Genomic DNA, 117,754 nt, shown 5'->3' with positions numbered 1-117,754 from the left:
TTTGCAATCACTGCTCTGAGTGACTCAATTTTGAATTTGAACCTCTGTATGCAAGTGTTCAAAGATTTTAGATTTTAGATTTTAAAATCGGTCTCACCGAGCCGTCTGGCTTCGGTACCACAATAGTGTGGAATAATACCCCGTTCCCTGTTGCAGGAGGGGTATCTTGATTATCACCTGCTGGGAATACAGCTTGTGAATGGTTTCCAAAACTGTCTCCCTGTCAGCGGGAGACGTCGGTAAAACAGACCTTTGGAAACGGCGAGGGGGATACGTCTCGAATTCCAATTTGTACCCCTGAAATATTACCTGAAGGATCCAGGGGTCTACTTGCGAGTGAGCCCACTGCGCACTGAAATTCATTGAGAACGGGACCCCACCGTGCCTGAACTTGTAAAGCCCTAGCGTCATACTGAGGGCTTGGCAGAGGCGGAAAAGAGTTTCTGTTCCTTGGAACTGGCTGATCTCTGCAGCCATTTTCCTCTCCCTCTGTCACGAGCAGAAAAGAGGAACCCTTTTGTCCGCTTGCCAACCAGGACTGCGCCTGATAATACGGCGTCTTATTTTGAGAGGCGACCTGGGGTACATCCCCTTTTTTGTTAAGGCAATACTTCCAAATGCCGTTTGGAATCCGCATCACCTGACCACTTTACTGGTATAATTGGACAACGCACTTATACTTGATGCCAGTCGGCAAATATTCCGCTGTGCATCATGCATATATAGAAATGCATCTTTTAATTGCTCTATAGGCAATAATATACTGTCCTTATCTAGGATATCAAATTTCCAGTCAGGGAATCCGACCACGCCAACCCAGCACTGCACATCCAGGCTGAGGCGATTGCTGGTCGCAGTATAACACCAGTATGTGTGTAAATACATTTTAGGATACCCTCCTGCTTTCTATCAGCAGGATCCCTAAGGGCGGCCATCTCCAGAGAGGGTAGAGCCCTTGTTCTTACAAGCGTGTGAGCGCCTTATCCCCCCTAGGGGGTGTTTCCCAACGCACCCTAACCTCTGGCGGGAAAAGGTATACTGCCAATAACTTTTTAGAAATTATCAATTGTTATCGGGGGGAAACCCACGCATCATCACACACCTCATTTTATTTCTCAGATTCAGGAAAACTACAGGAAGTTTTTCCTCACCAAACATAATACCCCTTTTTTTTTTTGGTGGTATTTATATTATCAGAAGAGTGTAAACTTTTTCCATTGCCTCAATCATGCAATGTGTGGCCCTATTGGAAATCACGGTTGTCTCTTCACCGTCGACACAGGAGTCAGTATCCGTGTCGGCGTCTGTATCTGAGGTAACGGGCGCTTTAGAGCCCCTGTATGAGACGTCTGGACATGCACAAGCTGAGTAGCCGGCTGTCTCATGTCAACCACTGTCTTTTATACAAAGCTGACACTGTCACGCAATTTCAACAGTACATCCACTCAGGTGTCGACCCCCCAGGGGGTGACAACACTATTACAGACACTCTACTCCGTCTCCTCATCATTTTTCTCCTCATACATGTCGACACAAACGTACCGACACACAGCACACACACAGGGAATGCTCTGATAGAGGACAGGACCCCACTAGCCCTTTGGGGAGACAGAGGGAGAGTTTGCCAGCACACACCAGAGCGCTATATATATACAGGGATAACCTTATATAAGTGTTTTTCCCTTTATAGCTGCTGTATTGTTTATACTGCGCCTAATTTGTGCCCCCCTCTCTTTTTTAACCCCTTTCTGTAGTGTAGTGACTGCAGGGGAGAGCCAGGGAGCTTCCCTCCAACTGAGCTGTGAGGGAAAATGGCGCCAGTGTGCTGAGGAGATAGGCTCCGCCCCTTTCTCGGCGTCCTTATCATCCGTTTTCTTGTATGTTTTGGCAGGGGTTAAATGCATCCATATAGCCCAGGAGTTATATGTGATGCATTTATTTTAGCCATAAAAGGTTTTCTATCGATTTATTGCGTCTCAGGGCGCTGCCCCCCCAGCGCCCTGCACCCTCAGTAACCGGAGTGTGAAGTGTGCTGAGAGCAATGGCGCACAGCTGCGGTGCTGTGCGCCTACCTTTATCTGAAGACAGGAAAGTCTTCTGCCGCCGATTTTTCCGGACCTCTTCGCTCTTCTGGCTCTGTAAGGGGGCCGGCGGCGCGGCTCCGGTGACCCATCCAGGCTGAACCTGTGATCGTCCCTCTGGAGCTAATGTCCAGTAGCCTAAGAAGCCCAATCCACTCTGCACTCAGGTGAGTTCGCTTCTTCTCCCCTTAGTCCCTCGATGCAGTGAGCCTGTTGCCAGCAGGTCTCACTGAAAATAATAAACCTAAACTAAAACTTTCACAAAGAGCTCAGGAGAGCCCCTAGTGTGCACCCTTCTCGTCGGGCACAGAAAATCTAACTGAGGCTTGGAGGAGGGTCATAGGGGGAGGAGCCAGTGCACACCAGGTGATCCTAAAGCTTTCTTTAGATGTGCCCTGTCTCCTGCGGAGCCGCTATTCCCCATGGTCCTTACGGAGTTCCCAGCATCCACTAGGACGTTAGAGAAATTTCTAGTTACGCCACTGCTGTAGACTGTAAGAGGTGCACTTGATGCCATGTTTCCTCACACACCCTCCTGCAGGTTATGAGGGGTCTGCTATCTCTCCAGTGACATTCTGCATGTACCACTCTTTTCCACTGTGTTCTCCCAGGTTATTAAATACAACTTTGACATCATACACTTCATCGATACAAATATTTGTAGTACTGTACGTATCACAGCACATTATGCCCATTCATTGTCTCAGTGATATAAAACCTGTTGCACACCAGCTGCTCTAGAACTACATGTCCCAGCAAGCCCTGACACTGTTTTACCACATGCCCTGACAGTTCTGGCAGGGCATGCTGGGAAGTGTAGTTCCACATCAGCTGGAGTCCCACAGGTTGCCTACCACTGATATAAAACGTCTCCTCTGTTCTATGGCAGAACCATCGATGGTACCACATAGAATAGTAAATTACCATCGATGGTTAGTATATCAATAGCCACCGATGGCCATACCTGTCATTAATATCCCCAGGGCCTGACCACTAGCGAGCAATATTTCCTTTCGGTGGAGGGGGACACTACTGTGCGCCACTTGCAGGACCTGACCACTAGGGGGCTAGGGGAGCCAATACAACAGAACCGGGTATACACACTGACGTCAGAGCTAGACAGAGTGCTTTGCCTAGTCTCCAATACCAGTTTTCAAAACCCTGACGTACAACGGCGTCGACCAATCACAGGTACGCACATCTCAGCCAATCAGACAGAAGGAAGATTGCGGCCGCAGGTACAACAAATCATAGGGCTAGGCGGGGTTTTTGACGAGCCAATGAGAACGCTGAAACAGATCGGCGAGGAACGCCTCAACCCTTGAGTGACAGAGGTGCCTGCTAATCGCTGGATCCCTGGCCTCTCTCCGGTCGCTGTTAACAGCAGCAAGGTCAGCGGCAGCTGTCAGGTGAGGTGGGGTGGGTGAATGTGTGAAGGACGGCACCGGCTACGGAGCGGGATGTACGGAAGCTACGTAGGGTGGCGGCTGTCACCGGGGGGAGCTCTGAATCTAGTTACAAGCAAAGCAGAGATTTACGGCATGTGGAACGTACTCTGTGGAACGCAAGAGGAAAAGAATGCGCATGCATGGCCCGCACTGGGACTCTACTGTGCATGCGCGACCGTAGGGAGCAGTCTACTACGCATGCGTGGCCGACTGCCGCTCCACTGCGCATGCGCGTTTTCCAACAGTTTGAGTGTAAATCTGATATTATTTAACTTGACATCCTTGTAACAGGGTAAATGCATTCGGCTATTATGCCACCTACACCTCCTGCAGCCCATTCTGCCCTTGCACTGAGGTAGCTGACTTATGTTGGTGCCCTTGAAATGCAGGATTACGACTGTGAGGTTTAATTTTAAAAAGTGGGGACTGTTTCGCTTCTTTATGGTTTATGCTGCTAGTCCATAAGTATAGCATAGTTAGTAGGTTGCTTGTCACTGGTACCTGATACCCTTGTGTGGCAACCATAGGGGTATGGACCATGGTCATGTAATAGACTCCAGATACTGCAAGCCTTACCCACTTTACAACATTATTATTATTATTATTATTATTATTATATTTATAAGGTGTCTTGCAGCGCTGTACATCTAACTTTCTCTGACGTCATAGTGGATGCTGGGTACTCCGTAAGGACCATGGGGAATAGACAGGCTCCGCAGGAGACTGGGCACTCTTTAAAGAAAGATTAGGTACTACATCTGGTGTGCACTGGCTCCTCCCTCTATGCCCCTCCTCCAGACCTCAGTTAGAATCTGTGCCTGGCTAGCGCTGGATGCACTTAGTGGGCTCTCCTGAGTTCACTATAAAGAAAGTATTTGTTAGGTTTTTTATTTTCAGTGAGATCTGCTGGCAACAGACTCACTGCTACGTGGGACTTAGGGGAGAGAAGCAAACTTACCTGCCTGCAGCTAGCTTGTGCTTCTAAGGCTACTGGACACCATTAGCTCCAGAGGAATCGAACACAGGGCCCGACCTCGATCGTCCGTTCCCAGAGCCGCGCCACCGCCCCCCTTGCAGAGCCAGAAGACGGAAGATACCGGAGAAAATCGGCGGCTGAAGACTCCGGTCTTCAATAAGGTAGCGCACAGCACTGCAGCTGTGCGCCATTGCTCCCACACGCTCCGGTCACTGGTGGGTGCAGGGCGCTGGGGGGGGGGGGCGCCCTGGGCTGCAATTAGTATACCTTAATGGCAAACTGCACATAATACAGTTCTAAACTGTATATGTGCCAAATCCCCCGCCATAATTTTCATTAAAAAAGCGGGAGAAGCCCGCCGCTGAAGGGGCGGGGCTATCTTCCTCAGCACAGCCAGCGCCATTTTCTCTTCACGGCTCCGCTGGAAGGACGCTCCCCAGGCTCTCCCCTGCAGTATACACTACAGAAAGGGTAAAAAAGAGAGGGGGGGCACATAAATTTAGGCGCAAATTGTGATATAAACAGCTATTGGGGGAAAATTCTCTTTGTATATAGTGTATATCCCTCTGTTATATAGCGCTCTGGTGTGTGCTGGCATACTCTCTCTCTGTCTCCCCAAAGGACTTTGTGGGGTCCTGTCCTCAGTCAGAGCATTCCCTGTGTGTGTGTGCGGTGTGTCGGTACGGCTTTGTCAACATGTTTGATGAGGACGCTTACGTGGAGGCGGAGCAGGTGCCTGGTAAGTGTGATGTCGCCCCCTGTGGGGCCGACACCTGAGTGGATGGATATGTGGAAGGTATTAACCGACGGTGTCAACTCCTTGCATAAAAGGTTCGATGACGCAGCTTTGGGACAGCCGGCATCTCAGCCCGTGCCTGCCCAGGCATCTCAGAGGCCATCAGGGGCTCAAAAACGCCCGCTACCTCAGATGGCAGACACAGATGTCGACACGGAGTCTGACTCCAGTGTCGACGAGGATGAGACAAATGTACAATCCACTAGGGCCATCCGATGCATGATTACGGCAATGAAAAATGTGTTGCACATTTCTGACATTAACCCGGTTACCACAAAAAAGGGTATTATGTTTGGGGAGAAAAAGCAGCCAGTGACTTTTCCCCCATCTGATGAGTTAAATTAATTGTGTGAAGAAGCGTGGGGTTCCCCAGATAAGAAACTAGTGATTTCTAAGCGGTTACTAATGGCGTACCCTTTCCCGCCAACGGATAGCTTACGCTGGGAGACATCCCCTAAGGTGGACAAGGCGCTCACACGCTTATCAAAAAAGGTGGCACTGCCTTCTCAGGATACGGCCGCCTAAAAGGAGCCTGAAAGCAGGAGGCTATCCTGAAGTCTGTGTATACACACTCAGGTACTATACTGAGACCTGCTATTGCTTCAGCATGGATGTGTAGTGCTGCAGCAGCGTGGTCTGATTCCCTGTCTGATAACATTGATTCCCTTGACAGGGACACTATATTGCTAACCATAGAGCATATTAAAGACGTAGTCTTATATATGAGGGATGCACAGAGGGACATTTGCCGGCTGGCATCTAGAATTAATGCAATGTCCATTTCTGCCAGGAGAGTATTATGGACTCGGCAGTGGACAGGTGATGCTGATTCTAAAAGGCACATGGAAAGTTTGCCTTATAAGGGTGAGGAATTGTTTGGGGACTGTCTCTCGGACCTCGTATCCACAGCAACAGCTGGGAAGTCGACTTTTTTACCCCAGGTTCCCTCACAGCCTAAGAAAGCACCGTATTATCAAGTACAGTCCTTTCGGCCTCAGAAAGGCAAGTGGGTCAGAGGCGCGTCTTTTCTGCCCAGAGGCAGGGGTAGAGGGAAAAAGCTGCACCAGACAGCCAGTTCCCAGGAACAAAAATCCTCCCCTGCTTCCACTAAGTCCACCGCATGACGCTGCGGCTCCACAGGTGGAGCCAGGTGCGGTGGGGGCCCGTCTCCGGAACTTCAGCGACCAGTGGGTTCGCTCACAGGTGGATCTCTGGGTTCTACAAGTGGTATCTCAGGGATACAAGCTGGAGTTCGAGACGTCTCCCCCTCGCCGTTACCTCAAATCAGCCTTGCCAGCTACTCCACAGGACAGGGAGGTAGTACTGGCGGCAATTCACAAGCTGTACCTCCAGCAGGTGATAATCAAAGTTCCCCTCCTTCAACAGGGACGGGGTTACTATTCCACAATGTTTGTGGTACCGAAACCAGACTGTTCGGTGAGACCCATTCTAAATTTAAAATCCTTGAACACTTTTATATAAGGAAGTTCAAGTTCAAAATGGAATCGCTCAGGGCGGTTATTGCAAGCCTGGAAGAGGGGGATTATATGGTATCACTGGACATCAAGGATGCTTACCTACATGTCCCCATTTACCCACCTCACCAGTTGTACCTCCGTTTTGTGGTACAGGACTGCCATTACCAATTCCAGACGTTGCCGTTTGGTCTGTCCACGGCACCGAGGGTATTAACCAAAGTAATGGCCGAAATGATGATACTCCTTCGAAAGAAGGGAGTTATAATTATCCCGTACTTGGACGATCTCCTTATAAAGGCGAGGTCCATGGAGCAGTTGTTGGTCGGAGTAGCACTATCTCAGGAAGTGCTACGACAGCACGGCTGGATTCTGAATATCCCAAAGTCGCAGCTGGTTCCTACGACGCGTCTGCTGTTCTTGGGTATGATTCTGGACACAGAACAGAAGAAGGTGTTTCTCCCGGAGGAGAAGGCCAAGGAGTTGTCATCTCCGGTCAGAGACCTCCTGCTTCCAAAACAGGTGTCTGTGCATCACTGCACGCGAGTCCTGGGAAAGATGGTAGCTTCTTACGAAGCGATTCCCTTCGGCAGGTTCCATGCAAGGATCTTTCAGTGGGATCTGTTGGACAAGTGGTCCGGATCGCATCTTCAGATGCATCGGCTGATCACCCTGTCCCCGAGGGCCAGGGTGTCTCTGCTGTGGTGGCTGCAGAGTGCTCATCTTCTCGAGGGCCGCAGATTCGGCATTCAGGACTGGGTCCTGGTGACCACGGATGCAAGCCTCCGAGGTTGGGGGGCAGTCACTCAGGGAAGAAACTTCCAAGGACAGTGGTCGAGTCAGGAGGCTTCCCTACACATAAATATTCTGGAACTAAGGGCCATTTACAATGCCCTAAGTCAGGCAAAACCCCTGATTCAAAACCAGCCGGTGCTGATTCAGTCAGACAACATCACGGCGGTCGCCCATGTAAACCGACAGGGCGGCACAAGAAGCAGGATGGCGATGGCAGAAGCCACAAGGATTCTCCGATGGGCGGAAAATCACGTGATAACACTGTCAGCAGTGTTCATTCCGGGAGTGGACAACTGGGAAGCAGACTTCCTCAGCAGGGACGACCTCCACCCGGGAGAGTGGGGACTTCATCCAGAAGTCTTCCAGCTGATTGTAAATCGTTGGGAAAGGCCACAGGTGGACATGATGGCGTCCCGCCTCAACAAAAAGCTAAAAAGATATTGCGCCAGGTCAAGGGACCCTCAGGCGATAGCTGTGGACGCTCTAGTGACACCGTGGGTGTACCAGTCGGTTTATGTGTTCCCTCCTCTTCCTCTCATACCAAAGGTACTGAGGATAATAAGAACGCCGGATCCTGATGAAAAAGGGCATTCCGGTTGAAGTCATTCCTACACTGATAAAAGCTAGGAAGGATGTGACGGCAAAACATTATCACCGCATATGGCAAAAATATGTTGCTTGGTGTGAGGCTATGAAGGCCCCAACAGAAGAATTTCAGCTGGGTCGATTTCTGCACTTCCTACAGTCAGGAGTGACTATGGGCCTAAAATTGGGATCCATTAAAGTCCAGATTTCGGTCCTGTCTATTTTCTTTCAAAAAGAACTGGCTTCACTGCCTGAAGTTCAGACGTTTGTTAAGGGAGTGCTGCATATTCAGCCCCCTTTTGTGCCTCCAGTGGCACCTTGGGATCTCAACGTTGTGTTGGATTTCTTAAAATCACATTGGTTTGAGCCACTTCAGACCGTGGAGTTTAAATATCTCACGTGGAAAGTGGTCATGCTTTTGGCCTTGGCTTCGGCTAGGCGTGTGTCAGAATTGGCGGCTTTATCATGTAAAAGCCCCTATCTGATCTTCCATATGGACAGGGCAGAATTGAGGACTCGTCCCCAATTTCTCCCTAAGGTGGTATCGGCGTTTCATTTGAACCAACCTATTGTGGTGCCTGCGGCTACTCTGGACTTGGAGGCTTCCAAGTTGCTGGATGTAGTCCGGGCCCTGAAAATCTATGTTTCCAGGACGGCTAGAGTCAGAAAAACTGACTCGCTGTTTATCCTGCATGCACCCAACAAGCTGGGTGCTCCTGCTTCTAAGCAGACTATTGCTCGCTGGATCTGTAGCACGATTCAACTTGCACATTCTGCGGCTGGACAGCCGCATCCTAAATCAGTCAAAGCCCATTCCACGAGGAAGGTGGGCTCTTCTTGGGCGGCTGCCCTAGGGGTCTCGGCTTTACAACTTTGCCGAGCTGCTACCTGGTCGGGAATCAAACACGTTTGCAAAATTCTACAAGTTTGATACCCTGGCTGAGGAGGACCTTGAGTTTGCTCATTCGGTGCTGCAGAGTCATCCGCACTCTCCCGCCCGTTTGGGAGCTTTGGTATAATCCCCATGGTCCTTACGGAGTACCCAGCATCCACTAGGAACGTCAGAGAAAATAAGATTTTACTCACCGGTAAATCTATTTCTCGTAGTCCGTAGTGGATGCTGGGAGCCCGTCCCAAGTGCGGACTTCTGCAATACTTGTATATAGTTATTGCTTAACTATAGGGTTTTTTTTGTTCTGAGCCATCTGTTGGCTCAGTTGTTGTTCATACTGTTAACTGGGTATAGTTATCACGAGTTATACGATGTGATTGGTGTGGCTGGTATGAGTCTTACCCTGGATTCCAAATCCTTTCCTAGTAATGTTAGCTCTTCTGGGCACAGTTTCCCTAACTGAGGTCTGGAGGAGGGGCATAGAGGGAGGAGCCAGTGCACACCAGATATAGTACCTAATCTTTCTTTTAAGAGTGCCCAGTCTCTTGCGGAGCCCGTCTATACCCCATGGTCCTTACAGAGTACCCAGCATCCACTACGGACTATGAGAAATAGATTTACCGGTGAGTAAAATCTTATTATTTATACCTTATTATACGGATTGCACAGGCGTTTGCTATCTAATCATTGTGTATACCTTTTATTTGTAGCCAGACGTTAGTGAGCATGTTGGGAGCTCGCCTCATCTATAATGCCGCCAGCCGCGCAGGTATGGTGTATATACAGTTTTTTTTAATCTTATCACTTTTAATGGATTATGTGCAAAAAGTAAATTTAATTTTGTTGTAACTATGAGTGCTGTTTTCTGCTTTGCTGTGCTCAGTGGTGGGCATCAAGTAGCCGGCTATGTAGAATGGCAAATCCTTTACTACTCTTACCACTGATTTTCCAGTACTGTGTTGCGGCTTGGCCGCAGGCACACAGTGCGCTGTATCCGGCCAGCTGTAATGTGAATGTCTGGAAGGGGTTGCATAGCTCTGCCTGGGTGGCAGTGACTTAGCAGTGGCTGGTAGAGTGAGCTTTAGGATGGAAGTGATCTGGAAATTCTAGTTTTGGCAATCATCTTCCTATAGTATGTTACCAGGACTTTCCTTTCTGAGCTCTGGAGAAACAGAACTTCTGATTCTATCACATGGACCCATTGTAGATATGTTTATGGCTTGTGTCTGGTCTACTCTTCCATTCTTTTACAATCATGCTTTGTCCTCACTGGTGTGAAGGGTATACAGTACTTTGGGTCTGAAATTCCTGTTGGTGAGAGTCTCTCCCCTCCCCTTTCTCCTGATAACACACTATATGTCACGGAGCTAATAAACCACTGAGGATATTCACACGGACACTCTGGGATCCTTGTTTCAAAGTGTACTACGATCTTCTGCTTTACCCTGCATCTGAATTTCAAGGAACAGTATGAACTCATAAATCCACCTTCATTTGGATAACCGTAGGGTCCATTGCTCTACAATCACCCCATCCAAATTGACAGTACCCAATTAGCATTGACTGCTTAATCTTTCCATAGCTACTTATTATCCTGAAGGATTTCTTTTGTTTTAGTTACTGCTATTCTCCCACCCCCCATGCTGTCTTTGGACCATACTTACCTACCTGACCCTCTCCATGAGGGAGAAAATGCTCTGTTCCTGGACTTTCCTGGTAATGTATGATTGCCATCACCTGTGGGGAAAAACGCCTTTCTTATCAATTAACTAGCTCACCACAGGTGATGGCAATCATACATTACCAGGAAAGTCCAGAACAGAGCATTTTCTCCCTCATGGAGAGGGTCAGGTAGGCAAGTATGCTTTGGACCTACAGATTAGATTGATTTGGACCTGTTTTATGACTGTCCCATGTGGTCAGCAAACCTAAGGGCAATGGGGTTTTGTGTGAGAAAGTATTTTCTAGACAGGCCCTGGCCTTTAGTCAAGCAAACATATATAGATGTAAGATTATTGCCATCTTCTATTATGTGATCACATCCTATGTCCTAAGATAGGGTCATCTCGTGTATGGTTGAAATGGCTATGAAATAGAAGCTGCTGCCCTAGTATCTCCTACCTGTTGCTGCTGTACTGATCACCAGGTGCAACATCTTAGCTTGGCACCTGTAATAGAAGCTAAAAGTAAAAGGTATCTGGCTCTTCTGTAGCTATCTATTGTCTACTGGAATTCTATTAACTCCTCTTCACAGTTGACTCCAAAATCCAAGTTACTGCCAACTCCTTAATTTGAACAAAGGAAGATTCTATCCGCTGGCATATTGGCACAGTGGCAGTAGGAGTAAGTCCGTGTGGCTTGTCTTAACATATAGATCATAGTTGTTTTTGGTGGAAACCAATCAGGAGCACTGCATCAGGGAATACGCCGCATTGCTAGTAATCCACCTGTTATATTGTGTGTGCGTGTTCCTGACCTTGACGCCTGTTCCCTTTCCAGGTCTCCCATGCTCTCGGACACTGGCCAGGCCTTTCAGTCTGGCACCTCAGATGAATTCGTTCAGTAAGTCATTGGTATAATTACTACATTACAAACTAGTATACTTGTTGGATGAAGGGTTTGACCAGATGGTGCTAGGGCGTGGTAGAACAGTGTAAATGACACACCGAGAGAGTAACACAGTACTGTGCAAGGGAGCGCAGATTACTTACTTGTGTGCACTTCACATAGGCCGCACCGTGGAAGAGTTGTGTATTCACACACTGTTTAGAGTGTACATAAAATGCTTTGGTCATTATAATTACCACTGATTTCTCTGTATCTTTATGGGGCATATTTATAAATTATATGGGCTTCAGATCCGTTTATTTGAATTTCTTATTGAGCTGTTCACTGCAATGAGAAATTTACCTCAGGAAACCAACACCGGCGGTGACCTTCGGTTGCCATAGGGGTATATTCCCACTTGGGTGGTGGTATGGACCACCACCCAAGTGGGGTTTCCAACCGGTGGTCAGGATTGCAGACTGCCATTATTTCACCGGGTGTCGGGATTCTGGCATAAAAGGAACGGGGGAAAGGGATTTGCTCTGCACCAGCTGAATATTTGCTATTATTTTGAAAGGAACGCCCAACCAATGTCCGTCAATGAATCATCCGCTTATTACTGGATATTCGAGGGTGCTACCAGAGACAAAATTGTGTTGTACAGAAAAAAAGGGAAGAGGAAGAATGTCTCTTTGCTGGCGCACATAAGATAATTAAAATTGAACTTTTAATAGATCCATTAAGATTGTCCAAACACGAAATAAGACAATATAATACACTTATCATACACCGTGAATAAATTATTAATAAAGTGAAATTATTAATAAAGTGACATTTTAAAACCAAGGCTCGCTACCTGTGTCGTATCTTTATTAATCCAGTTTAAATATGTCTTACTGCAGAACAGAGTTCTCAAGGGTAGTTGTGCAAACACATACAGTGTACCAGTAGAGACTGTAACCTGTCTGTAAATTCAATATGTATACAGTTCTCCTTAATGGTTCCCAGAGATTGTTCTGATATCGCAGTACTATATGCTGTGTGATACTTATTAAAAAGTACATTAATAGTTTGCTTCAATACAACATTATGCTAAACTCATTCCCATATGTTGATTATTTTTGCATGGCCCCTAAATGTGGGTCATTATTGAACTAACTGTGACAGTTAGGTCTTTATGTATTCCTTAATACAACACCTATTGTCCGGCAGCTAAAATTGTGAATAGAGTAATACAAGTATAACTTGTTAGACGTGGTCACAACTTGTTATTCATAAATTGAATCTATTATGTTATTAATTATTGTTTACCCCAGAATAATTGGTGCTTATTGTAGCTACTGAGTTTACAGAAGCCACTGAGTGTATCAGCCATTCAACAGCAGCTACATTTGTTGTAAAGGAGCACAAATGTTATTGCTGCAGTTACATTAATGTCTACTCGCTAAATGTTGAATAATCGCAGCAGAATTCTATCTGCATGGAGGTTCATAACATCTATAACACTTGCATGTTACTAAGTGTATCATCCCTTCAACATTAGCTCCATTTATTACAGATGGATACAAATGTAACTTTCTATTTGTTGCAAGTGAATAGAGATATGGCTATTGAATGAGATCACTGCGTGTGTCCCCTGTAGCTGAATTTACATATACTTATTGAGCTGCTTAGACACTGAATTTGTTGCTGGCAGCTGTATATAGGGTGTCATTCCGAGTTGATCGCTAGCTGCCGTTGTTCGCAGCGCAGCGATCAGGCTAAAAATTAACATTTCTGCGCATGCGTATGGGCCGCAATGCGCACGCGCGTCGTACGGCTACTAAGCCGGTTGTGGTTGTGCACAGGTTCTAGCGAAGTTTTCAGTCGCACTGACGGCCGCAAGAAGATGGACAGGAAAAGGGCGTTTCTGGGTGTCAACTGACCGTTTTCAGGGAGTGTTTGCAAAAACACAGGCGTGTCTGAAAAAACGCAGGCGTGGCTCGGCGTTCGCTGGGTGGGTGTATGACGTCAAATCCGGACACGAATAGGCTGAAGTGATCGCAAGCGCTGAGTAGGTTCAGAGCTCCTCTGAAACTGCACAAACGTGTTTTGCAGAGTTCGGCTGCACAAGCGTTCACACTTCTGCTAAGCTAAATACACTCCCCAGTGGGCGGCGGCATAGCGTTTGCACGGCTGCTAAAACTAGCTAGCGAGCAATCAACTCTGAATGACCCCCATAGTGAGAGCAATTATTTGAATACAAGATATTAGCTAGTATTCTTGCTGGTTTATAGATGAAGCAGCTTTATACCTTCTATGGTTATTGATAACGGTGTATGAATTCTCTGTCCCCACTGAGATCACGCACATGTATAAATTAGACATTGTAGATGGAGCTGTTAACATGCAGTAATATACAGTATATGAGTTCTATATCCCCACTGGGTTCATTCACCAATATAAATTAATCATTTACTTATACATTTTAAATGGGGCTGCTATTATGCACAGTTGAATAAATTTTTTATATATATATATATATATATATATATATATATATATATATATATATATATATATATATATATATAATTAATATTTTAGGCTAATAAATATTAGGCTAGTCTGCTCCTTCATTAACTTCAGAGGAATCCCTCTATTACTCTGTGCTCAGTATCTCCTATCAGCAATGTACTAGTTTCACAACAGCATAGAAATTATATTAGATTTGTTTACATATATAAATGTATTCTTTTAGACATTAAACATTAGTGAAACCAGGTAGCGGCCATAACGGTATCTTACAGCCGGGTTACCCACAGCCGGTAAATTGACTGCCTCCTGTTTTCGGGGTATTTCACAAATATTATTTGATAACTAGGCCCCTACAGTACTGTGCAAAAGTTTTAGGCAGGTGTGGAAAAAATGCTACAAAGTAAGAATGCTTTCCAAAATAGTGTTAATAGTTTATTTTTATCAGTTAACAACTCCTGCCGGCATCTGTGATCAGAGTGTTGCATCTGAAGACGTAGCATTGGATCACCATTGTGGCCATCTGTTGCAATGTTGGCAGCAGCGGTCATCTGAGTAAGCTGAAGCTTACTGCAAATGACCGTTGTAAGGAAATCTGCGTTGAAAGAACTTTGTCCAGCTCTGCCCACAAACGCTGGCAGCCTATCAGTCAGGCTGTGCCTTGGCCGGGGGCCTGCGTTTGATCATGCAGGCCCCGTTTGCATGCGCAGGATGGATCCTGGACATATGCAGCCTCCCTTCCATCAGAGCTGCAGACATCTCTGAATGAGGTCATACATAGAGCAGCATGAATGATGTAATGGTTAGCATTACTGCCTCACAGCACTGAGGTCATGGGTTCAACTCCCACCATGGCCCTAACTGTGCAGAGTTTGTATGTTCTCCCCTTACTTACGTGGGTTTCGTTTGGGGACTCCGGTTTGCTCCCACACTCTAAAAATATACTGGTACTGTAGGTTAATTGGCTCCAAAAAACAAAAAAATTAACCATGCATGTACATGTGGTAGGGAATATAGATTGTGAGCTCCACTGGGACAGGGACTTATGTGAATGGCCAAAGATTCTCTGTAAAGCGCTGCGGAATATGTGTGCGCTATATGAATAACTGGCAATATGTACGGTAGGGCATATCTTTCCCTTCTATTGTACAGTAGGTGACCTAGTGAAAAATCAGATTGCTTAGGGCTGGTAGAGGATTTTTAAAGTGTAGCATCTGTGTTCGGAGCGGAGATGACAATCGGTCACTTGCAGTTCCCCGCTATTCATTGTGTGCGAGTACCCCCGGTATGTCTGGGAATACATAGGTCCCAGACGTATCGGATTGGCCCTGCAGCACAGCCAATGGCCAATATATTGGTACATCTGACTTTGTGTACTTGCTGCAGGGACCACTTGTGACTGACATCTCAACTGGGCGGGCACATTTACATGCCGCCCAGCTGTGACATCAGGCACGACACACTGGGCGGATGATTGGTACTTTAAGTGTGCATGCAATTACCAATACTTAGGTTGGCGGATTGGCCAACCGGTTGGCCAGGTGTGTACCCAGCTAAAGCACCTGACCGGTATCTCCGGCTCAAACTACAGCTGTGGCCAGTTAATTCATTTAAGCTGGGCTACGTACATGGTACACCATGTTTTTCAGTCATCTGGCATGCATAGTACAATAGTAATCCTTTTATAATGTAAAGAAGAGTGCATCGTAATTGGATATTCCTTAGTTTTTAAAATCCTTTATGTACCCACTATTTTTGTCCTTAGAGTACGTGAACGCCAGAGAGGAGGCGATGGACATGAAATCTATAACTGACCGGGCGGCCGAGACCATTCTATGGACCGAGCTGTTCAGAGGTGGGAGCCTTCTTTTTTTTTTTTTCTTTTTTTTTCCCCCAACATATTTTTATTGAAGCAATATATGTAATACATACAGAAACATGCATGTTAGAACAGACCTACAATAGAAGGATAAATACGAGATGTAACATATCAGATTTATCGTTGAGTCTGTGGTCAAAATACAAATGTATCATGAAAATAAATAGAATAAAAAAAAATAAAAAAAAAAATATTTAAAAACCCATGTCCGTGCTCCATTTTCCCCCCTAGAGCCTAAAGTGATAACCAATTCTAAAGTATAATCGGTGGGTCCCCCGTAGCCATTCTAGTTAGAAACCAGTCTGTATTGGACAATGAATTATGGAGTTGCATCCTAACCGTTGTCGACAAGGTCGTTATATAGCTCTCCCAAACTTAAAAAAATCTCTGTACCTTAGAATCTTTTTTCCAATAATATTCCTATCCATTCCATTCTAAAGAGCTAAAACAATTTGGCCTTAAATAGTGATAGGGTAGGCGGTTCTCTATCAATCCATACTTGAAGGATAGCTTTTTTTGGCTGCTATACTAACTGCCAGTAGCAGTTTTCTACTGCCCTGAGAGAGACGTTGATCCAATGAGAAAATACCAAAGAGCGCCCATTCTGGATACAATCTGTAATAGTTCACCAGATGAGCCACCAAGTAATTTCTTATATCTTATTTCTTATATCTATCCAGAACTTTCTAATCAGGACCATAGGCAATGATGGAGATCCGCCTGCGGAGCCCCACATTTCCAACATGTATGCATGTCAGCAAGCCCTATCAGGTATCGTCTATGGGGCGACAGATAAGTTCTGTGTAAAATATTAAGAGACATTTCTTTATACCTAGATGAGGGAAATAATTTGCAAGCTTTAGCATGAGCCGCAAGTAAGTCAGTTATCTCAATTGCAGGGAGACAATCTTTCCAAGATGTAATACCTCCCTGACCCGTAGAATAGTCCAGGACGTTTTGAAAATAACTATATACCATCGAAATTGCTTTGCGAACCCTAGGGGATTGTTGTAGCATTTTATCAATCGGATTGTCCCAGTCTACAGACGAGAAACACCTGATAGTGGATGAAACGTAGTGTTGAGCTAAAAGAAAGGCCACACGATAGGCTAGCAAAACTGGGTATCTGTTGGTGGCCTCCTGGAATGTGAGCGGCCTCAAGCCTTGCATATCCACCAGATGACCGATCTTGGAAATACCCCCAACCTCCAGATATCAAATGGATAGTGTGCCCTACCCTCCTGGAAGTCAGGATTAGCGACGACCGGTAGGTGTAATGATTGTGGGCATTTAGGTTAAGTTTATGTCGCATATCCGTCCATAGCTTTTTAACGTTCCACAATAATGGGGTCCTCCTCAGCTCCTCCGACACCTCCTGCCTGTGTAGGTGTAAAAAGGTGACTAGGTCTCCCTCCTGTATAAATTCCTTATCTAAGTCAGTGTTCGTGTAATTGTTGTCATTGTGCAACCAGTCATGTAGATATCGTAATTGAGCAGCTTGCGAGTACCAAAGAATATTAGGAAAGTTAATTCCCCCATTCCCTTTAGTTTGCTGCAATTTAATCAATGCTATACGTGGCTTCTTTCCCAATCAAATAAATCGTCTAAAAAGAAAATTAAGACATTGAACATTTTTTGTCAAAAGCACATGTGGCATGGCTTGAATAAAATACATTAGACGGGGGAACGATATCCTCCTAATCAAGCTAGCTCTCACCAGGTAAGATAAAGGCATAGACTTCAAAGATTCGAGTTCTGCCTCAATTTTTTTTGGAAGGCTGAGGAAAAATTTAGGGTATATAGTTGCTCCGGCTTTCTTGATATCTGAGTCCCCAAATAAGTTAGATGATCTGAGCTCCATTGTAGTGGTAGCCCCCCACTCTGTCCCTCAAAAATGAACCGCCCCCCAGTCTAAGTGCCACGGATTTCGACCAGTTAACATTGAAACCAGAAAAATGTTCGTAAGCCTGCAGTGTATTGAATATGTGGTTCAAGGAAGTCTTGGGATCTGAAACGTAAAGCAGTAAGTCATCAGCAAACGCTGTAAGCTTGAGTTCCCTGTGACCTACTTGAATTCCATGAAACTGAGTGTCAGATAATAGTAAACTATGGAGGGGATCTATGGCCAGATTGAACAGCAGGGGAGACGAGGGGGCATAACAACAGGATCACTAGTATAGCCATTAATTAAGAGGGTAGTGGAAGAGGAGTTGTATAAATAACGGATAATATTAATGAAGTCATGGTGGAATAATCTACGTTCTAAGACCTTAAACAGATGTGTCCAAAGCACCGTGTCGAAGGCCTTAGCAGTGTCCAGACTGAGGTGTATATTCCTGGACTGGGGCGATTGGGCAGAGGCTATAACCGCACACAACAGCGGCCCGAATTCCCTTGACCGAATGCACATTGCGAACAAAGCCAAGCTGGTGATTAGTTAAAGTGTGGGGGAGGATTGTCTGTAGTCGATCTGCCAAGATTTTGGTGAATAGTTTTATATCCGTATTTAATAACTCAGTGGGCCTGTATGAGGTCACCAGTTTCGGATCTTGAGCTGGTTTGGGGATTAAAACAGTGTGGGCCGTTGTAAAATGGTGGAAGGGGGTACGATTACGTAAAAGGTTGTTAAATAATTTGAGTAGTCGGAATCACATGAGGTTAAAGGATTTTATAAAACTCATTAGAGAGGCCATCAGGTCCCGGAGATTTATGCAGTTGGAGTTTGGATATAGCGGAGACTAGTTCCTCCTCAGTAATGGCCCCCACCAATAAGTCTGATTATGCACTCGTTATGGGAGGCAATATCGAATCAGGTAAAAGCGCTGTATAGGCAGTTTCATTGAAGGGGAGATCAGAATATAAGTCGGCGAAATAGGACTCAAAGTGCTTCACAATAGAAGGGGAGTTAGTGAGGAGTTGTCCCGAGTCTCTATGTTTAATAGCAGTTATGAATTTACGAGTAATTTTCTTCCTAGCCATACTTGCTAATAATCGACCAGGTTTATTTCCCCCATTGATAATACTTATGGGAGGAAAATACCAAGTCACGTCTCACTTGCGCTAGCAAATGGTCATTCAATAATTGCTTGGCCTGTAAGTAGAGTTGCAGAGAATCCTCAGTCTGCAGGGTGAGGTGATGTTGCAATGCAGCAGTTAACTCCAAATGTAGAGTAGTATAAGTCGCCAGATTTTTCTTTTTCAATCTATGAATGTACTCAATAATTTGGCCCCGAAGAACCGCCTTTGCCGCACCCCATAGAGTAGTAGGGCGGTCCCAGTATTCTAGGTTATCATCTAAAAAGTTGGCCCAATTGGTTACCAAAAACTTCCGAAAATCATTACAATTATAAAGGTAATTTGGAAATCTCCAATTCCTGGAGCCCCCAGACTGAAGAGTCCTTTCCAATGTCAGTGTCACCGGAGCATGGTCCGATATCAAAATGTTGTGAATGTCAGCATTGTTGACCCGAGTGACTAAAGAATCCGCAACAAAAATCGAATCAATCCTGGACCAAGATCGGTGAACCCCAGAAAAGAAAGTAAACAACCTGTCAGAGGGATTGAGAAGACGCCAGATATCCGTAAGCTTTAGGGAAATCTTGAAAGTTTGAAGATGAGTCCAGAGAGGAGAGCGTGAGTTATGAGGGACGGGACTTTTATCTATAGTAGGATCTTCAACTTTGTTCCAATCTCCCCCCCCACTATTAGTTGAAAATTGTCACGGAGCAGTAATATAGAACTTAACTTCCTGAGAAATGTAGCGGTCTCAACATTGGGAGCATAGACATTTACTAACGTGTATTTTGTACCCCAAATCTCCACGTCTAAGATTAAATAACGTCCCTCAGGGTCAGCTACTAGTTCCTCCTCAGTAATGGCCCCCACCAATAAGCTACAGAGTTCAGAACAGTGTATTGTAGAGTCTTGTTAAACAGGATCGCTACCCCCCTAGTCTTCCTTGAATTATCCGCAGAAATACAGTCATCTAACCAAGGCGAGCGAAGAGCAGAGGAGGATCCCGACATCCAGTGAGTCTCTTGGAGGAATATAATTTGAGGTTTGAACCGCTTTAAATGTGTGACAACCCTTTTGCGTTCGACCGGGGAGTTAAGGCCGCCCACATTCCAGGATATAATCTTAAAGCATGTATCAGATGCAGAGGCAGCTATACCTGAATCAATTAACCCACACCCACCCGAGGGTGACCATCTAAAACGAACCTTGCTTCACAAAGTCACCCTCCTCCGTTCCAGCGAGCGGAGAGGGTCAACCAAATTCTAATTGTATCCTAGAGCTCTGCAGCAGACCTGGCGAATGAGGCACGGCACAGGTAAAACAGAAAGAATAAAAAAAAACACATTGCTTCACATTACGCTTTTCACTTTTTCCAAACCAAAGTAGCAACAACGCAAGTGCTAGACCAACCGGTAGCACTGGCGAGAAACACAACAATATTAAATGTGACATTTAAGTTTTTAAGCTGAGTAGTATAGAACGGGACCTATGGTCTCTTATATGTGGAAGTTAAACCAACCTAGGGCAGTAAGCATCCAGTAGCATTATAGCTATCGACTGTGTTACGGGTTCCAAGGATTCAACAAACGTGTAACGTGGGATTTGGCAGTATCAGGATCAGCAGATCTAGTAGTGTGCGACCATTGTCATGAATACGTAAGTTAGCTGGATACATCAGCGCAAATCTAGTATTACTCTCGTGGAGCAATTTGCAAACGTCGGAAAACTCTCTCCTCTTTTGCGCAACAGAGGCAGAGAAATCTTAAAAAAGCAAAATACGTTTGCCATTCACTAGCAATTGCGGGAGTTTGCGGTAGGAGCGCAAAACCTGCTCCTTCATGCGAAAATCCATAAACTTTGCGATGACTGGTCTTGGTTTCACATCAACATCAGGGCGAGTAGGACCAATTCTATGTGCCCTTTCAATGTGTGGCAGAAATGGGGAATCTGTGATATCTAGAGCTAAGACTAGGTCATTAATTATAAAATCTGATAACTGTCCGTACCTGATTACTTCGGGGATACCCACGAAGCGTAAATTCGATCTCCTGTCCCTGTTCTCAAGATCATCTATTTTCGCCTGCAAAGCCTTAAGGGACGAATCCTGGGTGTCAGTGGAACGTTGGAGTGTATGTATCTGATCCTCCCCGTCACTAACCCTTTGCTCTAAGGAATTTATCCGTGAGGTGTTCTGATCAATCTTCGCAAGCGTGGAGTCTAGTAGTGTTTGTATCTGTTCCAACCTCTTATCAATTAGAGGGATATTTTCAAGTTTCTTGTCAATTTGGGGCATGAGGAGTCATGAGAGCTCTTGTGCCATATGCATTAAAGAGGGCTGGTCAGGCAGAGCCTCTGTTTCTTGAGGCTGGTCCTGGGGATTGCCCACAGCTGGAGGAGAGGGGGGGTTAGGTTTCCCCGCAGTGTTTTTATTTTTACTCATTCTTGTATTCACTGAGGATTGGGAAGGTCTAACTGCTAAAGTCTTATGGACGTATTTGTCCATCCCCCGGTCGCTAGACTGCTATACACAAGGGTTGGAAGGCCCTGATATGAACACACAATGGTATATGATAATAAAACGCCTCACGTAAGAGCTCGAGTTGGAAGATATGTCAGAGCCACTCAGCGAAAATAAAAAAAATCAAACAAATTCCCATAATATGTAGATAAAGGCACGTCATATTCATGATGACTCGTAGCCGCCAGGTGGAGGCATAACCCAGGGCAGAACAACAGCTTGCTGAATATAAATAATCTTGTGAGAATAGCCATAGATTGCACAATTCAAATAACAGTATCAGTGAAGGAAGAAAGTTAACAAAACGTATCTGAGCGACTTGCTAGTAGTTAACCACTAGTTGGTAATACAACCTAAAAGAGAATTGAGAAATGGGACATCTCAAACCTCAACTGTAGCATGTGCCTGTTCCCTGTGGGGCAGGGTGAGATAGTGGCGCCGGCTACAGCCTTATAGGTGGCCAATCAGGAAACGATAGAGGAGAACCAAAGGTAAGAGAAGGAGGCAAACAGAAGGAAAGAGAAATGTGTAGATAAGAAACGGGGTAGGGAGAGGCAGAGTCCAAGCTGGTAGTAAGAAATGGATATTTCTCTTTCATCCACTAGGGGACACTGGAGTTCTATACAGTAGGGGTGTGAAGCCTTGAACCGGAGGTGTGGCACAATCTTAAATTAGCATTGTCTGCACAGCCGGCTCCTCCCCCTTCACATCCCTCATCCCTCAGTTTGAAAAATTGTGCCGGAGGCACAATACGTGGAGCACTTGAGCTCCTGACAAAAACTAACAGGGGGGCTGCGTAACCCTAATAAAGGGGGGACAAAGCTACTTCAGGTCAGAGAGACAAAGATCCCTATTGAAGGGACCTGCATCTCTCCACAGGAGAGCCTCCAAAATAGTGAGTACTGGTCGTATAAATTAGACTAGGTTCTTTCAGTAGTAAAAGTTTTTTTTTTTTTTTCCCTTTCCTCTTCCTCTTATAGCTTGCTGTTAACTCCCCTTTATAGAACCTGATAGGAAAGGGCAGAGCAGACAGAGTATGGCCGGCGCGTGGGAGCCCTAGTGCGGCGCGGGAGCTCTCTCAGTGACTCACCCTGTCTTTCCCTGTCAGCAATAGCAGCAAGTATTTAAGCCCATCGCCGGAGAGGAACACAGGCGCCGCTACGGGAGACGGACCCGTCGCGCGCGCCAGCCGGCGGGTCCGGAGCGCGCTGTGTAGCGGCCACAGGGGACCAGTAAATGCAAAGGCACTAGATTAAAATCAGTGCGGCACACATATATATTTTTATTTTTATTATAGGAAGGACATTTTACGTTTTGGCGCCAGGCTGAGGTGAGGGATGGGTCCTCCCCCTCCCCCACCAGTAGTGTACATAGGAAGTAGAAAAACTCCCCCTGCTGCACGGCCTGGATAGAACAGGCATTAAAATAGTAGAGAGAGTTAGGCAACAGCTCCCTCTGCTGGTGAAATGTATATTATACAATATGAGGATCTCCTGAAAAGTAATCGGACTTTACAAATTTATATTTTCAAGGGACGTCTCTTTCAAAGATCCCGGAGAAAATACACGGAAGCAAGCCAACTCTAACATCGTAGCTGATTACAGTTGGGGTGTGAGGGTTGCGAGTCGGCTGGTGTTTTATTTTATTTTTATTTATTTTTTATTTTTTGAACTGTTCCTTTTATAAAAGGGGACAGGTAATTCCAGCCGGATCCAATACCTTCGCTTCCGTCATCTCCCAGTCTTTCTCTTCCTATTTAAAGGGTGAAAGCGCTGCGTAACCACAAGTAAGGGTCTCCTTGATATGGTGGTCTTCACACAAGAACCTTACAGCCGGCAAGAAATGCGGCATTTGGGATTGGAAGATCTTGACGACGGACGCCAGTCTCAGAGGTTGGGGAGCCGTCCTAGACGACCATCAGTTTCAGGGACGATGTACGCTACAGGAAAGCAAATTACCCATAAATAGCCTCGAACTAAGAGCAGTCTACAATGCCCTTCTCTTAGCAGAAGACCTAGTCATGAATCAAAACATCAGGATTCAGTCAGACAATGTCACGACGACGGCTTACATAAACCGTCAAGGAGGAACAAAGAGCAGGATGGCGTTGAAGGAGGCCACAAAGATCTGGTTGTGGGCAGAAAGACGAGACATCATTCTCTCCGCAGTGTTCATTCCAGGTGTGGAGAACTGGGAAGCAGATTACCTCAGTCGCCAGGACATGCATCCGGGGGAGTGGTGCCTTCATCCACGGATTTTCAACATGATTGTGAGAAGATGGGGCCTACCTCAGGTGGACCTAATGGCGTCTCGACAAAACCATCAGCTGCCCAGATATGTGTCAAGAACTCGAGATCCAGCAGCAGAAGGAGTGGACGCATTGACACTTGCGTGGTGTTACAGAAAAGTTTACATATTTCCACCATTCCCACTCATACCCAGGGTTCTGAAAAGAGTAAAGCGGGAACGAGTGTGGGTTATTCTAATCGCTCCAGATTGGCCCTGCAGGAGTTGGTACACCGACCTGCGAGGGTTACTGGCGGAGGATCCTTGGAGGTTACCTCAGAGAGAGGACCTGCTATCTCAGGGACCGTTCCTGCACCCCGACCTAAACAGGCTGCGTTTGACGGCGTGGCTATTGAAACCCGGATCTTAAGAGACAGAGGGATCCCACGAACGGCCATTCCTACAATGATTGCCGCTAGGAAGCCGGTCACAGCCAGGCACTACTACAGGATTTGGAGACGGTACATGGCTTGGTGTCAGGAACGGGGATGGAACTCATCAAATTTCAATTTATCGCGACTTCTATTGTTCCTTCAGGCCGGTCTAGAGGGAGGACTCAGACTGGGCTCTTTGAAGGTTCAGATTTCGGCTCTCTCCATCCTTTTCCAACAGCGGTTAGCATCCTTGCCAGAGATTCAAACCTTTTTACAAGGGGTTCTGAGGATTCAACCCCCTTTTCGTCCTCCCACGGCACCATGGGACTTAGGTTTGGTGTTAGAATATTTGAAGTCACCGACTTTTGAGCCATTGACAAGTACAGACCTGAAATATGTTTCTTGGAAGGTCACGTTCTTACTTGCCTTGGCTTCGGCTAGGCGGGTTTCCGAGTTTGGAGCCTTATCCTGTAAGAGCCCTTTCTTAGTTTTTCATGAGGATAGGGCGGAACTCCGTACAAGAGCAGACTTCCTTCCGAAGGTGGTGTCGGGGTTTCATGTAAACCAGCCAATAGTGGTTCCATCTTTCCAGGGTCTCACAGATGAGGACGTGTCATTGGATGTTGTCCGAGCTTTACGGGTATACGTACAGGTTACGTCATCTTTCAGAAAGTTGGACCATTTGTTTGTTCTTTATGATGGGCCAAAGAAGGGTTGGCCGGCCTCTAAGCAGACTTTGTCCAGATGGATTAGACTTGCCATTCGGCAGGCTTATATTTCCTGTGGCAAAGAGGTGCCGGTTCAGACGGGTGCTCATACTACCCGATCAGTGGGTGCCTCGTGGGCGGCTGCCAGGGGTGCTTCCACTACTCAACTTTGCAGAGCGGCAACGTGGTCTTCAGCCCACACGTTCGCGAAATTTTACAAGTTTGATACTTTTGCGTCCGGAGAATCTAAGTTCGGACGTTTAGTTTTGCAGGCCACCGACAGCACTCCCTCCCTGGGGGAAAACTTTGGGACGTCCCCTACTGTATAGGACTCCAGTGTCCCCTAGTGGATGAAAGAGAAAAGAGGATTTTGGTACTTACCGATAAATCCATTTCTCTGAATTCTCTAGGGGACACTGGACGCCCGCCTCGGTGCTGTCGACCTGCTGTGTTCAAAGTTCTTGTTGTAAACAGTTCGTGCAAACAGCGTTAGTTATTCGGTTAAGAGTTCTTGGCCGCTGTTTGATATGTTGTTCGGTTTCTCGCCATGGACTGTAGTGTCATGTCCTATTCTCTCAGTCAAATTTTTCAAACTGAGGGATGTGAAGGGGGAGGAGCCGGCTGTGCAGACAATGCTAATTTAAGATTGTGCCACACCTCCGGTTCAAGGCTTCACACCCCTACTGTATAGGACTCCAGTGTCCCCTAGAGGATTCAGAGAAATGGATTTATCGGTAAGTACCAAAATCCTCTTTTACAGGAGTAGTCCAGGAATGTGGTAGTCTCTACCGCAGGGCTAAGGAGCCAGTGGTCTGGAGCCTGCCAGGTGTCAGAGTCACTGCAGCTTTCAGCAAGATGTCGACTGTGGCAGAAAGTGCTTGATGGTCAGTCCGGGCTGTAGTCAGTTCAGGGGAGCTGCAGCGCCGACCCCACCATGCCACCTCAGAGTATCCGGATTGGTGTATTGCTCACCCCCGCAGTCACAGCCGCCGCGCGTACCCAGCAGAAGAGCAAGCGGTTCCGGGAATAGGTCGTCACCACAGCGGCCTCAGGTGTCAGGCCCACAAGGCATGGGAGAAAAGGGGACAAATAAGGAGCCAAGGGCGATGTCGGGGTCGCAGCAGCCACCCCCCGGGCACGAATCACGGATGCCTCTCGCCACCTTCACGACCAGTCAGCGTATGGTCTTGAATATAGCTGGTCCCCACCCCGCCTGCAGAGTCAAATGTCGCCCGGGGTCTGTTGTGGTCACTCACCCGGGTTCACTCGCGGCTGCCGCACAGCTTGCCTCCGTGTCAGCTCCGTCATTGGACAACTCCACACAGCCGTACGGACGTAGGTAGGGAGAGCCGGGTCGTAAGCAGGGATCACAGCGTTAGAGATCGTCTCCTCTCCGGTGTTGTACCGCAGCCAGCAGCAGGATCCACATGTGCTCCCTGCGGCAGTTCAGCCGGGCGGGCACGGGGGAGCCAGAGCCTCTAGGGTGTCGCACAGAGTACGCGTCTCTACTCGGTCACCCAGCACAAAGGATATCCCCAAAGGGCAGCAGGTAAAAGGGGAACCCAGCGATTGCAATAAAGGCTAGGGCTGCAGGGCTAACCTTGGGATCAGTCAGACAGTTTTCGCTCCGAGCACACGGCGTTCATGCAGGCCGTCTCGTTGAGGGCCGGCTTCCGGGGGTATACAGTCCTGCTCCTGTAAGTGTAGGATATCCCCAGGTTTCTTATAATGTGGGGATCACTCCTGAGAGTCTCCCAGGAGAATACAGGGGAAATAGCAGGAGGATGGTAGCAGGTTGATAGCCTGCAAGACGGAGCCCATCTAAAAAGCAGCCATGCTGGATGGCCCGCCCACCGGAAGTCCTCTTCTTCCTTTTTAATTTTTTTTATTTCTCTATCGTCCTAGTGGATGCTGGGGTTCCTGAAAGGACCATGGGGAATAGCGGCTCCGCAGGAGACAGGGCACAAAAAGTAAAGCTTTAGGATCAGGTGGTGTGCACTGGCTCCTCCCCCTATGACCCTCCTCCAAGCCAGTTAGATTTTTGTGCCCGGCCGAGAAGGGTGCAATCTAGGTGGCTCTCCTAAAGAGCTGCTTAGGAAAGTTTAGCTTAGGTTTTTTATTTTACAGTGAGTCCTGCTGGCAACAGGATCACTGCAACGAGGGACTTAGGGGAGAAGAAGTGAACTCACCTGCGTGCAGGATGGATTGGCTTCTTGGCTACTGGACATCGGCTCCAGAGGGACGATCACAGGTACAGCCTGGATGGTCACCGGAGCCTTGCCGCCGGCCCCCTTGCAGATGCTGAAGTAAGAAGAGGTCCAGAATCGGCGGCAGAAGACTCCTCAGTCTTCTAAAGGTAGCGCACAGCACTGCAGCTGTGCGCCATTTTCCTCTCAGCACACTTCACACAGCAGTCACTGAGGGTGCAGGGCGCTGGGAGGGGGGCGCCCTGGGAGGCAAATGAATACCTATTTTGGCTAAAAATACCTCACATATAGCCTCCGGAGGCTATATGGAGATATTTAACCCCTGCCAGAATCCGTTAAGAGCGGGAGACGAGGCCGCCGAAAAAGGGGCGGGGCCTATCTCCTCAGCACACAGCGCCATTTTCCCTCACAGAAAGGCTGGAGGGAAGGCTCCCAGGCTCTCCCCTGCACTGCACTACAGAAACAGGGTTAAAACAGAGAGGGGGGGCACTAATTTGGCGATATGCTTATATATATATTAAGATGCTATAAGGGAAAACACTTATATAAGGTTGTCCCTATATAATTATAGCGTTTTTGGTGTGTGCTGGCAAACTCTCCCTCTGTCTCTCCAAAGGGCTAGTGGGTCCTGTCCTCTATCAGAGCATTCCCTGTGTGTGTGCTGTGTGTCGGTACGTGTGTGTCGACAGCTAGGAGGACGATGTTGGTGAGGAGGCGGAGCAATTGCCTGTAATGGTGATGTCACTCTCTAGGGAGTCGACACCGGAATGGATGGCTTATTTAGGAAATTACGTGATAATGTCAACACGCTGCAAGGTCGGTTGACGACATGAGACGGCCGACAAACAATTAGTACGGTCCAGACGTCTCAAAAACACCGTCAAGGGTTTTAAAACGCCCGTTTACTTTAGTCGGTCGACACAGACACAGACAGGGACACTGAATCCAGTGTCGACGGTGAATAAACAAACGTATTCCTTATTAGGGCCACACGTTAAAGGCAATGAAGGAGGTGTTACGTATTTCTGATACTACAAGTACCACAAAAGAGGGTATTATGTGGGATGTGAAAAAACTACCATAGTTTTTCCTGAATCAGATAAATTAAATAAAGTGTGTGATGATGCGTGGGTTCCCCCCGATAGAAAATTATGGGCGGTATACCCTTTCCCGCCAGAAGTTAGGGCGCGTTGGGAAACACCCTTTAAGGTGGATAAGGCGCTCACACGCTTATCAAAACAAGTGGCGGTACCGTCTATAGATAGGGCCGTCCTCAAGGACCAGCTGACAAGGCTGGAAAATATAATAAAAAGTATATACACACATACTGGTGTTATACTGCGGCCAGCGATCGCCTCAGCCTGGATGTGCAGAGCTAGGGTGGCTTGGTCGGATTCCCTGACTAAAAATATTGATACCCTTGACAGGGACAGTATTTTATTGACTATAGAGCATTTCTATATATGCGAGATGCACAGAGGGATATTTGCACTCTGGCATCATGAATAAACGCGATGTCCATAACTGCCAGAAGATGTTATGGACACGACAGTGGTCAGGTGATGCAGATTCCAAACGGCACAGTATGGCCGTATACAGGAAGAGGACTTGTTTGGGGTCGGTCCATCGGACCTGGTGGTCACGGCAACTGCTGGAAAATCCACCGTTTTTTACCCTAAGTCACATCTCTGCAGAAAAAGACACCGTCTTTTCAGCCTCAGTCCTCTCGTCCCTATAAGATCATATCTGCCCAGGGATAGAGGAAAGGGAAGAAGACTGCAGCAGGCAGCCCATTCCCAGGAACAGAAGCGTTCCACCGCGTCTGACAAGTTCTCAGCATGGCGCTGAGACCGTACAGGACCCCTGGATCCTACAAGTAGTATCCCGGGGGTACAGATGGGAATGTCGAGACGTTTCCCCTTCGCAGGCTCCTGAAGTCTGCTTTACCAAGTCTCCCTCCGACAAGGAGGTAGTATGGGAAAAAATTCACAAGCTGTATTCCCAGCAGGTGATAATTAAATTACCCCTCCTACTACAGAAAAGGGGTATTATTCCACACTATATTGTGGTACTGAAGCCAGAAGGCTAGGTGAGACTTATTCTAAAAATTTGTTTTTGAACACTTACAAAGGTTCAAATTAAGATGAAGTCACTCAGAGCAGTGATAACGAACCAGGAATAAGGGGACTATATAGTGTCCCGGGACATCAGGGATGCTTACCTCTATGTCCCAAATTTGCCCTTCTCACTAAGGGTACCTCAGGTTCGTGGTGCAGAACTGTCACTATCAGTTTCAGACGCTGCCGTTTGGATTGTCCACGGCACCCTGGGGTCTTTACCAAGGTAATGGCCGAATTGATGATTCTTCTTCGAAGAAAAGGCGTCTTAATTATCCCTTACTTGGACGATCTCCTGATAGGGGCATAGTCCAGGGAACAGTTGGAGGTCGGAGTAGCACTATCTCGGATACTGCTACAATCAGCACGGGTGGATTCTAAATATTCCAAAATCGCAGCTGATCCCGACGACACGTCTGCTGTGCCTAGGGATGATTCTGGACACAGTCCAGAAAAAGGTGTTTCTCCCGGAAGAGAAAGCCAGGGAGTTATCCGAGCAAGTCAGGAACCTCCTAAAAACAGTGCATCATTGCACAAGGGTCCTGGTAAAAATGGTGGCTTCCTACGAAGCAATTCCATTCGGCAGATTTCACGTAAGAACTTTTCAGTGGGATCTGCTGGACAAATGGTCCGGATCGCATCTTCAGATGCATCAGCGGATAACCCAATATCCAAGGACAAGGGTGTCTCTCCTGTGGTGGTTATAGAGTGCTCATCTTCTAGAGGGCAGCAGATTCGGCATTCAGGATTGGATGCTGGTAACCACGGAGCCCAGCCTGAGAGGCTGGGGAGCAGTCACACAAGGAAAAAATTTCCAGGGAGTGTGATCAAGTATGGAGACTTTTCTCCACATAAATATACTGGAGCTAAGGGTAAATTTATAATGCTCTAAGCTTAGCAAGACCTCTGCTTCAAGGTCAGCCGGTATTGATCCAGTGGGAAAAACATCACGGCAGTCGCCCACGTAAACAGACAGGGCGACACAAGAAGCAGGAGGGCAATGGCTGCAAGGACTTTTCGCTGGGCGGAAAATCATGTGATAACACTGTCAGCAGTTTTTCATCCCGGGAATGGAAACTGGGAAGCAGACTTCCTCAGCACGACCTCCACCCGGGAGAGTGGAAACTTCATTGAGAAGTTTTTTCCACATGATTGTAAACCGTTGGGAAATACCAAAGGTGGACATGATGGCGTCCCGTCTGAACAAAAAACGGGACAGGTATTGCGCCAGGTCAAGAGACCCTCAGGCAATAGATGTGGACGTTCTGGTAACACCGTGGGTGTACCAGTCGGTGTATGTGTTCCCTCCTCTGCTTCTCATACCTAAGGTGCTGAGAATTATAAGACGTAGAGGAGTAAGAACTATACTCATGGCTCCGGATTGGCCAAGAAGGACTTGGTACCCGGAACTTCAAGAGATGCTTACAGAGGTCTTATGGCCTCTGCCGCTAAGAAGGGACTTGCTTCAGCAAGTACCATGTCTGTTCCAAGACTTACCGCAGCTGCGTTTGTCGGCATGGCGATGGAAAGCCGGATCCTAAGGGAAAAAAGGCATTCCGGAAGAGGTCATTCCTACCCTGGTCAAAGCCAGAAAGGAGGTGACCGCACAACATTATCACCACGTGTGGCGAAAATATGTTGCGTGGTGTGAGGCCAGGAAGGCCCCACAAAGAAATTTCAACTCGGTCGTTTCCTGCATTTCCTGCAAACAGGAGTGTCTATGGGCCTCAAATTGGGGTCCATTAAGGTTCAAATTCGGCCCTGTAAATTTTCTTCCAGAAAGAATTGGCTTCAGTTCCTGAAGTCCAGAAGTTTGTCAAGGGAGTATTGCATATACAAACCCCTTTTTTGTGCCTCCAGTGGCACTGTGGGATCTCAACGTAGTTCTGGGATTCCTCAAATCACATTGGTTTAAAACCAGTCAAATATGTGGATTTGAAGCATCTCACATAAAAAGTGACCATGCTCTTGGCCCTGGCCTGGACCAGGCGAGTGTCAAATTGGTGGTTTTTTCTCAAAAAAGCCCATATCTGTTTGTCCATCCGGACAGGGCAGAGCTGCGGACTCGTCCCCAGTTCTCTCCCTAAGGTGGTGTCAGTGTTTCACCTGAACCAGCTTATTGTGGTGCCTTGCACCTACTAGGGACTTGGAGGACTCCAAGTTGCTAGGAGTTGTCAGGGCCCTGAAAATATGTTCCAGGACAGCTGGAGTCAGAAAATCTGACTCGCTGTTTATACTGTATGCACCCAACAAGTTGGGTGCGCCTGCTTCTAAGCAGGCGATTGCTCGTTGGATTTGTAACACAATTCAACTTGCACATTCTGAGGCAGGCCTGCCACAGTCTAAATCGGTTAAGGCCCATTCCACAAGGAAGGTGGGCTCATCTTGGGCGGCTGCCCGAGAGGTCTCGGCATTACAACTCTGCCGAGCAGCTACGTGGTCAGGGGAGAACACGTTTGTAAAATTCTACAAATTTGATATCCTGGCAAAAGAGGACCTGGAGTTCTCTCATTCGGTGCTGCAGAGTCATCCGCACTCTCCCGCCCGTTTGGGAGCTTTGGTATAATCCCCATGGTCCTTTCAGGAACCCCAGCATCCACTAGGACGATAGAGAAAATAAGAATTTACTTACCGATAATTCTATTTCTCGGAGTCCGTAGTGGATGCTGGGCGCCCATCCCAAGTGCGGATTATCTGCAATACTTGTACATAGTTACAAAAATCGGGTTATTATTGTTGTGAGCCATCTTTTCAGAGGCTCCGCTGTTATCATACTGTTAACTGGGTTTAGATCACAAGTTGTACGGTGTGATTGGTGTGGCTGGTATGAGTCTTACCCGGGATTCATAATTCCTCCCTTATTGTGTACGCTCGTCCGGGCACAGTACCTAACTGGCTTGGAGGAGGGTCATAGGGGGAGGAGCCAGTGCACACCACCTGATCCTAAAGCTTTACTTTTTGTGCCCTGTCTCCTGCGGAGCCGCTATTCCCCATGGTCCTTTCAGGAACCCCAGCATCCACTACGGACTCCGAGAAATAGAATTATCGGTAAGTAAATTCTTATTTTTTCTTATTTTAAGGTAATATACGGACACCGAAGGGCTCATTTACTGGCACTGCATTTGTGTGTAAAATGCGAGCCCAGCCATTGCAGTCTCTTAAGTACGTTCACTTTCTGGCTTTCACTGGGCAGCTAAGTGTTAAAAGTGGGAGCGTGGCTTCGGCGGACATGCTGTAACAGCTGTACGCTGTAGCTCTCCAACTAGTCCATCCTGATTTCCTATCCTGAGGGCACTCGTGGTGGGGGAAACCTTTGTGCACCTCACTGACTTGTTTCCAGCTGTCTCGGGTGAAGGATCTGCGGAGGAGGCGAGCTGATCGTTACAGCGTGAGCGGGGTCGGAGCTGAGCCACGCGTGCCATTACAGTGCAGGCAGCAGGAGCTGGAGGACGCGCAAGAGACCTGCACTGCAATCCCTGGGGCCGGAGTGTTACAAACACTGACTGCGGAGACCGGGCACCGGCGGGACACATTGACAGAGCCTGCATAGTCAGGGAGGCACGGTCTGATCTATGGGCTCCTGCACCAGGGGACAGTGTTCTGTGAGCCGGCGCCGCAGTGGGAGGAGGTAATCGGGGCATTGTGCAGCTGGCGGGAGTCCCCCTTTCCGGCCAGTAGTACTCCTGATTTGGTCTGTAGGGCTGTTGCTGGCGGGTCCCTTACACTGTGGTTCCCCATACTGAGGTGCCCATTGTATAGGGGACTAGTACAGAGGGAAAACTCTGCTCTTTATCAGCCTGCTAGGCTGCTGCATCCACCATTTTAGATATGAACTGTTATGAGAGGACAACCTTCTTCCACTCCTGTATAGTTCCTTATTCACCACTTGTGCCCACCCCCACCCCCTTTTTGTCTTTTTTTTTTTCCTGAGGTGGACACTACAGGAAATTTCTCTGATGTCCTAGTGGATGCTGGGAACTCCGTAAGGACCATGGGGAATAGCGGCTCCGCAGGAGACTGGGCACAAAAGTAAAAGCTTTAGGACTACCTGGTGTGCACTGGCTCCTCCCCCTATGACCCTCCTCCAAGCCTCAGTTAGATTTTTGTGCCCGAACGAGAAGGGTGCACACTAGGTGGCTCTCCTGAGCTGCTTAGTGAAAAAGTTTAAGTATAGGTTTTTTATTTTCAGTGAGTCCTGCTGGCAACAGGTTCACTGCACCGAGGGACTAAGGGGAGAAGAAGCGAACTCACCTGCGTGCAGAGTGGATTGGGCTTCTTAGGCTACTGGACATTAGCTCCAGAGGGACGATCACAGGCCCAGCCATGGATGGGTCCCAGAGCCGCGCCGCCGGCCCCCTTACAGAGCCAGAAGACAGAAGAGGTCCGGGAAATCGGCGGCAGAAGACGTCCTGTCTTCAATAAGGTAGCGCACAGCACCGCAGCTGTGCGCCATTGCTCTCAGCACACTTCACACTCCGGTCACTGAGGGTGCAGGGCGCTGGGGGGGGGCGCCCTGAGACGCAATAAAAACACCTTAGATGGCGAAAAATACATCACATATAGCTCCTGGGCTATATGGATGCATTTAACCCCTGCCAGTTTTTCCTTAAAAAAGCGGGAGAAAGGCCGCCGAGAAGGGGGCGGAGCCTATCTCCTCAGCACACAAGCGCCATTTTCCCTCACAGCTCCGCTGGAAGGACGTCTCCCTGACTCTCCCCTGCAGTCCTGCACTACAGAAACAGGGTAAAACAAGAGAGGGGGGGCACTAATTTGGCAGATTAATCAATACAGCAGCTATATAAGGGAAAAACACTTATATAAGGTTATCCCTGTGTATATATATATATATATATATATATATATATATATATATATATATATATAGCGCTCTGGTGTGTGCTGGCAAACTCTCCCTCTGTCTCCCCAAAGGGCTAGTGGGGTCCTGTCCTCTATCAGAGCATTCCCTGTGTGTGTGCTGTGTGTCGGTACGTTGTGTCGACATGTATGAGGAGGAAAATGGTATGGAGGCGGAGCAATTGCCTGTAATAGTGATGTCACCCCCTAGGGAGTCGACACCTGACTGGATGGTCTTATGGAAGGAATTACGTGATAGCGTCAGCACTTTACAAAAGACTGTTGACGACATGAGACAGCCGGCAAGTCAGTTAGTACCTGTCCAGGCGTCTCAAACACCGTCAGGGGCTCTAAAGCGCCCGTTACCTCAGATGGTCGACCCAGACACGGACACTGACTCCAGTGTCGACGGTGAGGAAACAAACGTGTTTTCCAGTAGGGCCACACGTTACATGATCACGGCAATGAAGGAGGTTTTGAACATTTCTGATACTACAAGTACCACAAAAAAGGGTATTATGTGGGGTGTGAAAAAACTACCCGTAGTTTTTCCTGAATCAGATGAATTAAATGAGGTGTGTGATGAAGCGTGGGTTTCCCCCGATAAAAAAACTGCTAATTTCTAAAAAATTATTGGCATTATACCCTTTCCCGCCAGAGGTTAGGGCGCATTGGGAAACACCCCCTAGGGTAGATAAGGCGCTCACACGCTTATCAAAACAAGTGGCGTTACCGTCTCCTGATACGGCCGCCCTCAAGGAGCCAGCTGATAGGAAGCTGGAAAATATCCTAAAAAGTATATACACACATACTGGTGTTATACTGCGACCAGCAATCGCCTCAGCCCGGATGTGCAGTGCTGGGGTGGCTTGGTCGGATTCCCTGACTGAAAATATTGATACCCTGGACAGGGACAGTATATTATTGACTATAGAGCATTTAAAGGATGCATTTCTATATATGCGAGATGCACAGAGGGATATTTGCACTCTGGCATCAAGAGTAAGTGCGCTGTCCATTTCTGCCAGAAGAGGGTTATGGACGCGACAGTGGTCAGGTGATGCGGATTCCAAACGGCATATGGAAGTATTGCCGTATAAAGGGGAGGAGTTATTTGGGGTCGGTCTATCGGACCTGGTGGCCACGGCAACGGCTGGGAAATCCACCTTTTTACCCCAGGTCACCTCTCAGCAGAAAAAGACACCGTCTTTTCAGGCTCAGTCCTTTCGTCCCCATAAGGGCAAGCGGGCAAAAGGCCACTCATATCTGCCCCGGGGCAGAGGAAGGGGAAAAAGACTGCAGCAGGCAGCCTCTTCCCAGGAACAGAAGCCCTCCCCCGCTTCTGCCAAGTCCTCAGCATGACGCTGGGGCCTTACAAGCGGACTCAGGTACGGTGGGGGGTCGTCTCAAGAATTTCAGCACGCAGTGGGCTCACTCGCAAGTGGAACCCTGGATCCTGCAGGTAGTATCTCAGGGGTACAAATTGGAATTCGAGACGTCTCCCCCTCGCCGGTTCCTGAAGTCTGCTTTACCAACGTCTCCCTCCGACAGGGAGGCGGTATTGGAAGCCATTCACAAGCTGTATTCCCAGCAGGTGATAATCAAGGTACCCCTCCTACAACAGGGAAAGGGGTATTATTCCACGCTGTTTGTGGTACCGAAGCCGGACGGCTCGGTGAGACCTATTTTAAATCTGAAATCCTTGAACACTTACATACAAAGGTTCAAATTCAAGATGGAGTCACTCAGAGCAGTGATAGCGAACCTGGAAGAAGGGGACTATATGGTGTCTCTGGACATCAAGGATGCTTACCTCCATGTCCCAATTTGCCCTTCTCACCAAGGGTACCTCAGGTTTGTGGTACAGAACTGTCACTATCGGTTTCAGACGCTGCCGTTTGGATTGTCCACGGCACCCCGGGTCTTTACCAAGGTAATGGCCGAAATGATGATTCTTCTTCGAAGAAAAGGCGTCTTGATTATCCCTTACTTGGACGATCTCCTGATAAGGGCAAGGTCCAGGGAACAGTTAGAGGTCGGAGTAGCACTATCTCAAGTAGTACTACGACAGCACGGGTGGATTCTAAATATTCCAAAATCGCAGCTGATTCCGACGACACGTCTGCTGTTCCTAGGGATGATTCTGGACACAGTCCAGAAAAAGGTGTTTCTCCCGGAGGAGAAAGCCAGGGAGTTATCCGAGCTAGTCAGGAACCTCCTAAAACCAGGCCAAGTGTCAGTGCATCAATGCACAAGGGTCCTGGGAAAAATGGTGGCTTCTTACGAAGCGATTCCATTCGGCAGATTCCACGCAAGAACTTTTCAGTGGGATCTGCTGGACAAATGGTCCGGATCGCATCTTCAGATGCATCAGCGGATAACCCTGTCTCCAAGGACAAGGGTGTCTCTCCTGTGGTGGTTGCAGAGTGCTCATCTTCTAGAGGGCCGCAGATTCGGCATTCGGGACTGGGTCCTGGTGACCACGGATGCCAGCCTGAGAGGCTGGGGAGCAGTCACACAGGGAAGAAATTTCCAGGGCTTGTGGTCAAGCATGGAAACGTCATTTCACATAAATATCCTGGAACTAAGGGCCATTTACAATGCCCTAAGTCAAGCAAGGCCTCTGCTTCAGGGTCAGCCGGTGTTGATCCAATCGGACAACATCACGGCAGTCGCCCACGTAAACAGACAGGGCGGCACAAGAAGCAGGAGGGCAATGGCAGAAGTTGCAAGGATTCTTCGCTGGGTGGAAAATCATGTGATAGCACTGTCAGCAGTGTTCATTCCGGGAGTGGACAACTGGGAAGCAGACTTCCTCAGCAGACACGACCTCCACCCGGGGGAGTGGGGACTTCACCCAGAAGTCTTCCACATGATTGTGAACCGTTGGGAAAAACCAAAGGTGGACATGATGGCGTCCCGCCTCAACAAAAAACTAGACAGATATTGCGCCAGGTCAAGGGACCCTCAGGCAATCGCTGTGGACGCTCTGGTAACACCGTGGGTGTACCAGTCAGTGTATGTGTTCCCTCCTCTGCCTCTCATACCCAAGGTACTGAGAATAATAAGAAGGAGAGGAGTAAGGACTATACTCGTGGCTCCGGATTGGCCAAGAAGGACTTGGTACCCGGAACTTCAAGAGATGCTCACGGAGGACCCGTGGCCTCTACCTCTAAGAAAGGACCTGCTCCAGCAGGGACCCTGTCTGTTCCAAGACTTACCGCGGCTGCATTTGACGGCATGGCGGTTGAACGCCGGATCCTGAAGGAAAAAGGCATTCCGGATGAAGTCATCCCTACCCTGATCAAAGCCAGGAAGGATGTAACCGTGCAACATTATCACCGTATTTGGCGTAAATATGTTGCGTGGTGTGAGGCCAGGAAGGCCCCTACAGAGGAATTTCAACTGGGTCGTTTCCTGCATTTCCTGCAAACAGGACTGTCTATGGGCCTAAAATTAGGGTCCATTAAGGTTCATATTTCGGCCCTGTCAATTTTCTTCCAGAAAGAACTGGCTTCAGTTCCTGAAGTTCAGACGTTTGTCAAGGGGGTACTGCATATACAGCCTCTTTTTGTGCCTCCAGTGGCACCTTGGGATCTCAATGTAGTTTTGGGGTTCCTAAAATCACATTGGTTTGAACCACTCACCACTGTGGACTTAAAATATCTCACATGGAAAGTGGTAATGCTGTTAGCCCTGGCTTCAGCCAGGCGTGTCTCAGAATTGGCGGCTTTATCCTATAAAAGCCCTTACCTAATTTTTCATACGGACAGGGCAGAATTGAGGACTCGTCCTCAATTTCTCCCTAAGGTGGTTTCAGCGTTTCACTTGAACCAGCCTATTGTGGTACCTGCGGCTACTAGGGACTTGGAGGACTCCAAGTTGCTGGACGTAGTCAGGGCCCTGAAAATATATGTTTCCAGGACGGCTGGAGTCAGAAAATCTGACTCGCTGTTTATCCTGTATGCACCCAACAAGCTGGGTGCTCCTGCTTCTAAGCAGACTATTGCTCGTTGGATTTGTAGTACAATTCAGCTTGCACATTCTGTGGCAGGCCTGCCACAGCCAAAATCTGTAAAAGCCCATTCCACAAGGAAAGTGGGCTCATCTTGGGCGGCTGCCCGAGGGGTCTCGGCTTTACAACTTTGCCGAGCAGCTACTTGGTCAGGGGCAAACACGTTTGCTAAATTCTACAAATTTGATACCCTGGCTAAGGAGGACCTGGAGTTCTCTCATTCGGTGCTGCAGAGTCATCCGCACTCTCCCGCCCGTTTGGGAGCTTTGGTATAATCCCCATGGTCCTTACGGAGTTCCCAGCATCCACTAGGACGTCGGAGAAAATAAGAATTTACTTACCGATAATTCTATTTCTCGTAGTCCGTAGTGGATGCTGGGCGCCCATCCCAAGTGCGGATTGTCTGCAATACTTGTACATAGTTATTGTTACAAAAATCGGGTTATTATTGTTGTGAGCCATCTTTTCAGAGGCTCCTCTGTTATCATGCTGTTAACGGGGTTCAGATCACAGGTTGTACGGTGTGATTGGTGTGGCTGGTATGAGTCTTACCCGGGATTCAAAATCCTTCCTTATTGTGTACGCTCGTCCGGGCACAGTATCCTAACTGAGGCTTGGAGGAGGGTCATAGGGGGAGGAGCCAGTGCACACCAGGTAGTCCTAAAGCTTTTACTTTTGTGCCCTGTCTCCTGCGGAGCCGCTATTCCCCATGGTCCTTACGGAGTTCCCAGCATCCACTACGGACTACGAGAAATAGAATTATCGGTAAGTAAGTTCTTATTTTTATGCAACCTGTATTAACTACAGCACGAACTCTGCCAGATATACTTGTTTTATTTGTATTGGAGTAAGGTGGAATTGGTTGCACTACAATCACTCCCTTACCCGCAATTGTGCCTTGCATATTTGACCTATAGAACCTGTTTAATTTGGTTTCTCCTACTATAATATATATAAAAATAATGAAGTCTCATCAAGCATCTGCAAAGCTGGAAAAATATGCCAGAATGCCTAACCCTAAGTCTGTAACCCCTGAGCGGGACTCTGTGTCTTAGCCTCCCTCCACCCAGGGCTCATCCGCTTCGAACATAGCTCCTGACACAGCGTTGCAGCAAGTGCTGGATGCTGTGACATCCTGTGAAACTGGGCTGACTGAGAAAATTGGACAAGTACAGTCTGTTCTTTCTCTTGTACATCATGACTTGCAGAAGGAGAGAGGGTGGGCGAGGTAGAGACACGTACTTCCACATTAGAAGACAAGGTGTTGCCCTTGTATACTAAAGTAAACTCTATGGATACTCATCTTTCCGCTATACAGAATAAATTACTTGATATGGAGGATCGCTTAAGATGGTGTAATGTGAGATTTGTGAGCTTGCCTGAAAGTGAAGAGGGCCCTAATCCGGAACAGTTTGTGGTAAAACTGCTACAGGACACACATGGTACTGATTTTTATTTATTTAGTTTTTTTTCTTCATCCTTTTTCTCTGAACGGGCACATCATGTCCCATCCAGGCCTCTCCCACCTGGTGCACCTCCTCGTACTCTGATAGCTAAGCTTCTCAATTACAAGGACAGAGATACCATCTTGAGACTTAACCGCACTAAAGGTCCGCTACTCTGGAATGGGACCAAGGTCTCCATATTCCGTGACTTCGATGTGGAAGCTAAAAAAAAAACCGAGCACAATTCCTACCTGTGAAAAAAAGCCTACGGGAGTTAAATATTCCCTATGCGATGTTATTCCCTATGCGATGTTATTCCCATCCAGGCTCCGGGTGGTTTGCGGATCGTGAGACCAAATTTTTCTTTACCCCAAGGGAAGCTTCTGTTTGACTAGATACTACAAGACCAGCACGGAGAGCTATGGAGGAGGATCAGTTATGTGTGAACATATCCGTCTTGCGCTCTGTGTGGACCTACTTATTTGTGGCACTTCGTCTAAATCTCCACACAGAATTCCATTCGCACCCTCTGACTCCAGGCAGCATGTGTATACCTTAAACATAGTTTCTAAAATGATGCTTTACTTTTAGAGCTCTTTTATTCCATTTTTACTGTTAAATGTTATGTGGTTAATTTCCCTGTTTTCTCTGCAGGTGTAATGTTTTCACTTACTTATGCATAGTCTTATACATTGTTTATTAACCGTTTCAATTTCTTATATAGCGCAGCAAATTCCGTTGCGCTTTACAATTGGAAATAACAATGATATAACAAAACTGGGTAATAACAAACAGTCATAGAGGTAGGAAGGCCCTGCTCGCAAGCTTACAATCTATAGGGAAATAGCATCTATCCTTGTGTATCCATGCCTATCTATTGCATAGTTGTCCACTAGATTGCAAAGGTTCTAGGTGGGCTGTATGATATGGTCATACAACAATGATGAACCGGTGTCGAGAGGAAGGATGAAAAGACATGTGAGGATATGTGTGGACTGTGCAGAGTGGATGCAATTTGATAGGAACGTTTATGAAAGTTATGTGGGCGGTTCTGGAATTTGATACGCTTGCCTGAAGAGGTGAGTTTTCAGGGAACGCTTGAAGGTTTGGAGACTAGAGGAGAGTCTTATTGTGCGTGGTAGGGCATTTCACAGAGTGGGTGCAGCCCGATGAAAGTCCTGCAATCGTGAGTGGGAGCGAGTAATCAATGTGGGTGAGAGACACAGATCTTGTGAAGAGGTCTGGTTGGGAGATTGTGAGGATACGGGGTTCTTCTAATCACTCAGACACCGAGCCGATGAAACCAAACTGATGGTTTATTTCTCACTGCACACCAGAATAGATATCACACAGAAGTTACAGATAAACAGGTCCACACAGCAGAACTATCACTGAGTCCACACCGCAGTGATAGATTAGTCCACAGGAGAATGTGTATAAGTCCATGCAGTAGTAAATACTTATAAGTCCACACAGCACTGGTGATGCGTTCCACAAGGTACGCCAGAGTCTTGCAACTAACATCAGGAACTGACCTGCATGATCTCTTTTAAAACCTTCCAAATGCCCATCATGCCGCGCTCACCTTGAACGGAGATGCAGGTTCCTGATTGGTGGGACCCCATTTCAGGTATTTCCCTACTCCAGGCATGTCCAAACTGCGGCCCTCCAGCTGTTGAGAAACTACACATCCCAGTATGCCCTGACACAGCTTTAGCATTCTTTGACAGCAAAACTGTGTCAGGGCATGCTCTGATATGTAGTTTCACAACAGCTGGAGGGCCACAGTTTGGACATGCCTTCCCTACTCCCTCCCACAGCTGGCCTTCTCCTGCTGACCACATGCTGGGTCAGGCTCCGAGTTGTCTGTGAGACACCAGGGTTTAACAGAGGAAAGTAAACAGAAGGAACAATGACAGGGAAATTGGTTTAGGTCCTGATTTTCCCCTGTGGAGGAGCATCTTCAGAGACATTACCTGGCCCCCATACTTCCTGTGTGACTATATGAGGATCATGGATGGACTCAATAGTCATAGCAATGATAACTGGTAACCTCATACACAGAATGGCATCCTCCTAATATAACATAACATAACATGACAGCACTAGGTGCAAGGTCACAGCCCACCTGTATTTACCTGAGTAAGATTATAGTACAGACTATATAGGCTAAGGAATGAACACACACATGGGGTAAATAGTGACACAAGCCAGATAGATAATGGAACAAAAGTAATAAAAAGTACTTTAAACACTATAAAGATTTCAACACCATAAATACAGTTTTAGCCCCTGCCTATATCTTTACAGAGATATTTTGAGATAAGCGAAGTGATTGAGGACAGATTATTTGTAATGGCCTTGAGGATGTAATAGACAGCCTCTGTGTTTAGGTGCACACTAGTTCTATATTCATGATTGAGTGACCGAGTATTTTAATGGAGACAATAGTGGCATGTTTTTTGGTCAGGCCACTGTATTTTTTGCCTTAACAGTGTAATAGATTGGTTTATGTTAAGTTGCAGCTAGGTGTTGGAAAGTTTAGTTGTTAAGGAATAGGTTTGCCAAAGTTCCGTATGGCATAGAGGGTGGGGGGGTTGGTTCAGGTTGGGAGGACTCCGTTTTTTGCTTTCAGTCTATTTCTATTTTCACTGCAGAAATTAGTATAATGTCACAAGAACATGTTTGCCACCCGGGTACAAGCAGGTAGTGGTGGTCCTGTCCACAGATATGTTGGGTGTTAGGTTCTTGATTATTGTGTTAGTGAAATATGGCACCTAATTCAGTTAAATTTACCTCTTGGAATGTAATAGGTCTCAATGATAAGATCAAAAGGGCACTGGTGATTAAACCGCTTTGACGCTATGAATCGGATGTCATTTGCTTATTAGAAACACACTTGGCAGGTGCTAAGGTATTGCGTCTGAAAAAGTCTTGAGTGGGTTGGACATATCATTCCACTCATACCTCCTCACCTAGAAGTGTCTCAATCCTCATCTGTAAGATGGTTCTATACCATGTGGATCAGGTGCAAATTGATGAGTGGGGAAAATGGTTTTTATAAAATGTTTACTCGACTTGCTGTCTCTTATAATATTAGCTATTTACATACCACCTCCCTACTCCGGTGAGGTTCTTAAGAAAGCCGCTGAGTTTATTGCTAAATACCCTGACACTCCAGTCATCCGTATGGGTGATTATAACAATATTGTAAACCCTGAATTAGATAGACACTCTGAGTCACGGGTAGGCTCTAGACTGGGAAGCAGACAATTTTCGGCCATGTTGGAGGGTAAGGGGCTGATAGATGCATGGCGGCAGAGATACCCTTCTGTTAGACCATATTCCTGTTTTTCCCTTACGCATTCTGCCTTTTCCAGAATTGATTTGGCGTTCTCTAAAGATTTGATACCCAGAATCCAATCTATACAATATGAAACGTTAGGTATTTCCGACCACTGTCCCCTAACGCTGACCGTAGACATGGGAGGTGTGAGGGGGCAGGTGTTCTGTAAATTGAATCAATTTTGGCTTACATGTATGGGCTCAGGTGCTGATTTGGAACAGATGTGGCAGAAGTTTGACACTAAATGAGAACACTGCTCTTCTTCCGTGGTTTGGGACGCATTTAAGTCTTTTCTTAGAGGTACCCTAATTCAAAAAGTGGCGAATTTGAAATTGTTTTCCAAACAAACAGAAGTTGACCTAGAAACTTCTTGTAGATCACTTGAAAATATATATGTGAAGGATGGCCTAGCTTCCCCTGAGACAATGTTGTTAGATGCCCAAATGGGATGGACAGTTTGCCTCACTGAAAGAGCTAAATACCGTTTATTGTTTACCAGACACTCTCAATATGCCATGGGGGATAGGCCAGGAAGTTACCTGGCCAGGTTGGCAAGTACGGAGAAGTCTAGCAATACTGTGATTGAGATACGGGGACAGAGTGGAGTGTCTTATACCCATACCCAGGACATTGCTGTGCAGTTTCTTGAGTATTACCAGCAATTGTATAGTACCAAGCTGACATCTGATGCCAGGGAGTTGCAGGACTACTTGAGTAAAATACCCATGCCCTCATCACAAGAAGCGAGGGGCTTTTTCTGTCAGCCTAGGTGGACACTAGGACTGTGGGGTATGGTGTAAGCACTGCGGGCACCAAGGAGGCTTCTCCTCCCCCATACCCCGCCTGCCCATGGGGAGCCAGGTTTTTTTTTCTTGGTGCCTTCAGCACAGTCATGTTTTTAAGGAGTAAGCCCTATTTAAACTTCTTTTTTTTTTTTTTTTTTTTCTATTCAGCAGCAGCGCTAGTGTCAGCGCTGCTGCTGGATGCAGCACACGTCCGGTGGCCGGTGAAAGGACCTCCGCGGCGGCTCTCGCCAGCCACCTATCCTGCACACGGAGGAGCAGCAGCCGGAGGGGAACTTAGTAGCAGTGTCAGTGTCAACGCTGCTACTGCTGCTGCTGGATGCAGCATGTGGCTGGTGAAAGGACCTCTGCGGCTGCTCTCGCCAGCCACCTCTCCTACACAGAGGAGGAGCAGCAGGGGAAATTGGTAAGTGGCTTCCCGCCGCTTGCGGCAACACCACCGATGGGGAGGGAGCAGTCACCGGTGGTCCTGGCAGCGGTTCTCTGTCCTTTCTGAGCCACTGCTAGACCACCAGGGACTTGGCAGCCATATGTAAGGGTGATACAGATGGCGTCCTTGGGCTTCCAGGATGGGGCGTGAATTCCCTGTAATTCCGCCCCCAGCCCCTTGGCCATAGCCTGTCAGGGTTTAGGCGCAATGGGGACCTTCTCTCCTCCCTCCTTACCTAGCGGACAGTTCAGTGAGACCCATTTTAAACATCAAGTCGTTAAACCCATATCTGCGGGTTTTCCTGTTCAAAATAGAGTATCTGAGAGCCGTGATCTCAGGTCTGGAGGAGGGAGAGTTATTGGTCTCCCTGGATATAAAGGATGCTTACCTCCCATATACCGATATGGCCGCCTCATCAAGCTTACCTCAGGTTTGCTCTGCTGCAGGAACATTATCCGTTCCAGACACGGCCCCAAGGGTTTTCACCAAGGTGTTGGCGGAAATTATGTTCCTACGCGTGATTCAAGGTGTGAACATTGTCCCCTACCTGGACGATCTGCTGATCAAAGGAAGTACTGCTGGACCGTATCTACCGCACTACATCCCTGCTATTACGCCTCGGGTAGATTCTGAACTTTCAAAAGTCCCACCTGGAGCCAGCCCAGTGTCCCCAGTTTCTCGGGATGATCCTGGACACGGTGGCTCACAAGGTCTGCCTCCCTGCAGACAAGTCGAACGCAATTCAGGAATTGGTTCGGCCCGTTCTGCAGAAGGACCGGGTCTCAGTACATCTTTACACCCGTCTGTTGGGGAAGATGGTGGCCTACTTCGAGGACATTCAATTTGGCAGATTCCATACGAGGATATTCCAACTGGATCTCCTGAAGAAAATGGCCGGGTTCACATCTGCAGATGCACTAGGTCATACGTCTCTCACCGAAGGACAGGATCTCCCTCCTGTGGTGGTTATAATCCTCCATCCTCTTGTAGGGGCGGAGCCTTCGGATCTAGGATTGGATTCTCTTGACCACAGATGCCAGCCGCTGGGGAGTGGTAACCTACGGACAACTGTTCCAGGGCTGGTGGACACTCCTCGAAAGCCGCCTCCCTCTAAACATACTGGAACTCAGAGCGATCTACAATGCTCTGCTACAGGCAGCTCATCTGCTCCAAGGCCTGGCATTCAGGTACAGTCAGACAACGCCACGGCTGTGGCTTACGTCAATCGGCAAGGTGGAATAAAAAGCAGGGCCTACATGAGAGAGGTATCCAAGATTCTCTGCTGGGCCGAACAGAATGCAAGGGTGGTGGTGACCATATTCATTCCAGGAGTCGACAACTGGGAAGCAGACTTCCTCAGCCGTCACAACATCCACCCAGGAGAGGGGGGTCTTCACCCTCAGGTATTTCAACTGATAACAGATCTGTGGGGCTGCCCACAGATCGACCTGATGGCCTCTCGGCTCAACAAGAAGCTTCAGTGCTATTGTTCCAGAACGAGGGACCCTCTGGCATTGGATGTGCTGACGACTCCATAGGTTTACCAGCTGGTGTACCTTTTTCCTCTGATTCCGTTGTTCCCCAAAGGTTCTCAAGCGAATCAAGAGGGAGATCAGGCGATTCTCATCGCCCCTGACTTGCCTCTGAGGGTTTGGTACACCGTTCTTCTGGAGATGGCCATAGAAGACCCCAGGCCCCTACCGCTAAGGGAAGATCTTCTTCAACAAGGATCATTCATCTACCCGGACTTATGGCGGCTTCCTTTGATGGCATGGCGGTTGAGCAGAACCTTCTATCTGAGAAGGGCATCCCAGGAAAAGTTATTACCACCATGATTCAAGCCAGAAAACCAGTTACGTCGAAGCACTAGCACCATATCTGGAAATGATACGTCTCTTGGTGTGAGGGCCAAAATTATCCTCCTGCAGATTGCAACCTGGGGCGCTTTCTGCGTTTCTTACAGGCTGGTGTGTATATGGGCCTAAGTTTGGGCTGCATAAATGTTCAGATCTCGGCCTTGTTCATTTTCTTTCAGAAGAAACTGGCTGCTGTGCCTGAAGTCCAGACATTCCTGCACGGTGTCCTGTACATCCAACCTCCTTTTGTGCCACCCATGGCACCTTGGGATCTAAACGTGGTTTTGTCCTTTCTACAGTCCTCTTGATTTGAACCTCTGATGTCGGTGGAGGACAAATACCTTTCGTGGAAGACGGTTATGCTCCTAGCCTTGACTTCTGCTAGGCGTGTCTCCGAACTTTGTGCTTTGTACTGTAAGAGTCTCTACTTGGTCTTTCATGTGGACAGAGAGGAACTCCGGACTCGACAACAGTTCCTACCTAAGGTGGTATCTGCATTCCACTTGCATCAGCCTATTGTGGTGCCGGCGGCTTCAGTCTCTTCCTCAATTCCTGAGTCATTGGATGTGGTGCGAGCCCTGAGAATTTGTTAAGAGGACTGCTGATACCCTCTTTGTGCTGTATCATGCTCTCAAAAAGGGTCGTCCTGCTTCAAAGCAGTCCATTGCCTGCTGGATTAGGCTTACTGTTCAACAGGCCTACACTTCGGCGGCTTTGCCAATTGCTCTGTTGCGGCTAACTCCAAAAGGTCTGTGGGTTCCTCCTGGGCAGCTGCCCGGCAGGTGTCGGCCCTACAACTGTGTCGGGCCGCTATCTGGTCAGGGACAAACACATTTGTCAAGTTTTACAGGTTTGATACGCTGGCTGCAGAGGATGTCCAGTGTTGTAGGCGTCTTAGCACGTTCCCACCCTGATTGGTAGCTTTGGGACGTCCCCATTGTACAAAGGTCCCTAGTATCCATTATGGATGATAGAGAAAAGAGGATTTTAATTACCTACCTGTAAATCCTTTTCTCGTAGTCCATAAGGGATACTGGACGCCTGCCTCTGTGCTGTGACTTTCCGGCAAGGTTTTGTTCTTGTGTGAAGTTGTTTCAACAGCTGTTACTGTTGTGTTTTGCTAGCTGTTGCTACTGTAGTTCATTGTTGTGTTTGCTGGTTCGTTAATCTCACCACTTCTTTGGGCACAGTTTTCCTAGACTGAGCTGTATGGGAGGGCATAGAGGGGAGGAGCCAGCACACCCTGTGGAAGAAATTGAAAGTGCATCGGCTCCTTTGGACCCCTTCTATACCCATTGTACTAAGGTCCCCAATATCCCTTATGGACTACAAGAAAAGGATTTACCAGTAGGTAATTAAAATCCTCTTTACGATTGGCCCCAAAGTGGATAAAATAGCCCTATACGCAGACGACATATTATTTGTCTCTAGATACGATACATCTATGCCCACGGTGTTAGAAATGATACATTTATTTATCAAATACAGTACTCGGGACTCTTCCCTTCCCTTCCCTTGGCATATGGGTAACTCACGACCCAGCTCAATATGTACCTCTTAACATCCACCCTCAGTTGGACTATTTAAAATCTTGAATCAAGGTGTGTGGTAAATTGCCCCTTACAGTCACTCGGAGAATCAATCTTATAAAGACGACTGCTCACCCTAAATTGTTATATGTGCTGTAGCACTCCCTGATATACATTCCCCCCAAAAAATTTGGAAGTGTATTGATGGTATACTATCGTCTTTCATCTGGTCCAGCCGGAGGGTTAGGATTAAACTTAATACTTTAACCCGTACACGTGGCATCAGGGGCATGGCGTTGCCGTTATTTAGGTTTTATTACATTTCAGCACAACTGGTTCATCACTCCCCTCCTTGCTAGTATCACACCTGCTGCCGGGTCTTACGCCTCTGAATATTTTGCTAAGCGGAAATTTTAAGCTAATTAAACAGTCACTCTTCAAGCAGGCGTTACAGGTTTGGACACAGGCTGGTATTACTCTGCATGCGGTAGGGTGGGACCCAGATACTCCATTGGATGGTACGATAGGGTTTAAAGAATTAGCTGGTTTACAGTTGCGTGAATTCTGGAGTCAATGGGGCATAACTACTATCGGCAATTGTATTTTGGGACTGTTTTCAAGACACTTCAACAACTGCAGGTTGATCACCCTATTCAAAACATTCACTTTTTTTTTTTTTAGATACTTACAACTTAGGCACGCTTGCTCAGCCCAATTTCCTGACGCCCCTCCTAATATACAGGATTCACCAGTCAAACGGCTATTGACATCAATTGGTAGTTCACACTTGATATGTACGATGTACTCTGATCTTCTGGCCTCTCATCATGGGGATGATATGACACACCTTAGAAGCAAATGGGAGGCAGATCTGAGCCTATTGTCTCTAAGTGTGGGATGCAGCCCGGGGAAGTCTTTCTGTCTCCCTCCACATCAACTAAATTTCAGCAAATTCAGCTATTTCTGTTAGTCTACTTGATGCCTTAGCGTTTACTTAGAATGGGAGGTAGCAGTGATTCCCTTGGTCCTAAAATGTACCTCAACGAATGGCTCATTTTGGCATTTGTTGTGGACCTGTCCTGTAGTCCTCTGGGTTATGGAAAGAAACCACTCATATCTTGGTGGCAACGGGTATTCCCTTAGATGCTTTTACCCCATCGTTTTGTGTACTGGCAGCTCTTGAGCAAGATATTCTTGATAAACTTACCCAACGATATGTCATTAACCTATGTATGCCAGGGAAGGTTTGCATAGCCAGATCCTGGCTTGCCTCTTCTGGCCCAACGGTAGGGGCGTGGGTATCTTTGACTAATGAAGTTGTACGGCATGAGAAATTTGTCTATGTCCAGACAGTCAGAGAGCAAATGTTACAAAATTTTGGACAGGTGGTTGGGGTCACCCTTTATGCGACAAACTGAAGTTACGGACTGATTACAGCCCAACTAATAGAGTTACTTACTGTTAGGGTTGTGCAGAATGTTGGGTTAAATTAAGAAGAATAGTTGGAATTGCATGTTGTTGTACTACCTCCTCAAGCTGAGTTTACGACAATACCACTCCATTTCTCTATATGCTTAAAAGACCTATGGCTGGTAAACGTGCACTATTATTCATATATCAAACAATACTGAATACACAAGGCTTTGATAGATAAATAATAATAATTTTTCTGCTTGTTTGTATTTCTCTTCTCGTTTGAGAATTATGTAAAAGTTTTTAAAAATGCTCAATAAAAACGATGAAAATAAAAAAAACCTAAATGTGGGTTGGTGCTCTGTAGCACTGCATATTTGCACTAAGAACATTGTTAGTAAATAAGCCATAGCGATGTCCGTACTAAATCCTATTTTTGTAGTAATGCGCTTGGGTTCCCTTACTTTTAACCCTTTCTTTCTGATTTGTTCTAGGCTTGGGCATGACGCTCAGTTACTTGTTCCGGGAACCGGCCACTATTAATTACCCTTTTGAGAAGGGTCCATTAAGCCCACGGTTCCGCGGTGAGCACGCACTGCGCAGATATCCATCTGGAGAGGAGCGCTGCATCGCATGCAAACTCTGTGAAGCCGTCTGCCCTGCCCAGGTACTACTAGCACACGCAAGGACCTCCGAATCTAAAACTCTAGCAGCAGGATAATCTGGCTTTGCAGTTGTGCGCAGCCTCTGATCACTACATTGTCTCCAGTGTCATACACAAGAAGCCTCCGCACAGCCATCAGCAACTCCTTCTACAGGGAAGTAGTCCACACTGTGATGGCAGAGCCACCTTGTGCAAGATCCTTGGCCCAGTCTGTAGCAGAGCTTATGCCGCTAGCACCATATGCCCAGTAGTGAAGCAGGAAAACCCCCTGCCTCACAATGTGCATCCCACCAGAGCCTTGAGGTGCAACACCGATTTATATAAGGCTATAGTGCTTCTAGACAGCAGCAGCATCAGATCTGGTGGCTCCTCAGTCCTGGGAGGGATTGGACCCAGGAGGCAGGTGATATGGTTGAAGATTCTGTTATTGGGGTTACCTCTTGCTTTGACAGGGATTCCATCAGGGAGTAGAGTATTATGTGAATGCCATTTGGCAGTCACTAAATACCCAGGACGGTCAGGAGTCAAAGGTTCCTGACAGTCTCTTTCCCCTCGGTTGTAAGACCTTTTATATAAAGAATAGACCAATCCTGATGGAAGGTTTCAGAATGCAGGTTGTTCCCTTCCCAGTAAGGATATGATGAAATGAAATGAGTCTGCATAAGGTAGGGACTCCAAAGCACATCTGTCTAGGTGTACCACAAATGTTACTTAAATAGGAAGATTACATTGCGGCATTGGCCTTCTTTAGGGCCATCTTTTCATTAGCTTGGGTCATTTGAGAGGTGGATGGAGCAATTGGCCTAGGGCTTGCTGACAGGTCCAGATCGCACGTGCTAGTTCTGGTGCATCTTATACTTGAGGTGTTCCAATGCCTGGCAGATGCGGCTACTGATGCAGGGATTATTGGGGGTTAGGATTTCTTTCTTCTCCATATGCAGTTCCATTTGGCTTATGATCTTATGTTTTATCCTGTAGTTATTTTCCTGTCACCATTCTGCAGGGTCTCTAACTGTTGATATTTGCGTGATGGTGGCTACTCTATTTCACACAATAGAATTTGCTGTAGCCACACAGTGCAAATCGCATAACTATAATAGCCAGTACTCTTTGTAGGTTCCTGCTTAATTTTGGCCATCCACTCAGATCGCAAAAGTACTCCCAATATTTAAACATTTTAATGTCTATAATGGTATATCACGATTTACATGTATTTTTTTAATATGTACAATGTATCTCTCATATGAGATCAATTTGTTCCTTTTTCCTTTGATGTTTTAAGGGCTTTTTTGATAATACTAGAATAAATAGTTTTGCGATGGAATGAGTTCCGTCCACAGACAGTGTGAGGCGTATTGCAGAGCCATGGCGCACCTTTGGGATGGTTATGAAGACATTGATTGAGCGGGATTTTGGTTGAATAACTTTTGTAATAACCACAATGGTATATTTGGCAAAAAAAAACAAAAACCTCCTCTTTTAACACACACTAAGAGGTGGTGCGGATTTTTAGAAGTGGAGATGTTGCCCATAGGAACCAATCAGATTCTAGGTATTATCTTCTAGAAGGTGCTAAATAGCAACCAATCAGATTTTACTTAACATCTCCACTTCTAAAAACCCACACTTTGCAAATGTACCCCTAAGTGTATACGTGTATGGGACCCTAGGTCGACACGGCCATTAGGTCAACATTAAAAAAAGGTCGACATTAGGGGTGGGGGGGTTGTGTCGTTTTCTCCGTCAAGTGACTGGGAACCCTAATTAGTGCACCGCGTCCCCTTGCATGGCTTGCTTCACTCGCAATGCTGCGGGCAAGGCACAGGTTACCGTTCCCAATCGTAGTCCGTGTGGGTCGTAACGTATGAAAAAGTACACAATAAAAAAAAAAAAGTTAAACTAGTGTCTGTCTAATGGGTGTCTACTTAATTGGTGTCGACCCAGAGTCCTGATACCGTGTATACTGTATTATATCATTGTATGAGTATATGCTGTGATAAGTTTCTACTTTGCCTCAGCTCTTCTTATTAAATGCACACTTCTGTTAGAAGTGTGCATTTAATAAGAAATAAGGGCACAGATAAATGAGGTTCTTCAGAACATGTAACCTACAGTATGTGTAAACAGTAGTTCTATAAAACGCCCCCCCTATTGTGCGATATTACTGGACTAACAATCAAATAACCCCTTGTTCTTTTGTAGGCCATCACGATTGAGGCAGAGCCACGTGCAGATGGAAGCCGACGGACAACGAGATATGACATCGACATGACAAAGTGTATTTACTGCGGCTTCTGCCAGGAGGCATGCCCTGTGGATGCCATTGTGGAGGTGATATGATGCTTGGTCTCACAAATGCTTAGTACAGGAAAGGAGGGGGGTTATTACAAAGTATTACAAATATGGTCCCTGAAAGCTCAGATTTACAAGACATCCCCTCCTCCTCCTCCAGAATGATGGATTATTTTTTTTTTTTTTTTTTTTTGTTGCTATAAAATCTCTTGCTGGATATTAAGGGGGCCATTTATTAATGAGTTTTAGCTATTTAAAACACCTTGTGTATGATAAATGGGGCTCAAGCCAATTGGCTCCTGTCCTCTTTCAAACATGATAGTGAGGAGGTCATTGATTAATGGGCCTCTAAGTGGGGAAGCAGTCAGGATCCCAGCTGTCTGTATCCCAGCAGCCAGAAAACTGACCCTATTCTGAATGCCGACAACCAGCATCCAGAATGAGTATACCATCCCGGCGCTGGAATACCGACAGCCAGAATCCGGGGGGGGGGGGGGGGGGCTAGGCTGCGTACCATGGGGGGGGGGGGGGGGAGGGGGTTAGGCGGGGCGGGGGTTTATGGTTAAGCACTGAACACCCCCCACCCCTCGGAGGGTTAGGTTTAGGCAGCGGGGACAGCGGGGTTAGGTTTAGGCACCGGGAGGGGAGAACAGCCCTTACCCGTGTCTGCTTCGTAAGAATCGGGATCCCATAAATGTTATCTAACTTGCACCTTGTGAATGACAATAGTATACCTGTTTAATAAATCATTATGGTCAGTTACACAATAGCTGTGATTAGTTCTTGATGTTTCATTTATATGCGACTAGTTACCAGCCCATGAAAATTACGGAACAACATAACAGTAATGTCAGGGCTGGAGCCTGTGCATGCCCAAACTGAGCAATGCTTCTATTGTCTAGTCAGGCGCCATATAGGGGCTGCTGGAGCGCTACACACCTGAATTTCCCCCTATATAGAGGTGGGGAGCAGTGTTGGCCTTTTATTATATGGGATACATCATTATGCATTTTTTATGTAGTTTCAGAAATTAACAACTGCTAAAAAAAAGAGCATAAACAAACAAAAACAGTAAATAATAAGAGAGGAAATCGGCACAGTGGAAGGAACTACAGAATAGAAAAATCACTATGTGTGAGCCAATGCACTAACTGTGGAATAATTTTGCCTACTTAGAATATACCCTTCATCTTTTGACATGTCTTATCATACTATTATGCCTTTGATTTACTTATACCGCTCAGCCTCACCCCGTCCACAACCAGTCCACAAGCTGCTATGTGTAAGTGTATTAGACCTGCCCTACATCCAACCCTCCTCACCTCCACCCATCAGTGAGTCTGGTCATACCTACCCCACCTCCCTTCCTCCTCAACTTCTGCTCTCTGGTCATTGGTCTCTCCTCAACTCGCGCATCCTTGTCACCAGGAAAGGGACAGGGTGGACTTGGCCGGGCTATGTAGATATATAGTCAATATATGTGTCACTGCTGATCCTGTATATTGGTCCCATCGCTCTATCTGTAATTTTGGAACAAAGTTGGCAGGAAAGAGAAGAAAGTGAAAGAGTCGTGGCGGTGAGAGAAGAAAAGGAAACTGGGGAAAGATAGAAGAGTGAATACTGGTAAATGGAGAGATAAAGGGACTGGAATAAGGAGCGACAGATAAGTCCTAGGAAAGGTGGAGAGAGAGACGGTGTAAAAGGGGTACAGACATGGGGAGAAAAAGGTACAGAGAAAAGGAAAAAAGGAGAAAAAAATGTAAATGCCAGCCACAACAGCTATCAATCTGCTAGGCACGCTCCCTACCATAGCCCCAGCGAGAAAGGGAGAGGAGGAGGAGGGGTATAGAAAATATGGAGGACAGAGAAGAGAAGGAAACCATTTAATGATGTAAGAAAAGAGTGTAAACAGTAGTAAACCATTCAGAAGGGGAGATGGGAGGAATAGGGGGAGAGATATGGAAAGGGTCTAAGAGAAGAACAAAAGACAATCAGGGAAATGACTGGTACAAAGTACTAGTATCTTTATATGTATCCGTCTGTGTACTTCAGTTAAGCTGGGTATACACTGACGCGCCGACATATCGAAACCTGGATACACAGTGGGCGGTATTTAATTGTTTTGCGCGCCCGATCTCCCATCTAAAGTGACGGGAGATTATCGGTCGCAATTCATTTGTTTTGAGATTTTTATGTGCTAATCGTGCCCATAGAGATCTGCTTCAGCCACGCCCAAATGGGTCACTTTTTGCGCATTCCAGCTCGCCACCCCACAGAGGTGTAAGGTGAAATACCTAGGCCAGCAGCCATCATGCCCGAACGAAGCTACAATTAAATAGCTCATTGGGTGCCATCTAGTGGCTGCTGGTGCACAAAACATTTGAATTTCCCCCAGTGAGTGATGTCAATAAAGGACAGAACGATCACTGTTCTGTCATTCATTCGCATACATGGGACGGTATCCGATTAGCAGCGTTACTTTTACTGCTGCTTATAGGATGCCAGGGGCTAGCCTATTAGTCCTGATACAGGCATCCTTTTCCCCCCGATGCTGGCACTTATGCTTTGGGAGATGCAATAACATGTTTTTGTGTAAACGCGGATCCAATTTTGGCCCATCTAACCATAAAGCCACCATTTCTAAAATGAGCAAATTGTTTGAGAGATGGTAGTACGCATCCTGGTGAGTGTTTTGTGAGCTACACACAGGCAGCATTTCCCTGCATGCAAAGCACCATTCTGTCCAGCTGCAAATCTGCGCTCTCTAGCATGATATTCATCTGACTGTAAACAAGGTGCTTTGTGCCTATTTCTCTAACGTCCTAAGTGGATGCTGGGACTCCGTAAGGACCATGGGGAACAGCGGCTCCGCAGGAGACTGGGCACAAAAGTAAAAGCTTGAACTAGCTGGTGTGCACTGGCTCCTCCCCCTATGACCCTCCTCCAAGCCTCAGTTAGATTTTTGTGCCCGAACGAGAAGGGTGCATGCTAGGTGGCTCTCCTGAGCTGCTTAGAGTAAAAGTTTATTTTAGGTTTTTTATTTTCAGTGAGTCCTGCTGGCAACAGGCTCACTGCATCGTGGGACTAAGGGGAGAAGAAACGAACTCACCTGCGTGCAGAGTGGATTGGGTTTCTTAGGCTACTGGACATTAGCTCCAGAGGGACGATCACAGGTTCAGCCTGGATGGGTCCCGGAGCCGCGCCGCCGGCCCCCTTACAGAGCCAGAAGAACGAAAAGGTCCGGTGAAATCGGCGGCAGAAGACGTTCCTGTCTTCAACTAAGGTAGCGCACAGCACTGCAGCTGTGCGCCATTGCTCTCAGCACACTTCACACTCCGGTCACTGAGGGTGCAGGGCGCTGGGGGGGAGCGCCCTGAGACGCAATAAAAACAGAAATACCTTAGGATGGCAAAAGAAATACATCACATATAGCTCCTGGGCTATATGGATGTATTTAACCCCTGCCAGTTTTCCAGAAAAAAGCGGGAGATAAGGCCGTCGTGAAGGGGCGGAGCCTATCTCCTCAGCACACAAGCGCCATTTTCCCTCACAGTTCCGCTGGAAGGACGGCTCCCTGACTCTCCCCTGCAGTCCCTACAGAATCAGGGTAAAAACGAGAGAGGGGGGGCACTATTGGCAGCTAAATTATAAACAGCAGCTATAAAAGGGAGTAACACTTATATAAGGTTATCCCTATTGAGATATATATATATAGCGCTCTGGTGTGTGCTGGCAAACTCTCCCTCTGTCTCCCCAAAGGGCTAGTGGGGTCCTGTCCTCTATCAGAGCATTCCCTGTGTGTGTGCTGGGTGTCGGTACGATTGTGTCGACATGTATGAGGAGGAAAATGATGTGGAAGCAGAGCAATTGCCTGTATTAGTGATGTCACCCCCTAGGGAGTCGACACCTGACTGGATGGTTGTATTTAAAGAACTACGTGACAATGTCAGCACTTTACAAAAAACTGTTGACGACATGAGACAGCCGACAAATCAATTAGTGCCTGTCCAGGCGTCTCAGACACCGTCAGGGGCGATAAAACGCCCGTTACCTCAGTGGGTCGACACAGACCCAGACACGGATACTGAGTCCAGTGTCGACGGTGAGGAGACAAACGTAATGTCCAGTAGGGCCACACGTTACATGATCACGGCAATGAAGGAGGCATTGAACATTTCTGACACTACAAGTACCACAAAGAAGGGTATTATGTGGGGAGTGAAAAAACTACCAGTAGCTTTTCCTGAGTCAGATGAATTAAATGAGGTGTGTGATAAAGCGTGGGTTTCCCCCGATAAAAAAGTGCTAATTTCTAATAAATTATTGGCACTATACCCTTCCCCGCCAGAGGTTAGGGCGCGTTGGGAAACACCCCCTAGAGTAGATAAAGCGCTCACACGTTTATCTAAACAAGTAGCGTTACCGTCTCCTGATACGGCCGCCCTCAAAGAACCAGCGGATAGAAGGCTGGAAAATATCCTGAAGGGTATATACACACATACTGGTGTTATACTGCGACCAGCAATCGCATCAGCCTGGATGTGCAGTGCTGGAGTTGCGTGGTCGGATTCCCTGACTGAAAATATTGATACCCTGGATAGGGACAGTATATTACTAACTATAGAGCATTTGAAGGATGCATTACTATATATGCGTGATGCACAGAGGGATATTTGCACCCTGGCATCAAGAGTGAGTGCTATGTCCATTTCTGCCAGAAGAGCGTTATGGACGCGACAGTGGTCAGGGGATGCGGATTCCAAACGACATATGGAAGTATTGCCGTTTAAAGGGGAGGAGTTATTTGGGGCCGGTCTATCGGACCTGGTGGCCACGGCAACGGCCGGAAAGTCCACCTTTTTACCCCAGGTCACCTCTCAGCAGAAAAAGACACCGTCTTTTCAAACTCAGTCCTTTCGTCCCCATAAGTACAGGCGGGCAAAAGGCCACTCATTTCTGCCCCGGGGCAGAGGAAGAGGAAAAAGACTGCACCAGGCAGCCTCTTCACAGGAGCAGAAGCCCTCCTCTGCTTCTGCCAAGTCTTCAGCATGACGCTGGGGCTTTACAAGCGGACTCGGACACGGTGGGGGCCCGTCTCAAAAATTTCAACGCGCAGTGGGCTCACTCGCAAGTGGACCCCTGGATTCTGCAGGTAGTATCACAGGGGTACAAACTGGAATTCGAGACGTCTCCCCCTCGCCGGTTCCTGAAGTCTGCTCTACCAAAGTCTCCCTCCGACAGGGAGGCAGTTTTGGAAGCCATTCACAAGCTGTATTCCCAGCAGGTGATAATCAAGGTACCTCTCCTACAACAGGGAAAGGGGTATTATTCCATGCTGTTTGTGGTACCGAAGCCGGACGGCTCGGTGAGACCAATTTTAAATCTAAAATCCTTGAACACTTACATAAAGAGGTTCAAATTCAAGATGGAGTCACTCAGAGCAGTGATAGCAAACCTGGAAGAAGGGGACTATATGGTGTCTCTGGACATCAAAGATGCTTATCTCCACGTCCCAATCTACCCTTCTCACCAAGGGTACCTCAGGTTTGTAGTACAAAACTGTCATTATCAGTTTCAGACGCTGCCGTTTGGATTGTCCACGGCACCTCGGGTCTTTACCAAGGTAATGGCCGAAATGATGATTCTTCTTCGAAGAAAAGGCGTTTTAATTATCCCTTACTTGGACGATCTCCTGATAAGGGCAAGGTCCAGGGAACAGTTAGAAGTCGGAGTAGCACTATCTCAGTTAGTGTTACGTCAGCACGGGTGGATTCTAAATATTCCAAAATCGCAGCTGATTCCAACGACACGTCTCCTGTTCCTAGGAATGATTCTGGACACAGTCCAGAAAAAGGTGTTTCTCCCAGAGGAGAAGGCCAGGGAGTTATCCGAGCTAGTCAGGAATCTCCTAAAACCAGGCCAGGTGTCAGTGCATCAGTGCACGAGGGTCCTGGGAAAAATGGTGGCTTCTTACGAAGCGATTCCATTCGGAAGATTCCATGCAAGACGTTTCAGTGGGATCTTCTGGACAAATGGTCCGGATCGCATCTTCAGATGCATCAGCGGATAACCCTGTCGCCAAGGACAAGGGTGTCTCTTCTGTGGTGGCTGCAGAGTGCTCATCTTCTAGAGGGCCGCAGATTCGGCATTCAGGATTGGATCCTGGTGACCACAGATGCCAGCCTGAGAGGCTGGGGAGCAGTAACACAGGGACAAAATTTCCAGGGCTTGTGGTCAAGCATGGAAACATCTCTTCATATAAACATTCTGGAACTAAGGGCCATTTACAATGCCCTAACTCAAGCAAAACCCCTGCTTCAGGGTCAGGCGGTATTGATCCAATCGGACAACATCACGTCAGTCGCCCACGTAAACAGACAGGGCGGCACGAGAAGCAGGAGGGCGATGGCAGAAGCTGCAAGGATTCTTCGCTGGGCGGAGAATCATGTGATAGCACTGTCAGCAGTGTTCATTCCGGGAGTGGACAACTGGGAAGCGGACTTCCTCAGCAGACACGACCTTCACCCGGGGGAGTGGGGACTTCATCCAGAAGTCTTCCAAGAGATGGTAAACCGTTGGGGAAAAACCAAAGGTGGACATGATGGCGTCCCGTCTCAACAAAAAACTAGACAGATATTGCGCCAGGTCAAGGGACCCTCAGGCAATAGCGGTGGACGCTCTGGTAACACCATGGGTGTACCAGTCAGTGTATGTGTTCCCTCCTCTGCCTCTCATACCAAAAGTACTGAGAATCATAAAAAGGAGAGGAGTAAGAACTATACTCGTGGTTCCGGATTGGCCAAGAAGGACTTGGTACCCGGAACTTCAAAAGATGCTCACGGAGGACCCGTGGCCTCTACCTCTAAGAAAGGACCTGCTCCAGCAGGGACCTTGTCTGTTCCAAGACTTACCGCGGCTGCGTTTGACGGCATGGCGGTTGAATGCCGGATCCTGAAGGAAAAAGGCATTCCAGAAGAAGTCATCCCTACCCTGATAAAGGCCAGGAAGGATGTAACCGCGAAACATTATCACCGCATTTGGCGAAAATATGTTGCGTGGTGTGAGGCCAAAGAGGCCCCTACAGAGGAATTTCAACTGGGTCGCTTCCTACATTTCCTGCAAACAGGACTGTCTATGGGCCTAAAATTAGGGTCCATTAAGGTTCAAATTTCGGCCCTGTCGATTTTCTTCCAAAAAGAACTGGCTTCTGTGCCTGAAGTCCAGACGTTTGTCAAAGGGGTACTGCATATACAGCCTCCTTTTGTGCCCCCGGTGGCACCTTGGGATCTCAATGTGGTTTTGGGGTTCCTAAAATCACATTGGTTTGAACCACTCACCACTGTGGAATTAAAATATCTCACATGGAAGGTGGTAATGCTGTTAGCCCTGGCTTCAGCCAGGCGTGTCTCAAAATTGGCGGCTTTATCTTATAAAAGCCCTTACCTGATTTTTCACACGGATAGGGCAGAATTGAGGACTCGTCCTCAATTTCTCCCAAAGGTGGTTTCAGCGTTTCACGTGAACCAGCCTATTGTGGTGCCTGCGGCTACTAGGGACTTGGAGGACTCCAAGTTACTGGACGTAGTCAGGGCCCTGAAAATATATATTTCCAGGACGGCTGGAGTCAGGAAATCTGACTCGCTGTTTATCCTGTATGCACCCAACAAGCTGGGTGCTCCTGCTTCTAAGCAGACGATTGCTCGTTGGATTTGTAGTACAATTCAGCTTGCACATTCTGTGGCAGGCCTGCCACAGCCAAAATCTGTAAAAGCCCATTCCACAAGGAAGGTGGGCTCATCTTGGGCGGCTGCCCGAGGGGTCTCGGCTTTACAACTTTGCCGAGCAGCTACTTGGTCAGGGGCAAACACGTTTGCTAAATTCTACAAATTTGATACCCTGGCTGAGGAGGACCTGGAGTTCTCTCATTCGGTGCTGCAGAGTCATCCGCACTCTCCCGCCCGTTTGGGAGCTTTGGTATAATCCCCATGGTCCTTACGGAGTCCCAGCATCCACTTAGGACGTTAGAGAAAATAAGAATTTACTTACCGATAATTCTATTTCTCATAGTCCGTAGTGGATGCTGGGCGCCCATCCCAAGTGCGGATTGTCTGCAATACTTGTATATAGTTATTGTTACAAAATTCGGGTTATTATTGTTGTGAGCCATCTTTTTCAGAGGCTCCTTCGTTTATCATACTGTTAACTGGGTTCAGATCACAGGTTGTACGGTGTGATTGGTGTGGCTGGTATGAGTCTTACCCGGGATTCAATATCCTTCCTTATTATGTACGCTCGTCCGGGCACAGTATCCTAACTGAGGCTTGGAGGAGGGTCATAGGGGGAGGAGCCAGTGCACACCAGCTAGTTCATGCTTTTACTTTTGTGCCCAGTCACTACGGACTATGAGAAATAGAATTATCGGTAAGTAAATTCTTATTTTTACGCCTGTATCACAATGCCAAATATATCCGCAACAGCGTTGGGACTTTATCCTTAAGTATTTCTAAAGCTGTTTACAGTATTCATAAAATAGGCACCAAACTGAAACACTGTTCTGTTTTTAAAAGTTGTATGTACTCTTCTCGGCTTGTCTGGGTGGAATAAAACAGGGGCGATGTAACAAACAGCGATCTAGCGTATTAGTATTATTAATTGTTGACAACAAACAAGTGCTATGCAGTTTTCACTCTGGCCACTAGAGGGCCCTTATTTCATGTTCCTTGTTAACAGGACCAGTGCGCCAGCTAGTGCTCAGTATAGCACATAAACATATCTCACTGAGCAGAATAATGTAGATTTATGAAAGAACAAAGTGAAAATAACCCCACTCACTTCCTTTTTTAAACGTTTTGTGGAGTTAGTTCCTCGCCATAAATCCAGCTGATCTCTCGCTTTCTCACATGAATTATCTTTTTCCTGCAGGGCCCGAATTTTGAATTCAGCACAGAAACGCACGAAGAGCTTCTGTACAACAAAGAAAAACTCTTAAACAACGGTGACAAATGGGAGGCGGAGATTGGTGCAAATATCCAGGCTGACTTTCTCTATCGCTGAGGGTTTCCCCCATGCCCCCAGAACATTCAAAGCTGACTTCCTGCATGTCTGTGCAGAGGAAGGTCCCATTCTAGAACCCCACCCCACTAATTTGGTCACCTTGCAGAGCACCTATATTGACTGGGCCGCGATAAGGACGGAGGAACATCTGTGGCTCAGCAGCTTCTAAGTTTGCCATTGCCTGGAAATAATGCAAAACTTTGCTCTTTGCCATTTAGTCAACAGAGAATTTATTTTCTGTGAACCGAACCCATGTTTTCTATAGAGAGCTAATGCAGCAATCCTGTCATTCACGCAAACACTGGCTGCTGCTCCATTTATTGTTTGATATTTTATTCTGTAAACCAGCTTAAAACTAGAGACGAGCGGGTTCGGATTTACTCGGTTCTTTACGCTAGAATTATCGCCATTTCTTATTTTCTGGATTTTTCTTATTGGCTAACCAAAACACGTGACGTCCAAAAGCCAATAAGGAGATTAGGGTAAAACCGAACCCGCTCATCTCTACTTAAAACCACTCTACCCACTATAATGATGGTAAGGGTCTGGCTTCATTTGACACGTGGACTATGGTTTACTAAGCGAGTGTGTGCTAGGCAGGTAATGGTTCTGTAAATGTAAGAAATCTTTTGTGGAATACTTGGTGACTCCTTAATGTTTAACCCTGCAAGGTACAGTTCATTCTGTCTGTATCTGCTGCATAGGATTCTGGGAGTAAAGCTTTGTACGGCTCCGGCATCAGCATTGCATATTTGTGCCTCTGCTACATTAATGTATTTCATAATAAAATCTGATTTTTGTTTGAATGGAAACAGTTGATGTATTTTCTTTACTTGGGGGAGATCAAAGCTGTATTACTCTACTGGATGATGTGTGAGTTTGTGTGTGCTTTCCCTGGTAGCTATGTGTTTTGGTGATACTGTTATTGTAAAAAGGTATGAGATTGTAACTGTAAAATCACTGCTTCTATTCCAAGATACTGTACTCTGGCAACGGTAGTGATGAGCGGGTTCGGATCCTCGGGATCCGAACCCGCCCGAACTTCACCTTTTTTTTCACGGGTCCGAGCGACTCGGATCCTCCCGCCTTGCTCGGTTAACCCGAGCGCGCCCGAACGTCGTCATCCCGCTGTCTGATTCTCACGAGATTCGGATTCTATATAAGGAGCCGCGCGTCGCCGCCATTTTCACACGTGCATTGAGATTGATAGGGAGAGGACGTGGCTGGCGTCCTCTCCGTTATAGTAGAAAAGACTGAGTGACTTAGTTATAATTGTGGGGAGGATTGGGGACGGGGAGCAGCTGTAAGGGAGTACAGTGCAGGGTTTTGATTATAATACCACCAGTGAGTTTAATCCGTTGTTTCTCTGCCTGAAAAAAAACGCTCCACCATATCTGTGCTCACTCAGTGTGCTGCACTGCTGCATATATCTGTGCTGAGTGCACTGCTCACACTGCCTAATTGTGGGGACTGGGGAGCAGTTCTAGCAGGAGTACAGTGCACAGTTTTGCTGACAGTGACCACCAGTCCAGTATACGTTTGTCTGCCTGAAAAACACTCCTGTGGTGGCTTTTTTTTTCTTCTTCATACTAGTTTAGCAGTCTGCTGACAGTGTCCACCAGGTCCGTTATATATATATATATATATATATATATATATATAATAATATCTATATATATATATATATCTATATATATATATATATCTATATTATACTGTATATCAGTACGGTAGGCCACGGCTGTACCTACCTCTGTGTCGTCAGTGCACTCGTCGTCCATAAGTAATATAATACTATACTATCCATCCATCTACATTGTATACCTGTGGTGGCTCTTAGTTGTGCGCATTAAAATATGGAGAACAAAAATGTGGAGGTTAAAAAAAAAATAGGGAAAGATCAAGATCCACTTCCATCTCGTGCTGAAGCTGCTGCCACTAGTCATGGCCGAGACGATGAAATGCCATCAACGTAGTCTGCCAAGGCCGATGCCCAATGTCATAGTACAGAGCATGTAAAATCCAAAACACAAAAGATCAGTAAAATGACCCAAAAATCAAAATTAAAAGCGTCTGAGGAGAAGCGTAAACTTGCCAATATGCCATTTACGACACGGAGTGGCAAGGAACGGCTGAGGCCCTGGCCTATGTTCATGGCTAGTGGTTCAGCTTCACATGAGGATGGAAGCACTCATCCTCTCGCTAGAAAAAAGAAAAGACTTAAGCTGGCAAAAGCACAGCAAAGAACTGTGCGTTCTTCGAAATCACAAATCCCCAAGGAGAGTCCAATTGTGTCGGTTGCGATGCCTGACCTTCCCAACACTGGACGGGAAGAGCTTGCGCCTTCCACCATTTGCACGCCCCCTGCAAGTGCTGGAAGGAGCACCCGCAGTCCAGTTCCTGATAGTCAAATTGAAGATGTCACTGTTGAAGTACACCAGGATGAGGATATGGGTGTTGCTGGGGAGGAAATTGACAAGGAGGATTCTGATGGTGATGTGGTTTGTTTAAGTCAGGCACCCGGGGAGACACCTGTTGTCCGTGGGAGGAATATGGCCATTGATATGCCTGGTCAAAATACGAAAAAAATCAGCTCTTCAGTGTGGAATTATTTCAACAGAAATGCGGACAACTGGTGTCAAGCCGTGTGTTGCCTTTGTCAAGCTGTAATAAGTAGGGGTAAGGACGTTAACCACCTCGGAACATCCTCCCTTATACGTCACCTGCAGCGCATTCATAATAAGTCAGTGACAAGTTCAAAAACTTTGGGCGACAGCGGAAGCAGTCCACTGACCAGTAAATCCCTTCCTCTTGTAACCAAGCTCCCGCAAACCACACCACCAACTCCCTCAGTGTCAATTTCCTCCTTACCCAGGAAAGCCAATAGTCCTGCAGGCCATGTCACTGGCAAGTCTGATGAGTCCTCTCCTGCCTGGGATTCCTCCGATGCATCCTTGAGTGTAACGCCTACTGCTGCTGTTGTTGCTGCTGGGAGTCGATCGTCATCCCAGAGGGGAAGTCGGAAGACCACTTGTACTACTTCCAGTAAGCAATTGACTGTCCAACAGTCCTTTGTGAGGAAGATGAAATATCACAGCAGGCATCCTGTTGCAAAGCGGATAACTCAGGCCTTGACAACTATGTTGGTGTTAGACGTGCGTCCAGTATCCGCCGTTAGTTCACTGGGAACTAGAGAATTGCTTGAGGTAGTGTGCCCCCGTTACCAAATACCATCTAGGTTCCACTTCTCTAGGCAGGCGATACCGAGAATGTACACGGACGTCAGAAAAAGAGTCACCAGTGTCCTAAAAAATGCAGTTGTACCCAATGTCCACTTAACCACGGACATGTGGAGCAGGGCAGACTCAGGACTATATGACTGTGACATCCCACTGGGTAGATGTATTGCCTCCCGCTGCAAGAACAGCAGCGGCGGCACCAGTAGCAGCATCTCGCAAACGCCAACTCGTTCCTAGGCAGGGTATGCTTTGTATCACCGCTTTCCAGAATACGCACACAGCTGAAAACCTCTTACGGCAACTGAGGAAGATCATCGCAGAATGGCTTACCCCAATTGGACTCTCCTGGGGATTTGTGGCATCGGACAACGCCAGCAAATATTGTGCGTGCATTACATCTGGGCAAATTCCAGCACGTCCCATGTTTTGCACATACCTTGAATTTGGTGGTGCAGAATTATTTAAAAAACTACAGGGGCGTGCAAGAGATGCTGTCGGTGGCCAGAAGAATTGCGGGACACTTTCGGCGTACAGGCACCGCGTACAGAAGACTGGAGCACCACCAAAAACACCTGAACCTGCCCTGCCATCATCTGAAGCAAGAGGTGGTAACGAGGTGGAATTCAACCCTCTATATGCTTCAGAGGATGGAGGAGCAGCAAAAGGCCATTCAAGCCTATACATCTGCCCACGATATAGGCAAAGGAGGTGGAATGCACCTGTCTCAAGCGCAGTGGAGAATGATTTCAACGTTGTGCAAGGTTCTGCAACCTTTTGAACTTGCCACACGTGAAGTCAGTTCAGACACTGCCAGCCTGAGTCAGGTCATTCCCCTCATCAGGCTTTTGCAGAAGAAGCTGGAGGCATTGAAGGAGGAGCTAAAACAGAGCGATTCCGCTAGGCATGTGGGACTTGTGGATGGAGCCCTTCATTCACTTAACCAGGATTCACGGGTGGTCAATCTGTTGAAATCAGAGCACTACATTTTGGCCACCGTGCTCGATCCTAGATTTAAAACCTACGTTGGATCTCTCTTTCCGGCAAACACAAGTCTGCAGAGGTTCAAAGACCTGCTGGTGAGAAAATTGTCAAGTCAAGCGGAACGCGACCCGTCAACATCTCCTCCTTCACATTCTCCCACAACTGGGGGTGCGAGGAAAAGGCTACGAATTCCGAGCCCACCCGCTGGCGGTGATGCAGGGCAGTCTGGAGCGAGTGCTGACATCTGGTCCGGACTGAAGGACCTGCCAACGATTACTGACATGTCGTCTACTGTCACTGCATATGATTCTCTCACCATTGAAAGAATGGTGGAGGATTATATGAGTGACCGCATCCAAGTAGGCACGTCACAGTCCGTACGTATACTGGCAGGAAAAAGAGGCAATTTGGAGGCCCTTGCAGAAACTGGCTTTATTCTACCTAAGTTGCCCTCCCTCCAGTGTGTACTCCGAAAGAGTGTTTAGTGCCGCCGCTCACCTTGTCAGCAATCGGCGTACGAGGTTACTTCCAGAAAATGTGGAGAAGATGATGTTCATTAAAATGAATTATAATCAATTCCTCCGTGGAGACATTCACCAGCAGCAATTGCCTCCAGAAAGTACACGGGGACCTGAGATGGTGGATTCCAGTGGGGACGAATTAATAATCTGTGAGGAGGGGGATGTACACAGTGAAAGGGGTGATGAATCGGACGATGATGATGAGGTGGACATCTTGCCTCTGTAGAGCCAGTTTGTGCAAGGAGAGATTGATTGCTTCTTTTTTGGAGGGGGCCCAAACCAACCAGTCATTTCAGTCACAGTCGTGTGGCAGACCCTGTCGCTGAAATGATGGGTTCGTTAAAGTGTGCATGTCCTGTTTATACAACATAAGGGTGGGTGGGAGGGCCCAAGGACAATTCCATCTTGCACCTCTTTTTTTTCTTTCATTTTTCTTTGCATCATGTGCTGTTTGGGGGGTGTTTTTTTGAAGGGCCATCCTGCGTGACACTGCAGTGCCACTCCTAGATGGGCCAGGTGTTTGTGTCGGCCACTTGGGTCGCTGAGCTTAGTCACACAGCTACCTCATTGCGCCTCTTTTTTTTTCTTTGCATCATGTGCTGTTTGGGGACTATTTTTTTGAAGGGCCATCCTGCCTGACACTGCAGTGCCACTCCTAGATGGGCCAGGTGTTTGTGTCGGCCACTTGTGTTGCTTAGCTTAGCCATCCAGCGACCTCGGTGCAAATTTTAGGACTAAAAATAATATTGTGAGGTGTTCAGAATAGACTGAAAATTAGTGGGAATTATGGTTATTGAGGTTAATAATACTATGGGATCAAAATGACCCCCAAATTCTATGATTTAAGCTGTTTTTTTAGGGTTTTTTGAAAAAAAACACCCGAATCCAAAACACACCCGAATCCGACAAAAAAAATTCGGTGAGGTTTTGCCAAAACGCGTTCGAACCCAAAACACGGCCGCGGAACCGAAACCAAAACCCAAAAAATTTCCGGTGCACATCACTAGGCAACGGGGAGTCTATTTTATAGTGCACAGATGTCATTGGTGATTTGCAGGGGAATCTTGCTTATTGGTTACAGATAAAGGGCCCAATTCAGAGCTGATCGCTGCAATGGCAGCGACTGCACCCTGAAGTCCATTGTGTTGTGCTTGGGTGCACTGTGCGTGCACTCCCAGTGAGATGTGAAAGTATCTCACTGGTGCGATCGCCTCTGCCTGACTGACAGGCGGAGGCGGTCACCGGGCTGGAGGGGTGTGTGCAAGCGGTGTTTGAACGCTATTGGGGGTGTGGTCTAGACACGCCTGTATTATAGCAGCAAAAGACAATGCCATATTCCACTCCTGTCACCCAGGAACAGGAAACTGGGTACATTGGGGACAGGATCACCCAAACTGGTCAGCTGAAGTCTGGGGAACTGCTGGCAGATCTGACTGATTTCTGCTGCAGCAATGCAGATGGTAGGGTCAGAATCTTGAGCAAACCACATGGATCCATCCTGCAAGAGCATGCTGGTGGAGGAGGGGGGGATGGGGAATTCTGACACACCCATTAGGCCCCTTAATACCAAAATAATATGGTTAAAATGCCGCAATCTTCCTGAGTATTCTGCATCTACTCCTGAGTATTCTACTTATCTTTTAATGGCTTCTTCCAGCAGGATAACGCGCCATGTCCCATAGCACACATCTCTGGCTGGTCCCATGCACATGACAATGATATCCGTGTCCCCAATGGCCTCCAAGTCCCAGATCTAACTATGGGGGTCATTCCGAGTTGTTCGTTCGTTATATTTTTCTCGCAACGGAGCGATTAGTCGCTAATGCGCGTGCGCAATGTCCGCAGTGCGACTGCGCCCAGTAAATTTGCTATGCAGTTAGGTATTTTACTCACGGCATTACGAGGTTTTTTCTTCGTTCTGGTGATCGTAATGTGATTGACGGGAAGTGGGTGTTTCTGGGCGGAAACTGGCCGTTTTATGGGTGTGTGCGAAAAAACGCTACCGTTTCTGGGAAAAACGCGGGAGTGGCTGGAGAAACGGAGGAGTGTCTGGCCGAACGCTGGTAGTGTTTGTGACATCAAACCAGGAACGAAACTGACTGAACTGATCGCAGTTGCCGAGTAAGTGTGGAGCTACTCAGAAACTGCTAAGACGTGTCTATTCGCAATTTTGCTAATCTTTCGTTCGCAATTTTGATATGCTAAGATTCACTCCCAGTAGGCGGCGGCTTAGCGTGTGCAAAGCTGCTAAAAGCAGCTTGCTAGCGAACAACTCGGAATGAGGGCCATAATGTAAATGTGACAACACACACACACACACACACACACACACACACACACACGTTTCACAACAGTTAGCTAGCAAGCCACAGGTTGGCCAGGCCTGCTAAAGGAGTGTTTCCAGCACCTTGCTGAATCAAAGGGAGACCCTACCAAGTACTAGAAAGGTGTGCCTAATACCGAGGCCACTGAGGGAATGAATCAAAGGTAGGAGCCAATACAAAAATAAATAAATGTATATTTGCTACTTGGCAAAACCATGCTGTGCTGCAGGTGGGACAGATTTAAAATATGCAGAGATTTATAATTAGGAAGGTGCATGTCCTGGCTTCATTATAAATTGCGGTGTGAAAATAAAGCTGCCCAGTATTTTTCTGCTACATGCAAATGCTGCCAATATTTTTAACTGGGCTCCACAGGGAATGACATTGGGGGTGTAGAGTAGGATCTTGATCCGAGGCACCAACAGGCTCAAAGCTTTGACCTTCTTCCCAAGATGCATAGCTCCACCTCCTCTATAACCCCGCCTCCGTGCACAGGAGCTCAGTTTTTGTTAACCAGTCCAATGCAGTAGCAGGCAAAAGAGAGAACAGTTAGTAGTCACATACACCACATTCTTACGACAGGAGAAAGTGTCAGCGGCTAATGCCATACCAACCCAAAGAAGCTAAGTGCGTCCGGGTGGGCGTCCTGTGGAGCCCAGTGTACCACGCAGAAAGAGATTTAACAAAGGTAAGTTCTTACCATAAAACTCGTTTTCTGCTGCGGGGTACACTGGGCTCCACAGGGAATGACATTGGGGATGTCCTAAAGCAGTTCCTTATGAGAGGTCGACACTAGTTTTTCACGTTTTAAAAAAAAAAAAAAAAAATTATTTTGGACTTTTTCATACGTTACGATCCACATGGACTACAATTAGGAACGGTAACCTGCCCACACCATGGCGAGTGCACTAATGAGGGTTCCCGGTCACTTGACGGAGAAAACTACAGAACCCCCCCCCCATGTCGACCTTTTTTCACATCGACCTAATGGCTGTGTTGACCTATTTCTAGTGTTGACCTAATGGGTGTCAACCCTGAGTCCCATACCCGTATACACTTAGGGGTACATTTGCTGAAGTGTGGGTTTTTAGAAGTGGAGATGTTAAACCTAGCAACCAATCAGATTTTACTTATCTATTCAGCACCTTCTAGTAGAAAATACCTAGAATCTGATTGGTTCCTATAGGCAACATCTCCACTTCTAAAAACCCGCACTACCTCTTAGTGTCTCTGTTAAAAGAGTTTTCTATTTTGCCAAATATACCATTGTGGTTAGTACAACAAGTACTCAACCAAAATCACGCTCAATCAGTGTATTCATAACCATCCCAAAGGTGCGCCATGGCTCTGCAATACGCCTCACACTGTCTGTGGACAGCACTCATTCTATCGCAAAACTATTTATTCTAGTATCATCAAAAAAGCCCTTAAAACATCAAAGGAAAAAGGAACAAATTGATCTCATATGAGAGATACATTGTACACATTAAAAAAAAAAAATTAATCTAAAACGAGATTTATGGTAAGAACTTACCATAAACTGTTAAATCTCTTTCTGCGAGGTACACTGGGCTCCACAGGGAATGACATTGGGGTGTAGAGTAGGATCTTGATCCGAGGCACCAACAGGCTAAAAGCTTTGACTGTTCCCAGAATGCATAGCGCCGCCTCCTCTATAACCCCGCCTCCGTGCACAGGAGCTCAGTTTTTGTTAACCAGTCCAATGCAGTAGCAGGTAAAAGACGACAACCATTAGTAGCCACATACACCACATTCTTACGACAGGAGAAAGTGTCAGCGGCTAATGCCATACCAACCCAAAGAAGCTAAGTGCGTCATGGTGGGCGCCCTATGGAGCCCAGTGTGCCTTGCAGAAAGAGCTTTAACAACAGTAAGTTCTTACCATAAATCTCGTTTTCTCCTGCGGGGTACACGGCTCCACAGGGAATGACATTGGGGATGTCCTAAAGCAGTTCCTCATGGGAGGGGATGCACTATAGCGGGCACAAGAACCCGGCGTCCAAAGGAAGCATCCTGGAAGGCGGAAGTATCTAAGGCATAGAACCTTATGAACGTGTTCACTGAGGACCACGTAGCCGCCTTGCACAATTGTTCAAGGGTCGCACCACGGTGGGCAGCCCAAGAAGGTCCAACAGACTGAGTAGAATGGGTCTTTATAGTAGCAGGAGCTGGAAGGCCAGCCTGTACATAAGCATGTGCAATCACCATTCTGATCCATCTGGCCAGGGTCTGCTTGTGAGCAGGCCAGCCACGTTTGTGAAACCAAACAGTACAAAGAGAGAATCAGACTTCCGAAGGGATGCAGTACTCTTCACGTAGATACGGAGAGCCCGTACCACATCCAAAGACTGCTCTTTGGAAGACAAGTCAGGAAAGGCAAAGGCCGGACCCACGATCTCCTGATTAAGGTGGAAAGAAGACACCACCTTAGGTAAGTACCTGGGATGTGTTCTAAGAACCGCCCGGTCACAGTGAAAAATCAGATATGGGACCTACAAGACAAGGCACCCAGATCCTACACCTGTCTAGCAGAGGCAATAGCCAGCAGAAACAATACCTTAAGACAGGCATGTCCAAACTGCGGCCCTCCAGCTGTGGAGAAACTACACATCCCAGCATGCCCTGACACAGCTTTAGCATTCTCTGACAGCAAAACTGTGTCAGGGCATGCTGGGATATGTAGTTTCACAACAGCTGGAAGGCCGCAGTTTGGACATGCCTGCCTTAAGAGAAAGCCACTTAAGGTCTGCAGATTCAAGGGGCTCAAACAGAGACTCTTGCAACATACAAAGGAAAAATAGTAAACACCTGCGCTGGAACAGTGAAGGCAGCAAACGAAAATCTTCCAGTGTTATCAAAACTGGAATAGATGAGGAACATAGAACAAAAATGTGATATTCAATCTGCGCCAAACAAATGAAGGGTAATAGATACTTATTTTTGAGAACGGTCCATGTACAATTTTCAAAAGTCACAATTTCTTGTTTCTTTAAATAGAACCGAAAAACAGTCTCCTCCAAATGGATACCATATATAAAAGAGAACACACAGAGAAATCCAATGTGTAGTATAGTTTCTCTGACGTCCTAGTGGATGCTGGGACTCCGTCAGGACCATGGGGATTAGCGGCTCCGCAGGAGACAGGGCACAAAAATAAAAGCTTTAGGACTAGGTGGTGTGCACTGGCTCCTCCCCCTATGACCCTCCTCCAAGCCTCAGTTAGGTTTTTGTGCCCGTCCGAGCAGGGTGCAATCTAGGTGGCTCTCCTAAAGAGCTGCTTAGAAAAAGTTATTAGGTTTTTTATTTTCAGTGAGTCCTGCTGGCAACAGGCTCACTGCAACGAGGGACTTAGGGGAGAAGAAGTGAACTCACCTGCGTGCAGGATGGATTGGCTTCTTACGCTACTGGACACCATTAGCTCCAGAGGGATCGAACACAGGCCCAGCCATGGAGTCCGGTCCCGGAGCCGCGCCGCCGACCCCCTTGCAGATGCCGAAAAGTGAAGAGGTCCAGAAACCGGCGGCAGAAGACTTTTCAGTCTTCATGAGGTAGCGCACAGCACTGCAGCTGTGCGCCATTGTTGTCAGCACACTTCACACCAGCGGTCACTGAGGGTGCAGGGCGCTGGGGGGGGGCGCCCTGGGCAGCAATGATAATACCTTGTTCTGGCTAAAAATACATCACATATAGCCCCTGGGGCTATATGGATGTATTTAACCCCTGCCAGGTCTCACAAACACCGGGAGAAGAGCCCGCCGAAATAGGGGGCGGGGCCTATCTCCTCAGCACACAGCGCCATTTTCCTGCACAGCTCCGCTGCGAGGAAGGCTCCCAGGACTCTCCCCTGCACTGCACTACAGAAACAGGGTAAAAAAACAGAGAGGGGGGGCACTTTTTTGGCGATATTGATATATTAAGCTGCTATAAAGGAAACAACACTTCTGTAGGGTTGTTCCTATATATTTATAGCGCTTGGGTGTGTGCTGGCAAACTCTCCCTCTGTCTCCCCAAAGGGCTAGTGGGGTCCTGTCTTCGATAAGAGCATTCCCTGTGTGTCTGCTGTGTGTCGGTACGTGTGTGTCGACATGTATGAGGACGATGTTGGTGTGGAGGCGGAGCAATTGCCGGTAATGGTGATGTCACCCCCTAGGGAGTCGACACCGGAATGGATGGCTTTGTTTATGGAATTACGTGATAATGTCAGCACGTTACAAAAATCAGTTGACGACATGAGACGGCCGGCAAACCAGTTAGTACCTGTCCAGGCGTCTCAGACACCGTCAGGGGCTGTAAAACGCCCTTTACCTCAGTCGGTCGACACAGACCCAGACACGGACACCGAATCTAGTGTCGACGGTGAAGAAACAAACGTATTTTCTCTAACGTCCTAGTGGATGCTGGGGACTCCGTCAGGACCATGGGGATTAGCGGCTCCGCAGGAGACAGGGCACAAAAATAAAGCTTTAGGATCAGGTGGTGTGCACTGGCTCCTCCCCCTATGACCCTCCTCCAAGCCTCAGTTAGGTTTTTGTGCCCGTCCGAGCAGGGTGCAATCTAGGTGGCTCTCCTAAAGAGCTGCTTAGAAAAAGTTTTTAGGTTTTTTATTTTCAGTGAGTCCTGCTGGCAACAGGCTCACTGCAACGAGGGACTTAGGGGAGAAGAAGTGAACTCACCTGCGTGCAGGATGGATTGGCTTCTTAGGCTACTGGACACCATTAGCTCCAGAGGGTTTGAACACAGGCCCAGCCATGGAGTCCGGTCCCGGAGCCGCGCCGCCGACCCCCTTGCAGATGCCGAAAAGCGAAGAGGTCCAGAAACCGGCGGCAGAAGACTTTTCAGTCTTCATGAGGTAGCGCACAGCACTGCAGCTGTGCGCCATTGTTGTCACACACTTCACACCAGCGGTCACGGAGGGTGCAGGGCGCTGCAGGGGGCGCCCTGGGCAGCAATGAGAATACCTTGTTCTGGCTAAAAAATACATCACATATAGCCCTTGGGGCTATATGGATGTATTTAACCCCTGCCAGGTCTCACAAACTCCGGAGAAGAGCCCGCCGAAATAGGGGGCGGGGCCTATCTCCTCAGCACACAGCGCCATTTTCCTGCTCAGCTCCGCTGCGAGGAAGGCTCCCAGGACTCTCCCCTGCACTGCACTACAGAAACAGGGTAAAAAAGAGAGGGGGGGGGGCACTTTTTTGGGCGTTTTTTGATATATATTAAGCTGCTATAAGGGAGACAACACTTCTATAGGGTTGTTCCTATATATTTATAGCGCTTGGGTGTGTGCTGGCAAACTCTCCCTCTGTCTCCCCAAAGGGCTAGTGGGGTCCTGTCTTCGATAAGAGCATTCCCTGTGTGTCTGCTGTGTGTCGGTACGTGTGTGTCGACATGTATGAGGACGATGTTGGTATGGAGGCGGAGCAATTGCCGGTAATGGTGATGTCACCCCCTAGGGAGTCGACACCGGAATGGATGGCTTTATTTATGGAATTACGTGATAATGTCAGCACATTACAAAAATCAGTTGACGACATGAGACGGCCGGCAAACCAGTTAGTACCTGTACAGGCGTCTCAGACACCGTCAGGGGCTGTAAAACGCCCTTTACCTCAGTCGGTCGACACAGACCCAGACACGGACACCGAATCTAGTGTCGACGGTGAAGAAACAAACGTATTTTCCGGTAGGGCTACACGTTATATGATCACGGCAATGAAGGAGGCTTTACATATCTCTGATACTGCATGTACCACAAAAAGGGGTATTATGTGGGGTCTGAAAAAACTACCTGTAGTTTTTCCTGAATCAGACGAATTGAATGAAGTGTGTGATGAAGCGTGGGTTAACCCCGATAGAAAACTGCTAATTTCAAAGAAGTTATTGGCATTATATCCTTTCCCGCCAGAGGTTAGGGCGCGCTGGGAAACACCCCCTAGGGTGGATAAGGCGCTCACACGCTTATCAAAACAAGTGGCGTTACCGTCTCCTGAAACGGCCGCCCTCAAGGATCCAGCAGATAGGAGGCTGGAAACTACCCTGAAAAGTATATACACTCATACTGGTGTTATACTGCGACCAGCCATCGCCTCTGCATGGATGTGCAGTGCTGGGGTGGTTTGGTCGGATTCCCTGACTGAAAATATTGATACCCTGGATAGGGACAGTATTTTACTGACTATAGAGCATTTAAAGGATGCATTTCTATATATGCGAGATGCACAGAGGGATATTTGCACTCTGGCATCGAGAGTAAGTGCGATGTCCATATCTGCCAGAAGAAGTTTTTTTTTTTTTTTGTCATAAACGTTTTTTATTATTTTTCAAAGAGATTCATTTTACATATTAAGAACCAACATTTTCATAGTCGTCGTAGAAAAAGACAATGATACACAATCAAACAAACAGTGTTAGAATATATGGCTTCATCTAAATCTAGGATTCTCATTGTTTCGAAGTTTATAAGTTTGCGCTTCATAGTATACATGTTGGTATATTTGAGCATAAACACCAATTCCTTGAATTAGAAGCAGAGTTCGCTTACAGAAGTATAAAGAAAGAGATAGAATGGAGTAGGAGGAGAAAAGAAGTGATAGAGATAGAAGCAGTTGGGGGGGGGGGGGGGGGAGTTGAGTTATGAGATCTTTAACGATAGGGAGCAAAGATACCCATAGAATTTTACTAGTTTCTTATGTTAATGCAATGGTGAAAATTTTTTTTTGACATATCAAGGTAAGAGGTAGAAGGAGGCATAATTTGTGTCCTCTTGGCGGTTTCCATGCTAAAGTCGTAACTCAGGCCATGATATGTCTCACATTTATACATTTATACAGTAGTATATGGATTTTAACATATAAAAGGCCACCATAATGTGAGAGTAAGCAATAATCGGCAGTTGTTCTATCTCATCCAAGGTCAGCCAACACGTAACAATTGCTCATGGTGATTCCATTCTGTGGACCCAAAGCGTGCAAAAATACGAGTCTGTATATCTTGTGATAAAGTGATGATATATGGTCTCCATTTTTTATAGAATAGAAGTATACCCTTCTCTACATTTTGGATAGTATGATACCTATCATAATATAGAATCCTCAGCATTTTCTGGTGTACTTCCCGTAAGGAGGGAGTAGTCTTATAAATCCAATGTTTAAGTATAACTTGTTTGGAAATAGTGACCATTAATATTAGTAATGGGTATAGGTGTGTATGTCTTTTATCTAATGTCCAAGGTGTAAAATCTGCTAACAATAGGGCTTGTGGGAGAAGAGTAGCTTTAATATCGTAAGTGTGTTTAATATATTGAACTACTTTGTTCCAAAATTTCTTTATGACCCCACATTCCCAAAAGTTGTGGAAGAATGTGGCTGAAGAATGAAAACATTTCAAGCATTTTCCTGATTCTTCTGGAACAAAATGTTTCCTTTGAGCTTGTGAAATATACGCTTTGTATATTGTTTTTATGTGTATTTCTTGTAGTGAGGAAGCTTGTAATAATCTTATCGTTTTGTCAAACTGATCAAATATACTGGTTGAGTCTTCTATTCTGGGAATAAACTGTACCCATGATGCGATAACTTGATTTTGTATTTTTTCATGTGTTACAGTAATCAGTTTATGATATAATGGTCTTGTCTTATATGATCTATTGTCTGCTCCTTTCATAATAAAGAATAAAGGATCTGTGCGTGGTAATGTAGTCATGTCTATTGACATTGATGAAATGTAATGTCTGATTTGTAAATATGCATAGAAGGCGGACCTATGTACACCGTACCGTTCTTGTACCTCTGTAAAGGACAGCATAGTGCCTCCAGGGTCAAACACATCTGCTATTTTTCTTATACCTTTTGTTTGTAATCTATAATAGACTGCATCGTTTAGTCCAGGTAAAAACATGGGATTACCCCATAGAGGTAATAGAATAGAAAAGGTATAGTGTCTATTTAACCGTCTGTTTAGAGCTCTCCAGGCAGCATATGTGTCTCTAAACAGGAAACTATTTCGAGTAGCAAGAGGGATTTTAGTTTCAGGCATATGTAATAAGGCTCCTGGGGAAAATGGAGCCATCACCGCACAATCTAGTGGATACAACGTGTAGACACTTCTCTCATATAACCAATCTAGTATATATCTAAAATGAACTGAATGTGAGAATTGTAGGATAACTGGTAGGCCAATCCCACCTTTTGTACGTGGTAATTTCAGACGTGTATTGGAAATCCTACTTTTCCCTTCTTTCCAAATAAATTTACTAAATAGTTTCTCAACCAGGACAATATCTGTTTTGGACAAGCGTATCGGTAACATTTGGATCAGGTATGATAGTTGGGGAAAGAGTACCGATTTAATCAATGCTGTCCTACCCAACATAGATAGTGGTAGGTATCTCCATGTGTGTATTTTTCTTGACATAGTGAGTATTACAGTGGTATAGTTGAGTCTATATAAGTCTTGTATTTTCACTGGTATCTGAATACCTAAGTATTTTATTGCTGTAGTGGCCACTTTCAGGTTATGGAGCGGGCCTAGTGATGTCAAGTATGTGGGTTTTCCATTTAAGGGGATGAGTTCAGATTTTTGAATGTTTATTTTATATCCTGAAAATTTCCCAAAATCCGTTATCAAGCTAAATACTACAGGTAATGTTTTGTGTGGGTTTGAGGCGAATAGTAGCATGTCATCTGCGAACAGTGAAATGCGAAGGTCTACTTCTCTAGCTTTGATGCCTTGGTATGTGGGTGATTGTCGAATGGCAATAGCAAGAGGCTCCAAGGCCAAGGCGAACAGCAAAGGTGAAAGTGGGCATCCTTGTCTGGTGCCCCGGTATATAGAGAATGCTGGAGAAAGATATCCATTACATAGAATATGGGTATTAGAGTTGTTATATAATGTTCTAATGAAGCTTATAAAGTCCAGGGGGATGCCAAATCTTTGCATTGTATCAAACAGGTGTTCCCAATGTACCATGTCAAAGGCTTTTTCCGCATCCAGTGATAGAATCACTGCAGGGGTCTCGGGGTTCTCACGTTGGGATACATCTATAGCTGTTAATACTTTTCTTATGTTGACCACCGAGGATCTGCCCGCTATAAATCCTGTCTGATCACAATGTACTAAGGTGGGCAGCACTAATTTAAGCCTTTCTGCTAATATTTTGGTTAGAATTTTGTAGTCTATGTTGAGCAAGGAGATTGGTCTATAAGACCCTGGGTCAGATAAGTCTCTTCCCTGTTTGGGAAGGACGTTAAGCACTGCCGAATTAAAATATAGTGGCATATTCCCAGTGGTCAAAATATTGTTAAATACCTTAGTAAGTAGAGGGGTTAGCTTAGGGGCGAGCAATTTATAGTATTCGGATGTAAGGCCATCTGGGCCTGGTGCTTTTCCAGCCTTAAGATTCACAATGGCCTTGGATACCTCCGCCTCGGATATAGGCAAGCTCAATTGTTCTCTATGGTTTTCAGCTAGCTGGGGTATTGGTAAATTCTCCCAGAATAATTTTGCATCTGGCTCTGGTCTTGGAGGTTCTGCATATAAGTCTGTATAAAATGTCTGCATTATCTGGGAGATCTGAGCGCTATCTGTTGTGAGCGAACCTGTGTCTGTTTTTAGGGGGTGTACCAACATAGGTGACCTTTGTCCTCTCAGTAAACTGGAAAGGAGTTTCCCCGATTTATTGCTAAAGCGATGAAATTTGGCGTCCTTTTTAAAAGTATGACGGGATTCCATTTTGGCTAATAGACTCTCAAATTCTACCCTTGCTTTCGAGTAGTTATCTCTGTTTATCAATGTCGGGTTAGTTTTATATGTTTGGAAGTTATCTGTTAATAATTGCTGGGCATGGAGAAAGTCAGTCTGTAGTTTTTTATATATTTTGGAAGTATAGGAAATTATTTCTCCTCGTAGGACCGTTTTAGAAGCCTGCCAAAATAATTGTGGTGATTCCTTTAGGGTACTTTCATTATTAGTCACATAGGTGTCCCAGGTCTCAGTGAGCATCGTTCTAAAATCAAGAGACAATGTCATTGATGAAGGGAACCTCCATGATCGAAAAGGGCCTTTGTCCGTCTGTAGTGTCATGTCCAACCATATTACTGCGTGGTCAGATATCGTGATGGGTTCGATACCAACTGTTTTTATATGGGGCATTAATGTTGCAGAGGGTAACAGGTAGTCAATCCTAGATAGCGTGCCATGTGCCGCCGAGAGGCATGTGTATGCCTTATCTGTTGGATTGAGGGCTCTCCATATATCTATTAGGTTCATTGATCTTGTGAACCATGGGACACCTTTTTTAGGTAATTTGACCTTCCTTCTTCTGGGAAGCTGTCGGTCTAGTAACAGAGAGGATACTGCATTAAGGTCGCCCCCCACTATAATGGGAATATCTGAGAAGGGTGTGAGAATTTGTATTACATTTTGCAAAAAGGGTTGCACATTCGTATTTGGGGCATACAAGTTGCATAAACAATAATCATTTTTATCCAAAAGAACTTTACAGATCACATATCTACCCTCAGGGTCTACTATTGTTTCTTTTATTTCCACATTAATATGTTGTTTAGCTAGTATAGCTACACCTCTGGCTTTGGATGTGTATGGGGAGGAGGCAATCAGTTTCCACGAAAGGGAATTCAGTTTGAGCATCTCAGATTCCCTTAAATGGGTTTCCTGTAGATATATTAAATCTATTTTTAATTTATTTAAGTATAGCAGAACCTTTTTCCTTTTATGCGGAGAGTTGATCCCTCCTATGTTCCAAGATCCTATTTTTATCGCAGTCATTTAACTATTATTACATAGGTAAATGGTCAAGGGTGGATCTAGTATCACAGTATAAAAGTGCATCTGGTACAAAATTAAATATAGGCATACATTACTCCGTCGGTATATATCAATATTAGAGGATGGGTGAGGGGAGAGAGAAAAAGAGTGAATTAGAAAGCATAGAGAAAGAAATGTAGAATCAATATTCCACATATCATGTCTAGGCCAGAAAAGGACAGTCCAATGCTGATTATCTATCAGCAAGGCATCGTAACTGAAAATCAGAGAAATAACAATCAAAAAGAACATTCTTAACGAAATTAAGCAACTTCCGGGGTTAAACGAGGGTGGTATTAACATAACCATGAAAGAGGAGAAAGAGCTTCTCGCCTACCCCGCCGGGTACTAAGAGATAAATTTGTACAGTCCGTCCCTCCAGGGGGGGTATGGGCTCAGTAATAAAGGTCCTTTCGTAACGGGGCATAATAACCTATTACCAGATATATTATATTGGAAAGTCTGCTGGCATCCTGTTTCTTTTCCATATATGGTGTAAAGGTAGGAGTATAAAGCCAAATTGACAGTATGGAGCCATATCTATGCAAATAATCATAGTTATCAGGATAAACCTATATAATGGTATTAAGAAGGTATTCCAGTTAGCAAAGGTGTGCAAGTATGAGGGATTAAATGTCCTCAGAAACGTCTCCTTGTGATCGTGTAGAATCTTCTTCCTCATTTAAGTATGCATCCGCATCCTCTGCTGAGAGGAAATCTGTAAAGGAGGTGCCTGAGTAAATGCGGAGTCTGGCAGGGTATAGTAAAGAGAATTTTCTACCAAGTTGCACCAGTTTAGAGCATATTGGGGAGAACGCTTTTCTTGCTTTTGAGAGTTCCACTGAATAATCTTGGAAGATTAAAACTTTATGTGATTCCCACATTAGACCCCGGGTTTTTCGGGACGCTCTCCATATTTCTTCTTTGTGCAGGAAATTAAGGCATTTAAACAGCACTACTCTGGGTCTGGCTCCTTCATAGCTTTTCTGGGCACCTACCCTGTGTGCTCTTTCTATAACCATATCACGACAGGAGTCAGTGATTTGTAACAGATCTGGTAGTGTGGTACGTAGAAAGGTATATAGTGCTGCACCCCGCAGGGTTTCCGGGAGTCCCACTACCCGCAAGTTCGATCTGCGCGACCTGTTTTCCAAATCGTCTAGCTTGTTCCAAATCTGGTGCTGTGATCGAGTGATATGTGTCATGTCTTGTTTGAGCTTAGATACGTCTTGGAACATCTCTCCCGCCCTTTGCTCCGTTTGCAATACCCGGTGTGTTAGCTGAGTCAATTGTTTATTAATATCTTCAGTCTGGGCTTTAATTAGGGGTCCCATAGCTTTACGTATCGCTCCCACCATATCTTCGTATGTAACGGGTATTGCGGGTGTAAAAAGTACCTGATCTGCAGTCTTTGCAGCTGGAGCGGGGTCATCATGCATCGTGGAAACCACATTTCTCTCTGGTTCCGCTGCTGGGTAGGAAGAGGAGGGAGGGGGAGCTGTCGTCGGCGTCTCCGCGTCCAGCGCCATTTTTTGCTCCATGCGGCGTTTTTCCTTTTCCCGCTTTTGTTCTTTTTTCGAGAGCGTCGAGGAGGCTAAGTAGCGGTCCATGATGAGCAGGAGCCTTTCCCCTGATATATAAGGGGGGCGAACGGGCTGTGATGGAGGTTTTTCAACCTTTTAAATGTGTTTTTCCGGCGGGCGGCAGCGGAGCTCTGTCCTCACGCTGCTAGTGCATCGCAGCCGGAACCGGAAGTCCTGCCAGAAGAAGTTTATGGACGCGACAATGGTCAGGTGATGCGGATTCCAAACGGCATATGGAAGTATTGCCGTATAAGGGGGAGGAATTATTTGGGGTCGGTCTATCGGATTTGGTGGCCACGGCAACAGCCGGGAAATCCACCTTTTTACCTCAGGTCCCCTCCCAACAGAAAAAGACACCGTCTTTTCAGCCGCAGTCCTTTCGTTCCTATAGGAACAAGCGGGCGAAAGGACAGTCATATTTGCCCCGAGGCAAAGGAAAGGGTAAGAGAGTGCACCAAGCAGCTTCTTCCCAGGAGCAGAAGCCCCCCCCCGGCTTCTGCAAAGCCCTCAGCATGACGTTGGGGCTTTACAAGCGGACTCAGGGGCGGTGGGGGGTCGACTCAAGAATTTCAGCGCACAGTGGGCTCACTCACAGGTGGACCCCTGGATCCTGCAGATAATATCTCAGGGTTACAGGTTGGAATTCGAGAAGTCTCCCCCTCGCCGGTTCCTAAAGTCTGCTCTGCCAACGTCTCCCTCGGACAGGGCGACGGTATTGGAAGCCATTCACAAGCTGTATTCTCAGCAGGTGATAGTCAAGGTACCCCTCCTACAACAGGGAAAGGGGTATTATTCCACACTATTTGTGGTACCGAAGCCGGACGGCTCGGTAAGACCTATTCTAAATCTGAAATCTTTGAACCTGTACATACAAAAATTCAAGTTCAAGATGGAGTCACTCAGAGCAGTGATAGCGAATCTGGAAGAAGGGGACTTTATGGTGTCCCTGGACATCAAGGATGCTTACCTGCATGTCCCAATTTGCCCTTCACATCAAGGGTACCTCAGGTTCGTGGTGCAAAACTGTCATTATCAGTTTCAGACGCTGCCGTTTGGATTGTCCACGGCACCTCGGGTCTTTACCAAGGTAATGGCCGAAATGATGTTTCTTCTACGAAGAAAAGGCGTATTAATTATCCCTTACTTGGACGATCTCCTGATAAGGGCAAGGTCCAGGGAACAGCTGGGGGACGTAGTAGCACTAACCCAAATAGTGCTGCAACAGCACGGGTGGATTCTGAATTTTCCAAAATCTCAATTGACCCCGACGACACGTCTGCTGTTCCTGGGAATGATTCTGGACACGGTTCAGAAAAAGGTGTTTCTTCCGGAGGAGAAAGCCAAGGAGTTATCCGAACTTGTCAGGAACCTCCTAAAACCAGGGAAAGTGTCTGTGCATCAATGCACAAGAGTCCTGGGAAAGATGGTGGCTTCTTACGAAGCGATTCCATTCGGCAGATTCCACGCACGAACTTTTCAGTGGGATCTGCTGGACAAATGGTCCGGATCGCATCTGCAGATGCATCAGCGGATAACCTTGTCGCCACGGACAAGGGTGTCTCTTCTGTGGTGGTTGCAGAGTGCTCATCTGTTAGAGGGCCGCAGATTCGGCATACAGGACTGGGTCCTGGTGACCACGGATGCCAGTCTGAGAGGCTGGGGAGCGGTCACACAGGGAAGAAACTTCCAGGGAGTATGGTCAAACCTGGAGATGTCTCTTCACATAAATATACTGGAGCTAAGAGCGATTTACAATGCTCTAAGCCTGGCAAAACCCCTGCTTCAGGGTCAGCCGGTGTTGATCCAGTCGGACAACATCACGGCAGTCGCCCACGTAAACAGACAGGGCGGCACAAGAAGCAGGAGAGCAATGGCAGAAGCTGCAAGGATTCTTCGCTGGGCGGAAGATCATGTGATAGCACTGTCAGCAGTGTTCATTCCGGGAGTGGACAACTGGGAAGCGGACTTCCTCAGCAGACACGATCTACACCCGGGAGAGTGGGGACTTCATCCAGAAGTCTTCCACATGATTGTGAACCGTTGGGAAAAACCAAAGGTGGATATGATGGCGTCCCGCCTCAACAAAAAACTGGACAGGTATTGCGCCAGGTCAAGAGACCCTCAGGCAATAGCTGTGGACGCTCTGGTAACACCGTGGGTGTTCCAGTCAGTGTATGTGTTTCCTCCTCTGCCTCTCATACCAAAAGTACTGAGAATTATACGGCAAAGGGGAGTAAGAACGATACTCGTGGCTCCGGATTGGCCAAGAAGAACTTGGTACCCGGAACTTCAGGAGATGCTCACGGAAGATCCGTGGCCTCTACCTCTAAGACGGGACCTGCTTCAGCAGGGACCGTGTCTATTCCAAGACTTACCGCGGCTGCGTTTGACGGCATGGCGGTTGAACGCCGAATTCTAAGGGAAAAAGGCATTCCGGAAGAGGTCATCCCTACCCTGGTAAAAGCCAGGAAGGAGGTGACTGCACAACATTATCACAGCATTTGGAGAAAATATGTTGCGTGGTATGAGGCCAGGAAGGCCCCGACGGAGGAATTTCAACTGGGTCGATTCCTACATTTCCTGCAAACAGGATTGTCTATGGGCCTCAAATTAGGGTCCATTAAGGTTCAAATTTCGGCCCTGTCGATTTTCTTCCAGAAAGAATTGGCTTCAGTTCCTGAAGTCCAGACTTTTGTAAAAGGAGTACTACATATACAGCCCCCGGTTGTGCCCCCAGTGGCTCCGTGGGATCTTAATGTAGTTTTGGATTTTCTCAAATCCCATTGGTTTGAGCCACTCAAATCGGTGGATTTGAAATATCTTACATGGAAAGTAACCATGCTACTGGCCCTGGCTTCAGCCAGGAGAGTGTCAGAATTGGCGGCTTTATCGTATAAAAGCCCATATCTGATTTTCCATTCGGACAGGGCAGAACTGCGGACGCGTCCTCAGTTTCTGCCTAAGGTGGTTTCAGCGTTTCACCTGAACCAGCCTATTGTGGTGCCTGCGGCTACTAGCGATTTGGAGGATTCCAAGTTGCTGGACGTTGTCAGGGCATTGAAAATATATATTTCAAGGACGGCTGGAGTCAGAAAATCTGACTCGCTGTTTATACTGTATGCACCCAACAAGCTGGGTGCTCCTGCTTCTAAGCAGACTATTGCTCGTTGGATTTGTAGCACAATTCAACTTGCACATTCTGTGGCAGGCCTGCCACAGCCTAAATCTATCAAGGCCCATTCCACAAGGAAGGTGGGCTCATCTTGGGCGGCTGCCCGAGGGGTCTCGGCATTACAACTCTGCCGAGCAGCTACGTGGTCGGGGGAGAACACGTTTGTAAAATTCTACAAATTTGATACCCTGGCTAAAGAGGACCTGGAGTTCTCTCATTCGGTGCTGCAGAGTCATCCGCACTCTCCCGCCCGTTTGAGAGCTTTGGTATAATCCCCATGGTCCTGACGGAGTCCCAGCATCCACTAGGACGTCAGAGAAAATAAGATTTTACTTACCGATAAATCTATTTCTCGTAGTCCGTAGTGGATGCTGGGCGCCCATCCCAAGTGCGGATTGTCTGCAATACTTGTACATAGTTATTGTTACAAAAAAATCGGGTTGTTATTGTTGTGAGCCGTCTGTTCAGAGGCTCCTACATTTGTCATACTGTTAACTGGGTTCAGATCACAAGTTGTACGGTGTGATTGGTGTGGCTGGTATGAGTCTTACCCGGGATTCAAAATCCTTCCTTATTGTGTACGCTCGTCCGGGCACAGTATCCTAACTGAGGCTTGGAGGAGGGTCATAGGGGGAGGAGCCAGTGCACACCACCTAGTCCTAAAGCTTTTATTTTTGTGCCCTGTCTCCTGCGGAGCCGCTAATCCCCATGGTCCTGACGGAGTCCCAGCATCCACTACGGACTACGAGAAATAGATTTATCGGTAAGTAAAATCTTATTTTTTGTTATACAATTCTGGATAAAAGGGGATAAGAGAAGATCCGATGATACTCTTTAATTCCGTGAACTTCAAAGATTATAGGGTCACCCAAAATCGTGCACTGATCAAAGGAGTAGATGCTCACTCTTGGGCTTACATGAAGCAAAGGGTCCTATGCTTATAAAGGTATCTTTGCGTTATACGTCCCCGATTGACACCATAGTGAACCTTATTCATACAACCGGAAGAAAATCAAGCTTACACGTATGCTTACTTGTAGCGAATGATGTAAGTTCATGTAGTGGTTTCTTTAATATTCCTGCCCCACTATCGAGAATCTCCTCACAAATCCATGCCAATATTTCGGGAAAACACAAATAAAAGCGGGTCTCAGGCTAAAAGGACATTTCTCATACCTGTACAGCTTTACATACAGTATACGTAATTCAAACGTAGGATGTCAAACACGCTTACACGTGTGCTTACTTGAAATGGATATGGTCAAATCCCGTAGCGTTTTCTTTTCCTCCCCACACGAATGATTTGATTCCCAAAACACACAACCGTTTGTGAATAAAAACGGTGTTTATTGGGTACATAAAATAACAAATAAAAACAAAATAACAACTAGGACACCAAGGTGTCAAAGCCTGACCTGGGTCATAGGACGAATTTCACAACTCAGTGGGTATCGAACAAAAAGGGCCCATCTATTCTCACCACTTGTTACGATCCTGATGCTCAGGACAGGGGAGATCTTATGTAGTGAGTCCTGAGCACCAAGACGGAATGCTGGGATTGGGAAATGGGAAGGAAATAGCCCCTAGCACCCTACCTCCGTTGTCTTACCCGTGTTATCAATTCACGCCTGAACGACTATGGTTTCTTGGGCCCATGGCAGCCGCGTTTGAAGGGCGGATTAGGTCTGCCCAACTCCGATGCCCCCTCAGGTCTTAAAGAGAGACAAGGCGTGAACTGAGACAGGGTAATAACAAGGGGACCTCTAACTGAAACAACCACGCTAGGGGCTATAAACTACCTACAAACTAAACGTGTATGCGGCACGCCGCCAAAGGAAAAGAACTACAAAGAAACCACTGTCCACTCCCCTACACGGCACCGCCGAGTTCCGGGGAGGACAGTGAAAGCGGAAACCTCCGCAAATGCACCAATTCACAGTAAAGTAAAACACTAAGCGGCATAGGCCGCAACACGCGGCAGAAGCCGCTACTCACGAAACCGGGCAAGAACCCCAGATGACAAACAGGTTCGCAAGGACTAGAAGGATTCCCAGGACCAGCTTCGGACCTCCAAAGTACCAAAGGGCAGGGAGCAAGATCCACCAAACACGGCTGACAGGAACAGAGTTCTGCAAGGCAGGAACAGCATACAAGAAGCTATCACCGGCGGGGCTGCAGTGTGCTGGCTCACATAAAAAGGCCCTGCTGGCCAATAACAGGAGGGCCAGCAGGACCAGCCCCCAGACCCTAATTACTAGTTGCCGTGCAGCTGCCCTGCTGCACGAGCAACCTAATTAACTATTCTTAGCAACGGGTAACGCGGTCCACCTGTGGCGTCCCCGTTGCTATGCACCCGGCGGCCCTGCACGCACGGCGTCCTGCGTTGCCAGGGACCCGGCGGCTATCGTGCGCACGGCGTCCTGGCGTTGCTAGGCGCCGTGCGAGGGACAGGGAAGGAGAGAGGCGCGGCGGCTGTGACCGCTGCTCAGTCAGGGCACGGCCGAAGACCGCCGCGCCTAACAGTACCCCCCCCCCTCTTGAGGAGGGGTTAAAGAACCCCTAGAGCCAGGTTTCTGAGGAAACTCCTGAAAGAAAATCCTCTTCAGCTTGGGAGCATGTAAATCTTTATCCAACACCCAAGATCTTTCTTCAGGGCCATAACCTTTCCAGTGGACCAAAAAATAGAGCCGACCCCGAGAAAGCTTAGAATCTAAAACCTTCTCCACCAAGAACTCTTGTTGCCCCTGAACATCCACCGGAGATCTACCCTGGGAAGTCCTCCGAGGAAATCTCCTGGAAGAAAAATACTGTTTCAAAAGAGAACAGTGAAAAGTATTGCCAATTTTGAGAGATCTCGGCAAGCGTAGCCGAAAAGCAACTGGGTTGACCTTTTTAATGATAAGGAATGGTCCAATAAATTTGGGTCCCAATCTAGCCGAAGGTTGTCGGAGCTTGATGTTGCGAGTTGACAACCATACCTTATCTCCCACCTTAAAAGTGCAAGGACGTCGGAGCCTATCAGAAAATGTATTTTCTCGGAAGGCAGCTTTTCTCAAGGCAAGGTGCACCTTTCTCCAAATTGTTCTGAGATGGGAGGTTAAGGTCAACGAGGAGACTGGAGAATGAGGAAAAAAAGAGTTGGCTCTAGGATGAAAGCCAAAGACTGAAAAGAATGGGGACTCCTTGGTGGAAGAATGACAAGAGTTATTATAAGCAAATTCAGCTAACGGAAGAAATTCAGACCAATCATTCTGAAGTTTGGCCGAATATAACCGTAAATACTGTTTTAATGACTGGTTAACTCATTCGGTTTGTCCGTTAGATTGTGGATGGTACCCAGATGTTAAAGAGAGTTTCATATTTAATGAGGCACAAAAACGTTTCCAGAAACGAGAAATGAATTGCGGACCCCGATCAGAGACAATATCCCTGGGCAACCCATGGAGCCTGAACACATGACGGAGAAACAAGACTGCCAACCCTTGAGCAGAGGGTAATCGGGGAAGAGCAATGAAATGAGCCATCTTACTAAAACGATCTACTACCACCCAAATGACTCGAAATCCGGCTGAAAGAGGAAGGTCCACCACGAAATCCATGGATATATGTGACCATGGCCTGAGAGGAACGGCTAAAGGTACGAGTTGCCCGATCGGCAATGAACGAGGAACCTTATGCCGTGCACAAACCTGACAGGAATGGACAAATTCCCTTACATCTTTAGAAAGACTAGGCCACCACACCGAGCGAGAGACTAACTCCAAGGTCTTAGTGATACCTGGATGACCAGAGACTTTGTTGTCATGAAATTCAGCTAAAACAGTGCCTCTCAGAAATTCAGGGACAAAGAGACGATCAGCAGGAGTCGGTTTAGGAGCCTGCTGTTGAAGCTGGACTAACTGAGTAAATAAATCCTGTGTGAGGCCTGCCCGGATGACAGATGATGGAACTATGGGGGTAGTAGTAGGATGGTTATTGTGAACCGGAAGAAAACAACGTGACAGGGCATCAGCTTTAGTATTTTTGGAACCGGGCCTGAAGGTAATAATAAACCTGAAACGAGTAAAAAACAATGCCCAACGTGCCTGCCGAGCATTAAGCCGTTTAGCTGACGCAATATACTGCAGGTTCTTATGGTCAGTAAACACTGTAATAGTATGCCTAGCTCCCTCCAGCCAATGCCTCCACTCCTCGAAAGCCCATTTAACTGCCAGCAATTCTCGATTACCAACGTCATAGTTGGATTCTGCGGAGGAGAATTTCCTGGACATGAAGGCACAAGGGTGTAATTCCTGAGACTCCGGATCTTCCTGAGATAGGATAGCCCCCACTCCAACCTCTGAGGCATCTACCTCGACTATAAAGGGGAGCTCCGGGTTAGGGTGCCTGAGAACAGGAGCCTGCTTTAAGGCCCGAAAGACAGACTCGGCTGCAGGCGACCAATTGGAAGGGTCCGCTCCTTTTTTAGTCAATGCTACTATAGGAGCGACCAAATCAGAAAAGGTATGAATGAACCGCCTATAATAGTTTGCAAACCCTAAAAAGCGCTGAATTGCTTTTAAATTTGTGGGTTGCGCCCAATTAAGGATGGCCTGGAGTTTTTTCGGTTCCATGAAAAATCCCTGGGGAGAAATAATATACCCCAAGAAGGACACTTCCGTGATGTGAATATCACATTTCTCTAGTTTTGCGTATAAATGATTCTCCCGTAGTTTTTGAAGAACCAGACGCACATGGGTAATATGTTGTTCCATAGACTCAGAATAAATCAAAATGTCGTCTAAATAAACGACAACGAACTTTCTAAGAAAGTCACGAAGAACATCATTGATGAGGTCTTGAAATACCGCAGGAGCATTTGACAGCCCAAAGGGCATCACCAGGTATTCATAATGACCCGACTGTGTGCTGAAAGCCGTCTTCCACTCATCCCCAGATCTTATTCGGATGAGATTGTAAGCTCCTCTAAGATCGATTTTTGAGAAGATAACGGCAGAGCGTAACTGATCAAAAAGTACTGAAATCAAAGGCAAAGGGTAGGTGTTTTTAACAGAAATTTTATTCAGAGCCCGAAAATCAATACATGGTATGAGCGACCCATCTTTTTTCTCAACAAAAAAGAATCCTGCACTCAAAGGAGATTTCAAAGGCCTAATGAAGCCTTTTTTCAGTCTTTCCTGGATATAATTATCCATAGCCGTGGTTTCTGGCCCGGAGAGGGCATATAATCTCCCCTTAGGTAAAGTGGCCCCGGGAACTAAATCTATAGCGCAGTCATAGGACCGATGGGGAGGCAGAACGTCCGCATTACCCTTGGAGAACACATCAGCAAAATCCTGATATTCCATAGGAATAAGTTCTGGGGTAACTGCCGCAACCCGGACAGGATGGGAAATACACTCCTTAACACAAAAAGGACCCCATTGGGAAATCTCCCCAGACCGCCAATCTATGGTGGGATTATGAAAGGCAAGCCAGGGGTGACCCAAAACTACTGGAACTGCCGGACAATGTGTAAGGTAAAATTCTATTTCTTCTAAATGTAGGGCCCCCACTGTCAGCAATACTGGAGGTGTGCGGTGAGTAATAACCCCATTGGAAAGCGGACCCCCATCCAAGCCGTGCATGGTGATACGTCTATCTAAGGGTATCAGTGGAACGCCTAGAGCAGGGGTGTCCAACCTTTCACCTTCCCTGGGCCACATTAGAAGATGAAAATTTGGTTTGGGCCGCACATAAAATAAAATAACAGTAACGATACCTGAATGAGAGACAGATTACTTACCTACATCCCACGCCGGTCACGTCCACTTGTCCAGTAGAATCCAAAAGGGTCGGTACCTATAAAAATGAAAGTTATACTTCCAAACGAATGAATGAATATTATGCCCTCACTGACGCGGGAAGACGTTCGCCCCTTGTAGTTGTGCCCCTGTAGCTGCGCCCCTTGTACTGTGCCCCTTGTAGTTGTGCCCCTGTAGCTGTGCCCCTTGTACTGTGCCCCTTGTAGTTGTGCCTCTTGTAGTTGTGCCCCTGTAGCTGCGCCCCTTGTAGTTGTGCCCCTGTAGCTGCGCCCCTTGTAGCTGTGCCCCTGTAGCTGCGCCCCTTGTAGTTGTGCCCCTGTAGCTGCGCCCCTTGTAGCTGTGCCCCTGTAGCTGCGCCCCTTGTAGTTGTGCCCCTGTAGCTGCCCCCTTGTACTGTGCCCCTTGTGGTTGTGCCTCTGTAGCTGCGCCCCTTGTAGTTGTGCCCCTGTAGCTGCGCCCCTTGTACTGTGCCCCTTGTAGTTGTGCCCCTGTAGCTGCCCCCTTGTACTGTGCCCCTTGTAGTTGTGGCCCTGTAGCTGCCCCCTTGTACTGTGCCCCTTGTAGTTGTGGCCCTGTAGCTGCCCCCTTGTACTGTGCCCCTTGTAGCTGCCCCCTTGTACTGTGCCCATTGTAGTTGTGGCCCTGTAGCTGCCCCCTTGTACTGTGCCCCTTGTAGCTTCCCCCTTGTACTGTGCCCCTTGTAGTTGTGGCCCTGTAGCTGCCCCCTTGTACTGTGCCCCTTGTAGCTGTCCCCTTGTACTGTGCCCCTTGTAGTTGTGGCCCTGTAGCTGCCCCCTTGTACTGTGCCCCTTGTAGCTGCCCCCTTGAACTGTGCCCCTTGTAGTTGTGGCCCTGTAGCTGCCCCCTTGTACTGTGCCCCTTGTAGCTGCGCCCTTGTACTGTGCCCCTTGTAGCTGTAAAAAAAAAACACACACACAGACACATACGTCTCCGTCCGCCGCTCCTCTCTGCTGTACTACGGGAGGGACGTCTGTACAGGACACTGTACAGCGGCGCAGGCCGCGGCCACGGACTTCAGATCTTGATCCCCCTTCCCCGGACACTGTACAGCGGCGCAGGACTTCAGATCTTGATTCCCCCCCCCCCCCCCTTCCCCGGACACTGTACAGCGGCGCAGGACTTCAGATCTTGATTCCCCCCCCCCCTTCCCCGGACACTGTACAGCGGCGCAGGACTTCAGATCTTGATTTCCCCCCCCCCGGGACACTGTACAGCGGCGCGGCCACGGACAGACACCCTCCCCCGGCTCACTTACGTGTTCTTATACAACCAACTTCTCCGCTGGGCTCCTCTACTCTCGCGCTGCTCAGTCACGTGTGCCGCTATGCAGCGGAGGAGGGCTACACTGTGACTGACAGCGGAGAGGGCGTCAGCTGGTGCTGGTCCCAGCAGCAGCAATCCAATCAGGATGTGCTGACAGCCTGCTGGGGCCGGCTCAGCCTCACATGTGGTGTCCGTACTCGAAAAAAAAAAAAAAAAAAACTCTGCTGCAGCGCTGCTCCTGGGCCGCATTACTAGCCGACTTGGGCCGCATGCGGCCCGCGGGGCGCGGGTTGGACAAGCCTGGCCTAGAGCCTTAGCCCAAGCTAAATCCATAAAATTTCCTGCAGCTCCACTGTCGACGAAGGCCGACACCAACGAACTGAGGCTGCCAAAGGAAATCTTTACCGGAACTAATAGAGAATTATTAGAGGAGATTAACTGCAGACCCAAGTGAACCCCCTCACAATTCACTTGGTCAGAGCGTTTCCCGGCTTGTTCGGGCAGTTACGTGCGATATGTCCCTTACCACCACAATACAAACAAAGACCAGAACTTAACCTTCTGGTTCTTTCCTCTGGGGACAGCCGGGAGAGACCCATTTGCATGGGCTCCTCGACGTCCTCAGGAAAAGTATATACACATGGATTAGGCCTAAAAGTTGTTCCTCTTTCAGCCCTCCGCTCTCGGAGACGACGATCAATTTTTTTTTTTTTTTTCAAATGTATTTATTGAATTTTGCATATTTAACAGACAATATATAACAGACAATATACATCATCGACCGAATAGTTTGATACATTCAAAATTAGTTTAGTGCTACATACTAAAGTTTCACAGTATATTCTCATACGAAAATAGTGGATTTCTGTGAAGGTGGGTCACTTGCAGTGATTTTAAGAGTCACCCCATAATAAATTATTGTAGTATAGAACTTGTGCAGGGTAATCCAACTTTAAGCACTTATATGTCTCTGACAGTCGATGAATATCCTTACAACTACATACTAGAATTTTAAACAGGGGGGGGTGTTAACATGGGAGGGAGGGAAACTGGGGGGGGGGGGGAGAAAAGGGGGGGGGGGGTGAAAAGTAGAAATTAGGGGGAGAGGGGGGCAAAGCCCGAGAGCATATACTTCAGTTCGTATAGGAACATTGCACCTGGTCAGTGGACAAAGGCATAAACGTAACCGGGACCAAGTTGGGCCTCCAAGACCACAGTCATCTTATAGGGTCTGTCATCCTGATATTATTTAGTGGAGGTCTTAAAAATATTATAAGGACATTTAAAGACATTATATAGACACATATAGGGTTTCAAGGGTTTTTCCCACCCCTCCTTTCGTATATCTTCATTCTGGTAGCGCACTCTATCTCAACCTCAACCTCCCCCCGGCCTCTCCACATCATCTCTGTATATTTTCTATGTAGGGACCCCATTTCTTGTTGAACCTTTCTGTACCATTTCTAGAATCTGAGAGAACATCATATTTGTCATAAGCTATGTATTTATTGAGTAGATTCGTCAGCTCTCTCAGCGATGGAGACTTTCTTTTGATCCATGAGTTCAGTATTACCTTTTTTGCTACTGTGACTATCACAGACAGTATGGGCACAAGTCTCCTCCCCTGCGTCCCAAGGTCCCATACATCAAAATTTGCGAATAATAGTGGGAGGGGGTTGAGCATCAGACATGTATGGAAAGTTGTGTTTATAAAATAGATGACCTTATTCCAATATTTCTTTATGTATCCACAGGTCCATAAGTTGTGCAGTAGCGTTGCAGAAGACGCTCTGCATTTTGGGCATCTACCATCCTCTTCCGGCACAAAGTGACTGCGTCTGCTCTGAGATATATACGCTCTATGGACAGTGTTCACATGGACCTCCTGGAGCACCGAGGAGTTCACCATCTTTAACACTGAGTGATAGTACTTCACTATTGTACCATCCTGTGGTAAAGAGGGGATGTCTTTTACCCATGAGTCCGTGATTTGTGTCAAAGTGTGTTCTTTATGGCGATCTAATAAAGCTAGATACGTGAATTTTGGTTTGTATTTTTTAAGTTTACATTTGCTAAAAATTTGTTTCAGTTTGTCTGTGGTAGTGTGGGGAGTGAAGCTGATTGGAAGGGATGAGACATAGTGTAGTAATTGCGCGTAGGCGAAGTAGCCTGAGTTGGCTAGGCCATAAGTGTTCTGTAACTGATCGAAGGGGCAAACTTTCCCTCCAGGATCAAACACTTGGGAAACTGCCTTTAGGCCTTTTTGTCGAAAGCGGTGGAAAGCTGCATTTTCAATTCCAGGGCTGAATAGGGGGTTACCCCATATTGGTAACCATTGAGACCACAATGGGTTATGACCCAGAGATGTGTTTACATAATGCCAAGCTGAGTGGGCCTCTCTGAGAAAGATATTTTGGTATATGCTCTTATCTATTGCAGTTTTAGGGATATGTAGTAGGGCTCCTGGGGATAAAGGTGCAAACATTGCACATTCTATCTCATAATTTGTGTATTGTTTTTGTTCTAGCAGCCAATCCATGGCATATCGAAAGTGAATAGCATATGAGTACATTGTTAAATCTGGGAAACCTAGCCCCCCCTCCTTCTTTGGCAGACATAATTTTTTGAGGGAAATTTTTGGTTTCTTAGATTGCCAGACAAATTTCGAGCACATTTTTATTAATTAATTTTATATCCGTGACAGTGAGTTTAATGGGTAAAAGTTGCATTATATAGGTTAATCTCGGGAGTAATATTGATTTAATTACTTCCACCCTGCCTAGTAGGGATAGTGGGAGCTCCAGCCAATGTTTCAGGGATTTTTCTAGATTAGATATGGCCGGTGTGAAGTTAAGTTTGTAAAGATTTGGGAGAGAATTTGGAATTTGCACTCCTAGGTATTTTATGTGTGAGCTGGCTATTTTGATGGATTGCATGCCATCTTTTTGAGGTAGAATCGGGGTGGGGCCTCTCAGCATCAGCAATTCAGATTTGTGGATATTAACTTTGTATCCCGAAAAGGAGCTAAAGTCTGAGATGATCGACAAGGCCGTTGGGATGGAGTGTTCTGGGTGTGAGAGAAGCAATAACATGTCATCTGCGAACAATGATACACGAAGGTCTACGGGGCCTATTGGGATACCTTGGTAATGTGGGGATTGGCGGAGGGCTAGAGCCAGGGGTTCCAGTGCGAGTGCAAAGAGTAGTGGAGATAGGGGACAGCCTTGTCTGGTGCCCCTCCGAATGGGAAATGGGTCAGACAGAGCCCCATTACAAAGGATATTGGAGGCCGAATCATGGTATAGCGTTTGAATGATCTGGACAAATCGTTCCGGGAAACCAAATTTGTGGAGGGAATAAAATAGGTGCCCCCAGTGCACCATGTCAAAGGCCTTTTCCGCATCTAGAGAGAGTATTGCTGTGGTAGAGTTCGACATGGCGCACTGGGAAGCACTCACCGCCGCCAGGACCTTTCTGATATTGGTCACTGGGTTTCTCACCGTGAATGAAGCCTGTTTGATCACTGTGTATTAGTTCCGGTAGGAAAGGCTTTAACCTACCAGCCAGAATCTTCATCAGAATTTTATAGTCTAGGTTAAGGAGCGATATTGGGCGATAGGAGCCAGGATCTGAAAGATCCCTGCCTGGTTTTGGTAGTACTCTCAAGAGAGCCCTGTTAAAATATGGAGGGATGTTACCTGAGAAGAGAATTGCATTGTAAACTGAGGTTAATATAGGAATGATTTTATTAGCGAGGAGCAGATAATAATCTGCTGTAAGGCCATCTGGACCCGGTGCCTTACCACGTTTAAGACTGGATATCCCTTCTCCCACCTCTTGTTGGGTTATTTCCGCTATTAATGCCGTTCCCCCATCTGCTGGCAATGTGGGCAGTATGAGGTTGTCCCAGAACCGGGACTCCTGCAATTTGTCTGGATTGGGCGCAGCGTATAGTGTTTGATAGAAATCGCGTAGAACTTGTGTTATTTGTGTATTTTTGGTGGTCAATTTGCCATTTGGAAGTTTTAGAGGATGGATCACTGATGTGGAGCGTGAGCCTTGTAGTAGATTCGATAGGAGCCTACTTGATTTGTTTCCAAATTTGTGGAATCTAAAATCTCTGGAGAATGAGTAGGACATCTCCATTTTAGTAAATATTTTCTCATGTGCTGATTTTGCTGCTAGATAAGCGATCTTATGTGAGGGAGTAGGGTTGTTTGTAAAGTCTAGGAAAGTCTGAGTGAGAAGGTCATGGGATTCCATATATTGTTTAGTCATCTGTTTTTTGAGTGTGGATGATCTGGATATAATTTCTCCTCTAATAGTGGCTTTGGATGCCTGCCAAAAAAGGACTGGGTCCGAAATTTTAGTTTCTACATTGTTATTTTCATAATCAGTCCAAGCCTCTATAACTGCTTGTTTGAGTCTGGTTGACGTCGCCAAATTAGAGGGACATCTCCAGTTTATATAACTACCCTTGTCGCAGGAGATCGCAATCTGCGCCCACACTACCGCATGATCTGAGAGATGTATTGGCTCCATTTCAGAAATGGAAGCCTTTGGTATTAGGTTGGCTGAGATAAGAATATAATCTATGCGAGATAAGGTGTGCTTGGCTGCTGACAAACAAGAGAAATTTTTATCTGTGGGATGTAAAAGGCGCCAGATATCCACAAGCTGTAGTTGTCTCGCCAGGTCTGGGATCCCCAGAGCTGGAGGTCTACGTCTCTTAGGCCGTTGTATCTGTCTGTCTAAGAGGGGGTGAGCAACTAAGTTGAAGTCTCCGCCCAGAAGAACATTATGGTGTGTTTTCGGTGTAAGGAAAGTCATAATATGGGTAAAGAAGGTCTGGTCATATACATTGGGTGCATATACATTCATACAGTAAAATTGTTGTTTTTCGACCAAGAGTTGGCATGCGACATATCTCCCTTTCGGGTCTACAATAATATCTGACACTTCAGTTTGGAGTTTGCGTCTTATTAATATTGCTACGCCTCTAGCCTTTGAGGTATATGATGCTGCAGCTAAAACTTTCCATCCCAGTAAATTTAATTTTGGGATTTCAGAGGGGACTAGGTGAGTCTCCTGCAAATATACTAGGTCTAATAGTAATTTGTTAAGATATATTAAGATGCGCTTTCTTTTCTGGGGTGAATTGATGCCACCCACATTCCAGCTTCCCAATTTTAACGTCTGTGACATCTTAAAAGATGCAGTTGTAGTAAGAGGTCACTGAGGACCTCTGCTGGTTGGCTACACCCACTGAACAATTTAGTCTAGTCCACGTCAATGTGGCAGGCTCATCAGGCTGTACTGGGGGGGATTGGGGATGGGAGGTGGAACAGGGGGTAAACATTATAAGGATAACTTGACAACAAAATAACATATAAATTGCCCTAGGTAGGGCACAAACCATTCTTTGACTTCCGTGAACCATTATCACATTTCCATGTACTAAGGGGCGATAGATGTCAGGCTCCTGGGCCGACACACCTCACTTGAGCATGGACTTTATGGATTCTGCAACCTAATATGTCAATCACAGTCAGCCATGTGTAATTCAGGCGTGGACTTAAACTGAGCTCCCGCAGCATATTCCTCCAGGTAGGCTTTTGCATCTGCCGGGTTTAAGAAATCGGTAAACGAGGCACCGTCGTATATACGTAGGCGAGCTGGGTATAGAAGTGCAAACTTGCATCCATCCTGCACCAGCTGTGAACAAATGGGGGCAAAGTCCTTTCTTGCTTTGGACAGTTCGGCCGAAAAGTCTTGGAAAATGAGAATTTTTTCACCATTCCAGGATAAATTTCTGCATCTACGAGAAGCTGTCCAGAGTAATTCTTTATGCAGGTAATTTAGGCTTTTAAAGACAACGGCTCGGGGTCTCACATTTTCATGGTGTCGTGGCGGGCCAATTCTGTGCGCGCGTTCAATTATTAAATCCTGGCACCTGTCGGCAACCCTGAGTAGTGTCGGTAAAGTGATGCGTATAAAATCAAATAATTCTTGACCTTTTACTGTCTCAGGGAGGCCTACGATCCTTAAGTTTTGCCTGCGCGAGCGATTCTCCAAGTCTTGTACTTTATTGTGTAGTTGGTGTATTTCAGTAGCTTGCGTGGCGACTTGTTTTTTCAATGTACTAACGTCAGCAAACGTTTCCCCCATCTGGTGTTCAGTTTTTAGTACCCTTTGGGTCAGCATTGTCAGTTTCTGATTTATCTGTGCAGTTTGTGCTTTTAAAAGCGGGTCTATTGCTAGACGCACCGCTTGCACCATTTCCCCATATGTGACCGGGTGATCCATGTGCGGTATCACCCTGTTAGAGTCTGATGTCGGGGAGTCTGGGGGGGAGTCTGCATCAGAGGGGACATTTACCTCTTGTCCCGTGTTGCGCACCTGCTGCTGCGGAGGAGTGGACGAGCGGCCCGCTGTGCCCGATGCGGCGTCCGGCGCCATCTTGGATTCCGCGTGGCGTCGCTCCTTCTCCTTCGCGTTGCGCTTCTTTGTGGACGGCATAGAGGTGAGGTACTTGTCCATGTAGCGGACACCTTCCCTCAACTATCCTGGGTGGCTGGCAGAGATCTGGAGGCTAAATAGCCGTGAAATCGGTGATGAGGTGTCCCGGTCAGCGGAGCTGTATTGTTCAGCAGCCGTCCATGCTGCTGCCGGAACCGGAAGTCTCGACGACGATCAATTTTAATAGCGAGCTCCATGAGTTTGTCTAGAGTCTCAGGAGCGGGGTACTGAAGGAGACTGTCTTTAATCACTTCCGACAGACCGAGGCGAAACTGACTGCGCAGGGCCGGGTCATTCCAGCCACAGTCGTTCGACCAACGGCGAAATTCGGTACAATATACCTCTGCTGGATTTTTGCCTTGCTTAAGGGCACGCAGGTGACTCTCAGCTGATGCTTCTCTATCTGGGTCGTCATATAAGAGGCCTAAGGATTTAAAAAGGCGTCTACTGATAACAAAGCAGCATCATCCGCTCTTAGCCCAAACGCCCAGGTCTGTGGATCACCCTGAAGTAGAGACATCACAATCCCGACCCGCTGAGACTCAGTACCAGAGGAACGGGGCCTTAAACGGAAATAAAGCTTACAAGCTTCCTTAAAATTAAAAAAAATCCTTTCGGTTACCCGAAAAACGGTCAGGTAAATGCATCTTTGGTTCTGGAACCATACTCGGGGAGGCTCGCAAAAGATCTTCCTGCGATCTCACCCGAAGAGTAAGGTCCTGAACCATCTGAGTTAATTCCTGTATTTGGTTAACCAAAAGCTGACTGGGGTTTGGCCCTAAACCTGCCGGATTCATGAGGCCGAATTTCTATCGTGATAATGTTACGATCCTGATGCTCAGGACAGGGGAGTTCTTATGTAGTGAGTCCTGAGCACCAATATGGAATGCTGGGATTGGGAAATGGGAAGGAAATAGCCCCTAGCACCCTACCTCCGTTGTCTTACCCGTGTTATCAATTCACGCCTGAACGACTATGGTTTCTTGGGCCCATGGCAGCCGCGTTTGAAGGGCGGATTAGGTCTGCCCAACTCCGATGCCCCCTCAGGTCTTAAAGAGAGACAAGGCGTGAACTGAGACAGGGTAATAACAAGGGGACCTCTAACTGAAACAACCACGCTAGGGGCTATAAACTACCTACAAACTAAACGTATATGCGGCACGCCGCCAAAGGAAAAGAACTACAAAGAAACCACTGTCCACTCCCCTACACGGCACCGCCGAGTTCCGGGGAGGACAGTGAAAGCGGAAACCTCCGCAAATGCACCAATTCACAGTAAAGTAAAACACTAAGCGGCATAGGCCGCAACACGCGGCAGAAGCCGCTACTCACGAAACCGGGCGAGAACCCCAGATGACAAACAGGTTCGCAAGGACTAGAAGGATTCCCAGGACTGGCTTCGGACCTCCAAAGTACCAAAGGGCTGGGAGCAAGATACACCAAACATGGCTGACAGGAACAGAGTTCTGCAAGGCAGGAACAGCATACAAGAAGCTATCACCGGCGGGGCTGCAGTGTGCTGGCTCACATAAAAAGGCCCTGCTGGCCAATAACAGGAGGGCCAGCAGGACCAGCGCCCAGACCCTAATTACTAGTTGCCGTGCAGCTGCCCTGCTGCACGAGCAACCTAATTAACTATTCTTAGCAACGGGGAACGCGGTCCACCTGTGGCGTCCCCGTTGCTATGCACCCGGCGGCCCTGCACGCACGGCGTCCTGCGTTGCCAGGGACCCGGCGGCTATCGTGCGCACGGCGTCCTGGCGTTGCTAGGCGCCGTGCGGGGGACAGGGAAGGAGAGAGGCGCGGCGGCCGTGACCGCTGCTCAGTCAGGGCACGGCCGAAGACCGCCGCGCCTAACACCACTAGGCTGGATGCCACAGGTACAGGTCCAGGTGTCCCAAACTAAAACACTCCACCAACGCGTTTCGACTTGTATGGTCTTCCTCAGGGTAGTGTAATGGATCACAGAGCTATCTATTTATGCTCTGTATAGTCCCACCCACTGCTATTCAGATTAGGCAGAAATATGTGTATTTTTATAGGTATGGGGAAAGTGTGCACATTTAGAGTGAGATGACTACAATGTTAGATCATAATTTCTAGATAATTTACATTCCATTATTGAAAAAAATATATACGTTTAAATTTTACGCAAACTGTGTATTAAACTAGTTCTGTTGGGGCCGCCAGTGCGTCACCGGCGGCCCCAACAGAACTAGTTTAATACACAGCTCGGATTACACTCTATGGGCTAGCCTATGTGAGCGCTCATAATAGCGCTCACGTGAGGAACATGTCATTACCCTGTACCGGTGGAACGCACGATAGCGGAAGTGCGTCACCGACTGCCCCATTCCTATAGGAACAGTTCATCGTTCCCACGGAGACTCCAGTGACACTTTCATACGTGGCAATACATGATTGGCCAGCTATGAAGTTGCTAGCGGCAACCTATAAATGTGTTTGCGTAAAATTTAAATAAATAGATAGCTCTGTGATCCATCACACTACCCTGAGGAAGACCATACGAGTCGAAACGCGTCGGTGGAGTGTTTTAATTTGGGACATCTGGACCTGTACCTGTGGCATCCAGCCTAGTGGTGAGAATAGATGGGCCCTTTTTGTTCGATACCCACTGAGTTGTGAAATTCGTCCTATGACCCAGGTCAGGCTTTGACAGCTTGGTGTCCTAGTTGTTATTTTGTTTTTATTTGTTATTTTATGTACCCAATAAACACCGTTTTTATTCACAAACGGTTGTGTGATTTGGGAATCAAATCATTCGTGTGGGGAGGAAAAGAAAACGCTACGGGATTTGACCATATCCATTTCAAGTAAGCACACGTGTAAGCGTGTTTGACATCCTACGTTTGAATTACGTATACTGTATGTAAAGCTGTACAGGTATGAGAAATGTCCTTTTAGCCTGAGACCCGCTTTTATTTGTGTTTTCCCGAAATATTGGCATGGATTTGTGAGGAGATTCTCGATAGTGGGGGAGGAATATTAAAGAAACCACTACATGAACTTACATCATTCGCTACAAGTAAGCATACGTGTAAGCTTGATTTTCTTCCGGTTGTATGAATAAGGTTCACTATGGTGTCAATCGGGGACGTATAACGCAAAGATACCTTTATAAGCATAGGACCCTTTGCTTCATGTAAGCCCAAGAGTGAGCATCTACTCCTTTGATCAGTGCACGATTTTGGGTGATCCTATAATCTTTGAAGTTCACGGAATTAAAGAGTATCATCGGATCTTCTCTTATCCCCTTTTATCCAGAATTTTATAACAGAGACTCTTGCAACGCCTCTAGAACCACCGACAAGTCCCAAGGAGCCACAGGCGGGACATAAGGAAGTTGAATCCGCAACACACCCTGAGTGAACGTATGAACATCATCAGGTAAAGTCGCAATTTTTCTCTGGAACCAAACCGACAAGGCAGAAATATGAACCTTGATGGAGGCCAGTCGAAGGCCCAAGTCCAGGCCCTGTTGTAGAAAAGCCAAAAGTTTAAAGCGTACTAAATGTAAGCGTCATGATTATTAGTGGTGCACCAAGCACAGTAAGAATTCCAGACCCTATTATAAATCCGCGCAGAAGCCGGTTTCCGGGACTTCAACATACACTGCTCAAAAAAATAAAGGGAACACTAAAATAACACATCCTAGATCTGAATGAATGAAATATTCTTATTAAATACTTTGTTCTTTACATAGTTGAATGTGCTGACAACAAAATCACAGAAAAATGATCAATGGAAATCAAATTTATTAACCCATGGAGGTCTGGATCTGGAGTCACACTCAAAATGAAAGTGGAAAAACACACTACAGGCTGATCCAACTTTGATGTAATGTCCTTAAAACAAGTCAAAATGAGGCACCTGCGAAACAACTTCCCCATCAGAGGCATCAGGATCAGAATCTGTGGGGTCCGTATAATCGCCATCCAGGTGTCTGGGATATGGGTGGATTGTGAGGAAGTAATTGGCCGCTTAGAGGACCCCTTGATCTTAGGTGGGCGAGGGTTAGACTTTTGAGTAGTCAGTGATTGGGTCAATTGCTGTAACTGATTGGACAGTTGATCTGCCCATGGTGGATTAACTGCGGGGACCATAAGCGGTTGTACCATCACAGGAGGTCCCATAGGGGGCATTAGTCTACTTACCAGCGTATTCAATAGCGTGGAGAAGGTAGCCCAAGGTGGGTCGTTTTGCACCCCCGTTATTACAGTCCCACTGGGGGGCAAGGAACCCCCAGAACCTGAACCCTCAGCTGCTATGTTATCTTCAAATGTGTCTGCAGCATCAACACCACGCAATGTGGGATCAGCCCCAGCTCCGTTGGTCTTTGTAGCTGACATAATCAAAAGCTCAATGCAAGGCAACACAGTACAATATCAGCAGCACAATTCCTGACAAGAACTCCCTGTGCTGTATCAGCACAAACAGGGAATTCAAGAGGTATATGGTGACTAAAAATCACAGAGAAAAATACACACTGAGTATATCCTGTGAACTGCCTATATTATGATAAACCTGACACACTTAGCCCCCTCAGGTTATAGAATATAGGGATAGCAATCGGAGTGAGAGACGAAATGGAGGTCACACAGCAGCTATATGCACACACACATAGTCACAATGTACAATGCAGAAAATATGACATGCAATAAAACTGCACTGGACTAGCAATACAGAGTAGTACTATGTATAGCTATACACTGAATTAGATATAACAATGCACACAAAGACTGGATGTACACTGCTCAAAAAAATAAAGGGAACACTAAAATAACACATCCTAGATCTGAATGAATGAAATATTCTTATTAAATACTTTGGGGGTCATTCCGAGTTGTTCGCTCGCAAGCGGATTTTAGCAGATTTGCTCACGCTAAGCCGCCGCCTACTGGGAGTGAATCTTAGCATCTTAAAATTGCGAACGATGTATTCGCAATATTGCGATTACACACCTCGTAGCAGTTTCTGAGTAGCTTCAGACTTACTCGGCATCTGCGATCAGTTCAGTGCTTGTCGTTCCTGGTTTGACGTCACAAACACACCCAGCGTTCGCCCAGACACGCCTCCGTTTCTCCGGCCACTCCTGCGTTTTTTCCGGAAACGGTAGCGTTTTTTCCCACACGCCCATAAAACGGCCTGTTTCCGCCCAGTAACACCCATTTCCTGTCAATCAGATTACGATCGCCAGAACGATGAAAAAGCCGTGAGTAAAATTCCTAACTGCATAGCAAATTTACTTGGCGCAGTCGCAGTGCGAACATTGCGCATGCGCATTAAGCGGAAAATCGCTACGATGCGAAGATTTTTACCGAGCGAACAACTCAGAATGACCCCCTTTGTTCTTTACATAGTTGAATGTGCTGACAACAAAATCGCACAAAAATTATCAATGGAAATCAAATTTATTAACCCATGGAGGTCTGGATTTGGAGTCACACTCAAAATTAAAGTGGAAAAACACACTACAGGCTGATCCAACTTTGATGTAATGTCCTTAAAACAAGTCAAAATGAGGCTCAGTAGTTTGTGTGGCCTCCACGTGCCTGTATGACCTCCCTACAACGCCTGGGCATGCTCCTGATGAGGTGGCGGATGGTCTCCTGAGGGATCTCCTCCCAGACCTGGACTAAAGCATCCGCCAACTCCTGGACAGTCTGTGGTGCAACGTGGCGTTGGTGGATGGAGCGAGACATGAAGTCCCAGATGTGCTCAATTGGATTCAGGTCTGGGGAACGGGCGGGCCAGTCCATAGCATCAATGCCTTCGTCTTGCAGGAACTGCTGACACACTCCAGCCACATGAGGTCTAGCATTGTCTTGCATTAGGAGGAACCCAGGGCCAACCGCACCAGCATATGGTCTCACAAGGAATCTGAGGATCTCATCTCAGTACCTAATGGCAGTCAGGCTACCTCTGGTGAGCACATGGAGGGCTGTGCGGCCCCCCAAAGAAATGTCACCGCACACCATTACTGACCCACTGCCAAACCGGTCATGCTGGAGGATGTTGCAGGCAGCAGAACGTTCTCCTTGGCGTCTCCAGACTCTGTCACATGTGCTCAGTGAGAACCTGCTTTCATCTGTGAAGAGCACAGGGCGCCAGTGGCGAATTTGCCAATCTTGGTGTTCTCTGGCAAATGCCAAACATCCTGCACGGTGTTGGACTGTAAGCACAACCCCCACCTGTGGACGTCGGGCCCTCATACCACCCTCATGGAGTCTGTTTCTGATCGTTTGAGTAGGCACATGCACATTTGTGGCTTGCTGGAGGTCATTTTGCAGGGCTCTGGCAGTGCTCCTCCTGTTCCTCCTTGCACAAAGGCGGAGGTAGCGGTCCTGCTGCTGGGTTGTTGCCCTCCTACGGCCTCCTCCACGTCTCCTGATGTACTGGCCTGTCTCCTGGTAGCGCCTCCATGATCTGGACACTACGCTGACCGATAGACACAGCAAACCTTCTTGCCACAGCTCGCATTGATGTGCCATCCTGGATGAGCTGCACTACCTGGGCCACTTGTGTGGGTTGTAGACTCCGTCTCATGCTACCACTAGAGTGAAAGCACCGCCAGCTTTCAAAAGTGACCAAAACATCAGCCAGAAAGCATAGGAGCTGAGAAGTGGTCTGTGGTCACCACCTGCAGAACAACTCCTTTATTGGGGGTGTCTTGCTAATTGCCTATAATTTCCACCTGTTGTCTATTCCATTTGCACAACAGCATGTGAAATTGATTGTCAATCAGTGTTGCTTCCTAAGTGGACAGTTTGATTTCACAGAAGTGTGATTGACTTGGAGTTACATTGTGTTGTTTAAGTGTTCCCTTTATTTTTTTGAGCAGTGTATATCACAGGGTACTTGTACAAAATAACCCTGACTAAATGCACTTTTTCAGCAGACATGTAGAATACTTAAGTGTCCTGTAAAATGCACAGCGCTGACAGGCGGGCGGCTTTGCAGAGGAGGATTTGCCCAAACTGTCCCAGAAACAGTGTTGCTCTGTGTAATGGCGCCCAAATTCTGACTGAGAGTGAGGGAGAGAGAGAGATGCAGCTCCAGGGCAGGAACATTTTCTCTAAATGGTGCCCTGGGGCTGGGGGAGTGGCTACAGGTCAAAGCCTTATCCCCCTGCTGGACTTCACCACCGGGTACTAGGGGCTTAAGAAAACGGTTTTGTGAGAGAAAACCGACCTGTGCCCATGCCCTGGTGGTCTAGTGGGGTCCCTGTACTGCCACAATGTCAACGCCAGTGCGCGCGGCCTGCCTCCCACCGTCCACACAGGATCGCGATTTAAAGTGGGTCCCGTTGCGGGGACCCCTTACCTCCTCCCTGTAGTGCGGCCACGCGATCCGGGAGAGCAGCGGTCGTGTGTGTGACTAACTTGGAAGAAAACCGGAGCCTCCGCTGTAGGTACCCGGCAACCAGGGCGCGGCTCCCGCCACTGGGGAAGGTGATGGAGCTACAGCAGGAGATATCTCACTGACATCTAACACTGCTAGTGTCTCTGCTGCAGCCCTTGAAGTCTTCAATTTTCTTAAAAAGCTTCTTTTAGGGCTGCTGGGGCAGCCCCCCCTGTTATGTGCCTGCTTACTGCAAGGCACCAACTACAAAACTGAGCTTCTGTGCACGGAGGCGGGGTTATAGAGGAGGCGGCGCTATGCATCTTGGGAAGAAGGTCAAAGCTTTGAGCCTGTTGGTGCCTCGGATCAAGATCCTACTGTACACCCCAATGTCATTCCCTGTGGAGCCCAGTGTACCCCGCAGCAGAAATGCAGTTATTCCCAGTGAACCAATGCTATGGCTAGGAGGTCATTATCATGTATTTAACTTATGGGGAGATTTATCAATGCATGGGAAGAGATAAAGTGTAGAGAAAGAGAGAGTACTAAACAATCAGCTCCTAACTGACAAGGCTGTGTTTGAAAAATGACAGTTAGGAGCTGGTTGGTTGGTACTTCCTCTCTCCACGTTATCTCTGACCAAACTTTTATTAATCTCCCCTCAGTTCATTAGTATGCAGGTTTTACACTTGTTTCATGCTCAAACGCCTGTTTACAGACCTTTTCACAAACATGTAAGTTTATGAACACTGCTTAGGGATGGCCATCGACCATCAATGATTCGCAATCATCGATGGTCTATGACCGATGTTAAATTTTACCATAGATGGTTTCCCGCCATTGATGTTAAAGAATTACCAATTTTATTTTATTTTATCTTTCACGGTGTCAGGGACACGGATCATAGCTCCGCCCCCTGACACCCACAAAACCACGCCCCTGGTCCTGATTGGCCTGCAACTAACTCTATATTAAAGTAAAGGTGACCATTGATTATCAAAACCATCGATGGTTCCATTACAGATGGTTTCCCACCATCAATGTTATCCATTGATTGTACCATCGATGGCAACCATCAATGGCCATCCCTAACATTGCTCACTTGTAGTCACATCTACTCTGTAGTATGTGCTGAAAAATGGAGGAGGAACTAAAAAGATGTAGTTTCTGAATTTGATCATTTTTGTCAGATGCGTATTTTGTAAAAATAAGAAAGGTGTATTGGGCCTGATGTGTGGCCCGCACCTAGGTCTCACCATCGTAAGGGGTGACACTAAAGTGCTGGCTGTTCTGCAGTGGCAGGGGCCGAATGCTGCAGTGTGATATTCACCTGCAGCACTGAGCTCCAGTGGCGGACGCAGGGGGGGTTCCGAGTACCTGGAAACCCCGCCTGATGAGCCGAATTTTTTTATTTTTGAGACGGAGACAGTTGTGTCTCCGGTCTCGGCAAAAGCAGCGATCGCGGAGCTGCCTGCTGCAGCACCACCAAGAGCTATGCTGTTTTCTGCATACAGCATGTCCGAGAGGGAGGTGCTGGCTGTGCATGCTCAGCCACAGCAGCTCCCTCTGTCCTTACAGGGGCAAAGGGGGCAGCAATGGCGCTGCAGCAGGATAAGGAGGAGGGGTGCCGGGTGGCCCGAGGGACGACGGCGCGAACTCCGGGGGAGGGGGGGTTGCAGCAGGGCGGGCGGGACACCCTCCCCTTTTTGTCACCTGTGGGAAATCCTGGCCAGTGAAAGGTGCGGGCCAGAGGCGGGGGGTGGGGGGGGAGAACTGCGGGCAGGTCAAAGCAGCAGCTGGGGGGAGGGAGCTAGCATCTCTATCCCCACGCAGGAAAGGAAGGCTCACGGGTCGCGTGCTGCACAGTACCTTTGGCTTTCCTGCGTGTGCGTCCCTTTGTGCGGTCTCCAGGGCACGGCATCCACAGTGACCGAGGGCAGGTCACTCTCCCAGCAAGGAATGATGGTCGGGCAATGCTCGGCAGAGCGGCCGGAGAGGAGAAGGGCGCTTTCAGCGCGATACAGGGGCCGGGAGGACAGTATTTCCGGCCAGCAGCTGCAGGGCACATCCGTCCGTCCCTCTCCAGAGAGGCACCATAAGAGCAGTGGGAGATCTGCAAGGACGCCATCTGGTGGCCGCAAGGCGCATAAGAAGAAACAGCCAGGAGAGAAAAGGAGAAATGTAGGAAGAAGCACCTGCTAGATCCGGCAGACAACAGCGGCCAGCGTGCCCACAAAAGGATCAATTGCAATAGGGGGGTGAGTACCAGCCGAGGCAAGAGGGCACAGAAACAGAGGGGAATGAGTCAGCCATTTTAGGGCCAAGGGGGGAGGGGCAGATCGGCTATGTCCCACTACAGGCCAGGAAAACCTATCTCAATGCCGCAGCACAACATTTGCAGAATACCGCAACGCAAGTTAGAAGCACAGGAGCAGCCTACCAGGAAGGGGGAGTTATACTTGCCAACACAGCCAGCAGGCCGGGCTCCCCCGAGTTGCGAGGGAGATGGGTATTCCTGGCAGAGACACAGCAATATAATAGCCCTGCTCGGCAGCCAGAGGGCACCCCTAGGCACGGGGGTATCTGGGGACAGAGGGCACACAGGACATGCACATTACGCGGGGGTTGCGAAACCAGCTTGCCCGCTACCCCGCATTTGCCTCCCCACCCAGAAGAATGTACCAGCAGCCACCAACGCCAGTTACAGGACAGAGCAGGAGCCGCGAACTGTCGCACGCAAGCAACCAGGATCAAGGCGCCATTTCGCAAGATTTCACATCACAACCACAAGCGAGAATCCAAGACAATTACAACAGTTACAGAGACAGTACGGTCCTTGCCATGCCCAGCGGGTCGCCAGCGCAGCACCTTGCCACAGCAAGCGTGAAGGAGAAGAATACAGCAGAGGCCGGTGTTGTGACCAGCCCGGCTAGTGAGGACATCTCCGCAGCGTCACTCAGGAATGGTGAGATAAACCATGTTATTAGTATGCAGAATGTTAATGTTATGCCGCTGTATAATAGCAATACACAAAGGGGAAAGGCGGTAGTAAGTAACGGGAACGAAGGCGATAGGGGTGGTACTGGAAATGGGCAGAGGCAGGGGTTCCACCAGGACAGCACGAGCAGCGCAAATGGCGGGGGGGCCAGCTTAAATGAGGGGGCTAACACACAGGGGGAGGGTAGCAGCGCCACAGATAATCAGGCGGGCAAGCGGAGCAATAGCAGCGCTTCCGAGTCAGACGACGACGAGTCATGCAAGGTATTGAAAGAGCAGCTGTGGTTGGCCAGGGCCAATCACAAGAAGAAAAAGTTGTCAGCCCCAGGGACAGATGCAGCTTGGGGTAAGCTAGGTCAGACCGGAGCAGCTAAGTCGGTTTTCTTACAGCAGGGAGGCACACTGGATCGTGAGCTAGGTGCATTGGCAGGGCATTTGCCTAAGGAACTTAGGAAGGAAATTGTGAAGGGGGATTTCGTCGACATATGCTCCCTTACGGAGGAAGGTCTCAGGGACAAGGAGAAGTGCAGCGAGAAGGGAGTAGGGCACGGGGAATCCTACAAGACAATTGACAATTGGAAGACCGGGATGTTCGTATACTCAGGTTGCTACGTAGAAGCTTATCCAAATACGACGAGTCCTTCAGGTTAAGAGCGCAAGGTCAGCAACCCATCAAGTTTGGGACAAAGGATATCGAGCTGTGGCTGAAGGCACAGGCAAGAGGGGCTAGTGATAAAGAAGCTACAGCGCAAAGGCAGAGTGCAGGGAGGCCTGGCACGCACAGACAGGATATGCTCAAGTGCTACGCCTTCAACGACACCCGGTGTACAAGGGCGTTTTGCAAATTCAAACACGCATGCACGCACTGCAGCGGAAGTCACCCGGCAAAGGACTGCTTTAGAAAAAAGGGGCGACAGGGAGAGAGAGGGGAGAAGGTATCCGGAGCGCTTGTGCCTGTCAAAAGCAAGTAGCCCGATGTCTTTGGCTGGCTGTATTCCAAGGCAGACGTGCTGCTCCAGAGCTCCTGAGCATAGACCCACTAACCTGCTTTGTGGGAGACCACACTGGGTCCTGAACACCCCCAAGCACTGTATTTGCGCCTGTGAGTGCCCCGCTGTGCGATCCCGAGCGGCGACGACCTCCTGCAAGCCGCTGCGGCATTGAGGCCTACGCCGCCCACTGAAGCCGGGGCCTTGAGTTTCGGGACGGCCCGGCGGGAAGCTCCGGACCGGTGCGCGGCCGTTGCGGGACCAGGACGGCGCCCTGCGGACACCCCTGGAGCCCCCCTGATTTCCTGGAGACCTCCCTGGGACGCTCAGGTACCTTTTTATAAAGGGGAAACCCCCCTGAAGCCTGCAGGCTCCACACACAAGGCCACATAACCTAGCCTCACCCAGTAGCGGCGGCCATCTTGGATGCCAAGTCTCAGCACATAAGCTTCACAGAGACAGGAGCTATTACCCTCCTGCACGGGACTAGGCTCACTATAGCTCTACCCTGGCTGTGCCCTGCCTGAGCCACCCCTAACATTGTTTATAACCTCTTGGTGGGCTCTTACCACCTCCTGTGGACGACCGCGGCTAGCTAGCCCCGGCTGTCCGTCGGGAGGCTCCACTGCGGACCCCACCCCGGGGCTGGATACTGGACCCGGCCCTGCCGCCACCTGGCCCCCCCAGGGTCATCGTTGCTGAGACACACGCTGTTCCCCCCGTCGCGGCCTACTCTCAGTCCCGGCGCCGGAGGCCCACCTACACTGTCGACCCTGCTTGCGAGCCCTGCACCCTGCACGGTGTCAACAGGTCAGCTCGACACAGCTTACACTCTGGTGTGACCGGCTCAGTGTCACCCGACCCGCGACCCCCGACTGGTTGCCGAGGACCGCTCACCCCCCCCCTCCCTGCTCCGCAGCCCTGGAACCGCGGGGTACAGGCAGGGGACCTGAGCTGTGGTCACCTTGGCCCCCACACATGCTCGCTCATCATTTCTCTCCCCTGCATTTGCATTATACCTCTACACCGCTGCCCTCTGTGATGCTGCTGGCCAGGGGCATGTTCTGCTGAATGCCTACGGGTGCGACCCTGGGGGTCTTCCTATGTTTTTTCTTTATGCTCAATCCGTGATGGATCACTAACTACTTATGTTACGGCTCAACTCTGACCTATGACCCTCTTTATCTTCGGGACTGTCACACACCATGCCTAAATCTAAATCCAAATCTAAGAAAGCCTCAGCTTCGGCGGAAATATCGTCCTTCATTTCTAAAATGAAGTCTAGTACAGCCAAATTACCAGCCGTCCCCCCCCCTGATGTGGTTTCGGAATCTGAGGAAGACTCATCTGCTCCAGACCCCTCCATGAAAGATTGCTTTTCCTCAATTTTAACGGAAATGAAATCGCTGAAACAGGCCTTCCACTCGGAGATCCACAAAGCCATCTCCGGTCTCAAGGCGGAGATATCTGATCTTGGGGCCCGCACTAATGATGTTGAACAGAAAATCGATGAAGTCATCACTTTCCAGCAGGAGCTGGAACGCTCGGTCCACGTCATGCAGGAGGATATCTACCTACTCCAAGACCAACAGGAGGACGCTGATAACCGCGCACGACGTAATAACTTGCGTATTAAATATATTCCAGAGTCGGTGGAATCAGCACAACTGGAGGATTTCCTCCTCCGGTTCTTTCAGCACCTCCTGCCGGACATTCCGGGCGAACAGTTCCTCCTGGATAGGGCCCACCGCTCTCTACGTCAGAAGCCCTCAACTTCGTCCCCCCCGCGAGACGTAGTTTTACGCTGTCATTATTTCAAAACTAAAGAAAGAATTCTAATGGCTGCCTGGAACAAGGACGTGTGCCTGTTCGAATCACATAAGCTCATGGTGTTTCAGGACTTATCCCCTACTACTCTCAAGAGGCGCTTCGACCTAAGGGAATACACCCAAATCCTCAGGGATAACCAAATCCGTTACAGATGGGGTTTCCCCTTCGCCCTCATTGTACAGCTGGATGGGAAGAGACTGCTGGCACGATCCAGGAGGAGGCTCACAGGCTTCTGTTGAGACTGAACTTGCCCCCGCCGGAGTCCAATAAATCTCCCTCCCCGCGGGATGCTCCAGATCTCCGACACACACCGAACTCTCCCCTTCCACAACGAGCACCTCGGCGTCTTTGGTCGACAGTCCCGGAGAAAACCTCTACAAGTCATGACCCTCCGTGAAAGTTCCTCCACAGATGCTTTAATGGGTTACTATATGTTAATTGTTACTGTTATGCAAACTGGTTTAGAGGCTTAACAGTTCCTCTCCGAGATGAGCTTATATAATTGAGCATATGCTCTGTCTGTTTCTTAGTTTCTAACTGTGATTCACTATGGTTGGTCGCTGCTGCGACCCCCGCGGTCGCCCCCCCCCCCCCCCCCCGTGTTTACGTTGGTGGGCCCCTTGGTGGTCGGAGCCGCGCCCTCCACCGAGCCACTATAGTCAGGTTTGAGCATAGGGGAGTCCTTATCTCCCCTAAATTCCCCATACGGGTGCTTAAACATACGGACCCGTACGCAGCGTACAATGGGTCGCTGGCTCGGTCAAAACTACATGTTCATTTTACAATGTTCTAGATGTTTCTTTTTGCCTCTTTTGCTTCTTTCTCTTCTTTACCCACTTCCTACTCTCCCTCTCCCCCACCTTCCCCTTGTTTCCCAGGGAGATCATCCATGGGTCGTTAGGTTTACTCATGCTATGCTTATACTGGTAACATTATGTCTGTCAATGTAATATCCTATAATGTAAAGGGCCTCAATAGTCCTCAAAAGAGGACCAAGTTATTTCTTTTTCTGGAACAGGTGAGGGGAGATCTGGTATTCCTCCAGGAGACGCATTTTAGAGGTACTTCCCACCCTGAACTGCGCTCCAGATGCCACCCTGTTGCTATCCACGCCTGCGATCGCACCCAAAAGAAAAGAGGGGTCGCCATACTGATACCCGCTCATTTACATTTGGAATCTGACCGAATCATTAAAGACAAACGCGGTAGGTTTCTTATTATAGTAGGCAAACTTAATAATGTTCCCATCACTATGGTCAACATCTACGCTCCCAATGCTAATCAGGCCTCGTTCTTTGCTTCCTTAGACTCTAAAATTGCCCAATGTAGGAAAGGTGACATCTTAATTGCAGGTGACTTCAACACCATATTACACCATAATCTTGATCGCTCCCATCCCCTCCCATTGTCCCAGTCCCACATAAGCGCCCGCAACTCTAGAGCCTTACAGTCGTTACTTAAAAACCATCTACTATTTGACTCCTGGAGGGTTGTCGACCCCTTAGTCAAAGATTATACGTTTTTTTCCCCAGTCCACAATCTATATACTAGAATTGATATGATTATGGTTGGAAGAGATCTGACCTCTAGAATCCAGAACTGCTGTATTTATCCAATTACGTGGTCCGATCACGCTCCGATATCTCTGACTCTGACTGGGCTGGCTCGCACCCCTTCCCCCCCTTCTTGGTCTCTTAACGATGCCCTTCTCCAACAGCCTGAAGTGTTACAGCAAACTACTCAGGCATTGACTGATTACTTCAATGAGAACCAAACACCTGGTATATCTGATATGACCCTGTGGGAGGCACATAAAGCGGTCCTCCGGGGCCACTTCATCCAGACCGCGGCCAGGCTCAATAAACAGCGTTCCCAAAAGATTCTAGAGTTAACCAATCAGCTCTATCAAATGGAGGAAGCTCATAAATCCTCCCTAAACCCTACTGATTTAGAAAAGGTACTTAAAACCAGGGGCGAACTTAATATGCTGTTATCACACAAGACTGAACAGTGCCTTAGACGTCTAAACCAGATATATTATGAAAAAGGGGATAAAGCAGATAAACTTCTAGCCAGAAAGCTGAGGGCTCAGATCTCTTCCAAAAATATTCTATCTATTCGCACCAAACAAGGAACTCTAACTCATGATCCTGACCGTATTCTGGGTGAATTCGAGGAATTTTATAAATTATCGTATAACTCGGAAGGGACTCCCTCCTCGTCTTCGAGACTTGATGGGGGGATTGACTCTCTCCTAGATAAATGTAACCTACCATCATTGAGTAGCTCGACAGTAACCCAGTTAGGGTCAGAGATCACTACCGAGGAAATAGAGAATGCACTTAAAACTCAGAAACCAGGTAAGGCCCCTGGACCTGATGGGATGTCAATTATGTACTACAAGAAATTCAAGGGGACCTTATTACCCCACCTATGTAGGCTCTTCAATGGTTTCCTAAAGGGTAACCCTCTATCACCCCGTGCACTGGAGGCACGAATAGTTTTAATCCATAAGCCCGGGAAAGACCCCAACTCCTGTGCTAGCTATCGCCCCATTTCCTTATTAAATAACGATATTAAAATATTTGCCAAAATCCTAGCCCTAAGATTAAACCCAGTTCTCCCGCGCTTAATACACGCTGACCAGGTGGGCTTCATCCCAGGCCGACAAGCTAGAGACAATACACGCAGAACTATTAATCTGGTCCATCTTATTAACAAAACTAAATTGCCCTCCATCCTTCTCTCGCTCGACGCAGAGAAGGCTTTTGATAAAATACTATGGCCCTTCATGTTCGCCACCCTAAGCAGGTTCGGTCTGGGGGGAAGCCTACTTCAAGGTATTCAGGCACTCTACTCCAACTCCTCTGCTAGAGTTCGGGTTAACGGCAAAGACTCTCACCTCTTCCACATCAGCAACGGTACACGCCAGGGGTGCCCCCTGTCACCACTAATTTTTGCTATGACAATCGAACCTCTGGCGTGTATGGTTAGGGCCAACCCCGACATCAAAGGTATCTCTGTTGGTGACGAGGAATTCAAACTGTCATTATTCGCGGATGACGTTCTCTTAACTCTCTCCTCTCCCAATATATCTATCCCTAATCTATTTAAAACTCTATCATTATACTCCCACTACTCGGGTTATCGTATTAATTACTCTAAATCAGAAGCCCTCCCCCTGCACCTTGACGAGAATGCCAGATCTCTCCTTGCTGCTAACTTTAACTTTTCTTGGCGCTCCAAGAAAATCAGGTATCTAGGCGTATATATCACAAACTCCTACGACTCTTTATACTCCAAAAACTTCCCTGCCCTTTTTAAGTGTATAGAGTCTGACCTTCGAGCTTGGGACAAACAGATTATAGCCTGGTTTGGACAGATAGTATCAGTAAAAATGAACATCCTTCCCAGGATTTTGTATCTGATTCAAACAATTCCCGTAAGCATCCCCGCGGTGGCCTTATGCCGAGTGCAGAAACTCTTTGTAAAATTTATATGGTCTGGTAAGCCCCCTAGAATCAGGACCGCCACTCTGGTACGTGACCCGTTAGCAGGAGGAAGAGGATTGCCGGATATCCGCAAATACTATCATGCAACTCACCTGAGTCAGGCTCTTGCATGGTTCTCCCCAGCCCCCCACCTGCCCTGGATTCGAATCGAGCTCTTAGCGGCCGGGGTCTCCACTCTGGTTTCCCTCCTTACGCCGACTAAACCACTGCGGACAATGCATACATGTGTCCCTTCGACAAAATTCACCTGCTCCTTGTGGTTTTTCTGCATTCGGCATTATGGCCTATCCACTTTTCCATCACCCATCACGTCCATTTGGGATAATCGCGATTTCCCCCCAGGCTCCACCTTGCGATCCCACTCGTGGCTCCGTTTGAACCCACGCACGGGTCTGGTATATGATTTTATAGAAGGGTCCTCATGGCGTTCCCTACAATCTCTATGTGACAGATATGATATTTCCCAACCTGTATCTTATGAATATTTACAGCTCCGTTCCTTCTTAAGCTCCCTTCCTAAACCCCAGGTTATTCGCCAGCTCACCCCCTTGGAACGTCTTTGTATTTACTCTCCTATGCGGCAGGGCATTATTTCTATACTCTACGGTTTATTACGTTCCCTGAAGGCAGCAAACATACTTCCCCATGAACGTATGTGGGAGCAGGATCTAGGCCCCCCCCCTGATGACGATTCTTGGGAAATCATTAGACAAAAAGTAGCCCAGTCCTCAATTTCCTCTCTAGTGAAGGAAAATTCCTATAAAGTCTACACTAGATGGTACCGGGTCCCTGCCACATTGCATAGGATCTTTCCCGGGTCCTCCCCACTGTGTTGGCGTGGGTGCGGCCAAACCGGAGATTTTAAACACATCTGGTGGTCATGCCCAAAAATGCGCTCGTTTTGGACTCAGGTGGAAAGCCTTATTGGTTCTATTTTCTGCTCACGGATAACCCTGGGCCCCTGGTCAGCCCTGCTGGGCCTTCCCTTACCCAACCTAGATAGCCATGCGAATAGCCTAGTACTCCAAATCTTACATGCGGCCCGATGTGTAATAGCTAAAAATTGGAAAAAAAACAATACCCCCCCTAGGAGCATGCTAATAGCTAAAATATGGCATATCTCCGTGATGGAGAAAATTACAGCATCCTTACACGACAAATCAGACAAATATAGGAGGATATGGGGACCATGGTTCATCTTTACTACGCCCTCTACTCCCGGGGTGGGATGTGTATGATGTATGATGTATAATGCGGTAAGTGGCACTACCCTACGCCACTCAGGTCCCAATAAATAAAAGAAGTGTTAGGCCGCTCTGGGCTGCACAGTTGACATGGTATATAGCTAGGAGGTAAGGCCTCACATGGCACGTCTCTACCTTACTAGCCTCTCTGACGATCCATCATTCTCCCATTCCCCCCCTCCCCCTCCTTCCCTTTCTTTCCCCCACTCTTTCTCTCTTCTCTTCAGACTCTTTCTTCTTACTATCTTTCTCTTTTATTCTTTTGTTTAAATACAGAAAAATTGTTGTCGATTTATATATTTGCTATTGATGACGTATTCCCTTGCTTTTGTTATACTTGGTTACTCCCCATGGGATAACATGTATGTGATTTAGCGTTTATTTGGAGCTGTCATCTCCTGTTTGTTTTGTATCAGCATACTCGACTTCTCTCTAATAAAAATATTAAATAAAAAGAAAAAAGCAAGTAGCCCAGTGAGGCTAGAGGGTATACAGGAGTGGCTATCCAGGTACCCCAAGCGTTTAGAACCCCTGCGGTTGCAGGAGGGTTTTCGGGTAGGTTTCAAGATCCCAATAAGATGGGACGTCCTCCCAGGTGACTGCAGTAGGAACCTTCATTCCATCAGGGAGCAGCCGCAATTGGCGCGGCAAAAAATGTAAAAATAATTAGATTTGGGCAGGATGGCCGGGCCATTCGCGACACCCCCAATAGAAAATTTGATGGTGTCACCGCTAGGGTTAGTTCCCAAGAGAGCACCAGGAAAATTCAGACTTACTCAACACCTATCCTTCCCGGAGGGGGCATCGGTTAACGATGCCCTGGACGGGGAACAGTGCTCGGTGCAATATCAGTCGTTTGACCAGGCGATCAAAATGGTTAGGAGGCAAGGGAAAGGGGCCTTGTTGGCGAAGCTGGACATCGAGTCAGTGTTCAGGCTGCTCCCCCTACATCCGGACAGTTTTTACCTTATGGGTTTCCATTTTGAGGGACAATATTTCGTAGACAAATGTTTGCCAATGGGATGCGCAATATCTTGCGCGTTATTCGAAATTTTCAGCTCCTTCTTGCACTGGTGCTTGGAGACACGGACAGGCTGTAGGGCAGTGGTGCACTACTTGGACGATTTCTTGCTGGCAGGTCCAGCTCAGTCTGGGCAGTGCGCGCAATTGCTGCAGGAGCTTACAAAGATGCTGAACGAGTTTGGGGTCCCCATCACGGGGAAGAAAACCGAGGGCCCATCTTTTACCTAGGTGTAGAGATCGACACAGAGAAGATGGAGTGCCGGTTGCCAGCAGAAAAAGTAAAAAAGCTGGAGCGAGAGATCAGTGCATGCGCCCAAGCGAAGTCAGTTATCTTGGGCCAGTTGCAGTCATTGCTAGGGTTGCTGAATTTTGCTTGCTGCGTAATCCCTATGGGGCGGATTTCAAGCGACGCATGGAAAGGGCAACAGTGGGGGTGAGGAAGAAACATCACTTCATCCGCATCAATGGGGAATTGAAGGAAGATTTGTTAGTGTGGCAGGATTTCTTGAAGCAGTTCAACGGGGTGCGCATGTGGCGTAGCACGATATCGCCAAACCACGCACTGCAGCTGTTCACGGATGCAGCAGGAGCCATAGGCTTCGGAGCGTACTTGCAGGGAGAATGGTGCGCAGAAGAATGGCCACACAGGTGGAGGGACAGTGGTTTGACTAAGAACTTGGCAGCTTTGGAATTGTTTCCTATAGTGGTAGCCGTAGAGGTATGGGGCCACAGGCTAGAGAATAAGTTCATACAGTTTTGGTGCGACAATATGGGCATGGTACAGGCCATAAACAGCCAATCTGCCTCGTCCGCGCCAGTGATTAAGTTGCTGAGGTGGTTGGTAGCGGCATGCTTGCGGCACAACATAACATTCAGGGCAAAGCATGTCCCAGGAGTCGAGAACGTTATCGCGGACGCGCTGTCATGCCAGAGGTGGGAGGTTTTTAGAGCGGCAGCGCCGTTCGCGCGGGTCCAAGGTTTAACATGCCCTTCTTATCTTTGGTAGATAGTCGAGCCTGTTTGAACGAGCTGGTGGAAAGGTCCCTGGCACCAAAGACCTGGAAAGCGTACGTGGCAGCATGGGAAAAATGGCAACAGTTTCAGGGGAAGGAAAGCTCAGAGGGCCAGGCGGCCCTGCAGCAATTGTTGGAGTTCTTAGGCAAGAGTAAGGAGGAAGGGGTATCTTTTTTTAAAGGTTGCTAGGGAAAGAGGACCTAACTAAGGCATTCGTAGTGCACACAGTGATGAGGGGATGGGCCAGAACGGAAATACGGAGACCGGACTCCCGGGAGCCAGTAACCATAGAAAGGCTTAAGAGCATTATTCACATAGTGGCGGCAGTATGTAATGGAGAGTACGAGGAAAAACAGTTTAAAGCAGCGTTTATCCTGGCTTTTAGTGGAGCATTTAGGGTAGGGGAGTTGGTAGCGCAGTCAAAGATGGTGGCCAGAACAGGCCTGTTGGTAAAGAACGTAGTGGCCTCGCTGGGTGCGGTCTAGTTCAAAATTCATAAGTCGAAAACAGACCAGATAGGGAAGGGAAGATGGGTCCAGTTGGGCAGGCACCCAGACACAACAGTCTGTCCAATTGAGGCGGTACAAAAATGTTTGTT

The 117,754-nt window shown here is 47.4% G+C and overlaps 1 protein-coding gene across 3 annotated transcripts; it reads left to right on the top strand.

The window, feature by feature from the left end:
• The first annotated feature begins 3,379 nt into the window (after nucleotides 1-3,379).
• On the top strand, nucleotides 3,380-61,725 carry NDUFS8 (NADH:ubiquinone oxidoreductase core subunit S8). 3 transcript variants are annotated; one of them, XM_063958390.1, is made up of 7 exons: nucleotides 3,380-3,490; nucleotides 9,759-9,817; nucleotides 11,548-11,610; nucleotides 15,875-15,964; nucleotides 49,398-49,570; nucleotides 51,770-51,898; nucleotides 60,782-61,725. In XM_063958390.1, exons 2-7 carry the CDS (start codon nucleotides 9,775-9,777, stop codon nucleotides 60,911-60,913), a joined length of 630 nt encoding a protein of 209 aa, XP_063814460.1. In that variant the 5' UTR covers nucleotides 3,380-3,490; nucleotides 9,759-9,774; the 3' UTR covers nucleotides 60,914-61,725. The 3 variants fall into 3 exon arrangements, with proteins under 3 accessions (XP_063814460.1, XP_063814461.1, XP_063814459.1); XM_063958391.1 differs by having other exon boundaries at nucleotides 3,397-3,472; XM_063958389.1 differs by lacking the exon at nucleotides 3,380-3,490 and adding an exon at nucleotides 3,826-3,884.
• Nucleotides 61,726-117,754: the final 56,029 nt, after the last annotated feature.

Source organism: Pseudophryne corroboree, chromosome 3 (genome assembly GCF_028390025.1).
Source record: "Pseudophryne corroboree isolate aPseCor3 chromosome 3, aPseCor3.hap2, whole genome shotgun sequence".
Taxonomy (NCBI): Eukaryota; Metazoa; Chordata; class Amphibia; order Anura; family Myobatrachidae; genus Pseudophryne; species Pseudophryne corroboree.
The sequence above is the reverse complement of the archived record's forward strand: the minus strand, read 5'-3'. Positions and strand labels throughout refer to the sequence as shown.

Excerpts from the sequence above, each read along its gene's own strand:
- NDUFS8 (XM_063958389.1), top strand. The coding sequence starts at position 3,826 with ATGCATTCGGCTATTATGCCACCTACACCTCCTGCAGCCCATTCTGCC. Across the intron at positions 15,965-49,397 it reads ATGGACCGAGCTGTTCAGAG|GCTTGGGCATGACGCTCAGT; the intron begins GTGGGAGCCTTC and ends GATTTGTTCTAG. Across the intron at positions 51,899-60,781 it reads CTGTGGATGCCATTGTGGAG|GGCCCGAATTTTGAATTCAG; the intron begins GTGATATGATGC and ends TTTTTCCTGCAG.